Source organism: Sciurus carolinensis, chromosome 18, assembly GCF_902686445.1.
Source record: "Sciurus carolinensis chromosome 18, mSciCar1.2, whole genome shotgun sequence".
Lineage (NCBI taxonomy): Eukaryota > Metazoa > Chordata > Mammalia > Rodentia > Sciuridae > Sciurus > Sciurus carolinensis.
In genome coordinates this window covers 40,645,384-40,781,624 of record NC_062230.1, presented here as the reverse complement: position 1 = coordinate 40,781,624, position 136,241 = coordinate 40,645,384, and the positions used below count along the sequence as shown (strand labels likewise).

Here is a 136,241-nt window from a genome sequence, read left to right as displayed (position 1 = left end):
GGAGGGTTGGGAGTCGCAGGAGGTACAGGAGTGACTGCTGGCAAAACCAGGAACCTCCCTACCTGTTCTGTTGTGTGGGTCCTGGAAAGTCGGCCCCGGCCACTCCCGTGGCTGCTGGGCAGCGAGGGCAGACCTAGGCCCCCGCCACCCTCCCTCCACTCGGCATTGCAAGAGGGAGGTGCTATGGGGGCAGAGCAAGGGCGCCCCCATGCTGGCTGGACCTGCCCCCGGGGGGGACGGACAGGGAGGGCAAGGGACCTTCTGCTCCCTGCGCGACCAGCAGGTCTGGTGCTCTTGGTCTGGCTAAAGACACCCGTGTGTGTGTGTGTGTGTGTGTGTCGTGTGTCCCTGCGCACATCGTGGGTACACAAAGCACACACGGAGAGTCTCTGCAAGGCACTGGCCGGCAGGACCCAGGCTGTCTGAGGTCCGGGCAGCACAGGCTGGGGACGCAGCCTGGGGGAGAATCCCTCCTTCTTTGGGAAACCTCGGCTTGGCTCTTGGGCCTTCAGCTAATCTGCTGAGGCCCACTGTGCTGCTGAGGGCCGTCTGCTCTGCTCAGTCTGTGGACGTCAGCCACATCCGCGACACAGACAGGCACTGAGCCTGGCGGCGTGGAAGTCACCCTCAGAGTCGGCATCTCTGAACTCCCCCATTACAGAGGAGGAAACAGCTCCGCGGCGGCCCTGCCCAGGCCCAGGGCCCACAGAGCAGGGCCAGGATCTCCCAGCTGCACCCTTACCTGGAATTGCCCGGTGCCGCCCAGGCCCTCAGGGTGGGAGCAGGACTGCCTGATGGAAGGAAGGGCTGCAAGAGCAGGAGCAGGCCCAGCAGCCCGAAGGACATCGCCAGGGCTGCAGGGGCCCAGGGGTCCTGCCTGGCCTGGGACCTGGACACCTGTCCCGAACATGCCAACCGCATGCAGAAATCAGGGCCTTGAGCATGTGATCAGGCTCCTCTTGAAAGGATCACGAGTGCTGGCCCTGCAGGCTGTGTCCTCCCCGTGAGAGGGCACACTTCAGGGGCCTGGTCCAGGCAGAGGCGCTGTTCCTCCAGGAGGAGCTTGACCCCACCACAGTCGCCGTGGCAGGGCACTGGGGACCCGGCCTGGCAGAGGCCAGCGAGTGGAGGGCAGTGGATGCCACTGACCCCGGCACCACTGGTCACTGGTCACCACTGGTCACCAGGGCAGGTGTCTGGGCTGGACCCTCAATCCCCCTGGCCCACAGGTGACTGGATCCCGAAGCCAGGAAGCCAGAGCGATGCTCCGCTCCATCCCTCAGGCTGACTTGTTTCGTGGTCTGTTCTGTGATGAGGAATTCTGTCTCCAAATGCCGTTAGATCTGCAGACCAAAAGGAAGTGCAGTTAGTCGACGAATCACTAAATCCCAACGCATCAGGAAGATAGCATCCCATTTGCATCTGGCAAGTGAAATTGACTTCTTTTTATTGACTTAACAGTTGATTGATGTGAACAAATCAAGGGAAATGTGCTCCTTTGATTTGCCTCCAAGTGGGAAATTAGCGACTTGAAGGAGCTTAGAGTGAGTCAGCACCAAAAGGCACCTACGTGGAAATGAGGTTCTAGGCCTTGCCCAGCAGAGTGGAGGGGCAGAGGGGCCTCCTTCTGCTCAGGGAGCCTGGACCACTAGGACCCGGCCCACCCAGGTGGCCAGCTCCTCTGGGAGACCAGAGTGCCCCAAGCCTGGGCTTTCAGATGGGCCCGGTCCTCCTCTCAGCCCACCTGTCTCTGGGACCCCTGGGTCCTGCCACCTTCTTCAGGCACAGGACTGCCACTGAGGGGCCTTGATGCCACCCTGCTGGGAGGAGGGGGCTGCTCAGTGAGTGGTACCTGCTGGGGCTGGGCTGGGGCCCAGGAAGGGGGCCTGGGGGACACCTGGATCCTGACTCTGCTTGGGCTCTGGGCTGTGTCTGTGCTGAAAGTTCAGAAAGGCAGGGCTATTTCCACCAGGACTGTTTCTGGCAGGAAAACCTCAGGTTTCTGGTTGGCGTGTGGCACCATGCAGGTCATTTTTGATGGTGCTGAGCTTATGGTCTGGGATAGAAATGCAGACAGGTCTTAGTGGGCAATTTCCTGAAGGCATGCCAGTGGATGACTCTGCTCAGGTCTAGCAGCCCCCAGGCCACAAGGACAGACCCAGGCCCTGCTCCGGGAGCAGTTGTGAAGAGGCTCCTGCTCACTCGCAGCTGCCCCTGCCACCCACCCAGGGATCCCATGGGCCCCAGAGACTCACTTGATGAACTAGACCCTCCCAAGGGCCACCCCTTCCCTGGTCCCTCAGTGTGACACTGAGCACTTGGGGCCAGCAGAAGCAGGAGGAGTGAGCGGAGAAGGCACCTTCCCTCGCAGCTGGGCCCAGGGTGGCCAATACCCCCACCTCCCTTTCTGAAGACGGGGTGGTCTCCCTCCCCTGGGATGGCTAGGGAAACTGCATTTTAATGTGACCCCTATTTTAACAGGGGTGGGGTATGGAGTGTGGGACCATGCACGGTCGGGAGGGGAGCCTCCACTCCAGGTCCTGGGGATGGGTGTGGGATGGGGAGGCGCAGGCCCTGCAGGAGGTATGTCCTCAGAAGGCTCCAGGGGCTTCCAGGGTGTCCATGTCCTGTTCTCTGCCGTAGCAGGCACCTGGTCCTGGACCTCAGTGCACACTCCGGGAGCATTAGGGGGCAGGCACCCAGGCTGGGATCTGTATCACCCTCCGCTCTCCTGGTGGGCAAGACTCCTGCAGAGTCCAGACCCTGCCACAGCTGCCCCGCCCTGCCCTGAGTTGGCTGCCCACTGTCCTGCACTGGCTGTGACGGCCCTGGTCCTGCTGAGAGCCTTGCAGGGAGAGTCACAGCAGCTGGGCAGGCAGTGTGCTGGCCCTGTGGGAGGCCAAACTTCTCTGCCTCCTCTCCCTGTGCACCATGCTGCCCACCTCAGCAGCCAGGGCCAGCTGGGAGACCACATGGACCTGACCTCAGGAAAAGCAGAGAACCAGAACCAGGCCTTGGGGCCTCCTGTGAGCTTCTGCAGGATGGTGGACACGGCCTGGGGCAGCCAGGGTGCCTCCTGGAAGAAGGGAGGTGGGGGCACCAGGCGTGGGGCACAGCCAAGGCAAAGCGTGGTTGGCAAGGTGGTGGGAGGCAGAGACCCAGGTCTCCTAGTCCCCTGGGGCACCCAGCCTGGGGACAAGCATGGGAGGCCTCGGGTGTGCCAGGTCAGAGGAGCTGGCCTGTGGCTCGTGCATAATCACAGGGAGTCTGAGCAGGGGCCGCCTGGCCTCTGCCTGGGCAGGGGTGGGGGCAAGGGCTTGTGTCCAGCAGCCACTGTGTAGCCTGCAGAAAGGGGTAGCATGGCCCACTGGGGTCACAGCCAGGATGGGGACCAACCCGGGGACATCCGTGGGGCCATCTTCCTGTTGCCATGGCTCCCGGCAGCTGCTAATCCTCACCGTTCAGGCTGGACCTCTGCAGTGCCCCCGGGCGGGCTTCACCTCACTTGATCCTCCCAGGGTGGCTGGGCCTGGGCATGAGCACTGCTCAGAGCACATGCAACCAGGGAGGCAGAGGCAGGCGGAGGAGCCCCCAGGCCACCCCTCTGTCCCCAGGCTCCGCAGGGCCCCACATCCAGGGCACCAACAATCTCAGGACAGGGGTACTCTGGAGCTTCTCTGGGAGCCCACAATGGGGTGGTCAGGCAGGTGTGAGGCCTGGGAGCTGGGGCACAGGTCTAGTCGGGGGCTGCCAGGCGGGTGGGGATGGGTCTCCTGCTGGTTCCAGGAGGATCCACCCTGGGAGCCATCACTGTGGGGTCAAGGTGGGGCCCGGTACTCTAGAGGGTGGGGAGGCTCATGCCAGGCAGGGCAAGACCTGCAGAGGGGCTGTGACCCAGCCTGTGGCCTTCGCTCAAGGCCAGCACAGAGGGAAGGGACCTGGGGCAGGAGCACCAGCCTGGGAGGAAGGTGTGGGAGGGGAGGCAGTCTTTGAGACCTGCCCTTCAGAGGGCCCCTCCCTCAGGCTTCTTCCCTGCCACCCCGGGTCCCAGGACAGGGCTGGCCTCGAAGGCTCTCTGGGAGCCCCACGCCTGCTCAGTGCCAGGGCCTCAGGACAGTGTCGTGGTTTGTCCCTACCAAAGTCCCAGGAGAGACAGAGGAGAACGTGGTTGCCCGATAACTTTAACCAGGGTGAACCCCTGCCTGGCCCGTGGTTTCCCCGGCTGTACGTTGGAGTGGCTGGGCTGACCTCTGGGCTTGGGCCCAGGGCTCAGAGGCTGTTCTGGGCTCTGTTCCAGCAAGCACCACCTCTGGTCCAGACCAGGGCCTGAGGCCAGCTCCCATCTCCCCCAATTCCCATAGTGGGAAAACAGGCCTGGAGAAGGGACCTGGCCTCCAGTGTTTGATGGTGGGAAACCTGGGTCTCCGCCGCAGAGATTGGCTAATGCTGGGCCCAGAGTCCTGATGCTGGAGTTGGGAATGTGACCAGGGCTCCTGTTGTGGGGAGCCCCAGGCAGTCAGAGGCAGAGGGGTCCTGGTGCCTGGTATCTTTTGGTGGGTGGACAGTCCGGGGTCTGGATCCAAGGACACTGCCTGCCCTTGCTGCCCCAACTCCTGGAGCAAGCCAGGCCTGGAAGGGACGGTGCAGGTTTGCCACGTGGAAATCAAGATGCACGGTCAGACAGGATGTACACAGGGACCCCCTGACACTCCTAAGCCCAGGACTGGCCAGGCCCTGAAGCTGTTCCACCCTCAGGCATGGCCATGTCAGGCAGCCCTGACAATCCAGGGGGCCCTGGTGATGGGCAAGTGGGAGAAGGGACAGTGGTGGGACTGAAGCAGAACCAGCCCCATGGCCGGGGGAGGGGAGCCCTCCTGGAGACCTGGCCAGGACCCCACCTTCCCTGGGCTACCCGCCCAGCCACAGGCTTCCCTCTGCTCCAGGGCTTCGCACCTGCAGCTCTCTTCCTCTGGGCCCTCCCCGTGGAGAAGGGGTCCCTGACCCCAGGTGCCTGTCAGTTTGTCACTCTGCTTCTCTCTGCGTTTACCACAATCTAAAACTTTCTACAATAAAAAATATATATATTTTTTGAGTTGGCCACGGTGGCCCATACCTACAATCCCAGAGACTCAGGAGGTTGAAGCAGGAGGATCACCAGTTCAAGGCCAGCCTCAACGATTTAGTGAAACCCTTTCTCAAAAAATAAAAAGGACAGGGATATAACTCAGTAGTTCAGTGGCAGAGCAACCCTGGGTTCAATACCCAGTACAAAAACAAGTTTTTAAAAATCTTTCTCGGTTTATTGCCTGTCTCAGCTATGCTCTGAGCTTGTGGGACAGGAGCAGTTTTGCCACAGGCTCAGCTGTGCCACCTGAGTGCAGCCTGACACCTCGGAGCCCTCCTTCTAAGTCCAGGCAGAGGGTCTGCTGAACCTGCTGGGTGTGCAGCAGACCACACCAGTGTGCTCGGGCAGGCTGCCGGCCTCCTCATCCACAGAGCCACCCACAGGGCCCATCCCTGGACCCCAGCCCAGGCTGATCCTGCTTCAAGAGAGGTCCTAGGTGGCCAGGTGGCTCAGCCTACCTGCCACTGCTGCTGTGGCAGCACCTCAGGGCAGGACGTCAGCTTGGTCAGGGCCAGGCTGGCAGCTGCCTCTGGACCAGGGAGGCTCCTCCAACCACAGAGGCAGCTGTGGGCCTGGTGTGGGCAGCAGCCCACAGGCTGACTCTGCTTCCCAGCTGCATTCTCTCCCCACTGGGCGCCTGACCCTACGTCAGGACAGGGGAGGTGTCCACAGGGGTGGGGTCCATTCAGCCCCCTGGGAGATTGGGGCCTGGGGGTGGGAGAAGGGCAGCTGGAAGATCTAAGTCTGACTAGGGAAGGGTACTGTGAGCCCCAGGGACCAGCCAGGGCCTCCGCAGGAAAGCCAGCACTAGCTTTGAGGCTGGGCTTCCCGGTTCTCCAAGCACTTTTTTCCATTACAAACAGAATCCACGCTCCTGGTAGGAAACGTGGAGTCATAGAGAACATAACAAAGAAAAAGAAGCCAGGTGCAGTGGCACACACCTGTAATCCCATTTCCTCAGGAGGCTGAAACAGGAGGATCACCAAGTTCAAGGCCAGCCTCAGCAACTTAGTGAGAACCTGTCTCAAAGTAAAATATAAAAAGGGCTGGGATATAGCTTAGTAGTAGAGCACCCTCAGTTCAATCCCTAATACCAAAAAATAGAAAGAGGAAAGGAGGAAGGAAGGAAGGAAGGGAGGGAGGGAGGGAGGGAGGGAGGGGAAAGAAGAAGACAGTCCAGGTACCTGGCCTCCCTGAGTAGGGAGCTGCCCAGCATCAACCGGAGGGGATCCACATCATGCCCACCTGTGGACAGGCAGCTAGGCTGCTCCCCACGCTCCTCCAGGACCCCGGTGCCTCCGGTTCCACTGCCATCCCAGGGCGCCTCATTCACTCAGACAGTGGATGGGATCCAGGAGCGGGGGAAGGGCCCTGGGGTGGGGTTTCCTCAGGCCCACTCAGCGGTCTCTGCCTAGCAGAAGAGGCCTCGACCTTGTCAAAACCAGGGGCTAGTCCTTGATGGCCCAACCACACCTGCCGGGTTCACACCTGTGCTTTGGCCCCGGGGAACCCCATTCTGCTACAGACAGACCTTGCCGCAGATGAACCAGCGCGCACAAAGCATCCTCGGATTCCCAGGACCACTGAACTGGCTGGGGCCACCCTCTGCCCCTTCCCCTCTCCTCCCATCTCAGAGTGTCCTCCATAACCTCGCTCCTCCCTCAGACTAGGAGGAAGCTAGAGGGACCCCGTTGGCCCTCCACTGGTCTGCAACCCAGAGTGGACAGCAAGAGAACGGGGTGGGGGCAGGGACCGTCATCAGAGTCACGGGCTACGGGACAAGGGCTGCAGAGGTCTTGGGAATGACCCAGGGCCAGGGCTGGCGACCCGCGGGGAACAGGGCAGGGGAAGTGTCCGCGCCATTCCCACCCACTCGCGCGGGAGCTCGGCCCGCCCGCCCGCACGTGACCCGCCTCGACACCCCCACCTCGCCCTCATCCTGCCTCTTCCCCCGCGCGGCAAGCACACCGACCCCCGGCTGGAGCCCCGCCCCAGCCCGACCCGCACTCGCCCCGCCCCCGCCCCACCGCCTCCCCTTGCGGCGCCCGGAGCAGCGATCACTGCGCGGACACTGCTTCGGGAACCGGAGGGAGCCGCTGGCCAGGTGAGTGCCGCCGCCCTGCGCTCCGCATCCCGCGCGGGAGCCCCTGCCCCGCGCCCTGCCCAGGGTCCCGCTCAGGTCTCAGTTACCGTCTCCGAAGGTCTCAGCGCTCTGCGCAAAACCCTGGTCTGGGGTCCCGCTGCGCACCTAGTACCTGAGGCGCGCCCAGGCTCCTACGCACCCCCGGGGCACCCGCGGGACTCACCTGCGGGTGCCCTATGTCCCCCTCTGTCTGCTGTTCGGACTGGGCAGCTGCACCCTGTCTCTCCTCGGCCCCCTCCCCTCGCCGCCCTCAGGCCTCTGGTTCTGGAGGCCGCCCCGTGTGCCCGGATCAGGGCAGAAGCTATAAGGGACCCAGGTGACCCCACTCTGCCCACCGCACTCCCGAGTAGGATCTCCCTACTGTGGACGCCGCCGTGGGCTGGTCCCCAGAGCAGGGACCGGTGACCCAGGAGGCTTCTGAGGCTGGGGCTGGTGGGAGTTCAGGAAACTTCCTGGAGACAGCAGGAGCCTAGGGCGCAGGATGGATGTCTGGCGAGGCGGGGTCTTAGATTGGGCGTGGGGGAAGGAGGAGGGAGGTGGTGGCAGGTGGCATGCCAAGGGTCTCCAAGCTGTGGGCAGAGCCAATCAGCTCTGGGGCCCAAGGCCTGATGCAGGATCAAGGCCTGGGGTTCTGGAGGTGCCTTCCGCAACTGGGAAGGCTGGGGCGAGCCTGCCCGCTGGGAACAGAGCCCCCACCTACCCGAGGCTGGGTACTATCTTGGCACCCACCCCTCCAGGAAATCAAGAATGCCCTGCATTGGGGTGCAGACTCTGTCCACCCCAGGTCCTGTCAGCTGCCAGGTATGTCCCAAGGCAAGGAGGCTAGGAACCAGATCACCCAAAACCAAACAGTTCCAACAAGTGTGTTGGAACAGTCCCCAAGCCCTGGGGTTGGGGTGGGACCAGAGCCAGCACTGATTTCCTCAGGGAAGTAACAGTAGAGATTTCCAAAGAAGTCGAAGGGGTTGAAGGTGGTCTTGAAATATCTCCTGGCCATGCAGGCCCTTCTGAGCCCCTAAGAGGGTCTGTGCAGCTCTACCTGCCTACTCACCTGCCTGTTTCCTCCAATGTGGGGAGGATACCGCCCCTGGCCCGACTGCCCTAAGGACAGTGGAGGGGCAGGCGTGGGAGTTGCCATTGACTGTGCAGCCAGAGCTTTGTTGGTGGGGAGGTGATTCTCAACAGGGGAAGCAGAGGTCAGGAACTTGTCCAGGGGAGGGTGCAGGATCAGGCTGCTGTCTTAGCCAGGATGCAGTCCATGCTCCTGCCACACAAGAAGACACCTGCGTGCTCTCCCCCGGTGAGGCTACCTGATGATGCTGGCTGAGGCGGACCTCACTGGGGGCTGGCCTGACCGTGGCTGCCAGGCCTAGAGGGACTAGGTACTGAGTCCCAGGCCCCCTGACCCACCTGCCTCTCCCAGGACCCTGGGCAGGTGCCCTTCCTGATGCTGGGGAGGAGAAGCCGAGCTACCTGGGGTGGCCTGGGAGCAGTGACTGAGTGCCGGGCCCTGCACCCAGCGTCTTTATCCCTGAGCTTATGTCTTGTGTTCAGGAACTTTGCCAGGGCTCAGAGAAGCAGCAGCACGGCCAGCCTGGACGAAGGTGGGCAGGCCAGGCCAACTCAGTAGGCCAGCTGAGTCGACCCTCTCCTGGGGAGGTTCTGGGCCCCACAGGCCCCATTGTCAGTTCCTTCCTGCTGAATCCTCCCCCACTAAAAGGGACCCAGGGCAATTTTTCACAGGTGCATACTTTTTGAGACTAAGTTTGCTGCTTCTGGTCAATGGCCTTGCAGTATTAGCTTCCCAGAGGCTGGAACAGCACAGGGGCCTGTTTCCTTTTTTGCTGCTGTGAAGTGCAGCTGGGGAGTTGAAATATTTACAGGACAGCAGAGGTGGGAGCCCGAGAGCCTGCTGAGCTCTCTTGGGTTCTGGGCAACTGGGGTGCCTGGGAGTGGCCTCAGGAGCCCCAAGCAGCTGAAAGCTGCAGACAGGAGGAACTTACTTAAGATCAATCATGTGTTCAAGAGTCCAGGGTCTGTGATGGAGAGGGCCTGAGCCACCCCTACAAGTAGGCAGCCCACCTGTAGGGCTGCTTGGCCATCTCTGTCCAGCCCTACTCGGGCCTCAAGGGACACGGGCTGGAAGCCCTTCCTTGGTGTTCTGGGGGAGGGTGGCCACGACCCGTTCATCTCTTTCACCTGCTCACAGTGCCTGCTGTCACAGATCACAGCCCTCCTGGAGCTCTCTCTCCACGGATGGCTGTGGGGGCCATAGACGTAGCTTTAAATGCTCAATTTCCTTTGGAAATGTGATGGCGCCCTTGGGGTCAGGACCTGGGAACAGGCAAGCAAGCCCCCTCTGTCCTCCAGGGCCAGCTTCCAGGGCAACCTGTGTCTGAGACTCCTCGGGGAGTCTCACTCTTGGTCACGTGCAGATGCAGGTTGAAGCAAGGGGTACCCCTTCCCAGCCCCGGACAGGCCTTCAGACCCAAGGACTCAGAGTGCAGCCAGAGGTCTCCCTGGCAGCCTTAGATCACTGTCAGTCACCTCCGACGGTCATCTGCCTTGACCTTGTGTAGGTAGGCTGCAGCACACCTCAGGAATGTTCACAGCACCACCCAGCACCGGGCCCTCTCCTTTCTGGCTCAGGGCTCCCCACGTAGGACTCCAAGTGGCAGCCTGGTCTCTCCGGGTGCACCAGGTTCCAGCTCCTCTTTGCTGATGGAAGCACGTTGTCCTGACACCGGGTGCTGCTTCCCTCCTGACTCTGGTCCCTCCTTGTCCTTAATGCTGTGTTGCGCAGTGGCCATGGGGTTTATTGTGACTTTCCTCTGCTGGTGGCACAGTTTGTCTGTGGTTCTGGGAGACACTTTTCTGCCCTTTCTGGCTTTGCCCTGTAGCCCTGCTTGACCTTCTAGTCCACTGTGTTGGGCTCCCTCAGCCCCCTTTAGTTCACTGATTATCTGTTCAACACGGATAATCCAGACTGGAGCTGATCCCAACTTTGCTGGGCTTAGGTTTTGTTTGTGCATTTTAAATTACTGTATTTATTCATGTCAAAGTTCTATTTTTAAAAATAGACACCTGTTTGTTTTACTTTTAAAAGTCAAATTTATAGGGTCTGGGTGCAGCGACCATGCTTATAATGCCAGCAACTCGGGGCTGATGCAGGAGGATCACAAGTTCAAGGTCAGCCTGGGAAGCTTAGTGTGACCCGCTGGATTCAGTCCCCATCACCTTCCCATCAAAATTCAATTTCCTTCACAACCTTTGTCCAGGCCTTTCTTGAAGACCCTAACACGCAAAGCAGTCCAGGCCCAGCAGCTAACGCCCAGGGCCCTGCTGCGCCTAAGGTGAGCCCATGGCCCATCCCCCTGCGACTCTCCAGGCTGGCTCTCCAGTGCTGAGGAGCCTGGCGCGGGGCCTGGAGGTGCAGGTGTGGACCCCCGGGAGGAGGGCCTTCCCTTGTCTTCCAGGCTACGGTGCCTGTGCCCAGGTGTGCTGTCCCCAGTCCTGGCAGCGGTGTGGGAATCCCGTCTGACGTGGCCTGGGCCACTCAGGTGGCTGAGCGTGCTGAGTGGCACCACCTAGGGGCTCCGTGGGTCCAGGGTGGCCGTCCTTCAGTGCCCTTCCTCCTGGGCAGGTGCCCGCTTCCCCTTGAGCATCATCTTCTTATGAAGGAGGCACTGGGCACCTGCCTGCCCTGGACCTGCCACGCGATGTCCTCCTCCAGCCCTGCGCCCTCCTGGGCTGTGTCCTTGCTGTCACCTTCTATACATCTCTGCGTCCGCTTGCTCCCGTCACTCAGCCCCATGTCACCTGCCCTGGAGTGCTCAGGCCGTGGCCACTGTCCAGGTGCAGGGCTTCTCAAAACAGGCTGCAGGGAGGTGGACACCGTGTGCCAGGGGTAGCATTGCCTACAGCCAGGTGGATGTGGCAGAGCCTCCTGGGGGAGGAAGGCCCAGGCCCGGTGGAGCCCAGCCTCGCCCTCTCCCAGTGGAGCTGGGCTGTGGTCACCGTGTGACCTACAGGTCAGCTGGGTGCTGCACACCTGCTCTGAGACTCCGAGAGGCCTCAGGGAGACTGGAGGACATCAGTGGCTGGGCCAGGGGACCAGAGTGGGAGGTCACAGGGCGGCCACAGTGGCTATTGACAGCCAGGTCTGTCTCTGCTCAGCAGGACGCCCTCCTGCTGACCGCGGTGGCTCTTCCTTCCTCCCTGGGCTTGTTTTCCAAACGATTTGCTTAATGTGATTCCCGGCCCAGTTGAAGATGACTAATCGTGTTTACCCGCCACCCATCGGGCGGGGGGGGCGGGCAGGAGGAAGGATGCTGTCTCCCCGCTCACCGCACCGTCCTTCCCTCTAGAGTCGGCGTGGCCCCCGCTCGGCCTCAGCCTCCACCATGGAGCCCCTGTTCCCAGACTCCACGCAGGGCCTGAACACCTCGGCTGACCCTGGAGGGGGCCCCAACGGGACGCAGGGAGCTCCGGCCCCCTCGGTGGGCACCCGGGCAGTGCTGGTGCCCTTGCTGTACCTGCTGGTGTGTGTGGTGGGGCTGGGCGGCAACACGCTGGTCATCTACGTGGTCCTGCGCCACGCCAAGATGAAGACGGTCACCAACGTCTACATCCTCAACCTGGCTGTGGCCGACGTGCTGCTCATGCTGGGGCTGCCCTTCCTGGCCACGCAGAACGCCGTCTCCTACTGGCCCTTCGGCCCCTTCCTGTGCCGCCTGGTCATGACGCTGGACGGCATCAACCAGTTCACCAGCATCTTCTGCCTGACGGTCATGAGCGTGGACCGCTACTTGGCCGTGGTCCACCCGCTGCGCTCTGCCCGGTGGCGCCGCCCGCGGGTGGCCAAGCTGGCCAGCGCGGCCGTCTGGGGCTTCTCTCTGCTCATGTCGCTGCCGCTGCTGGTCTTCGCCGATGTCCAGGAGGGCTGGGGCACCTGCAACCTCAGCTGGCCAGAGCCGGTGGGACTGTGGGGCACCGCCTTCATCACCTACACGTCCCTGCTGGGCTTCTTCGGGCCCCTGCTCGTCATCTGCCTCTGCTACCTGCTGATCGTGGTGAAGGTGAAGGCGGCGGGCGTGCGCGTGGGCCACGCGCGGCGGCGGCGGTCGGAGCGCAAGGTGACCCGCATGGTGGTGGTGGTGGTGCTGGTGTTCGTGGGCTGCTGGCTGCCCTTCTTCATCGTCAACATTGTCAACCTGGCCTTCACGCTGCCTGAGGAGCCCGCCTCCGCCGGCCTCTACTTCTTCGTGGTGGTCCTGTCCTACGCCAACAGCTGCGCCAACCCCCTGCTCTATGGCTTCCTCTCCGACAACTTCCGCCAGAGCTTCCGGAAGGTTCTGTGCCTCCGTGGGGGCTACGGTGCAGAGGATGCAGATGCCATGGAGCCACGGCTGGACAAGAGCGGGCGGCCACAGGAGGTGGCGCTGCCCGTGCGCAGTTGTGAGGCCAACGGGCGCGTGCAGACAAGCCGGCTGTGAGACCACAGCAGTGCCCAGGTCCTGGCGGCTGCCCAGTGCCCAGCCCAGGCCCTGAGTGCATGGAGGTGCCCCTCCCAAGGCTGCGAGGTGGATGCTCCTCAGTGGCCATGTGAGGATGGGGCTGAGGGGGCCAGGCTGGGTGTGGACACAGCTCGACTGGTGTCTCAGTGACCATCTGGCCACCAGTCTGTCCTCCCACGTAGGCCAGGTTCTGGGGAGGAAGAAGGGGCTCAGCCGTGCCCCAGGAAGTACCTGGGCCCCAATCCTGGCCAGCCGACACCAGCTGTCCAAGCTGGAGACCAGTTTGTCCAGGCAGCCAGCTGTGGGGAGATGCACCTCCCAACCATTGGTGTGAGCCCATGGCCCACCCGGCCTGTGCTGGGCTCTGCCCCCCGAGACGCTCCCCTGACCATTGGTGTGAGTCCATGGCCCACCCGGCCTGTGCTGGGCTCTGCCCCACGAGACGCTCCCCTGACCATTGGTGTGAGTCCATGGCCCACCCGGCCTGTGCTGGGCTCTGCCCCACTCACTGCATGTGCCCTTGTCTTTGAGCTCCGGTCACCTGGCTCCGGTCACCTGGTCAGACAGACACCATGGTACGCTCAACTCCAGCGTTTGCTCCCCAAGCTCCTGGGGCCCAGCGGCCACCCCAGCCCCTTGCTGGCCCTGTAACTGCACTGACCTCAGGGTGGAAGATGCAAAGCTGTGCTGGCCTCGGCAGCCAGCATGAACTGGGATCCCAGAGGACACACTTTCCTTGGGGCCTCCGCCCACCCGCCTGCCCTCCACCACTTTACATGGCCCTGCATCTGTTACCTCTGTCCAGCAGGAGAGCAAGGGACCCACCCAGGCTCCTTGGTGGGGCTGGGGCAAGGGGCCTGCACAGAGACCGAGCATGGCCACACTGGCGGGGGTCCAGCCCAGAGAGCCCCGCCAGGGGCAGGGAGGCATCCCTGAGGTCCTCTGCCTGGAGAGGGGCTCTGGGCCGGGAGGCAGCACGTAGCCATCTGGAGGGACCGCGCTGTGCAGGTCAGCACAAATGCCAGCAGGTGGCCCTGGGGAATGGGCCCTCCTCTAGGTTAGAATTGCCCCAGGCCCAGGGGCACAGGTGCCCTGTGCCCACACCTCACTGGGGTGCCCCCACGGGACCCTCTGGCACTGCCCAGCCCCCCAGGAGGGTGCAGGGACAGGCTGAGCAGAGCTGGGCAGGACAAAGGCCAGGCCATGCTGCTGGGCGGCAGGCGCCACCCTCAGCCAGAGGCCAAGCCTGGACACGAGTCCTGTGTGCTGAGGGTACTTGTGTTGGAGAACCTGCTCCCTGAATGAATTAGAGAATAAATGTTTGATTCTTCCCCAAAGCAAATATTGTCCCTGGAGCCCAGTGAGCCAGCGGGAACCAGTGTGTGGCAGGTATGAGGCTCCGGCCCAGCCGCCCGCTGAACCCAGACGAGGCTGGGAGTGGGTGGCAGTCACAAAGGGGGTGTTGGGGGCCCAGGCTGTGGGGACCTGGGCTTAGCCACTCTGGCAGGGTGTGAAGTGTTCTCCGTGTGGGTCCCACAGACCTCTGCCTCCACCTGGACCCGTGGGCCAGCCTCCCAAGGCATGTCCGGGGAGAGACGTCCAGGAGAGGTAGGGGCCTGCTCAGTCTGAAGCTCCCGCCGTCGTCAGGCCTCCCCTGGGATCTGGAGAAGAGGCGCACCTGCTGGAACAGCCTGGGAGGGCAGATGGCTCGGAAGTCTCTGCCCAAACCACCCTCTCCCATCCATCGGTCTGCCGTGGAGGGGCCCGTCCTGGCGGGGCCCGAGGAGTGCCCTCTGGAGCCCAGCAGGCCAGCTCCTGGTCAGGGAGGGGCCCACAGGGCCTCTGCAGTGAAGCAGTACTGCCGCACGCGCCTCTCAGAGAACACTTGGTCCTCCTGGAAGCCTCCTGCCCCCTGTTCAGTCTGAGGCCCTGTGACCTGTAGCCTTATCCAGATACCAGCCAGGGACCCCCGCCCCACAGCCCCGCAGGACCCACATGCTCACCTGGCTGCAGGTGCTCATCTGGCCACCTCTGCTGGTGGCCTTGCCTGTGTTGGGGGCGGATCCCCCCAGGCCAACCTGAACAGCATGTGGCCTCCCTCTGGGGTCCTCCCTGTGGCCTTGCCCCCAGGCCCATGGGGGACAGTGACTCTGAAGATTCCCCACAGCAGACCCTGGTTCACATCTCATCACTGCTGGCCCCTGGCCTGGCAGACCTAAAGCGTGTGTCCTCGGACAAGCAAAGGTGTGCACCTACTGCACGCCCACTGGGACTCCATCGTGGGGAGCAAGCGTTGAGCAGGGAGTGCATTCCAGGCAGAGGGAACAGAGTGTGTGAGGCCCCAGCCCTCCCAGCCTGGGGGGAGACCAGGGCCCAAGACAGCAGACCATGCCTGGTCCTGGCCTCCAGGGAGGAGCACTTGCAGCAACCCTAGCTCGAGAGGAGAGGAGAGATCGGAGGGAGCCTGCAGAGGCCCGCCCTCGGGGGTGGGGGGCGGGGGGCCTGGCCCGGGGGCTGGGCACCTGGGGTTGGGGCCTGTGGGTGCTGGGAGGCAGAGTCACTATCCCTGGCATGGCCGAGGGCCTGGCTGGCTTCCAGCTGGGCTTGTGGGAGGGAGAGATCCCAGGCCGTGGGCTGAGGAGCCTGTGGAATGTCTGGGAGGTTCTACACAGCCGTGGCCCGGGGACCAGGCTCAAGCCGTGTGAACAGGGCAGGAGATGGAACACAGACCCCTCAGGGACAGCAGCAGAAAGGCAGACGGGTCCCAGGAAGGTCCTGAGCCCCGAGCAGCCCCCGAGTCCTGGGCTGCACCCTCCCTGCCTGTCAAGGCCTCAGGGTCCCCAGTCTCCTCTGTGTGACTGAGGACAGTGACACCTGCGGAGGCCAGAGAGCCACCACCATGTGCAGGTCACAGAGAGTAGGGTGGGGGTGGCACAGAGCAAACATCCTGGGCGGGAGTGGTGACCCGCTTTATGGACGCTTTGTTCGCATCGGTGGGTTTTATTGGCCGCTGGGCTCCAGCGGTTCCCAGAGTGACCTTCTCAGGAAATCCGGCGTGCGAGGCAGGGACGAGGGTGGGGGACAGGAGGTCTCTATTTGCCCAGCAGGGCAGGGTGCAGGCCGGGAAAGGCGGATGGTGGGGAGCAGCCCCCTCAGGCAGAGTGGAAGCCAAGTGAGGACCTGCAGGTGCTCCTCCCAGCCCACCCAGCCCCTGGGCGGGAGCGGTGTTGGGGTCCTGGGGGGTCCTGGGAGGGCACTTCCCCATCAGGCCTCTATCTGGTGTCCTGGGGAATGAGTGGGCAGCTGGGGTGAGGTGGCCACTGGGCAGAGGAGACAGGCCACAGGGACCCTGGGAGCTAGGAGCCATTGCCTCCCACCAAGGTGGGCGTCGGGGGACTGTGGGGTCCAGGGGAGCTGGGTGGGACCGCCACTCGCGACTCTCTTGCTCGCCCCTGGGGCTCTCTGACCCCTGGGGCTCCGGTGCCCACGCTTGCTGAGGCACCGCCCGTTACGGGAACAGGTGCCCTCAGGAGCAGTTTGAGGAGGGTCTGATCAAGTTCGCCGGCTGCCCTGGCTGCCCCAGGGCTTTTCCTCCCTGGATGGAGGAGCGCAGCCCCCAGCCTCACGCCCTGGGAGCTGTGGCTGGGGTCAGTGCAGGGCAGCAGAAGGCCAGGATGGGGCCAGCAACTTGGAGAGCGTGGCCCCCCCACCCATGTCCTGTGGTCAGGATCATGGAGCCTGCGCGGGTGGCCAGGGTGAGGGGATCCCGGAGCTGCCCTCATGCTGGCAGGTCTCCTGCTGTCCCCCACTGGGGCCTGTCCTGCCTGGTGGCTGCTCCCTCCCATGGGGCCCTGGAGCCCTGGGGGAGACCCTGGCCGTGCCCGTGTTTATCCCCTGGCTCTTTACAGCCTGAGGGCTCAGGCCCAGGGCCCCTGGAGGGGTCCCAGGAGAGAGGGGTCTCACCACCTCTCTGCCCACCTGGCTGTGGCTACCTTCCCCATCTGGAGAGGCCACCGCCTTGCTTTCTGTGGACGTGACTTCTCTAGGACCTCAGAGACGGGCACCACAGAGGATGGGCCCTTCTGAGACTGGTTTATTTCACGCAGCACGATGGCTTAAGGGCCGTCCCAGCAGGTGTCCAGGATTCTGTGCTCCCGACTGCAGCACAGGAAGCCAAGGCTGCAGAGCAAGGTAGCAGACGCAGGATGCTTAGGGCCAGCTGGGCTGGAACTAGACCTGGCTCTCAGTGTGTGGCTCCTGTGAGTGCCAACCACACACCCTGGTGCTTCAGAGAGGTCAGGCAACAGGCCTGACGATGCAAAGTCAGGACTGGGCTGGGACTCCTCTCCCAGCTCCCTGCTGGCCAGGCTGACCCTCAGAATGTAAGAAGATGGGTGTTCTGGCTGGGCAGGAGGGGAGGCCAGGAGCAGGAGGATGGAGGGAGCTGGGATCCCTCTTACCCCCTTGGGGGCTCTGCCCACCTCAGCATCCTGGGTGGGACTGGCTCTCAGGATGGACTTTCCAGGGCCCTGCGGCCCTTGGCCCTGTGGCCCTCCTGAACCCTCCTGTCTCAGGGCCATGGCTTCACCAACCAAGGATAGCTGGCTGGTCCTCTCCTGACCTTAGCTATGACCACACCCCAGACACACCAGGGAAGGCGGGAGGAAGGGGCTGTTGGGGGTGCAGGTGTGCCACCTGACTCTGCCACAGACTCAGGGGCTGCAGGCTCTGGCCTCAGGCGGGAAGCAGTCCCTCCACATCCTGATGAGCTGTGGACAGTCCAGGGGCCAGCCCCTCCAGCCTGCTGCTGACCAAGGCCCTGCTCCTGCCTCTGCACTGTTGGGCTGCATTTGTCCCCTTGTCCCTGCCCGCCAGGAGGACAACTCCCAGGACTGCAGGCGCTGGGTGCCCTGTGGGCCCCGGCTGGGCCTCAGCTCTCTACCTGTCCTCAGAAGCCAGTCAGGCACCTGATGTCCCTGTGGAGTGGACGTCTCTCTGTGGGGGGTTTTCTGAGAGTCAGGCTGGGCCCATCCCGGGCGTGTCTTCAGGAGGGAGCAGTCTCTTCTGCCTGGTAGGGCAGCTGGCCTCCCTGCGCCCACTGCCTCACCCACCATCCCTGCCTGTTGCCCCTGTGCCCAGGCCACCAGCGGGTGTGTGGAAATGACTCCGGGCTCTGGCTCCAGCCTTGGCTCAGGGTTACGGGCCTGTGGGATAACTGGGTATCCACCCCTCCGCTGGCCATGGTGCCTGGAAGGGCTGCTGTTTCCAGCCGCACCCTCCACACCTGGTGCTGGAGAAGAGAACCCTCTCCAGGTGCTGGCCATGTAAGGGCAGAGTGTGGCCACCCTCCCCTCCCTGTCAGCCTCACCTTCCTAGGCGAGCCCTGGAGGCCAGGGATGAATCTGCCCCCTCAGGGCCCCCTGGGAGGGAGTGGGGCCAGGGCAGGCCCTGAACAGGGAGAGGAGGCCAGGGGCCTCCCAGAGTGGACAAGGTCTGAGGGGCCAGGGTTGCCTGGAGCCCTGTGTCCTTCCAGCATCCATGGGTCCCTGGCCAGCCCAGCCCTAGTGTGTCCCAGGAGAGGGGCTCTTGACCACCAGCATCCTCCTGCCACCTTGGAACCCTGGGCTGCAGCTCTGTGGGCCTCCCCAGGATCTCAGCCAACTCGACCAGGCCCTGGTGACTCCAGACGCCCTTCTTGCCAGGGTCCCGGTGGCCTCATTGCCACAGAGTACACACTGGGGGTGGTGGGGGTGGGCAGCCCTTGAGAAGAGAGGTCAGAGCAGGAGAAGGGCCCGAGGGGCGGGGAAGGGAGGAGGGCGTGGCGGGGACTCGTGGCAGGCAGTCTGACCCAGACCCGAGGGCAGATGGAGGTTCCCGGGACCTAGCCTGACGGTCCACAGGGGCAGGAAAGGGGCACAGCTCACATGCCTCTCCCAAGTGGATGCTGGTTCCTCCCACAGACTTAGCCAAGTCACACGTGCTCTGGGGTCAGCCCAGTCTCTCTGGGCACGTGGAGGTCCCACTTCCTCCTCCAGCCAGCCCTCTGCAGACAGGAGGACCCTCCAGTGCTCAGCCACGTTTCACCCCAGGGCGCGACTTCTACCCTCAGGCCAGCACACCTCCCTCTTGGGCTACCTCAACCCCCACCAGGGAGTTTGCCGTCTTTCTCCTGCTGGAATCTGGTCCCTCAAAGACCAGCAATCTCCGTGACCCCTGACCTCCCCCAGCCCAGCCCGGCCCCCATCGGTATTTCTAAACCCAGGACAAGGAGCAAGCGTCCGTGTGGCAATGGGCCTGGCACACCCTTTATGAGCAGTTAGAACAGGTCCCAGGTCATGCTCAGCCACAAAGGTGGACCTGGCCCCCAACATCCCTCTGCCCTGTGGCTGGGTGTGGCCACTCAGCCCCTGCACTGGGCAAAGGTCTGGGAGTGAGGACTGTGGGTGTGGGCTAGAGCTCGCAGGCCAGCGTGACCAGGTGGCCGCTGAAGGTGATGGAGAGGTCCCCGGGCTCGCCGTAGATGGCATTGTCCTGGTGGCGGTGAAGCATGCGCACTGCGACGGTGCTGCTGGCAGCCAGCGGCAGCAGCAGCTCTGGGCCTGCAGGAGGCTGTGCCCGCTGGGTTGGGCGTACAGCACGGCCATGGGCCGCTGGTCCAGCCTGACGTGCAGGTAGGCCTCCTTGAAGGTCCAGGCGTGCACATGCAGGCTCACAAAGTAGATACCGGCACCGTGCGGTGGAAGTGGCCCGTGGCCAGGTTGAAGGCGCTGTCCAGGTTCACCAGCTCTGTGTCGAAGGGCACTGCCTGGAAGTCCTCCGTGCTGTGCAGTCCCTCACGCTGACCCACAGAGAAGGCGGCGTGGGCACGCTGGCACGGGGCACCTGGAGGCCCCATCTGTCCCTTCTGGCCTTTGTGGCCGTGCAGGCCGCAGGAGCCCTGGGGACCCTCCTCCCCGCTCTTTCCTGCGTGACCTCTGGCCCCTGCTTCACCCTTCTCTCCTGCAGAGCAAGTGGAGCCTTGGTCAGGGTAGTCCCACCTCCCCTCACCCCAGGCCCTGCTACCCTGCCAGGTCCAGGCCTGGGCTCCAGGCCTCCCTAGCCTCAGTTTCCCCCTCCGCACATTGGGCCTTAATCTGCCCCTCAGGTAGGCAGTGAGAAACCACTTGTCAAAGGTGCAGCCATGCCGAGGCAGCCATAGACAAGGGTCTGAGCTGGGCTCTGCAGAAGGAGAGATCTGGGGAGTCCCTGCCCAAGTCTAAGCTAAGCACAGCCTGCTATCCGGCCTCAGGGGGTCAAGTCCCCCAGACCAGCAGCCTGCTTCCTGCTTGCGGGGCAGGGGCTGGGTGCAGATGGCACCTCCAAGCACACTCACCTTTGAGGATGGAGATGTCGATGGTGGGGCCGAACGAGCGGCAGTCCCACCCACGGCCCGTCACTCCAGTGGGTGTATGGGCGGGGGCAGCAGCAGGGGGCCGTGGTGGGCGGCAGCAGTGCACACAGGGCCTCCTGGGCGGTCCCAGGCTGGGCCAGGCCCCTGCAGGCAGCACCAGCTCCAGCACCACGAGGCGGGGGGCTGCCATCCTGGTCAGGCCTGGGGGAAGGTGGGGTCTGAGAAGGAGCCACAGAGCCCAGGAGCTGGAGGGGTGTCTGGAGGCCAGGGCCCTCAGGGCTGCAGGGGGAGGCCAAATCCGAGGCCTGGGGCTGCTCTGCCCTCCCCGCCGGGGCTCCCACCATGCAACCCTAACTGCCCAGGGTCCAGGCAGATGGATGGGGGCTTGCGGACCCCCATCTGCCACGGCCCCGCCGCCCACCTACCTCTCAGCGAGCCCTGTGCCTGCCCGCTGGCGCCAGCCCTGTGAGCCCCAGCAGTCCCCAGCAGCCTGGGAAAGACACCTTTCACACCACCTGGCGCCTGCGGCCTCCCAGGGTGGCCAAGACCAACAGGGAGGGCAGCTCCACCTTGCCCTGGGCCAGGAGCAGGCAGAGCCCCATGCCACCACCAGCGGCCCCCAGTCGCCTGCCCCAGGGGCTGCACAGCCCGCCCAGGCTCCAGCTCCCACTGCCCACCCTAGTGCCCCCCTGTGGGCAGGGTGCAGGGCAGCCTGGGCCAGCAGGCCGGGGCTGGAGTCTACGCCCCACCAGAAACGGAGGCTGCTTCCCCTCAGGGAAGGGGTGACTCCACCCAGCAGAGCATGGAGAGGGTGCGGGAGGCCAATGTTGTGTGGCCCCACGCTGCACCAGGCTGTCTGGGCCCCCAACCCAACTGGGGCGCGGGGATCAGCCGGCCACAGGCAGACGGAGCCCTGGAGAGGGGGATCTGCTCAAGGCCTGTGGTGTCTACCCACTTCCAAGGGTAAACACCGCCCGGTGCCAGGCCCCAGCGCCAGGCCCCAGCACGAGGATGAATCCCAGAGCCCCTCGGGCAGTGGCAGGTGGGGCTGTGTTCACTGTGAGCCAGAGGTCAGCCCACACAGGCCCCGGCCCACACCCTGGACTGCGCCCTAGGACATGGCTGGTCCCCCTGAGCCAGGCCGCCTGCTGGGGAGGTAGAGAACTGGGGGGGCCCACCTCTGCCTGCTGGTTCTGCTTGGCTGGCCCCACCTGCCCCCACCAGCCTGCCCCCTCCAGCCTGACCCCAACGGCCTGCCCACTAGCTGTCCACACAGATGACCAGGGAGGAGGGAAGGGTGGAAGGCCAGGGGGAGGATGGAGGCCCATCTGTGGGTCTTTGTGTGCAGGCCGCCGGGAAGGCAGGGGCTGGCAAAAGCCAGGGCAGGGCCACTGGCCTCAGAGGCAGCAGCTCACACCCAGCCTGGCACCAGCCTGCCTGGTGGCCCCTCGGGGGAGTCGTCCTCTGCTGCAGGCTGTGGCAGCACAGAGGAGGGTCTGAAGATCTGAAGTCCCGTGACCAGCTCACCAGCCCGTCCTGGCCTGCAGCCCCCAAACGCTGGCATAACTGGGCCACAGGTGGCAGGAGGCACTGCGTCCCCACAGGAGCCCCGCGGGGAGGGCAGCGCTTTTCTGTGCTGGTCCAGAATTGCCCTCTGCGTGCTGGAGCCCCTGGGGTTCCTGGAGAGCACTGGACCCTGGCTCTGAGTCTTGGACTCCCCCTGTGAAATGGGCACCCATGGCAGCATGGGAGTGGCCGGGGATCCCTGTGGAGGGCAAGATGGTGAAGCCCAGCCTCAGGGACACTGCCAGCCTCAGCCAGGTACAAGGTCCAGCTCGCAGTGCACCCCAACACCCGCAGAGGTGCCTCCAGAGAGAGGAGGACCCTCACCATGCACCCTCATATGGGGACCAGCCAAGGACCCCCAAGAGCCAGCTTGGCGTGAAGGACCTCTTCAAGGAGGGAGCGAAAGGCCCAGGAAGGGGCCCGGGGCCCCCAGGTCCTCCTGGATCCTGCCGGCAGAGTCTGTCTGGGCAGGGCTGGCAGGCAGCTCGTGAGCCCTGGGACTCTGCGGGGAGGGCCCGTGCGGGGGGGTGACTCCAGGGGGCAGGACAATGAGTCTCAGGACAGAAATAGCCCTGGCTCAGACACGGCCACCAGCATTGCCATGACAACTGGGGAGCGTGGCTGGACGTCATGGCCCCCGAGGTAGACATCCTGCAGTGTCATGGGGGCTTTCTGCGCCTCCTGCTGTGCCCCACCCCTCCTGCCAGGATCCTGGGAGGGTCATGCTCGGCTCCCATGGGGTGGGAGCCTGTGCCAGCACAGAAGAGCCAGACCAGGCTCAGCACCCTGACACCCCTGGAGTCAGCGCCCCCTGGGGCTTGGGATTCTCCACCGGTGAGGGGCAGCCAGTGTCCCCAGGAAGCCACTTGGGCCTGCCTAGACAGCAGGCAGGGCTCGGCTGGCGGCAGGGTTGTACTATTGAGGAGGTTGGTGGCTCAGTTGCCCACGGCCCCCGGCCCAGGGGTGGTCTGAGTATAGACAGTCGATGTGAGTTCTGGGGTAACATGGGCAGAGTCAGAGTCCACTGCAGCTGGCCAAGTCTGAACATCCCAGGGAAGGACAGAGCATGGACTCTAGTCAGAGGCCCTAGGGTCGGCCCAGGGTCAGCTGCTTGCTGCCTATGAGAGTGACCATGTGGCTTGGTTGGAGGGCCACCAATAGGAGCACCCAGGCACTTGGAAGGAGGACATGACACCTTGATTTGCCAGGCAGACATATTCAGGCTTGGCTGGATGATGTGGGAGAAGCACAGAACTGACTCAGTGCACACGGGTCACGCAGGTAGTGCTGGGGGACCCAGGGGGCAGAGAGGGGTGACATGTGCAGCTGAGAGCAGTCCTCCCTCCTCGCCCTTGCCCTAATGAGATCAGGAACAGCCATGGGGGCCTAGCAGACCTCTGGGAGACAGGAAGCACACCCTGTCCAAGGAGAAGCCTCCTGTGGGCAGAGGGGCAGCTCAGGGTGGCTATCAGCCCTCCTGGCTACTGTGGAGGCCCGAGTCACTCCGGGCTACTCTCGCCCTCCTTAGGACCCCTGTGTGATCTCCACAGCAGGAGGCGGATCCACTGAGGGACCCTCTGTGACCAGATGGACTCGGGTGAGGGGCTGGACAATCCAGGAATCTAGAGGGCACTCAGTGAGAGCAGGAGACCATGGTGGCCCGGCCCAGTGGCTCTAGGCTGGAGGCCCATCTCCATGGCCATGCTGCTGACGGCCTCACTGCAACCGGGCCCTGCAGGCATGGCTTGCCTGCGTGGGATTCCAGGTGTGGGGCCACAGCCGGGAGGGCTGGGATGCAGTGGCCCAGGGACGCTTGTGCCTCACTTTCTGCAGCTGTAAAATGCACATAAGACCCTCGGAGGCCACAAGAGCTGAAGCAGCCAGAACGCGGTGTGTTTGGCGTGACTCCGCCTGCACCCCCGCAGCACCAGGAAGAGGCGCTTCGCCCAGGACCAGCCCCCAGGTTCCCACGCTCCTCAGCCCATCCACCTGCCACTCTCCACACCAGGGACGAGGGCCCTGCGCACTGATGGGCGGGCAGTGATAATGGGGCCGGAGCAAAGGCACAGACGGCTATTATCTCCTGAGCCTCTTCATGGACACTTTGCTGCAAGAGCTGGTGATGATCTGCCGCCGGCCGTGGGGGGCGGGGCGCAGCACGGTGGGCACAGCAAGGGATGCCTCACCCTCCCGGGGAGCACCTGGGCTTCCTGGGGGAGCTGCTCCCCAGGCCCATGGGGCAGCCACTCTGCCCAGAACCACAGGACAGGAGACAGGTCCGGTCATTCCCATCCCTCCTCCAGGCAGGCAGCCCGACTCCCTCCTTGATAGTGGCACCCTAGGTTCTGGAACTGGTGACTCCTCCCCAGCAACTTGGCCCCTGGGGTGTACACTGCAAGAGGCAGGGATTGCAGGGTGCTGCGGGGTCACTGCCCCAGGTCCTGCCTGGTGGCCTGCAGGGGCTTTGAGGAGCGGCATGGACATGGCATGAACAGCTCCCAGCCCCCAGGGTGGTGTGGCTGGCTGTGCTCCTGGACCCCTGCTCATGAGCTGCAGAGGGATGCAGGCCATCTGTCCATGCACTGCTGAGGGGCAACAGCCCAAGCCTCTGCCAACCCCAGAACCCTGGGCTGTCCCTCTGCTGGGGCCTCGTGGTGGCAGTAACCAGGGTAGATTTAAATGGCACAGGAGAGCAGGAGCAGGCTCTGACTGTCGCCGCAGTGACCAGCCATGTGAGAAGCGGCGTGGTTTCTGTGGGGACAGGTGGCTGGCAACGTTTCTGGAGGGGACCCGGAGGCTCTCCCACGCTCACTGCCTCTCTCCGGCCAGTGTCAAGGCCATGGAAGGAAGGGGGCTGCCATGCAGAGTCTTGGGGTGGGGAACCTCCTGTCAGCAACCAGCAGACAGGCTTGCTCTTGGCAGGTCAGGCTGGCAGCTGCCTGGGAGTGACCCTCACAGGAAGCAGGAGGCTGCACCGCCCAGGCCATGTTCCCCTCCCCCTGTTGGTGACAGTGAGAGTCCAGTGAGCCAAGGGCCTGGCCCAGGTGAACGCCAGAGAGGGTGAGAGGCTACGGGACTCTCGCCCAGCATGGTCACCTCCTGCCCTAGTCCAGGGTTCATGCCTTGGTTCACACTTCCTGGGCCTCCCTCAGGAAGCCCTCCCTGCCCCATGCCCCCACTCAGCCTGCCCACATCCCCATTCAGCTGGACGATGACTCCCAGGCAGGATCTCTGCCTCCTGCCTGCTCTTCTGGGGTCTGGACCTGCAGGCGTCCACACAGGGACTTGGAGTGGCCTCTGTAGGAGTCAGTAGGTGGTGGGGGCAGGGGCGGCAGGGCAGATGGTTGGGGAGCGGCTTGCAACTCTGGTCCCCTCCCCTGTCCCCTGTAGGGTGGGATTAGGGCCCTGTGGGCCTGGGCCTCAGAGACAGGACCCCCCTCCCCACTCTCCAGAGTGTGGCCGGCCCCTTTCCTGGGTCCCATCTGGGGTGTGCTGAGAAGGAGCAGCCTGTCCTGAGGATACATGAGCTGAGGGTGTGGCCTGGGGCATGGGGGAGGAGCCACGAGGTGACCCCAGAAGGAGAATGCAGGGAGGAGCCAGCCTAGAGGGGAGGGGCAGGCCCAGGAGGACAGCCCTGCTCTGGGCTGGACAGAGCAGCAATGCAGTTGCGCTGGGAGAGCCTCTCTTCACCTGCACTGGTCATGCCCACTGAGGCATGGGGCCACTGCCCTCAGCTCTAAGCCCTCATCTCCCCAGCCCGGACAATAGGGTCCACAGGCAAAGCCTGGTTGCACAGGGTGGGAGACACTGCCCAGATGGACAGTGACTGGACTCCACCTTGGACCACACACATCTGCAGAAAGTTAACATGTTCTTTATTTGGGGCAGGCAGGACAGCACGGCCAGGCACCAGCACCGGTCACTAGTAGCCGGCCAGCTGAAGGACAGTGGGGTACCGGGCACGGTGGGCCATGCACTTCTGGCGGTCAATGAACAGGCTGTTGGTCTTGATAGCGATGTCCTTCTCCAAGTCCAGCCGCGTCTCCTCCAGGTTGCGCAGCGCCTGCTCTGCCTCCTGGAGCTTCTCCCGCAAGGCAGCCAGGGACAAGTTCAGTTCCTCCACCTCGCTCAGCAGCCTGTGGCGGGGCGGGCGGGGCATGTGAGCCGGGAGGGAGCAGCGTTCCAGAGGGTGGGGCTCTGAGCAGGCAGGAGGTCCTGACCCCAGGAGTCCCACGGGAACCCAGCAGAAAGCTGCCCCTCCGGCATGCAGGTCAGGGCGAGGGCCAGGGCCACAGCGTGAAGGAAGAGGTTTCTCTCTCCAAGCCCAAGGGGGACCTCCACCGGCTGCACCCAGCACAGAAATGGAAGCTTTGCCCTGGGCTCTGCAGGACCCTATGCAATAGCAGCACCAAGCGGCCACGGTAAGCAGTGACCCGCTGACCAGGCTCAATCCCTTATGTTTGGACACAGGACCCACCATTGGAACCAGTGAGGACTCCAGTTTCTTGTACAAATTGAAGGACAGGGAAGCAGGAAGAAGGGGGCACTCATGCTTAGAAGGGCAACTGGGCACTTGATAAACTAGGTAAACAAGCTTGTAACCCACTCATGCCTCAGCAGGCACATGGTCACTTAACAGCAGAGGGGCAGGGTGGGCAGACGGGCCTGCAGGGCCTCCCTCTGGGCCTGTGCCCTCAGAAGCTCAGCTTGTCAGGCCCTGAGGTCCCTTGTAGGAAGACCAGACAGCCCTGGGTGACAGGGGACCCTGACATGCAAGCCCCACCCAGGATCATGTCCAGTGTCCTTGTCTGCTTGTGTGAGAGTCTTCAGTGGCTGAGGGAGATCAGAGACTCTGGGCACCTGAACTGGGCGGTGTCCCGGCACAGCTCCACATTGGGCCGGTATGAGCGTTGGTACAAGCGGGTCTGTGCCACGCGCAGCGGGGCCTCCTTGTCCTTGATGGCCTGCTTCAGCACTGCCACCTGGTGTTCCTGGTCGGTGATCTCCCGCAGCGTCTGCAGAGGACAGTGTCTTGGCCCTGAGCTGCCACTGTCTCCCTCCCCAGCACTTCCTCCCACTCTGGCCCTGCTGTCCAGGCCTGGCTGGAGACACCCCAGTCCTGGGGCACCCAGTGCAGCCTGCCATATCCCAGCTCTGGCCTGAGAGCCCAGAGCCCTGGTGGTCAAGAGGCCCCAACCCTGGTCGAGAATTCGTGGGGCTTAGAGGCAAGCCAAGGCCATGCTAAATGCCTGGAGCCAGAGGGAGGCCAAGACACACTGGGCCCACACCTCCTTCCCCTGGCCCTGCTTGCCAAACCACCCAGGAAGGTGCAACGCCCAAGGGAACCTGGTTTTACACCAGCTTAATGAGTCAGAATGCCTCCTTCTGGGGTCTCGCAGGGCAGAGGAGGGCAGGGGGTGAGGCGGGTCAGGGCTGGGCATAGGGTGGCCAGGCGCCACAGAGGATCCCCAGCTGCCTTAGTCGCCATGGGGCCGGAATTCTCAGGAGTGGGCGTGTCCCAGGAGGCCAAGTCCCGGCGGGGCGGGCGCGCCCACGTGGGGGCGTGCCCCAGGCAAGCGAGTCCGAGCGGCTTCGGACGGGGTGGGCGAGTCCCAGGCGGGCGTTCCCGGGGGCGGGTGTGTCCCCGCGACCCCACCTTGCGCAGGTGGAACTGCAGCTTGTGGAGCGCGTCCTCCAGCTCCTCACAGCGGCGCGCGAAGGCCAGGTTGACGGCGTCGCACTGCAGCCGCAGGTCCTCACTGGTGTCCCGCAGGATGGCGTCGATGAGAGTCCGCAAGTTGACCGAGGCCAGATGCTCGCGCTCGGCGCGGAGCAGGTTGTCCTGGGTGAACCTGGCCCAGGTCTCGGTCGTGGAGGCGCTGCGGGCGGGGACGTGGCCGGTCGGGTGGACTGTGCGGACCGCTCTGGCGCTGCCCGCGTGCTTTCCCGCCCAGCGCCCCCACTGTGCTGGCCAAGTGACCCGCCCCGGTAGGCTTGCCCTGTAGCGCCCTTCATGCCCCAGCCGTCCCCTCCCTCCAAGGCCTGGTAACTCCGCCTCGCCACCACGAGCTCTCCTCTCCGACCCCAAGGCCCCGCCACGTTCTCTGGCGCCCCTCCCCTCGCCCCCAAGGCCCAGCCATGTCCCCACCGTCTTCCACCCCAAGCGGCACAGTCCCTGGCGGGTGCCGGGTGCCCTCTGCCGGTCGCGTGCGGAAACGCAAAGAGGCCTCCCTGGCCCTGCGTGAGCTGCATGAGCACTGAGGCAGGGGTCTTTTTTGGGTGTGGGTACCGGGGATTGAACTCGGGGGCACTCGACCACTGAGCCACCTCCCCAGCCCTGTTTTGTATTTTATTTAGAGACAGGGCCTCACCGAATTGCTTAGCACCTGATTTTTTTGCTGAGGCTGGCTTTGAACTTTAGATCCTCCTGCCTCAGCCTCCCAAACCGCTGGGATGACAGGAGTGCGAGGGGTCTTGTCCGCTTGTGGGTCAGGGAGCAGACCGCTGCCCAAGCAGCCTGGGCAGTGAGGGTGTTGGGGCCTGAGGGAAGGGGTCCCGCAGATCTCGGCAGCCAGTGCCCGGTGGAGGCAGCCAGGGCTGGGGGCAGGTGGTGGGGTGCACTGGGGTCCCACCTTTCCTCAAACTTGGTGGAGTGTGGATGGAACTGCACCTGGGTGCTCTGGTTGTGGTAGCGAGCGCAGGTCTCGTCGATGTTGTAGGCCTCCACCTTGTCTGACCAGTCCATCTCACAAGTCTCCTTTTGCTGGCGGTTCAGCCTGGGGAGGGCAGACACCAGACCATAACCCCTCTCGCCTGCACTGGGGCGCCAGCTGCGCTGCAGGAGGCAGCTCGTCTCCAGGCCTGCACTGCCCAGCGTGCTCCTGGGGCCCTCGCCAGGCCAGCAGTGCCAGGGCAGCCCCCCCAGGTAGGAGACGTCAGAACAGAAGCTGGCCTAACTGAAAGTGCAACCCTGTCCCTTGACCTGGCAGCCCCCTCCCCTCTCTGAGCCACAGGGTCATGTCCCCCATGTCCCACCCTGCGGCCAGCCTGGTGACTGGGACACGGGCCACCCCTAGGCCACCCTGGAGGCCACTTCGACCCACCGTATCTGGTTCACAGCCTGCATGATGGTCCTCTTCAGAAGCTGCTGAATGTTCCGGATGAGCTCAGCTTCCTGGGGAGAAGGAATCCCCTCCTGAGCAGCGGCCCTCCTGCCCCTCACCCTGGTGAGAATGAGGAGGCCTGGGCTGCAGGTTGTGGTCAGCCCCTGGGTCCAGGCCAGTCCCCGCTGCTCTTCCCTGGAGAACAGCTTCTTTTTGGTGGGGTTTTTCTTCCAGTAGCTTCTAAGGGCTGCTGGGAAGGTCACCTGAGACAACCTCTGCAGGTTCTGGGATTATCCCCAAAGCCCACCATGCACGGAGGGCGTTGGCCTGACTCTCTGAGGACCCCTAAGGATCAAGGATGTGAGCGGGTGCTGGGTTTCCCTTCTTGTTACTGGGGATTGAACCCAGGTTTGCTCTACCTCCAAGCTACTCCGCTAGCCCTTTTTATTCTTTTTATTTTGAGACGGTCTCACTAAGTTGCCCACATTGGGCTCAAACGTGGGCTCCTCCTGCCTCAGCCTCCCAGGTTGCTGGGATGGCAGGAGTGCACAGCAGAGCCCAGCACTGGGCTTCCCTTCTGGGTGTGAAGGACCCCCTTCCCTGTGGCCTGGGTTTGCTAGGGTTCCACACCCTCCTCCTCTGTCTGTGTCCCCATCCCCGCACCTCCCTTGGTGTTCTTCCCGAGAGGGCAGAGGGCCTCACAGGGGGCCTTGGGAGTGCTGAGCGGGGGGTGGGGTGGCATGGGCAGAGAATGTGGTGGGGGGACCTGCGTTCCTGCCTGAGCTTGGGCTGTGGCAGGGGCTGCCTGAGGCCCCGGGACTGGCTCTTCCTTCCCTGGATCTCACGGCTGTCCCAGGCCTGTTCACGCAGAGACCTGGCTCTGAGAGATTCAGGGTTCTGCAGAGCCAGGAGGAGCGGCCAGGCCTGTTAGCTCCTGCTGGGGCCCCAACAGCATGACAGGCTAGGTTGGATAGGGACAGGGCACATTCGGAGGAGACGGGGGCTCAGGGGTGAGGCGGGGCTCCCTGCGGCAGGAACAGGTGTGAGAGGCTCTGGGCCGCCCCCCCGCAGCCCTGGGGTCCTGCATGTCCATCGTGTGGACGGGGCAGGACTCAGGGCCCGGCTCCTCTCCCCCGGCTCGGGGTCTGCAGGCGGGTGGGCCGGGCGGGTGCTGGGCGCTCTGCCCACCTTCAGCAGCTCCACCTCCACGTGGTCCCGCACCAGGTCGGGGTGCTGCCGGCGCTCCCGGCACTGCAGGTTGTCCATGGCGATGGAGAAGGGCACCGCGGAGGCGTCCAGGGCGCGCTCCAGCCGCTGCTTCTGGGCCAGCAGCAGGTCCGCGTCGGCGGCCAGCTGGCCCACCTGGTGCTGCAGCTCCGACTGCCAGCAGTGCATGTCCTGCAGACGCTCGCCCACCCTGCGCGTGGAGTCCTGCTGGGTGCGCTCCGCCAGCGCCGCCGTCTCGGCCGCCAGCTGCTGGCTCTCGTGCCGCTGCCGCTCCGAGCCGTCGCGGTCCGCGAAGGCCTGGTGGTAGCGGGCGTAGCAGTTCTGGAACCACTCGTCCATCAGGTACTTGGCCGTGCGGAAGCCGGCGGTGGCCAGGCCCGAGGACGTGTAGGCCCCCGTGTTGCAGGCCACATGGTACTCCCTGGGGGACAGCTCGCAGGGCGGCACCGTCTGCGGGGCCGGCTGCTTGGTCAGCAGCACATCCGTCTGCGCCATGGTGCCTGCCGCCCGCTGCCCAGCTGGGGCCGGGGTGGGGCACGAGGGAGTGGGTCACTGGCAGTCGACAGGCAGGTCAGCAAGACAGCACTGGCACCGGCCACTCTGTCCCAGGAGGACGCAGCTCCTGGTCACCCCAGTGACGGCCGGTACAGGAGAGCCTCCTGTTGCTGGGCAGCAGGGCCCTCCTTCGGGGGAGGGGCAGTCAGGCCCAGTAGAACTGCCTCTTAAAGGGCCAGGCAGGCCCCGCCCCCTTCATTGCCAGGGTGCAGATCTCCTAGGGGTCCTGGGGCCAGGCCCAGGCCTCCAGTCTCTGCCCCGGGGGAGACAAAGCAGGGGAGGGATCCTGCAGCCCTGGGCACCCTATCACCCTCGTTGGCTCCCCTGACCTTCTGTTCCTGGGGTCGTTCTCCATGCCTGGCCCTGTGCTGGGCTCTGTGCCCCCATAGCGGGACAGCGAGGCTCTGCCTGCTCAGAGGCCCTGTTGGGAGGGAGGGGCCATCAGGGCTCAGGGATGGGCCTGGGGTGGGCACTGGTACAGACAGTGCCACCTGCTCTCTGCAGTCCTTGAGGTGGCTCCTCTCCCTGGCCCTGTGTCCCCAAACCTAGCCCACTCCACACCAGTGGTCCTTGGTCAACCCCTAACCTGCTGCCCTACCCACAGTCAGAGCCTCACAGCCCAGGGGAAAGAGTCCCACTCCTACCCTGGCCCCCACTTCACACTTGGGGGACAGCCCAGGGCAGTGGCCACTGGAATCCTGGTCACATCTGTTCCTGGGACCGCTGCGTGAGTGCCAGGCCCTTCTTCCACTCCTGGCTGTCCCTGACAGGGTCTTTCTGGGACAGGGCAGGGAGGTGGGTGTGTGCTTAAAGAGGTCGAATCCAACCTGTGCCTGAAATCACAGCCAGAGCCACCCTGCAGGGAGGAGGCAGGTCTACCCAGTGTGTCCCAGCACTCAGGAAACTGGCCCTGTCCATCCTGGGGCCAGGGGAGACCCCAGGTCCGGGCAACACCCAACATGGCCAGCAGATGGTGCCATCGGCTGCGGAATGCCTCTGGGCGCCTGTTCCCTGACCACTCTGCTCTGGGTGGCCCTGCAGTGGCTCCTGCTGGTTCCCCTGGACGCACACCACCACGCAAGTCCTCCTAGCATGAGCCCTGCACCCGACCTCAACCTGGGTCCCGTGGTCCCACCCACTTCCACCTCCTTTCCCTCCAGTTCCTCCGGCCCCCAGCCCAGCCATAGGGACTCCAGCCTCCTCCTCTGCAGACCAGCGTGGGCTCTGCCTTTGCCAGGCTGTGCCCCGGTGCCCTCCCCTGGGCAGACTCGGCAGCCAGGTGCTCAGTCCTGCTGCGGTTATGGAGGTGCAGTCCGGCCGGTCATCACCCCCATGCACAGAGGGGCTCTTGCACCACCCACGCAGCAGTTGCTTTTGTGCTTGTGGGCTTTGGGACAGCAGTCCTGAGACTCCCCTGACCAGACTGAGCAGCTGTTCCTGCTGTCCTTCAGGGGTGGGAGGCGGGACCCTGGGGGCTCATGTGGCCAGGGACCCATCCTCAAGCCCCTCTGTGACCCCAGATAGCTAGGCATGGGCCTCCATCCCTGGCCCATACACCAGAGGGACTGAGAAAGGAGGAGGAGGCCCGGCCCCAGCCAAGCTCGGTGACCCTCAGCCTCAGTATCCAGGGGCGCAGGGTGGGTGGGCCCTGCTCCTGTGAGGCTCCAGGCCAGCGGAGTCCACGTCTCAACACAGACTCCCGTGACTCCCCAGGCAGAGCTCCAGGGCACCCAGCCCTACAGCCTGGTGGATTAGGACTTGGTAGAGTCCCTGGGGGGACAGGGAGGGCCTGTCCCTCTCAGTCACTGTCCCTGGCCCTCAATCCAGAGGCCAGAGGTGCTCATGGGGTGAAGGTGCCCTGGGAAGAGCTCCTGCCCCATCCTCCAGGTAGCCAGGTCTGGCCCTCCCAGCCTCAGTTTCCCCGCCTGCTCAGGGCTGCCATGGGCATGGCCTGAGTGGAGGCCGGTAAATGGTGACCTTGAGATCTGGCTTCACAGGTGGTGCAGGGGCTGCGTGAGCAGGGCGGGCTTCACAGGTGGTGCAGGGGCTGCGTGAGCAGGGCGGGCTTCACAGGTGGTGCAGGGGCTGCTTGAGCAGGGCGGGCTTCACAGGTGGTGCAGGGGCTGCGTGAGCAGGGCGGGCTGGGCAAGGTCGTGCAGGGGCTGCTTGAGCAGGGCGGGCTTCGCAGGTGGTGCAGGGGCTGCGTGAGCAGGGCGGGCTTCGCAGGTGGTGCAGGGGCTGCGTGAGCAGGGCGGGCTGGGCAGCTGGCTGGGTGTGGCGCGGGAGCTCAGCAGGAACTTGTGGTGCTCAGGCCTGTTGGCTGTGCTGGTTTCCAAATCTCATCTTCGCTGGGAGGACTGGGTCTTGGGGCGTGGGCCCCGGCACCCCTCCCCTTCTGGATCTGGAACCTCATTGGGGTCAGAAAGGCCCTGGGCCCCGTCTGGACTGTGCCTGCACCCCAGGCACCAGGAGCGCCTTCCTCCAGGGCAGCCACAAAGGACGCTCCTAACCAGGGAGGTCTCACCTAGCAAGCCCCAGGCAGCCCCGAGCCAGGGCCAGCGGTTGCCCGTTAGAGCCCTGCTCAAGCACAGGGCTGGAGAGAGCAGGGCCATAGTCAGCTGGGTGGCTGCAGGCAGTGACCCCGGGGCTGTATGGAGGTGGGGCCTGGATCCGAGTCATGCGTCTCTGTGACAAGGACCACCGACCGAGATTGTCAGAGGGGGCTTCTCAGGGGGTGGAGGATGGGTGGGAGGTTGCCCTGGCCCCAGCCCACCCAACCCTGCCCCGGCAATGTCCTGTTGACTCATGCTCTTGACATACCAGGCTGACTGCAGAGTCACTGACCCTAGCTACAGAGGACCGCTTGGACACCAGTGCTCTGTGATAATGACCTTGGGCCCCGGCAGCCCAAGGGATCCCAGGGCTCCATCCTGATTTCACCCAGGGACATGACCTTGGCCTAACCTGCAGATCAGACCTCAAGCTCCTCCCCGGAAATGCTGTGACTGTCCTTGACCTTCTTTTTTTGCCTTTTAATGTATCAGTTATTTAATTAGGTTCTTGGTAAGAAATTGAGAACACCAATTTGAACAGATCGCATGTAGCCCTGGAACTGAGGCATAGCTTTGATTCTGGGTAAAGTCTGTGAGTCTGCAGCTTTCTGATCAACCCTGCGCCGCGCTGTAATCTCGTACTTCTCTTTCTGTGTTGAAGATCTCGCCTTCCTGGAGTCGGGCTTCTCTGACTTCTTGAAGTCAGTATCAGTGAGGTGCCTTGGGATTTTCACGTTGCTGATATTGGCCTTTGTGGAGGTAGTGATAACAAAATTTCTAGTGTGTTCAATGCAGAGGGACTCGATTGAGGGAAAGAGGTCCCATCACAAGTAGCAAGCCACTGCTCAACTGCTTCAGGAAAACCCCTCTCTTGCCTCTGGCACCCGGTGAGGAAGATTAAGATGGTCCCAGGAGTGATGCTGGCTGTCAGTTTTCTCACTTGCTGACTGAAGGGTCTTTTGTTGTGGCTCAACAGCTTTGGTGGCACATCTCCAGCCAGATGGCATCTAGGAATTTTGTGAAGCTTAACCACCCTGGTTCCCCCGTTCTTATCACCACCAACTGGTTTGGTGACAGTAGCAAGAAACGTCTCCTTCTTTTCCACCTTGGATTTAGCAGCTGAGTACTTCCTCTTAGACACAGACTTTCGGGAATACAACTTTCGGGAAATTGGCATACCTGCCAATTTCTCTGACCAGGACTGGGTTTCAGCTGCAGGGGGGCTTCCCTTTCTGAGTTTCTTGGTTTAGGGTCTCCCTTAGGCTCAGCCTTCTTGGCTCCAGGCTTCTCCATCCTGCCGGCCCAGCCTTTTCACCCACCATCGTGCAAGATGGGGAGAGCACAAGCCCGCCCTTGACCTGTCCCTGCACAGCACTTGGGAGCAGAGGGCTTCTTCTGGACAGCGGTGATCATGTCCCACCCCAAGACTCATCACTGGGGTAGGCCTGGGTGAGAAGGGACCTTCCTGCTGGGTCTGGCCAGCTGGCCTCAGGCCAGAGGCCCCTGCCTGCTGTCCAGCCTGGAAGGAGGAGCTTGTCACCTCCACTCCACTGCAGTCTCCCCCTGTGACAGGTGCTTCCCAGGAGGCCCAGAGAGCCAGGATGGGCCCAAGGTCACAGAGCACAGGTCCTGGCAGGAGTGAAGCTTGAGGAGCTGTTCTGGGCTTGAGCAGATCCGCCTGCCGGGCATGGCGGGTGGCACGTCCCTGCATCTCCCCTGGGACCAGCAAGATGTTTTAAAAAACAGGAGGACTTAAATTAGCTTGAACAGATGTGAGCTGGCCCTGCAGCAGCTGGACACTGTGTGGCACCATGGACACAGGAAGCAAGAGAGAAGAGGCAGGTCTAGAGGGCTTTCTGGAGGAAGAGTCCTCTAGCCACACCATCTAGAGGGGACACAAGCCATACCGTGTGGTGCGTGGAGTTTGGGGTGGCCCCTCCATGTAGGGCCTAAGCTGTGTCTGCATGTGGCAGGCCAGATGGACCAGGAGGCCAACAGACTGGTGACTCCCTTCCTCACTCTCACCCTGGCCTCCAGGCAGGGGCAGAAGGGGCCCCAGGACCATGACTGTTGCCACAGAGGCAGGGCCCAGGTGAAGCACTGCAGCAGATCACCTGTCTGAGGCTGGGCAGCTGGTGCACCTCCAGGACCCAGGTGCTCCACCTGGACCTGCATCAGGCAGTCCAGTGACCCAGTGCCCAGAATGTCCCAGAAAACCTGACCTTGATCCACAGCTCTTCCATGACCATGCCTCAGTTTCCCCATCTGTGGAAGGAGGTGAGGGACATCCTGTCATCATGGTGTGTGAGGTGAGGCAGGACAGTGGACACAGCTCCTTCCCATCCAAGTCCTGGGCTGGCCAGGTGCAGAGCCCAGCCACAGGCTAGAGAAGCCTGGGCATCCAGAGCAGGCTGGTGGGGTCCCCATGCTGGGCCCCCACCCAGAAAGGCCCCAGGCAGCAGGGCCGAGCCAGACAGCAGCCCCCAACCTTCACCCCCACACGTCTGAGTGTGTTTTCAGACGAAGCCATAAACCTCCAGCCCTAAATGAAACATCACAGATGCCAGCTGGGCAGGAGAACCTCTGGGGTTGAAGGAAACGGGGGGTCCTGGATGTGGGGCTCATGCATATAAGAGACCCAGCAGGGATGGGGCAGATGGGTGCAGCTGCAGACTGTCCCCTGCAAGGCAGGGACCGCGACCCCTCCTGCAGCTGCAGGAGCTGCAGCTGCAGCTCTTCCGTGACCATGCCTCAGTTTCCCCATCTGTGGAAGGAGGTGAGGGACATCCTGTCATCATGGTGTGCGAGGTGAGGCAGGACAGTGGACACAGCTCCTTCCCATCCAAGTCCTGGGCTGGCCAGCTCTGCAGCCCCATTCCGAAACCAACTGTCACAGCAGCACACAGGCCTCAGATGAGGCCACGGAGGTCCGGCTGTCTTCCCTGCGGGCTCGGCGTGCGTGAGTCACACCAGCCAGTCACTCGCAGGGCCACGCCCTGCTCCTCCCCAGCCCCTCCGGCCCCACCGAGTGTCGTCCAGGTTCCTGGCATGGTTGCAGGGCTCCATTCCTCCTCCTGGGGGAGCTGCGGTCCACCTACATTGGTCCCTCTCTGCTCCTGCAGGGTCATTTCCACGTGTGGCTCTTGGGAAGAGTGCCACAGTGAAGTGCCCGTGGAAGGTTTTGTGTGAGCACCAGTGTTTCTGCAGAGCTGGGGATCAAACCCAGGGCCCTGAGCACCCGAGCAGAGCCCTACCTCTCGACCACCGCCCCAGCCAGCATTCCAGTTCTCATAGACCCCACGTGAAAAGTCTCAAAGACCACACCTTTGGAAAGTGGCAGCCTGGCCCAGGGCTTTAAGTTCCACCTTGCTGGTACCTCAGAAATCTAGACAGCTGTCCACCTGCCTCAAGGGAAGTGCCAGAGCCCAGCGCGGGCAGGGCTGTGGGAGAGCCACATCTGTCCACCCGTAGGTCTCATCGGTGCATTCAGCTTTCTGGAAAGGTTCTGCAGGTGCTGCCCAGAAGCCAGGGTGCCCTTGAGCCTGCCCTGGGCAGCCCCGCCTTTACAACCTCCCCCAAACCCTAGAGAAGGACTGCAAAGGATGGGGCAGGGCAAGGAGGAGAGGCAGCAGCCTCCCTCCCAAGAACACCCTGCACGCACCCTCGGAAGACGGGGCACCCACAGAAGGGCAGGCAGAGCCCGGCAGAGGGGCCATTCTGCAGACACGGGTGTCCTGGGCCTAAGACAAATTTGTACTAAGAAATGGCTGAAAGCTGCCTGGTGCCCTGAGGCAGCATGATGGGCGTGGAGCTGGAGGGCCTGGGCCTGGACTGGACCCAGGTTGGGCAACCAGAAGAGGCCCTGACCGGGTAGGAGGCAGCCAAGGGACGATGCCTCCTGGTCTCTATCAGGCTGGCAGGGGTTCCTGGGGCAAAGCATCATCCCTGGTTGGCCCAGGTACCCACGGCCCACCTAGCCAGAGGGAGGCTGTGAAAGGCTTTGAAGTCCTCTAACTTCTCACAGGACCAGGGTGTCCTTGGGTCTGACCCTCGAGTGTCCTCTCCAGGTGCCCCTTGTGCCCAGGAGCCGGGAGGCGGGCACCTGCTGATGCAGGCCTGCTTCAGGGTGCCAGCCCACGGCGGGGAGGGCACCCTGGTCTGCCGCCTGTGCGAATGGCCAAATCCCCGGTTTATCAGCTCAGCTTTATCTCCAGAACTCCTACAATTTTCTAGAGAAGAAAATTAAATAGAGGATTTAGCAGAGATTTTGCGTCTGCAGAGCCAGGTCAGGACGGGCCAGCTGGGTGGAGGTTGCTGACATCCCAAGCAAGGCCATGCAGGTGGGAAAGTGTGCCAGCCCTGAAGGCCCAGCCGTCAGCAGCAACGGGACCCCACGCTCAGGCATCTGGCCATCCACCTGCACCCAGGAGTCGCCAGGCCCCGTGCCGGCCTCCTCCCCAACCCCAAGCACCTTGCTAGGAAAGCGGAAGCTCAGAGAAGTCGAGCCATTACCTGGCCCGAGACCCCAGGCTGGCAGGGGTGCTGCAAGGTGACCTCACTCCCAGACACCCCAAAAAGGTAGTCAGAGTGCTCAAGGCTTGTGGTCTCCCAGGGCTGTGGCCACGTCCTCACTGGGGACTCAGTCCTGGGGATGAGAAGGGGCAGCCCAGGGAGATGGGCTTCACTGGGCCCCAAGAAAGGCCTCAATGCCAGAGGCTGGACCCTCCCCCACACTCACCAGGGCTGCCAGCATCCCTTCCCACGGAAGGAGGAAGGTCAGATGAAGGCAGAGCAGCCTCTACCCATCAAGGGAAGCACCTCCTCCCTTCCTAGTCCTTCTGCTCAGATTCACGTAGATGCAGCCTGACGTCTTCCTGTGGAGTCCTCAGCATCTCCTGGACTGAGCCTCTCCCCACCAATGCTGAGCAGTTGTGGGGACATCTGGGGGAGGGGGCAGATCTGAGCTCCACCCAGAACCTTGGTTTCATCATCACAAGAGGCCACGGGTGTCCAAGGCGGCAGAGGGTCTGTTCACCTCCTGCTTCACCCAGCCAGCTGGGACTGCAGGTCAGCAGTCACGAGGGCCTCCCTCACCACAGGAGGAGCAAGCGTGCCCAGGGCCTCACGCCACGTGCCCCACACTGACTCTTGGCCTCTGGAATCCCAGGTGGGCGGCCCACACCACCCTGTGCCTCTGGTTGGTGGGGCTAAGTTGGGAAGAGACCACTAGGGAAAAGCCAGACCCTTCCCGTGTTCTCTGGCCCTACCTCTGGTGGTCCCCAAGGAGGATCCAGGTGCAGAGGGGAGAGGGCTACATTGCAGTTCACGAGGGTCCTGCAGGTCATGGGTCTGAGGCCTTAGCTTCCCCTGCAGGTGGGAATCCCAGGGTCTGCTGATGAGGGGCCAGGATGCCCCTGTGGCACCTCAGTCACAGGCCTGGGGACAGGACAGGGAGGCAGCTCTGTCTGCCCCTCCATGTGGACAAGGCCCCTGAGCACCAGCCAGCATGGGAATCTCTCTAGCGCTGGGCTTGGCCGGCGGGGCCTGAGGGCTGCGGGTCCTGGGTCTGGGGGAGGGGCCGCCATCAGCGTGGGCCCAGGGTTTGGTCGCCGCCAGTCTCTGAGGCCAGGGCAGTTCCTGCTCCTTGGAGGATGGCTCTGAAGCCAGACAGCCTTTGAAAACTCCTGGGAGACCTTCCAGCTGTGGAGGGTCAGGGACAGCTGCAGAGTAAAGAGGCCCCAGGCCGCGTGGGCAGTCAGCAGCGACTTCCCCGCCAGGCGGTGTGTGACCAGGGCAGCCTGGCTTGCCCTGAAACCCAGAGGGGCTCGGCCAGTTCCCAGTGCTGCAGCACCGCAGCCCCCAGCACCAGCGGGCCCACCCGTGGGACAGGACTCAGGAGCTGGCGGCACCTGCTGAGGACCATCTCTGCAGTGTGGGGGGACCCAGGCCAGGAGCTGGCAGTTCCAGTCCCCACCCCGCAGCTCTGGGAAGGACCCACCCTGCCTCCCTGCTGAGCAGGACTCAGAAGGGCCGGCCCACCCACAGCAGCCCGCCCTGGGCTCCTTGGTGACCTCCACGGGCTCCCCAGTGCTCAGCATTCCCACCACCTCCTTCCCTAGGGCCTGGACCAGGCAGTGACTTGAGGGTCCCAACTGTGGGGAGAGGTGGGTAGCATGGGCAGAAAGCATGGCTTCTGTCCAGGGGCCCATGATTCTGTTCAGAATGGCCCTGGTGGCCCAAGGCAAGACCCACTGCAGAGGAGAGAAGTGCTCTGATCTCTCCTTCTGCCTCTGGGCAGTCCCTCCGCCTCTGGTCAGTCCCTCCACCTCTGGTCAGTCCCTCCGCCTCTGGTCAGTCCCTCCACCTCTGGGCAGTCCCTCCACCTCTGGTCAGTCCCTCCGCCTCTGGTCAGTCCCTCCACCTCTGGGCAGTCCCTCCACCTCTGGGCAGTCCCTCCACCTCTGGGCAGTCCCTCCCTGCCATGACAGTCTGGCCTCACTGTGCCCTCTCCAAGTTTCCCTCACGAAGTTTCCCCATCCTGGGCAAGTCTGGGGGTCTTGGAAGGGCCTGTGGGGAGCCTTGACCATGTCTGCTCTGGGCTAGATCCAGCAGATCTGTGTAAAACCAGCTGGCTGAGGGGCTGACCTTTCCCAGGAGGGAAAACTCCAACCAGATACTGGATCCTGGTCCCAAGGTGGACAGGCGTGGGCAGCCACAGTGGAGGCTGGGGCTGGGGCTGGGTCCTGGGCACTAGGCTGGTGTTCAAAAGCAGGGGCTCTGGGGCCCATTCAGCCCTGCCTCACTGGAGACTTTGCTGGAGCCTCTACACTGTGTGCCCATCCACCCAGAAATAGGATGAACCAGGTGAAAGGCCCCTCCCAGGAAGGAGGCCCAGATGGCTGGCCTGGTGTAGGGGAGGGTGGCACGTCAGGTTCCATCTGGGACAGAGATGTCCTGCCCCTGACTACTGCAAATCAAACCCTGACTCTCTGACCTCAAGCTGACCACTGGTGTCCTCGCTGCCCTGGGCCGTAGGCCTCTGTGAGGCTTCCCCTATCCTGAACTCCTGGGCCCTGTGTCCTCTGTAGCCCCAGGAAGACCAGCTAGGAGGGAGGACCTTTTGGTGACACGGCCTTTCTAAGGAAGTGTCTCCCTGCCCAGGTCGGGACACGGCATGTGCCCTGTGCAGTATTTATAGAAGCCAGGCTCAGTCCCGAGCTGCGGACCGTGAGGTCTGGGGACGGGGGCCTGGAAGCAACCTCGGAGGGGTCACACCCAGCGCCCCCTGCCATGGGGCCAGCCACCCACACTGGCCTTCCTTTAGCCAGCTAAACTGCCCCTCCCAGCAGGGCTCCGGTGGCCACTCGGCCTGGCTGTTCTCAGGTTCTGCCAGCCCAGTCAGTGCCCCTGAGACCTTGGGCTGTCTCAGCAGAGGCTTCGGGAGGGGCAGCGCTGGGAGCGCTCAGCAGCCTGTGATGCTGAGAGGCTCCGGAAACGTCTTCTGTAGAGCGTCCGCGGCAACAGAGCCGATTAGGGGTGTGCTGGAGCGAGATAAGGGCGGGAGGGTCATTTGTAGGGCAGGCGCTAAGAGCGGCCAGGGTGTCCCGCTGGGAGGAGGCCAGTGAAGGACACAGTGCCACCCTGAGGTCAGGACACTGCGGGGTCCTGCAGCCCACCTAGGGCATGCCAAGTGCACCTGGGGGTCACAGGACCCTAGACCTGGCCAGCCCGTGTGCCCACCACCTGAGGGCAAAAATAGGTGGGAGAGTCCCGGCCCCACCCAGCACTTAGTCCAGAGAGCCCTGAAAATAGACCCGGAGAAAGTCAGCTGGACGCTCACACCAGGTCCTGAAAGGTCCTCTCGGGAGCAGTGGCCGTGGACGGGAGGCACTTAGCTGATGGATCCAGGGCACTCAGCTCGCGTCTGCTCCAGGAGGAAGCTAAGTGCTGGAGGAGAAGCACAGGTCAGGGCCGCGCCCTCCCCACCAGCACCCCGCCCTGCCCTGCCCACTCAGGCCCCTCCTCTTCCTGCTCCTGGTCAGGACCTTGGGCCTCAGGACCCCTCCTCTGGTGTGACCTCCCTCTCAGAGACCCCCTGCTGCCAGTTTCCTTCCCTCAAAGCCAGCTCGCCCCTCCCTAGGCACCCCTCCCTGCTCCTCAGCCTGGAGGTGCCCCGCACTCCGCCCACCCTCCTGTGGCCCAGGACCCTGCCCACGATGAGACGCCCATCCCCCGGGGCCAGCACGGGCTGTAGCGTCCATCCGCACAGCCTCATTAGCACTGGCCAGAGGCAAGGGGTCAGGGAGAGATGCCAGCGGGGGGTCGGCAGGGAGGGAGCCCTGTGTCCTCAAGTAGACACCAACTCCCCCTCTGGCCCACTCAGACCTAGGCCACTGCTCACAGGGCAGCCTGGGGACAGAATGCTGGGGCCTGGGCTGGACAGGGCTCAGGAGGTCAGAGGTGTCAGCTAAGGGCAAAAACACTACTTTCCTTTTCCACACATTCCTTGGTAATAAAAAAATTCTAAAAACAACAACACAAAGATTTTTCGGGAGGCGGGTATTTGGGAACTGAACCCAGGGGTGCTCTACCACTAAATCACATTCCTAATCCTTTTGATTCTGAGGCAGGCCTCACTGAGCTGCGAGGCTAGCCTGGAATTTGCAATCCTGTCTCGGCCTCCTGGATGGGATGGCAGGCGTGCACCACCACACCTGGTTTGCAGAATGTTTTCACCGTTTTTATAATGGGTTCGAATTTTTTCCAAGGCCCATGGGAAGGGAGCCAGGGGTGACAGGGACTTGTCCGGCTGCTCATGGCCACAGGGGCTGCACAAGAAAGAAAGGGCGTGGTTGGGAGTGCTGTGGGACCCCTGCCTTGACACCGCCCACTGGGAGACAGCCAGGTAGCGAGGTGTCCAGGACTAGGGCTGCAGGGTGGCCAGGACCTGGCCGGATGCCGCCACCTGTCACACTCCAGGCCCAGCTGGGACAGCCCAGAAGAGAGCAGGAAGGTCTGAGGGCCGGCCACCCACTGGGCTGGCCCCTCGGCAGGAGAGGAGGGGTTCGGCCCTCCCAGCCCCTCCACGGCTACACCTCCGACTTCTCTGTGGCCCTCTGAAGTGGCCTCAGGTGTAAACAGTCCCAGCACGTTGATGTCCCCTCCCAGCCAGCCAGGTCCTGGGGAGGCTGGGACACCACCTCACCCACTCCCCACTGGGTGGAAGAAGATGAGGAAGAGGAGACATTCTGCGTGTCCAGGGAGTCATCTTAGCAGGCCACAGATTGGGCTCTGGAGCAGGGGCCACAGGGAGGCCAAGTCTCAGGTCCAGAGCCCTTTGCAGGCTAAAAGGAAAGGGATACCAGAGCCACCACCAGAGTGCCCAGCTGCCGGCTCTCTCTGCTGTCCAGCAAGACGCTGCCGCTCAGCCTGGCCCCTCTGAGAGCCCACAGCTGCACCCACCTTCTGGAGTGGAGCAGCTGCCCACAGAGGACAAGCTCTGCTGTATCCACTCTGCCCAAGGACGGGCCTCGATGGCAGGAAGGAGAGTGGGCAGTGCCCAGCCATGGGGAGTGCTAGGCCTGAAGACAGCACCTGCTGGGAACCTGACATGCCGTGAGCACCCAGTGGGTGTGAGGATGGGTGGAGGCAGGCGGCCCCGGCCCCCTACCACACCCGCCAGAGACCCTCTGAGCACCGAGCCTGCTGGAGCGGAGGGCCGGGGCAGCTCCTGGCCCACGGCTCAAGGCACACTCTGCTTGCTCTTCCCTCAGCTTCTGAAGGGTGGGAGGCTTCTGGGAATGGGGGCTCTGTGCGCCCAGGGGTTGAAAGCAGACATACAGCAAGTCAGGGCAGGGAAGGTCCCACCTCCTCTGGCAGCAAGGAGCTGCCACGGGGGCAGGCAGGCAGCCTCCTGGCTCCCCATTAGCAGCGCCTGCCCTGTGCAGCCCCCTGGGCACACTCTAAGTAGCCGTTAGCCAGGCATCGACTTTCCACTGCGCAGCCCACACAAAGGGCCCGTGACTATGCCGCTGCCGCCAGCAAGATGGACCAGACCCTCCCGCAGCGCTAATGCACTCTGCATTATCGTGAATCTTGCTTTTCTGAGCAAGAGCAAAGAGGGAGCTCTGGGGAGTCGGCCCGGCTCGGAGCAGGCGCCACGTGCTGACCGGCACCACTGCTCCAGACGTGTGGGCAGGGCGCTCCTGGGGCTGCCGCTGAGCTCTGTGCTGTTCCTTCCCCCAGCACATCCCTGCCAGCCCCTCCCCTGGTCCTTCTGACCTCGCTGACCTCACGGCTGCTCCCTCCCAGATGCTCCCTCCTGGAGTCCACCTCCCTCCCACTCTCCATGACCAGGACCCAGCCCGGAACCCCTCCAGGAGCTGGGCTCAGCTCCCACAGACCCCAGGCCCGCCTACTTGCCTCTGCCTCCCTCAGTCAGTGGGCTGTGGAAATGCAGCTTGGACCTGACCAAGCAGAGGCTCCAAAGCCAATGTCCTTCTTCAGCAGATGTGTCCACCATTGTCAGAGTCCCAGAGGGACCACCGCTGGCTGGAGGGACAGTGGCCATTAAGGACTCAGCCTTGGATTGGGCATTGGGGCTCATAGGGGCTGGAAGAGCTGCCAGCTGAGCCCAGCCTGAAGAGCCCTGCCTCCTGAGGGCCACTTCGCCAGCCGGTTTGGCTGACTCACCATCATGGATGAAGAGAGAACCCCGCCAGAAACACCTGCTTTCCCTGAGGTCCTGGGAAACAGGACGGGGTGGGAGTGGGGGCTGGGGTCAGCTGGTTGGAAGGGTCGTCTTAGAGAAACCAGCCAACCCCACAGCCAAGATGGACAGTGCTTCTTTCACCTCTCGCGCAGCACTAGTGGCACCTTGGAGATCACAAGACCATCAGGGTGTGGCCGGCTTCCCAGGACTGTCCCAGCCAAGCACCAGAGACCCACTGGACTCAAACAACAGTTTTGCTCCACTGCTCCGGGGACCAGAAGTCTGAACTCAGCTTGGCAGAGCCAGGCAGGGCCGCGCCCTCCACGGGCTCCAGGGAGACCCTTCCTGCCCACTCAGCTCCCGGGGCCCCCAGTTGGCTCACGGCTAACACAGGGGCTGATCCGGCATGAGCCTCAGCATGTCCATTGGCCAGCTGGGGGCTGAGGGCAGTGTGGCATGTTAGGGGGCCGTGGGAGATGGGGTCAGGAGAGACAGGAGAGGCTGAGGACGGACCGAGGGGTGGCACCCTTGGGGGAGGGGTGCCAGTTGGAACTGACCCCATGTGTCCCATTAGCTAATATGGGAGAAGAGGCTGTCTGTCCCCAGCCACCCTGTCTTGGCTAGGAAGGGACACAGCTAGCTGTGGGGCAGTCCAGGCATGTGGCCGGTGGCTTGACCATGGCCTTGCATCTTGACCTTGGTGGGGAGCCGTAGGCCTTTGGGAGGGGGCGCTGAGGGTCAAGCCAGGTCCCTTAGTGCCCAGCTAGGTCGGGGTTCCTGCTGGCTCCACCTCTGCCTGCAGTGCGTCCTGGGCTACCCTGTGGCCCTGGAGGTGGGGCTAGCCCATGCTCTGCCCATCTCCCCACAGGCCCCCTCGTTGTGCCCGCCAGCCTGTCCTGGAGGCCGGGCTCCTCTCTGGAGATGAACGGCTCCTGGGCACCCAGATCTGCCTTCCTCACTCTCTCCTCTGCTCCCTGTCCTGACTTTGTCCTTGTCCCCCACACTCTCACCTCCCAGACTCGACAGCGTGCCCAAGGAAGCTGAGACGCTGCCCCTGGAGCCGTGGAGTGGCCCTGAGGGCGGGAGCGTTTCAAGCAGAAGGGACGTGGGTCTCCTGGGTCCTGGAGTGGACGGTGTCCCCCAGGGGCCAGGCCCCAGGAGGGGAGGGACCCAGGGGAGATCAATGTCCCCACCTGGACATTGATCATTCCATCCTCTGCTTGAGGTGTGCCCTCTGTGTGATGGCCACTTCTCAGTCCAGTGCCCAGCTTCCTGCCCTGAACTTTGGTCCCCGGATCCAGGACGAATGGTTATTTTTAAACTCGTTAATAGCATGTAAGATACATAACGGGGTTTGTCATGGGATAATTGTCCCCGATCAATACAAAGAACCAAGGTTCAGTGAGGCTGCTGCCAGGTCAGCCCCCTTCCTAGGCCCGACCATCTGTCCCCACAGTGAGCCCAGAACACTCCGGAAGGTACGAGAGGCTCGGTGTCTAGGGAGATCAATTCTGAAGGGATGCCGCAGCTGGAGTAGGGAGCAGGCCAGCCTCAGGAACTCCCACGAGGTCTGGGGACTGAGGCCGGGGGCCCCAGCTCCGGGGCAGGTCCCGTCTGAGTGGCAGCTGGGGTCACCCCAAGGGTTCAGTCTGGGGTTGCTTTGGGGAAGGTGGGCACTCAGCCCCTCCTTCACAGGGTTGGGGGCTTCGGGCTGCATTCAGGGAGCATCTTCCCTGGCAGTAGGATGGGCAGCTGGGGTGGGGTCTTGGATCTAGGCCCTGGACGGGGGGTGCTGGCTTGCTCCCCCCAATTTAGAAGTTCAGCTGGCACATGGGGCAGGCCGGCACATGTGTTGCACTTAGAACCCACCCTCGCGCCCCACGCTGGGTGAAGGGCAGACCCCAGGTCTACCTGGCTGAGCACACTCTGCACATTGCCCTGCCAGGTTCACTCCGTAGTACCTCCTCCAGGTCACTGTCCTTGGAAACCACAGGACCCTCGAGGAGGGCCTGGGCTGCTGCTCTGGGGTTCTCAGCTGCCCTGAGCGGGCAGGACCCATGGAGGGAGAGATGGGCTGGCCTGTGCCCCCACCACTAAGGAATGGCCATCAAAAGATATGATGGCCAGCAAGACATCAAGTCCCCAACATCCTGGTTGAGAAGCCTCCTAGAGAATGCCCACTGGGCACACGGTGGTGACAAGCTCGGTCCCCTCCTGACCCCTTCCCCAACTCCAACTGCCCTCACCACCCTCCCACCACAGGGGTCAGGCTGGACAGGGGCTGGAGGAGGTCCTGGGTTGCTTGCAGATTCCCCCAGGTCAGCCCTGAGTTCAAGTTCAAGTCCTCGTAGGACTCAGGGAGGGCCTTGGCCCTAGACTCTGCCCTGAGAACGAGTTTTGTACTGAATCTGTAGAACTTGAATTTAATGAGGGTGGGGAGACAGGAGGAAAGCTGAGGAGCAGTTGAAGGGAAAGAGCTTTGACAATCAGGTGGGAAGACTGTCACCTGTCACCTGTCACCTTCTGGCCTGGCTGCTCCCCAGCAGGTGGCAGGAGGTACTAGGGTCCCCTGGGAGCAAAAGGTCCTCATGCACTGACCCCTTCCAGGCCAACTCCCTGGCAACCCCCTGCCCTCCCTCCTGCCCTGCACTCTGCCCCACCTCCCCCACCAATTCACAAAACTCCCAGGCTAAGACTGTGGCCTGGACCTGGCTCCTGGTCAGGGTAGCCACTGAGCACTCAGGGTATGGGGCAGACCCAGCTGCTGCCTGAAGGTGTGAATTAGTGGAGTTAAGGGACCAAGTGTCCAACTGAAGTGCATATCACTGAGGGACCCAGTGAGCCTGTCCAGGAACAGATGTGGCACAGCCCCAGGGGGAAGGTATGCTGCAGCTACCTGGAGGAGGGAGTTCCCAAGACAGTGAGAGATGGATGCTCAGCTGCCCAAAGGTGGAGCCAGGTGGTGTCCAGGGAAGCACAGGGTCACAGTAAACCACTGGCCACAGGAGGGGCTTTTGCCATCCACCCAGCCCTGGACACTTCCCAGGAGGGACCACAGGCCTGGAAATGCAGGAGACTCTGCTCGCTAACCTGGGCTGTGGAAGAGACAGACCATGGAAGATGCAGAAAACCAGGTGTGGGCTTTGCTCCAAGAGGGGTGGACAGGTGGGAACTGGGCCTGAAGGGACCATGTCCCATGGATGCTCAGCTGGCAGGAGACCCCTCCCCGAGGCCTCTGGAGCAACTCCAGGGCAGTGAGGCTCTGCTGGGTGTGGAGGCCTCCACTGAGGCTCAGTCTCTGCCCCCAAGACGGTGCAGGAGGGGCTGGACCCCATGGGTCTGTCCTCACTTTGGCCCAGGCAGAGAGACACGCAGCCCCTGGTGTCATTTTGAGTGCAGCAGGAAGACCCCCTCTGCCCACCCCCATGTGGTTCCCAGCTCTGAGCCACAGGAAACTGCTGGGAAAACCTGGTCCCCTGCTCTCAGGAGAGCAGAGCTTGGTTCTCAGCAGGCTCCATTCTCCCCAGGGGTCAAGCCCTGGATACAACCTCTGCTGCCCAGGGCTCCCTGACTGCCATGAAGGAAGGACACCTGGGCAGCCCCCTTCCACTGTCCAGGATGAAAGCAGCCCCTTCAGGTGGCAAAGCACATGCATTGGAACCCACGTGCACGGTACGCAGCGGATGCTGAGGCGGTTGCCTGGCAACCCCCTGCCTGTGCCGGAGCCCCTGCGCCCACGCAGCCATCCCTGCCTCCACTCAGCACCTCCTGCCCGTGGGCTCCAGCCTGCCAGGCTGGGGGTAGGCTGTGGGTGGAAGACACCCCAGTCCCCACAGACCCCCATCAGGCCTGGATCTTTGTCCCCTGGGGTGGGCTTTGGGCTGCAGGGACTCTGCCCCACCCTGGTCTCACAAGGCCTCTGAGTGGCGCCTGGAGCTGGGCCCTCTTTGCCATTGTCAGATGGGGAAACTGAGGCACGGACAGTTGTGCCCACCCAAGATTGGGCAACTGTTGGACCTGAGTTTTCTGAGAAGCAGAACCTCATTTAGATCAGGATGAGATGTCCCAACTGTGCACTGATCTATAGCACTCACACAATCAAAGATGGGTGACGTTGTCCCCATTGGGTGGGGGCGCTCCATTGCCTGGGCTCCAGGAGGTGACCCCACCATGGCCTGGTCATGCAGAGCCCCTAAGGTCACACTGCAGGGCCTGAGCCAGGACCGGGAGCCAGGCTCCACTTGTCCGGCCCATCCCAAGGGGCTCTGGGGACAGAGCTGCCTCTCCTCCCCCAGGACTCACCTGCTCAGGGCTCACCTGCTCCCTCCCTGCTTCTCCACAGTGTCCCCAGGGCTGGGCGCCCCACTTGCTCAGCCTCCTGGGTACCCACCCCACCCCGTTCCAGTCTGAACGCATGGACGGAGTGGGTGGAAGCCCCTGCCTCTGGAGAGCAGGAACGAATCGGGTGACAGAGCACCTGGGTGTGTGACCCGGCTCAGGGCCCCGTGGTCATGGGTAGGAGGCTTGGGGAAGGTGCCAGGAAAGATCCCAGAGGACAGGAGGCGGCCTGAGCTGCAGAGAGCAGAGGTGGAAAGGCCGGGCAGGGACACCAGAGGCTGGTGGGGCAGAGCAGGGGAGGGTAAGTGGTGCCGCAGGCCTTCAGTGTCTGTGAGGGGCCGGAGCAGGCAGGAGAGGCCACCTACGTCTTCCTGAGCTGCTCTGGGGGGGCGGGCAGAGGCCATCCAGGTGCACTTTCCTGGGCAGATCCTCACCAGCTCAAGCTGACCCAGGGAAGGGGCTCTCAATTCTGTTGCCCACAGAGAAAACCCAGCAAGGGGCCGGCTCCAGAGCAGATCTGGGCAGTCTGCCGCCCCTACAGAAGCCCCTCCGCAGCCAGGGCTCCCTCCCTGAACCCATGCAGCCCTGGAGCTCCCTCTTTGCTTCCCATCTGGAAGCAGGCTGGCCCCACGGCCCTCCCCCCAGCAAGGCACCTGGACCTGTCCTCCTGGGAGCACGTGGGCCACTGTGGAAGGGTGAGGACAGGCTTGCCTGCGGTCTCCCTGGCCCCAGGCTCCTTGCTCTGGCAGGTTCTCAGCCCCTGAGCCTCAGATGATTCCTCTGAACTGGGGACAGGTGTTCCCCAAACCCCCAGGGCAGGGGGCTCTGCACATTTCTTGCTCTGACATCCACTCTCAGTGGGGTGGTCTGGTTTGTCTGTGGTGTCCCAGATCAACATTGTCTGGCTGACCCTGAGCAGAGGTGACCAAGACTGTGGAAATGTCCAGATGGATCCTGGGTCCCCACTGCTGGGGCCAGGCACCCTACCACACCTTGGCCCCGAGGGGTCAGACGACAGGTCTTTCCTTACCACCAATGCAGTGTCAGCCTAGGGATTGGCCCTCAGCACAGGGTCTCTGGAATGCACAAGCCCCTCTCCTGGCAGCCTGGACAGGGGCATGGACAGTTGGGAAATGAGGAAGACTAGTCCCTCTTGGGAAGCAGGTCCCATGGCCTGGAGCTGGAGGCACCCAGCCTGCCCTGGATTTGGCGCCAGCTAAGACCTCTGCCCCTAGAGAACACATTGCAGTTTCTGCTGGTGAGAGTCGAGTCCCCCCAGCATCCTCAGCGTAATGTTTGAGAGTCTGACTCCCCTCAGTCTCTCCAGACGCCCAGCAAAGAGCTCCATGGGTTCCCCCAGTCCCGGGACAACTTCCCGGAAGAGGGAGCTCTGAGCCGATGGTCTGGCTCCGGTGGGGACATAAGGCAGCATGGGAACATGGGAAGAGGGGCTCCCTCCTGGGCGCAACCACACACCCAGGCTGTAGGTGGCATCACTGAGCATCTACTGCATACAGTAGTGACAGGCAGCTGCAGCCCCTCTGTGCACAGCCAGGTCAGGAGCCAGGAGAACAGACCCTATGACATTTGGCAGTTCATTCTGGACTTGAGAGAACAAAACAGGCTGGCTTGTTGAGATGAGGCTGGAGGTGACTTAGGAGGGGTGCGGGGTGGCCTCTGCCCCACCCAGCTCCTCCTGTCCCATCCTTAGGCTCCAGTGGGTTTGGGAAGGAGTCCAGGGGCTACAAAGTCAAGACTGGGACTTGGTCTACCCCAGCAGCCCCTCTGGCCCTGGCCCTGGCCTTGGCCCTGGGCTCTCGAGGTCAGAGCCTTAATGCTGTCCATTCACATGTTCCCTGTCAAGTTGAAAGGGCCTGGGGTAGGGGACAGGCCTCAGTGCTGGCTTCTGGCCACAGCCTTCAAGGGGCAGCTCCATCCCTCCCTGACCCAGTAGGGGCCACTCGCGAGCCTAAGGTGGGGGAAGTCCTTGAGCAGACTGTGGGGAGCTGACCTGTTCATAACCAGACTTTTGAGGGGTCTCCCAGAGCGCCTGGGGTATAAGCCTCAGTTCTTCAACTACAATACCCATGACAGGGTCCCATGCCGATTCTGGGCTGTCAGCGGGCAGAGCAGAAGACGCCCTGCCTGGCTCTCTCCCCGAAGCCCAGGAATGGTGCAGGCTCCTCCAAGCCCAAACGCAAACTATTTATTGGAAACAGAGAGACGACATTTGCATTTCAAGGCCAGCAGCCCTGGAAACCAAATACTGTGTTCTGGGATTGGGCTGCCAGGGGACAAGCAGACACCTCTAGCCTGTGGGAAAGGGAGGTAGGGCACCCAGTTACCAGGCCCCAGCCCACCCCAGGCCGTTGGCCCAGTGGGCTCAGGCTCCTTCTCCCTAGGAATGGCAGGGGAAGCACCTGCCCCGTGGCTCGCCCGGGCTTCCCTGTGGCATCTGCCATCCTGCCCCGGGGGGTCTCAAGGTCCATTGTTCTGTTGCTGCCTCCCTGGATTCTGGTCCACCACCCACCTTGTCCTGGATCCTGGAGGACTGGAGTCCATGGCCCCAGGAGCTTGTCTAGCGGTGAGCCCCAGGGAGACAGGGTCAGCCTGTCCGTGTCTCTGCCCCCAGCAGCACAGGGCTTGGCACACAGGCCCATGTCACATTTATGGAATGAGTGGGAGGTCCCAGGAGCCTCACCCCAGCACACCACAGCCTGGGGGCCCTATAGGACACGGAGAACCCGAGTCCTCTCATCTCCCACTTCCCAAGCCGAGCCTGGCCCAGTTCTGACTGCACCCTGGGAAGGGCTGGTCATGCCACCTGCACTCCTTCTATTCAACAGACTTGCCTCCACCTCAGAGGTCAGCCTCACCCACTCCTGGGCACTGGACAGCCTTCCTCCAAGGGGCAGAGGCACCTCTTGTTTACATGAATCATGTGGACAGAGGCTGCCCAGGGATTTGGAGCCTGGTCCTACAGGCCCCTGGGCCAGGCAAATAGCTCTGCCAGCCAAAGGTACCCCAGAGCCTGTGGTGGCCACAGCTATCCGTTCTGACCCAAGTGTCCTCCCAAGGGAGAGCCCAGGTGGGCTGGGGTCTTGGTCACCAGGAGGCTTCACCACAGGCTCTGGAAGTCAGCTGAGATCTTGGCCTAGGTCAACCCCTGCTGGTCCTGTGGAGGCAGGAAGGGGTCACCACATGTCCCTAGGTCCACTCACTGAGTGCAAGGCCCTTGGGGGCCTCTGACTTGCAGGAGGTTTAGAGGGGCTGGCGGCCAGAGCCCTGGATGCTCCGCACCTTCTGCAAGTTGGTTCTCTGCACCCTCTGGGCCTCCTCAGCCTCCTCAGGTTGCCAGCCCTGGGCCTGGGGGCAGCTGGGGAGCCAGAGGCAAGGACATGACTCGCTGGCATGACTGAGAGATGGGAATAGGGTGGAGCGGGTGGGCGGGCCCAGGGGCTCGTAGGGCTGCAACGCTGCATCTTCCAGGTTGTTACAAGGGTGCCTGGCAAGCAAGGAGCATCTGATATGCACACATCTGCACCCCATGTGCGCCCCACCACTCAGCTTCTCCCCTTCTGCATGCTGCTCCTGCACTCAGCTTCTCCCACCTGTGTGATGATCCACTTCTCAACCCTACAGACCCTGAGACCTGGAGGGACTGGTCTTGGGTGCAGCCTGGGCTCCTCAGTGGGCCGGTTGTACAGCCAGGCCAAGGACACGCCCTGTCTGTGGAGTCCCGCCTGGTGATGCTGCCAGCATTCCTCCCCACCCAGGGGCCCCTTCTGCTGGACAGCCTTGCTCAGGAGCTTCCTGGTGTGTGGGGACCACCAGGCTGACATGGGGCCTTCACCTTGCAGGACCCCAGGCCTGGGGTCAGAGGCTGCGTTTGGAGAGACTCTGCCTGCTCCCTCCAGCCCTGGCCTCTCTCGCACACCCTGGTGCCTTGCGCTGGGTAGTCTGCCTCCTCTGGACGGCATCTTGAGGTCCTCACCACAGCCGCCCACGAGCTGGTAGCCATGGCTGTTTCCGTGGAGACCTCCCCCGCCAGGCCACTTGGGCTCCGTCCGCAGAAGAGCCAAGGAGGAGGAGGTGGATGGGCTAGGCCTCGGCGGGAGGGGCAGGGCCAGCACAGATGCCAGGCCGAGTCTCCGCAGCTCCTTGGGACACAGGTCCAGTTGCCCAGTCACCCAGCCACCTTCACCTATGTCCAGGGCACAGTGGGTACCCCTCGAAGCACCCAGCTTGGAGCCCAGACCAGGACACCCTTTAGCAGCAGCCTGAAGCCCACCTTGGTCTGGGCACTTGCAGCCACAACAGAAAGTCAAACACCTGGTCGTCACCAGCGGCTCCTCCCTCTGAGGCCCACACTGCCAACTGTCCACTCAGTCTCAACCCCTGAACAGAGGCCACTTTCTTCCCTGCTATTTTCCCCAGGGTCTTCACCTCTAAGGAAGAATAACTGCATGCAGTGAAAAGTTAGATTTTAAGGGCATGGATCTTACGGGTGTTTGAAGACTGAACAGGAGTTCATTCAGTGACCAGAATGAGGAGGAACTTGTTCACCAAAACAGCCACCAACAGGTCAGTCTGCTGGTATGAGCAGAGGGAGTCTGGCTGAACCTCTGCCTCCCTCTGTGGTCACTGTGCCATGAGAGAGAGCTGCTGAAAACTGAGGGGTATTGCTGAGGGTTGATTATAAGAGGCTTCAGCACTGACGAGATCGCCGATTTGAGCAGGAAGCTTCCAGGTAGTCTAGAAGCTTCACTGCAGGTAACTGGAGACCATGTAGCTCAGAGTCCCTGGCACTGGGTTAGCCTCCACCAGATGTCTAAGCCAGAGGCCGTTTAGTGCTTTCAGGACTCCCTGCCTGGGGACTGACTTCTGATGGGCTCATGAGGAAAGCTGGGGAGGGCTGAGCCACAGCCCCAGATGGACACGTGGACAACCTGACCCCAAGGACCCAGGAATGTGACTTATTGGGAGAAGGGTCTTTGCAATGTAATTAAGTTAAGGATCTTAAGAGAGGATCATCCTGGATCATCATGGGGATTATCTGAGTAGGCCCCAAATCCAATGACAGCATCCTCGTAAGACTCAAGAAGACACAGACGTAGCAGACAGGGACAGAGCATGGTGACAGAGGCCAAGACGGGGGTCATACGGCCAGAAGCCCACTCCTGGAGCTACCAGGAGCTGGAAGAGGCAGTAGGGACCCTGGCCTGGGTGGATCTGCTCACACCATGGAGTTGTGCTCCTGGTCTCAGGCTAGGGAGTAAGTCTCTGCTCCCATACCAGCAGTTTGTGGCCATGTGCATAAAGCCACAGGACCTGAGGTCAACCTCTCCTGTCCATGGACAGGGCTAGGTTCCCTTGGGGCAGGGGTTTGGGGTGGAGAAGGTTTACTGCAGCCTTCCTACTCTTCATGCTGTTCCGGTCCTGACTCTGGGCCCCCTCCCTCAGGACCCCTTGGCAGGTTGGGGACATTCTGTGGGTATCTGAGGTTCAGGGATGGGTGTCTAAGTCTACCTCTGTGATGGCAGAGGGGCCTCTGATCTGCTTGCTCCAGGCAAATGAACCCGGGGGCCAAGGGTCCCCTGCCCTGAGTCTGGCACCTGCATCTAAGCCCTGAAGGATTCTGGAAGCTGCAGGAGACCCCAACCTCCACCCCACCCTCACACAGTTCACCTCAAGTGGCCCCGGGAACCCTGAGAAAATGTCCAGCCTCTGAGCTCCAGGAGCTTCCTTCTGTCCTCGAGAATGAAACCTGAGCCACGCCAGGCACTGTGCCCCACTCCTCAGCCCTGTGCACCAACCAAGCAGACCCCCGCAGTCTCACTGGGTCCCATGTGCCCCCCTCCATGGCTGGGCAGGGGGCTGCACAGGGCAGATGTGACAAGTCTGAGAGCATTCCTCCATTTGATCCACTCAGGCTGTGAGATCAAGCACTTCATCAGGAAGCTGACCTGGGGAGCTCCTGGGCCCAGTCAAGACTGTACCAGTGGGCAAGGAAAGCCCAGCCCAGAACGGGGCCGAGGGAGGTGTGGAGAGGCCTTGGTGTGGGCACGTGAGGCCTGCATGGGCCACAGCAGCCATGGGTGTGGGCCACACAGGGGTAGCCCCTTCTAGCACAATCCTGGTTCTCCGCCCAGGCTGGACCGTTACTAAGACCTCCTGGCTCCTCTCCATCCCTCTGTGGTGCAATCCGAGCATCACAGTGTCCACCCCCTGGGACCAGGGTCTGTCCAGGAAGTCAAGGCAGACGGCCACCATATCCAGGTGGCTATGGCTAAGAAGATGCCAGTTGCCACTCAGGCTGGTACTGGGGTAGCTGCTCAGGAAGGCCTCAGAAGCCTTGTCAGCAGCTTGGCTTTTGTGCTCCTGCTTACAAAACCCAGGAAAGTCTGAACAATAGGCCTGTGTCGTCTGGGCCCCTTTCACGCAGATCTGAGTCCGTCACCAGGGGAGTGGGGGAGAGCCAACCTTGGCAGGAGGCAGACTGATCCAGAAGAGAGGACGACCCCACCACCCCACAACTCCCAGTTCACAGGACCTGCCCCGAGCCTTTCCTGTCTTGTCCCTGAAGCCCTGGGGAGTGGTGGCCCCCAGGAGGGAAAAAGACCTTAGGCGGGCTCTTCAGGAGAAGCTTTGGGTTTGGATTTTTTAACCTGGCAAGGTGGTTCTGCTGGCCCTTACCTGGTTGTATAAGAGCACCACCTGCTAGGTGATCCCTGGGTGAGCCTACAGCCAGGGTGGTGAGATCCACCTGCCCATCATCCACCTGCCCATCATCCCTCTACCCGCCTTCCCTCCCTCCCTCCACCCACCCATCCTACCATGTGGGCATCCCTCCATTCACCTGCCCATCATCTATCCATCGTCCATTCATTCATATCAGCTGGGTGTCTACTACCCAGCGACCAGACCAGTTGAGCAAAGCAGCCCAGCCCTGTTCTACAGGAGAAGGCAATTCAACCCCACAGGCACCTGCTTGCCATCTGGGCTACAATCCTGCTCTCCATGCTGGCCCTAACTGAGGAGTCCTACCTCGGTTTCCCCCACCAACCTCAGTAGGTCTCCTGGATGATCCTGGAGCCACCAGCTGTCTTGGCTTTCCCATTTTGGGCAATGACTGGGTGGGGCTCCTTTTGGGACAGGACCTATTCCCATGCGTGGCCATACTGCTGCCCAGTAAGATGACAGGGGAGGGGAAGACCTGGCCCTGCAGAACACCCCCACCAGGACTTCCTCCCACCTGCCTGTCCCTGGTCGAGTCTCTTCCGGCTGTCTCCTGTTCCCTCCTTTCCTGGAGCCTCCAGTCAGCCCCAGGGCAAGACCCCAGGGCTGAGCTCTTCAGGGAAGGTCAGAGCCCAGGATGAAGACAGACTTTCCATAAAAGGCACAGCCTCAGCTTGCAGAAGCCAGTGAGCACAGTTCCTGCCTGAGACCAGTGGCATCTAGGAGTCTGGGTCAGGCCCTCTCCCAGCTGTGCAGAGCCTTCCAGGCAACTGGTGGGGGTGTCACAGGAGACCCCCCAACAACCAGGCCTCCACTCCTCCCTGGCTCCATCTCTCCCTCACCAGGAAGCCCTTTCAGGATGACCAAGGCAACTGGGTATTGAGGCCTCAGATGAGTTCTTTGTCACATGACCCCCTTCTGCACAGGACAAATACTAACCCTTGTTAGAAGTGAGGAAATCGGGGCTTAAGGAGTGAAGTCACCTGCCCAGGTCAACAACCAGGAGGTCCCTCTAACCTCCCACCCAGAACTGCTTTCCAGTGGCCAGAGAAGGCCTAAGCCAGGTGCGTGCACATCCACCAGCAGGCTACAGGCTGCCTGCTGCAGAGTGCCCACCTGAGGTCAGGTTTCCCATGCCTCAGCTTCTTCCTCTCTGCCCTGTTTCTCCTCCAACCCTGGTCATGCTCTGGGGTCCAGCCCAGGATCCACAGATCTAGGGTGGCCTCAGATGCAGCCCTGGATGGCCAGGGTGTGGGCTTTCTCTTCCAGCTCTTGGGGTCACAAGACTTCAGGAGGGTGCTGCCTTCTCACTTCCTCCACACTGAGCTGACATTCCACAGACCCCGGAGAAGCCCTGCCTTGTGGGATGCTTTGTGCAGGAAGCTGCAGCCCATCACGGGTCCCCATGCTCACAGGGACCAGAGGTGGGACGTCAGACACCGCAGAGGCCGGGGAAGGCTTCCTGGCCCAGGTGGGGCTCACCCGGCAGTTGTGGCCAGGAACCTGGGGGAGAGCCTTACCAGGGCCCGGGGAAGCCCAGGAAGAGTCTGGGCCCTGGGACAGAGGGCTGCATCCCCAGAGCAGCGTCCGGAGGAGCCGGCGGGGCAGGCCTCAACCGGCCTGGGGGGACCACGGCGCCGAGGCTGGAGGGCCCAGGCCCCGGGCCCCATCTGGCTGTGCTCCCCTCCTGACCCCACTTCAGGGAAGCGAGGTGGTGGGAGCGGCTCCTAGTCCAATGATTGGGCAAAAGCAAAACATTCCCCAGTTTGGAGGGAGGGAAAACGGAAGGTCGGAGGTTCATCGCTCTTATGCGGGACACAGACCAACGTCTTGGATGACCTGATGACTCGCGCCCCAGCTGCGCATGGCGCCGGGCTCTGCGTCAGGCCCGGGCCTGAGTGGGGTGCGAACCGGCCTCGGGACCCGTCCCGCAGTCTCCCGGCCGCTCCGCTCCCCGTCAGCCCGCCCTGTTTAAATATTTAATCCAGTTAAATATTAAACCTCTTGCAAGCCCCAATTACAGTCGGATCGATTCTCTGCGGTGGCTGTGCGGGCCCAGCTGGCGCTCTGCCTCCCCTCCCCCACGCCCGAGCCGCCGGGTGGGGGTGGGGCCTGGGGCCTGGGAGGGGGAGGGGCGTGGGGAGGGGCTGGAGGAGGCCTGGAGGGGGTCCTGGAGGTGGGAGGGACCTGAGAGGGGAGGGCCCTGGGAGCTGCGGTGTCGCGGGTGGCGGGGAGGAGACAGGAGAGGGTGGGTCCTGAAAGGGGAGGCATCTGGATGGGGGGACTCATCTGGTGGGGGAGAGAACAAGTGGAGGGACCTGGGAAGAGGAGCCCAGCGGGGGATTGGGGGGCGCTATGGGGGCGGGGGAGGGTCCTAGAGGCGTGGGGTCCGAAGGAGGAGGCATCTGGAAGCGGGAGGGGCCTGTAGGGGAGTTGGGGGGCGCCGCTGTCTCCCCTCAGGTGGTAACCAGAGCTCCGCTGGCCTCTACCTGTGAGCCAACCCTGCAGAGATGGCTGGGGGGAGGCAGCATGTCCCTTGGGTTCCCCAGGGAGTCCACGAGCAGGAACAGAACTGAGCCTGGGGTGGGGTCCTGTTGGAGCCACTGGAGGGGACCCCGAGAGATAGAACTGTGTGTTTAAAATTGGCTTCCCAATCATGAGAGAGTTTATGCACACTGTAAAGTAGGAGAGATGGCACCCAGCCCTGCACCCACTTCGGAATCCACACAGCATCCCGTGGCTGCAGGTGTTTGTAAATTTAGGTAAATGGTGCCCGCACCTGATGTGGCCTTTGGAGAGCTGTGGTTTTGGCTCTTGAGGTGTGAGAGTCACCCATCAGTGCCGGCATGCCTTTGCACATGCAGCAACCTATGAAGTAGGAGATAAACCACACGTGGCCAAGCTTTGTAGCCAGAAACGAAATATGCGATGCTGTTGATAGTAAGTCTCCCCGTCGTCTTCCTTTTGCTCTGCTCTTGTCTCACAAGGCTGCAGTGTGACCACAGCGTGAGAGGAGGTTGTGCCCCGAGCCACTGGCTCTTTCCCCAAGTGTGCTGTCACTAACCTGATCCCTGAACCACTGTTCCATTTCTCACCCTGCTAGGAAGGATATTCATTAAACTGACGCTTCTTTAGATTCTGGCGCTAATTGCAGGTTTACATCATTTACTTTAAGCGGCTGTGGCTGATGAGCAGCTGGCTACTTTCTTGAACACTGGTTTGGGCTTCTCTGAGCAGGCGCCCACTGAGGGTGGTGTCACCAGCAGGCACCTCCTCCATGGCAGCAGGACTTCTCTCAGGCCAAATCCAGCTGCAGGGAGACCTCTTTCCCACTGTGGGTCCACCCCACTTCTGCCTTCTGTCCCCTGGTGTTCTAGTGATTTTAGTGTGACCATGAGTCCTGAGATCTGGCTGAGGAAATTTCCCTTGAAATTGGCTTGGCTCCTCCTGGCTTTCTATTCAGCCACATCAAATTTAGGATCACCTTGGCATGTGCCAAGAAACACCTGTTGAGGTTTTTGCGGAAATTACATAGAAGGTGTGGGTTACCTTGGGGACGGTTGCCATCCCCACAAAATCAAGCCGCCTGAGCCTTGAGCACCATGGTCCTTGCCCCTGGGCCTTCTTCCCGTAAGTAGTTCTTGCAGTCAGAGCTGGGGCCCTCTATGCCGTGAGGTGTCTGTAGCTAAGCGAGGGCTCTGGGCTGGGGGCCACATCTCCCTGCATGCTTTGGGATGTCGTCCCACTGTCTGCTGGCCTCTCCTCACTGATGTAAGTCAGCTGTGTGTCCACCTGCTGCTCCTCAAACCCAAGGGCGTTCCTCTCCACGGGCACTGAAAGCCAGCCTGCACTCGGCACCCGCAGCCCCACCTCGCTCAGCCTCCCAGTGCAGGGGCCGTTCATCCTGTGTGGGATTGTTGTGTTTCTGGGATCTGAGGATTCGGGTTGCTCATCGATTTGGGGAAATTCTCAGCCATAACACTTCGACTTCTGCCTCTCCCTCTGCAACTTCTCTAGAGCAGGGCTCATGGCACTTTCCTGGAGAAGGCCAGGTAGGAAGGCTTTGTGTGGTCTCTATTCAGCGCTCAGCCCTGTGGGTCTAGTGTGGAAGCTGCTGCAGATCTGTGTAGGTTGTTGGGCAAGGCTGTTCCCATAAGGTGCTATTCGCAGAAGCAGGAGGTGGGCCTTGGGTGCAGTTCGATGGCACCTGTTTAGAGGTCCTTGGACCCTGTGGTCCTTCCTCCAGATCGCTAAGCTCTTTCCTACCCTCCATCTCTGGATGGTGGTTTTGCCACTTTATCCTCCCATTCACTAATTCTCTTAGCTGTTTAGGCCACCCGTTTGCTCTTTGGTTTTTATTCACTCCCTCTCCCCCATGGTATCTTACCCTTCAGAATTTGGATTCTCTCTTTTGTGTTTTTTAAATGTTTTTTAGTTGTGTACGACACACACCTTTACTTTAACGTGGTGCTGAGGATGGAACCCAGTGCCTCCCGCGTGCGAGGCAAGCGCTCTGCCACTGAGCCACAGCCCAGCCCTGCTGAGCCCCAGCCCCAGGTTAACCTTGTGTGTCTGCTGTGGCCTGGAAACACCCGCGTACACCCCTGCAAAGCCCTGAGCCCAGATTCCTAGCTGCAGGTGTGGCCCCATGGTCAAGTGTGTCCCCGGGACTCAGCGTGGGCTCCATGCTTGTCCTGGCAGGGATGTTAGACACCAGTAAGACTGCTGCCCGCATTCCAGCCAATGCAGAAGAGAGAGAGGGAAGACATGGGTCCTGGCCATACAAGGAGGCTCCTGCCAGGTGGCCGCAGACAGCTGGCACCGCCGGAGGAGACCCACACATCATCCGACAGCTTTGGCCTCCCAGCTCCAGGTCCTCTGCTGAGGCCAGAGACAGGGCTTTGCACCCATGTCTCTGCAGGAGACTGAACGGGGCCAGGTGTCCACGGGCAACTGGCAAAGGGAGGGCTGAGTAGTGGGAGGAGCTCTGGGTGGACTCGGGGTTGCCTCCTGGTGGTCAGGGAGGTGGACTGCCACAGCGGGCAGGGGCAGGACCCGGGGCTGCGGGGGGCACATGCTGCCCCCATCCTAACCCGTGAGCGTCGCCTTGCTGGACGAGGGGTCTTTGCAGGTGTAACTGAGTTAAAGATCCTCAGTGTAAAAGATCACCTAAGTCCAGTGACAGCGTCCTCATGAGAAGAAGGGAATGGACCACCGAGGGACGCAGGGAGGGAGGCCCTGTGATGAGGCGGGTGGGGTTACACCAGGGACTGCCATCCAGGCGGGGGCTGCGAGAGGCGGGAGGTCGGTCTTCCTCCAGAACCACGGAGAGGACATTTCTGTTGCTTTAAGGCACCTGGTGCATGGCACCCAGTGCGGGACGTGACCCAGGGAGCCTCTGAGAGGCCAGTGTGTCCGCACCCTCACTCGTGTTGGAGCTGGACATCTAGGTGGTCAGCAGCCCTGAGGGGGCAAGATTGCTGTGCCCACTCCACAGAGGGGGAAACGGGCTCAGGGGTCAGCACCTTGCCCTTGGTCACTGGGACCAAGCTGGGTCTTGAACTTGGGCCTCTGGCCTCCCTCAGAGCCCTGCAGCTGGTGGGAGGAGGCTGGTTCCTGTGATTTCAGGTTGGAGGCATGCCTGGCTACTAGAGGCACACACGGCATGCTGAGAGGGACGCATGGGCTCTGAGGGCATCTGAGGAGGGGAGGGGTAGGAGCTGCCCACCTGCCCCCAGATGGGCACTGCTCTTGGGCCTTCTCTGGCTGCAGTATGAAGACCCTTGATGCTGGGGCATGCTCCCCTTGCCCACCACCCACCTCACCAGGGTCAGAGGCCCTGCGGGCACAGCCCTCCCCTCCCTCCAGCTGCCGTGGCACCAGGCTGGAGGCGACCAGGTCCTCAGTGCCCTGGTGAGCTCCTCCCTCTGACTGGGCCTTGGTGTCCCCATCAGGGAAACAAGGGGTAGGCTTAGCACCCAGAGTACCAGCAGGCTGGGGGTGGGCAACAGGGAAGGGTGGGGCCTGCAGATCCCAGGGCTCAGCTGTCCCAACAGGGAGCAGCCCTGGCTGGCTGTGGCTGCCCGCCAGGGTGTGGCCTGCAGCGGGGGTACCCTCTGGTGGCCCACAGTGGGGTTCTGTGAGCACTACCCAGGCCCCAGGGTACACGCTGGGCACCATGGGGTCCCTGGGCTGGGGGGCCACACAGCCACTGCTCTGAGAGTCTTGGACCCAGCCTCCTGGGGTCCTGCAGGCCTCACGCAGGCTCCTGGGGCAGGCCAAGGCTGCGTCCCCCCTGCAGGAGAGGGATCAGTCTGGCAGGCGAGGCGGGAGACAGTGCAGTGGGAGTCTGTGGGTGGTCTGGGACCAAACCGCTGAGAACTCGCTGTGCTGTGTTGGAATCCACAGCCAAGGCGGCCGCAGCAGCGTCGGCCTCGGCGTGGGCTTCCCTCCACCCAGGGGTCCTCACACTAGCCTCTCGGCCGACTGCCTGTAGTGTTGACATTTTCACCTGCAGCATAACACATGGCACGGAGCGTCCAGTTCTTTGAAGGGGGTCGCACACGTTTTAAGCAGCTCTATTGAGGTGTGTCGATGTCCAGTGAACAGTACGCCTTTACGGTTTGACATGAGTATGTGCCTGCAAAACCATCGCCCCAATTAGGATGGTGGACCCCTCCCTCCCCTGGCCTGCCCCCGTAACAACTCACCCACTTCCTGTCCCCGCGGTCAATCTGCGCTTCCCGGTTATCTAAACAGAAGTCTGCAGTCCACACTTGCTTTCTGGCTTCTTCCACTCGGCACAATCGCCTTGAGCATCGCCTGTGTTTTGTGCCAATTCTGCTGGTCCCTGTCCTGCCGAGTGGCGGCACACGGGGACCTCTGGGCACTGACCTTTGTCACCACTGGGAGGGGGTGTCCCTCCAGAGGCCCTGTTCAAATATCTGGCAGTTGACAACGTAACCCAGCTAACCATAGAGATAAAAACCATCCCCCAGGGGAGGAGTTATGAAAGGGACCGGAGTCAAGAGAGTAGCCTTTCCTCCTAGCTGGGCCTGCGCCGTCTCTGCAGCCCTGGTCCCACTGACCACTGACGGCAGCCCCAGCCCCTCCACCTGCTGCCAGGGTTGTGCCATGTAGGTCCTGCCTACTGGTCAGTGTCTATGACAAAACCAGGCTGTGAGGCGAGGCTGCCCCCAACCGGCCCAGCTCCCATCCTCGGTGCCCGGGGAGTCTGCAGGCTGCTCCGTGTGACAGAGCCAGCCCCTCTGCCTCAGCTCGTCCCTCGGATGGCACCAGGCGGCGGTGGTACCTCAGGTCAAGCCCATGCCCCCAGGCCCTGAGTGGCCATCATCCAGGGTAAGCACCTGGCCGGGCCCTGGGGGGCCAGCGGGGAAGGAGCTGGGGCTGTGCGTAGGAGGCACCCTGATGGTGAGTGGCCTTCTCTGGACTGCCAGGGCTGGGGCGCTGGGGGAGGCCTGGAGGGTCCCAGGGCACGGGTGGGAGGCTGCTCAGGGACCGTTCACACAGGGACACCTGCTGCCTGGAAGGACTCTGACAGAGGATCTGCCTGGCCTCAGCCCTTGATGCCAGCAGAGGGGGCTGAGCAGGGCTGCCGGGCGGGGAGGGAAGGGACCCGGCTCTGCCTGCTGCTCCCCCATCACGTGTCCACCTCCTGCCTGGCCTGGCCAGATGTTGCTGCAGAGGCAGCCCTGGCTCCCCAGGGTCTCAGAGGCCTCAGGGACCCCCAGGGACAGCCTGAAGGCTCTGCTCCTCCTGGAGTCCCCCACCTGAGGGGCCCGCCTGGCTCCCCGAGGCCCCTGGGGGTATGTTAAACGCCCTCCCAGCATTCAGTTCCAGCCTTCTTCCTTCCCCATGGCCTCATGGAGCTGAGAGTTACTTAGAGAGTACAGTCCATATTCACAGAGCACGACCACCCCCACAGGAAGCCCCCTCCCCGCCACACCTGTCCAAGGCTGACTCATTTTGGAACTTCCACATAAATGTCATATGACCCTTGTCCCCTGCCTGGCTTCCTTCACGAGGCAGAACACCTTCATGGTTCATCCATAAGCCAGTGTTTGCTTCCTTTTTATGGATGCATACTATTCTTCTATATGGATAAACCACAGCTTGCTCACCTGCTTGTCTGTTGGACAGTGGCTGTTCCTGCTCTCGACTGCTGTGAATGGTGCTGCTACAGACGTTTGTGTGCAGGGTTCTGTGTAGATGCAGTGTTGGCCCCTCTTGGGGGAGGATCCTATGGTAATTCCATTGTTAATTGTTTACCAATTCATAATCACTTTTAATTTCATAGAAAAAAAGTTTTTCAGGAGAGAAAATTTAATTCTCAGGACAAGACACTTACCCAAGGCCATACAGCCAGAAAGTGATAGAGCTGGAATTCGGATGCAGGCCTTGTGAGAGCCCAAGAGAGGTCCTCTGCCTGACCTCCATGGCACAGCCTGCAGGAAAGGGCCACCCACTCTGGCCAGGGCCTCCTCACAGTGCCCAGGGCCAGATCTGGGGGAGGGGGCTCAGCTGCCCCCCAGTGTGTTCAGGCTTTGGCCAAGGTGAGAAAGGACAAGGACGGACGAGACCTGATGATAACATGGTGGCCAGATCTGCAGATGCCCCCAGAGGCCATCTTTCCCCTCAGCTGAGATGAATGGATCCGTCCTTACTTGCTACCATTAACAGGCTGAAATCATGTGATGCTGAAACTTGTGAAATCGTCATTGCCAAGTCAGGACTCCAGAAGAGGAAATGTCCTGTGACCCCAGGCGGAGTCCCCAGGCAAGGGCCCAGGTCATCTGCCAGCTGGCCAATCACCAGGACCCCTGCCCACAGATGCAGTCACTCCGCTCCTCCCAGCAAGGTTGTGGGTCACGGATCCCTCAAAGTCTTCAGATGCAATCACAGCCCCCCAGGCATGGGGTCAGAAAGCATTTATTAAACACCAACTATATACCAGGCATCAAGTGACGGAGGCCTACGGGTTCCCTCCCTCCAGATTCTTGTGCTGCAACTATGTTGCAGAATGCAGGCCTAGAACTTCTGCTGAGGTGGCCCGTCTAGCTTTCAGAGCACTGCCTAGGGCATCCACAGCCACCCACCCCGTCCTGTCCCCACCGTGACCTGAGCTGGCAGGAGCTGCCTGGGCTCCGGGAGGTGCTTGCTGGCCCCAGTTTGGTATGCCCCTCTGGTGTGCTTGCTCCTGGGCGATGCCCTGCTGTGTGGTCAGCACCTGATCCCAGATCCCTGTACCAGAACCCTGCCCCTGCTGGCTGGTGTCAGGTGATTGGCTCATGAGGGTGGGGCCATGACGGGACCCTGGCCCTTGTAAGGGAAGTGAGCACAGCAGGGAGGCTCAGTCCATGAGCAGCAGCGCCTCCGTCTGGGCTTCCAGGACAGTGAGGTGCCCCGTGCTGACCTTCCCTTACTGTGGCCAGGACAGATGGGGATATGCCATGCCAGGCGCTGGCTGTGCCATGCATGCCCACAGCCATGGGTACTGGCTTCTGCAGCACCAGTGTCCTTGGGGGAAGCCTGGCTCCCCTGAGGCTGGGGCCCTGCCACCTCCTGCTACCCCCCAGTAGGTCACCAGGTAAAACACAGAATGCCCAGTTAAATTTAAATTCTGGATATAAACGTGTTTCTTAGTATGTTTCAAATAACGCACAGGATGTACTTAAAATTATTCATTATTGCTCTCAAATTCCAAGTTAACCAAGCAATCTGTATTTTCATCTGCTAAGTCTGCTGATCCCACTCCATGGCTTCTGTAAGTGCAGTGCAGTGTGCCCTTTCTGCAGCCAGAGACCCCAGGGAGGCCGAGGCTGGGCCAGCCCCCTTTCCGTCTTGGTGCTGTCCCCACTTCCCGTGGGGTGGGGAGGCAGAGGAGCCGGGCCACGCACACAGAGGGGCTTGCCTGGGGTTGCCAGGGTGCAGGAGGCTGATTGTGTGTTACACACAGGACGCTTAGGACATGCCGAGGACCAGCGTACGTCACACTGAGCCTGCCCAGCAGGCACGACTGAGCTTGAGGAAGGTAAGTCCATCAGGAAAGCACCCCTCAGCCTCTTGCTCTGTCCTGGGCTCTGAGGGAAGAGCAGGGCAGCTAGTCCACCTTGACCAGCTGTGGGCAACTACAGTTTCAGGTGAGCCAGGGCAGGTGCAGACAGAGTAGGTCAAGGCCCGTGCTGGAGTGGCCCTGCCACCTGCCCAGGAAGCCAGTCCCTCCAGAGTCCCAGGCTGGCCTCCAGCCTATGCACCAAGGAGGACCTTTAGGCCTAGTTTCAAAGCAGCTGGGGGCTGGGCTGGCCCCTTGGTGACAGTGGTCAGAGGGTGACAGCAAGGACACTAGAGTCCTGGAGAGGGCTCCCCCAGGCAGGGACCACCGTGGCAGCTGAGTCTCAGGCTCTGCCAGGACAATCTGTCCATCCAGCCCTGGGTCCAGCTCACAACAGGCCAGCCACTGGGCCAGTGACACGTGTCCCCTTGGTGCCACACTGGACCCCACTGCCCTGGGTCCCTCCTTCCTGAGAGGTGACCAGGCTGGAATCTAGGAGCCACCAGCCAGAAGTCCAGCCCCAGAGGAGTGTGGGGCCCCAGACTGCTCAGCACTGCTAGGGAGAGGGGTTAGGGGTGGGACACAGGCCCCAGTTCTGCTCTTGTCCCCAGGGCACCTGGCTGGGGACACTCACCCACTGACAACTCCTCCCTCCTCTCCCAGCCCTGGGGTCAGCTTGTCTCGCATGGCTTACTCCTCTGGCGAGCATTTCCTGTCCACCCACAGGGTCTGGCTCACACCTGGGGCTGGGTACAGCACACACGACAAGGTAGCCAGACACCTGCAGAAAGCCACACGGGGCCTGGAGACAAACCATGCCCAGTGACAGTGAGGCCAGGGCTTGGGAGGCAGGAAGCAGGGTGGCAGAGTGCTGGTCCCAGAGGCCCCCAGCATGGGGCCTGCTGAGTGGGGGGAGCTGGATAATTGAGGGTGGGGCCGGGGCCGGGGGCCTGGCGGCTCACCTAGTCTGTGGGGGTCTGTGGACCAGAGCGGGCAGGTGGGAAGGACAGGAGGAGAGAGTCTGGGAGAGGGTGTGCAGCAGACTGGGGCCTGCGGCCTCCACCCACAGGGCCTTGGAAGGAGCGGGGTATGTGGAGGGGAGGGCTGGAGAGAGAAGAGTCCACACGGGCCAGATGGGGGGCCGTGGGGCTGCAGTGCATGTGGATGGGGTGCCCTGGAACAGAGGTTTGGAGGGTGGGGGATGCTGAGGGGCCCTCTGAGCTGGACAGGTGCCACAGCCTGCCAAGCTGGAGGGGCCCAGGGGCCTGCAAGCCTCCAGCTGACCACTGACAACCAGGTGGAGAGGCTTCTCAGCCCAGGACCCAGGCACACACCTGAGCGCAGAGTCCTCATGCTTCTTGCTGGCTGGATTCCTGGCCTTTTGTCCCCCCAACAGCTCTTGTCAAGCAAAAGTTCTGCCCTGGAAAGAGAAAAAAAGGAAGCAGCAAAAAAGCAGAACCCTATTTTCCAGAGGCCTGGAGGATTTACAGCACATCTGAACAAGCTGTACAGTCGCTTAAGCAACTTCAACGCCAACTTCCACCTCGCCCCGCGCTCCTGCTCCGGCACCCCCTCCGCCACGTGCACGCCTCACGCTTGGGCAGTTCCAAGGCTCAGCATCTCCTGCCCACTACTACCTGCTCTTCATTTCCTCTTGATGGCCAGTGTGTCCCATGGAACTGGTGGCCTTGCTGCAGCAGAGTGAACTTGGGTCTCAGCTGCACTGTCTTTGACTGACAGGTGCTCCCGTGCAGCCAGGGTCCCTGTCCAAGGCATGCAGGGTGCCATGGGACGTGGTGCACACAGAGAGTACCAGCCCAGGACACACACAGCCTGTGAGGACAGTCCCCAGGGCTTGGTGAAGTGGCAGAGGAGGGGGGCTGGGAGGAGGACCCCCCCCCAAGGCCCAAGGTGGTCCTGCTGGTCTGCAGCCAGCCACAGGGTGCCTGCTGGCCACAGGCTGAGTTAGACTGCAGATACTTAAAAAATAAAAAACAAATGTTTCAGAAATCCACAACCCTTTGCCTTCTACAGACAGCCGGGGGGCAGCGTGTGACAAAGGAGGGTGACAGCTGCCGCATTCAGAACGCCATGCAGCTCCCTGCATGCCATGTCCTCTCTCCCTGCCCAGCCCACGCTGTGGCTGATCTCTGGATGGGTGCCCCAGGCTCTCTCTGGGTCCTTCCATTCCCCAGCACTCTCCTGCCTGCCACAGGACCTTTGCACTATGGCTCTCAGTGCTGGAAAGAGACCTGTTCCTCTTCTGGCCACTCTTGTCTCCAAGGAGGCCTCTCTTGGCCTACAAGCCACTTAAACTGGGGTGGTAAATGTTTTCTTCCACTGTCCATGCACAGATTTGTGGCCTGCCAGACCAATGGAATGAAGCTCCCTGGGACAAGGACAGGACCTGTAGTGTTCACCACAACTGTACCTCCAGCTCCACCAGGGCCTAACACACTGTCCATCCCCAGCTAATATCTGTCCAGTAGATTACCAGCAGCCTCAGCCTCTTAATGGTGGGGGCAAAAGTCAGGCATTCCACTGACCCTGGCCAGGACCCTGCTTTGACCGTGTGTCTGCCCCATTTGACTGAGCTCCCTCCAAACTGTGTCCAAGGACCTGGACCCTGTGGGTCCCTCTCCTCATAGCTGGGATCTTAATTGCTCTTTGAGTACCTTAATTAGCACCAGCAGCCATCCACTGCTAAGTAGTGGCATTAAAATAGAGTAAATGTTTTACTTCTCTTGAAAAGTTCACGTACACAAAAGGAGGTGCGGCTGAGCTGCGAGCAGTCAGCTTGCCTGGACCTGCACCCCTGCCGCCATTGATCCTACCTCCATCCACAAAGCTGCATCCTCCCAGGTCCACAGCAGAGTTATCCTTGCATAGCAGTTCCTGCTGGAAACCCCACTTCTCTGCAGTTCACCAAGCTAATGAGAAGCCACAGGGCCTGCCAGGGCCCCTCAAGTCTGGGGTCCCAGGACAGGCCTTGGCCTTCCACCCACACCAGCTGGTGGGGCAACCTGGAACCCTGATCTTTGGAGAAGGGGAATCTTCCAGTACCTGGGCCTCGTGGGTGAGCTACAGAAAAAGCAAAGGAGCCCCACTTTGGCTGGAATGTGAAGTAATACACCAGAGGACTGGTCCTCCTGGAGAAGCACAGAATCCTTCAGAGCCTCAGCCACAACTGGGGAGCCAGGAGCCTGGGCATCATCGGCCCTTCTCTGTTGATGTCCTCCCACTCGCATGGGTCTTGCTATCTCTGGCATGTGAAGAGGTCACCTCTTCCCCACCAAGTAACGTGCACCCAGGGGCCTGGGGCAGAGGGCCTTTGGTGGGCCTGGTGGGGCCTTGCTGGTCTGGCTCTAGAAGGGGTGTACGGGGAGGCCCAGTTCGGTAGGCATTCCTCGAGCGAGACCCCTGGAGTGCCTTAGTCCACACGCAGAAGGGGGATGGGCACGAAGCAAGTTTGCGGAAACTGCCCGTGCATGCGTGCGGAGAGCTAGGGATAGAGCATCCCGGGCGCCCCCATGGACACTTGGCAGTGAGCCGAGCCCCACGCCGCCCACGCGCGCCAGCACACGCGCTCGGGCACACCCAGGGCACACGCGGCGGGGGAGGGGCACGCACCGCGCGGTCACGGCCACAGCGCACCTCCCACGCCCGCCGGGCCCCGCCCCCTCCGCCGACCCTCGCAGTAGGGGAAGGGGCGGTGCGCGAGGTGTGGTAGGGGGGCAGGACTCCGCGCCCCTGCAGTGGGGGGCGGGGAAGGACGTTGGTGCTGCTCCCCGCCCGCCCCCCGTCCGAGCCTCCCCGCGAGCGCCCCCTGGTGCTGCGCGCCCCGAGGCCGGAGGGTGGGGGGACCGATGGGGGGCGAGGGCGGGGCCCACCAGCCCCCGGGACCTGGGGCGGGCGAGTGAGGGCCGTAGCATTGCGGGGGTAGGGGGTCTGCGGGTGGGCGTCCGGGGTGGCAGCACGGCTGGTCCTCCCGGCGTCCCCGCCTCGTACCCGCAGGGCGCCCCCTGCCCTCCTCGGCCCCGCCCCCGCCCCGCCCCGACCGCGCTGGCCCCGCCCCGCGGCTGCCCCCGCCCGCCCCGCCCCCCGCCTGCTTCTCACTCCGAAGTTTCCTGCGCTGAGCGCGGACGGCTCGGGGCTCTCTCGGCGCTTCACCGGCCCTGCCGCGCCCCCGGCCCGCGCGCACCCCGCCGTGCATCTAGCGGCCCCCCGCTCCGGGCCGCCGCCGTCGCCGCCGCTGGGCGAGCTGGAGCGGGAGCCGGAGCAGGCGCCGGGTGGGCCGGGGGCGCGGGTCAGGGCGGCGGCGCGGGCCGCGGGCGGGAGCCAGGCTGGGTCCGCGGTGACCGAGCCGCTCGGGCGATGCCCGCGGGGACGCCGCCGGCCGCCGGAGTGAGGTGAGACGCGGCGGGGACGCGCTCCCACTGCGCGCCCGGGACCATCTCAACTTAGGCGCCATGGGCGCGGAGCCCTTTGGGCACCCGCCGCCCCTCGCCCGGGTGATGGGGGTGGGGCCGCCAGCCCTTGCGGGAGGGCGGGGGCGGACGAGGGCGGGGGGCGCATTTGTCTCTAATAAGGAAAGACAAAGACATCCCGGCGGCCGCGGCTGTTCCCGCAGCTCCGCTCCGCCCGAGGCGGGGCTGGGGCGTCGTTACGGGGCCCGGGTCACCGCCTGCCCTTCCTCCGCAGGTGCTGCCCGCCGCCACCATGACCGAGGGCTCGCTGGCCGCCAACGAGGTCCGGGTGCCCCTGGGCGCGTCGCCCCCGAGCCCTGCAGCGGCGGTGGGGGCGTCTCCGGAGAGCTCTGGGGCGCCAGGGCGCGAGGCGGAGCGGGGGTCCAGGCCTAGCGCCTCGCCCCCCGAGAGCCCGGCAGCAGAGCGGGGCGCGGAGCTGGGCGCCGAGGAAGAGCAGCCTGTCCCGTACCCGGCGCTGGCGGCGACGGTCTTCTTCTGCCTCGGGCAGACCACGCGGCCGCGCAGCTGGTGCCTCCGACTGGTCTGTAACCCATATCCTTCCCGGGTTGGCGGGGCACGGGGGTCTGGAACGCGGGACCCCTTCCGTGTGCGCCCTCGTGCGCCCTGGATCGTTGGACTGGGTGCGGGTCTGGCGCGCGGGGGCGCTGGGCAGGGGCGCAGGTCAGGGGCACGAGAGCATCGCTCTTCCGAAAGAGATGGCCAGTTTTGGGTGGGAGTGGGGAGACTCTAACGATTAACACGGGGTGTCACGATTCAGAGCCAACTCAGAACAGGAGAGGGTGGAAGAAGTGGAGGCTTGGAGAGGTTGTAACTCCTGTGCCCCACTGATGGAGGCCAGGACGGGAATCCCTCTTCTGGGCTTTCTAAACTTCCGGTCTGAGGCGGGACCTCCTTGGCGAGGGGGAGTTCAGAGGGGCAGGAGTAAGGGAGCAAAGTTTTCCACCTGCGCCCGAGAGACCCGTGGGAGCTGTGCACGGTGTGGGGCTTGTGGCCGCTTCTCCGCGGAGAGAGGCGGTGACGTTGGTTGAGAACTCGATTTTCCAGGCTGAACTCGGTGCCGGGGCTGATTTAAGTCATGCGCAGCTGGGTTTGGGGGCAGGGAGGCAACTAGCACTGCGTGCTGGGAACCCCTTCTCCCTAGTTCCTTTCCTGGCCCAAGAAGTGGCAGGGGCACAGCCTTTAGAAGAAGGTTCCAGAACAGGGTTGAGGTGGGCCAGAGGCAATTCCTGGGATACAGATAGGCGTCTGGTGACCTCCAGCTGGTGGCCTTTAAGGACTGACTCTGAAAAGGGCCTTGCCTTGTGCCTAGTGCCACTGGTTTTCTCCAGGGGCCTGTGGAGCTGGTCCCCAGGGTGGCTGGCAGTGGGTGCTCGGCTTCCTGCCACCGGCTGCGGGTGGGTGGCCTGCCTGGGGAGAGGGTTGACAGGGTGCTCATAAACTTTATCTGTCAGAGTCAAGGAGACAGAGGCAAGATGAGCAATGTGTGTATATGTTTCTTACCTTGTGTGTTTAACTGTATAAATATTAAATACAAAAGAGAAATCTGTACCAAAAAAAGTAATAAAACCAGTGTTTCTTTTCTCAAATCCAAACACTGGTGAGTTGGGTTTGTTCCTGCGTGTAAAGGAGACTGTGGTGGTCGGAGGGACAGCAGGCTGTGACCTGGGTGGGGGCCTGCCTCAGAGCAGCTTCCAGCCCTGCCTTTGTCTTGTGCACCAGGAGGTGGTGTGTGGGTGGGTGTCCCCTGTGCTGGAGTGGAGCTGAGCTTTCAGGGAAGCCGTAGGTCTCAACTCTACAGAGCCCAGGTTGAAGGTAATGTGGCCGGAAGGGGGCATGACTGGGTGTGGTGGTGGGCAACCACGTAGTGCTGCCAGCCCTGGGATGGCACAGAGGCCGGCCCAGGCCAGTGGCCCTGTTGATCATGTTCAGGCATGTGCCAACCAGCTAGGGGAAGAGAGCCTTGGCCTCACTGCCCCGTCCCCTTGCAACTGAGGGTCTGACACTGGTTCTGGGCTGGTCGTGTCCCTAAGGACTTCTGGTGAGGTTGTTTGCATTGCTGTGTGCGGGGAAGGTGGGGGCAGGGTGCTCATGCAGGTGGAGTGTGCTCTCAAGGGCCCAGGGCTGTGGGGCTGGCAGTGCCTCAGGGCTCTGTCCCTGGGCTCCTTCCTGATCTGGGGAGGAGGATGCCCTTATGGACCCAGAGGTACTTGCGCCTCGCTGGCTTCCCAGAGCAGACCGGAAGGTGCCAGGGAGCCCTCAGCCTGTCCCTGCAGGTGGGCCTCTGGCAGCATCCCTGCTGGCGCTGCTGTGCCACTCACCCTCCTTGCCATGGGTACCTAAGAGCAGTTTGACTCCCCCACCCGAACCCTGGTGATGCAGAGTATCTGCAGCCCAAGGGGCGTCACAAGAGGAGCCTGCTCCCAGGATTGTTCTATTCTGGGTCCCATGGGAGCCCTGCGCTTGGGTCGGGGAGGTCATCAGGGCCCCAGCCACATGGGGACTGGTGTGAGCTCTAGCAGATGCCAGGCCCCTGCATCGGGGTGTGCATCCAGGCTTTAGGGAGATCCTAAAATAAGCTGGCACGCCTGGACAGGTGGGGGTATCAGTTACTCGGGGAAGCCCGTGTGGGCTGAGGCTTTCCTCGGCTCTTCAGATTCCTGGGAGTTGGGAGGGGATAGCTTTGTAAGAGGCAGGGGGAGCCACGGGCAGTTGGTGTGGCTGAGAAACGAGAGGCAGTCTCTTGCTGGAGGGACCTTGGACTCCTGTGCAGGACCCTTCCTCCTCCCTGTGGAGAGTAAACTCAGACGGAAGGTAATCTGATTTGCTCAGGAACCCACACTCCATGAAGCAGCTTGCAGCTCCCTGGCTGGTGCTCCCAGTGGATGCCCACTAGCCTGAGCTGGGCTTCAATTGACAGTTGAAATGCACGGGAGGACCTGCTCTCTGTTCCAGACCTTTCCAGAACCCCCAGATGGATGACCCCGGCACAAGCACTGGTGTTCTCGTCTTGCCTTGAGGGCGGCTGATGCCCGTGGCAGAGGAGCTTGAGGACGGGCCTCGTCCTTATTGATTTATTTTGCTCTTTAAAAATACAACCGTGTTGGAACTTCTGGGTGAACACTGTTTCTCCTACACGGCTTATTTATAGACGAAGGTGGGTGGGACCCGTGTGTTGTAGCCCGCTCAGCTGGGTTATGTTCTGCCCCGGCTCCCCCAGGCTCCTGACTTCCAGCCCGCCTGCCTTGCAGCTGCTGGTGTCCCAGTGCCTGGCAGACGGGGCCTCCCAGGGTTGCGCAGAGCCTGGGAAGGGGACCTGTTTAAGCAACTGAGGTGGGCTGCTGATGTGCAGGGCTGGAGGTGGCCAGCGGGCAGTTGGGTGAGGGGTTGGCCAGATCCTTTAGGAGAATCCCTTTTAGGAGGTACTCCCAGGGCCAAGCACCAAACTCCCCTGTCACTGGCCTCTGAGGGTGTGAAGGACGCCCCAAGGTCATTGCCAGCTGAAGGGCAGAGCTGGGTTGAGCCTAGCCTGTCTCAGAAGCCCCTGTGTTTGGATTGTCCTTGGCTGGACGGCTTTAAGTTCTTACAACATCTTTTCAAAATCGATGCTTTCAGCTGTCTGTTGCTCCACAGTGGCTGCCAGGGCCCCGGGCAGACTCGTGGGGTGTGGGTGTCCCATTGAGGACATGTAGACACCAGCCTGGAGAAAACCTATCCCTTTTCTGTCCTCCTCTGTGATCTGAGCTCAGAACTGTGCTGTCAGGATAGCCATACTGGTTCTCGGGGCTGCTTTGGTCGCTGGAGCTGTCCAGGACCCCTAGACCTGAACTCTGAGCCCAGGTGGAATGCGCCTGTCCCTCACTAGACTCCTTCATAGGCTTTGGGGTCCCAGGCCCAGGGGCCTGCTCCTTCCCTGAGTCCTGTCCCCCTCCTGGCACCTCATTCTGACCTTTGATTCCCTAGATTTTCACGTCAGTCCTGTAGGGCAGCTTCTCACATCTCCGCTCACGTCCAGTGGGCTGGGCACAGGCTCCCACAGTGGAAGGCCGCCACCTCTGGGTAGGAGCAGCGGGTGTGAAGGCAGAGGCGCTTGGTATCTGCACTGTGCCTGCCCCGGGCCTCCCCGCAGGCCCTGGAGCCCATGCACGGCCATGGCACACGCCAGGCTCTCTTCAGAGTGGCCGCACACCTGAAACACTGGTCAGCAGCTTGCAGCTGGCCTTATAGAGCCAGGTGGGGGCCGGGGGCTGTGGTTCGTGGAGCTCACAGGCTGTGCCTGGGTGGGCAGGATGTTTCCCACCTGGGGCTCATCTTGGGGTGGGGGAGGGCGGCCCCACCCTCCTCAGGGATCCAGGCGAGGCAGGGCAGACAGCGTGGGGGGTCCTGTGGGAGCTGGTGGCTCTCCCCTCCCAGGACTGTTGGAAGAGACCCCAGGTAGGCATCTCTTCACCAGGATGGGCAAGGTGGCAGCGAGGCCACCCGAGCCCTGCAGGGGACCTGCCACATTGCACTCGGTCCTCAGCTCCCGTGGGGAGGACAACGCAACGAAGCTGAAGCCAGAGCAGGCTGGGCACTGGTCGGGACTGTCCACCTCTAGGGTGGTGGGTGCATCCTTGGTGCGTTTGGAAAGGATCTGCCGTGCACCTGCTGTGTGAGCTGGGGGTGGACTGGCCACTCTTGCCCTGCTGGCTGCAGCTCCCAGCCTGTGCTGCTGGGCACCTTGTGCAGGTGGCCCCAGGTTTCACCTCTGGTGACACTGGCGGCTCCCACGCGACCTTGTTCCTGCCTGTTGCTAATCGCCCCTGGCACTGTGGAATCCACAGCTCCTTTCTGTTGGCCTCAGGGTGGACCGAGTCCTTGAACCCGATTGTCCGCCACATTGGTGCTGTGGCAGCCCACCCCCTGGACCTCGCACATGCCTTTCCAATTGTCCCTGAGAGGCCCTTGTGTGTCCTTGTGAGGGACATGGAGCAGTGAGGGGGCTCCTGTGAGCACTGGGTCTTGGTGACCACCCAGCAGAGGTCTCCTGGCCAGGCCCCCAGGGTTCCCCCACAGCACCTACCCAGAACTCCACAGCCCATAGCCTCTTGTTCACGTGGGGCCCTTGGGACAGTGGGGTGGATCAGACAGGAGGCCAGGGGGCAAGGGGCTGGGGAGGCTCCATCCACTGCGTGGACACTGGCAAAACAGGAGTGTCCAGAAGCAGGAAGGGCACCTGCTGTGGCCCTGAGGCAGGTGGGGTGTGGCCAAAGGCTGTAGAGCAGGTGGGCTAGGAGAGGCTGTCCCTGTGTGGGGGTGGGCACAGGCAGGAAGACAGCCTGAACTTGGCCCTGCTCTCTGAACTCCAGGGCTGTGGACAGCAAGTCAGAAGTCAGGGGCCAGTCCTCAGGGGAGGGACAGCATTGCACCCAGGCTTATCAAGGAGAGGCAGAGATGGAAGGGCAGCTGGAGGCACCATGGGGGCAGAGGCTGGGAGGTGGGGAGGCGCTGGTGCCCCCCACACCTTTGAGGCTAGGCAGACCCCATGGAATGCCCAAGCTCTGTTCTGGCTAGGGAGGGACCGTGGCAGGCTCTGGGCTCCTCCCTGGCCCAGCAGAGAGCTCGGGTGGTCTGGGTGCTCCCCTTGCCGCCCCGCGCAGTGGGCCGGCTTGGGCTCTGGAGGTGGCGCAAGGCCCGCTCAGGGTCAGGATGTGAAGGAATGCGGGGGATGGACCAGCCTGTCAAACACTCACTTGAATCCAGAGCAGCCCAGCCGGGCGCCAAGTCTAAACCTTGGCCCTGAACAGTCAAGGTCAGGCGCGATCCGTTACCTCTGTTTATGCAGATGTCGGCTCTGGCTGTGCTGAGCCGCTCACAGGACTGGAGGCTCGAGGCCACGGCCGGACTCGAACAGCCCTCCTCCTCCTCCAGGCGAGTGGGCGTGACATGCTCTCCTCCTCTCGAAGGTTAATTTTGGCACAGGTTGGTGCTACTCAAGCCCCTGGAGCTCGGGTTGCTTTTGCAGACAAGAGGCTAAAGACTGACCGCCTGTCCTGGGCAGAAACGGTGAAGTCGGCCGCCTGCCCCAGGCCCTGGGTCCAGACGCGAGCCCAGACAAGATGCAGTCTGGGGGGCAGGGACACAGGAAAGGAGCCCGGCTGGCTCTCGGCCCCCTGCCCAGCTCAAGAGAGTTGGCAGCAGGCTTGGGCACGGTCCCCAGAGTGCTCTGTCCGCCCGGGGGGACAGATGGGCCTGTGAGCTGCCTGCCGTTCTGCTCGGGGGCCACTTTGAATGGACTTGAGGGGTGTGGCCCCCAGCCCTCTTGGGCTCTGCGGAGGGGGCGGGGTACTGCTGGCAGCAGGATGCGGGGTGCTGGTGGTGCCGTGGGAGCCCAGAGGGACGATTAGAGAATGTGCTGAATCAGAGCACGCTGTGTGGGGTGCCAGGCCTCTCCCCTCGCTGCCGCCTCAGCACCTGGGGGTCAGCGGGCAGAGGGAGCCCTGGTGTGGGGTCGCCCCATGCTCCTGGCCCAGTGTGGTGTCCATCTTGGCTGCCGGAGGCTCTCGGGGCCCCCAGGGCACCCTGAGCAGCCCCAGCCCAGGTTGGGAGCTGGCTGGCGATCCCTGTGCCCGTAGGTGGGGGCTGCCCTGGGGGGTGGGCTCCCTGTTGGCATGCCTGGCCTGTGCACCTTGCTCCCGGATGGAGGTCCAGGCCAGGGCTGGCCCGTTCCCTTTCGTTTGAGTGGTCTTGCAGGAGCGGAGCTGAGTTCTCATGGGGAGCTTTAGCTGTCCGGCACAGTGGTCATGGATGCCCGCCCAGCACTGGTGTGAGCCTCCCGTGAGGACCGGGGTGGCCAAGGGCCAGGAGCCAGCTGAGCCCCGAGGCTGTTCCTGTGGGTGGGCGCAACCCTGCACCTGGCCCTGTGTGAACACTGTGCCGCGCTGTGCCCTGACCCTGGACCACGCTGGCTGTACTGGGCAGGCATGGTGGCTGTCCTGGTCACTCTGCCTTCCCTCTGGAGCTCCCTCTGCCGGCTCCACTCCCCCACCCCGGCTGGGCTCCAGGTGAGGTCAGAGTGTTGGTGCCCTGAGGACAGTGGCCTGGGGACGGGTGGTCCCTCCGGGTTGCAGAGGTCCCCGTCAGGGTGCTGGCCTCTGCTCACACTCCTGTCCTTTCTCTGACCCTTTCTCCCCTTGCCTGGCACCTGCACCTGGGTGGGGTCCCTTCCAAGGACTGGGCACACCCCAGTGCTTACCAGGGGATGGTGGCTTCGTGCCTCTAGAAGTCAGTGGGTCCACCGTGCAGGGCCAGGGCCTCCAGGGGTCCTAAGTCTCCGCTGCTGGCCGGTGGCCAGCCGCTCCCCCCAGCCTGCCTGGGTGGCAGCGCCATGGGAGCCTTGGTTTCCACCTTGTCACTGCAGCGTCTTTCTTGGTCATTGAGAAAGGGGGACCTGGGGCCAGCTGCAGTCCAGGGGAACGGCTGTTGAGCTGGTCCTGCCACGTGTGGCCAGTGCAGTGAGTGGCCACTGGGGCCCTGGCCGGCTGATGGGGCACAGACCTCAGCCCCGACCCAGCCCTGAACAGCACCTGTGGTCTGCGTGGGGGGCACCCCAGGCTCCGTGTCAGGTGAGGTTGGGCTGCTCTCCCAAAGGTGACAGGGCCTGGAGGATGAGCAGACCCGCGACCCCAGGGGGCAGGAGTGGCCTTGTGCCTCCCCCTGGGGTCCCACTGCATCCAGAGGCTGGAGCCTCTCGGGTCACCACACAGAAGCTGAACAGGTCACCTCTGGCTGCCATCTTCACACCTGTGAAAGGGGCCTGCAGTCTGCTAGGCCTGTGGTCATGCAGAGGGTGGACTCTGGGTCTCCCTCGTGTAGCCACAATGTAGGTTGCTGAGCCAGGCTGGACACTGGCCTCCTCCAAACTTTGTGACCATCTAGGACCTCAGGATGTGACCATTTGTAAATGAGGTTGTTGCAGATGTCACCAAGCTAAGCTGTGGATGTTCCGGGTCATGGTGGCCCTAGATACAGTGACAGGCCTCCTCATGAGAAGAGTCACAGGACAGCGGTTGACAGTAGCCACAGAGACGGCAGCAGTGCAGCCACAGGCCACGGCACACCAAGGACTGCCACTGACCCCAGAGAGGCCAGGGCAGCCTCCCCGGAGGCTCGGGAGGAGCCTGGACCATGGACTCAGGCCCTCCAGACAGTGAGTTCTGCTGGGTGAAGCTCCCATCCTCACGTGCTTGGTCATAGCTGCCCGGGGACACTGACCCCTAAGCTGTGCCCGCCCAGGGAGGCTGTGAGTAGGGGTGCCCCTGTGTAAGCCCTTCCCCAGTGTTGTCCACGGGCACACCTTGCCCTCCCCAGGGCAGATGGGAGGTTCAGACTGGAGGCTGTTGGGCTCGCTGATGGGCGTCAGCCCTCTGGGTGAATCATGATTAGATCAGATGTGCTGCCTTGGGCTCTGAGGCGAGGACAGGGCCACCGGGTGGAGGGGAGGAACGCTGTGACATGGGTCATTCTGAGTGCCTGGTCAGCGGGAGGCCCACAGCAGCCAGCGTTTCCCTGCCTGGTCGGAGGCCCGTCTGGCTGTTCTGCTGGCACCTGGGGTGGGGTCGCGAGGCCTCAAGGGCAGGCATCCACCAGAGCCAGCCTTGAGGATGGCCTTCACGAGTGTCACTGGGCCAGCCTCCCCCCTTGGCCACTGAGGCGTCCTCCCGGAGTCTGGGACCCTCTCTCTGAGAGTACACAGCTGGGCCGTTCCGCTGCCTCCGCGGGCACAGGCTGCGCTCAGCCTTCCTCTTCCCAGCGGAGCCTGCTCACTGCTCTCTGGGTGCCCTGACGTGGCTTCAGAGGCGTTGGAAAGTGTCAGGCTCCAGCTGCTGCCCTGTGCCCAGTGTCCATGGAGAAGGGTCCTGGCCACAGTCAGCCTGAGAAGAGACAGCTTAAGTCTGAAGCTGCATCCCCAGCCCACCCTTGGGCCCAGCTCAGGAGACCTTGGGTCTCATGGCCCTCAAGTCCTCCTGGTGTCCCCAGGCTGACCGGCAGTGCCCCATGGGTGCCCATTCCTGCAGTCACCACAGAGGTGTCCTGGCTCCTGCCTGTCTGGTCCTCCTGGGATGTCTGACCCTTGAGATCACTGAGTGTCCCTGGGCTTTTTGCCCATTTGTCTGTCCTGTGCTCTGGGCAGATGAGGCAGCCTGCAACCTGCGAGTTGAGGGCCAGCCTGCCCTTGGGAGGACCCTGCATGCAGCCTTTCCCAGTGGGGCCTGGGGGTCAGGGCCTGGGAGAGGGACGCAGGGGTGTCCGACACTTCTCAGGGCCGTGCTGCTCTTTACTCAGGAGGGTGGCTCTGTCTGGCCTGGGCTGCACACAGCCTGGCCACCACAGACAGGACGTTTGTGTCCCAGAAATGGCCACCACCTGTCCAGAAGGTGCCGAGCCGACAAAGTCTGCCCAGGGTCCACACGGCACTGTCCCTGCCGTGTCCCTTTGTCTTTGGGAGCAGACAGTCCAGCGATGGCTGCTGTCTGATGAGTCAGCCTGCATTAGTGCCTCATTGAAATGGATGGACTCTCCTTGGGCTGCGGGGCGCCGGGCATCTCCCACTCTGACTACGGCCCCTGGCTGTCCCGGAGTTTATCTGAATGCTCCACCAACTGGCGTGGCCTAGGTGGGGCCTGTGACTGTCACCACTGCTGCCAGGTCGCGACCCTCCACCCCGTGATGCCCCACTGCTCAGCATCTTTGGTTTGGTGCGGAAGCGAGAGGCTGTGTCCAGGCTGGGGCACCGTGTGCCGTCTCCTGGGCTCCTAGGCCCCCTGTCCCCCTGGACGCTGATGAGGGCCCATGGATGCCATCTGTGGTGTGACACACCAGGGCCCTGGCCTGGGTCCCACTGCCAGAGGAACCCAGGGTGCCTCCGACGTCAGGAGTTTGAAGGTTCCGGGGTCAGGTGGCCCATCAGCGCTGGGTGAAGACGTTTTCATCTGAATTCCAGGTTTAGCCAGGGGACCTTTTGTCTGTCCCGTGAATTGGGCAGCCCTACTGCAGGCACCGTGGCCATGGTCGGGTCCCTTCTGGTGTGGGCACAGGCTGGCTGCGGTCCCCACCCTCTTTCTGTTGGTGTGTTGGGCTGGCCCTCAGGACCCTGGAGTCTGGCAGCAGGGTACAGCCTGGGTGCCGCAGAGCCTGCTTGTTTGGGGCTCTGCAGCCTCTGCCTGAGGCAGATAGGATGTGCCGTGGGCAACATGGTGGCCCTGCCCGCCCAGCCTCGCTCTGCATCTCGAGTGGAGTGCCTTCCTGCCCCTCAGGTGGACACCCCCACCAAGCCCTGCCCCCTAGGTCCTGGACGCAGGCCTGGGCTGGCCACGTCCTCCCTGCCCCTCCCTCTGAGGGACCTCGGGGAAGCAAGGCAGGAGCCAGAGCCAGGCACTCTGGGGCACGCCCCCCCATGTTCTTGTGTCCTCGGGGACCCTTTCTGACTCCCTTTCATGAGGCCGGTGCCTGAGTCCCACAGAGAGGCCTCAGGGAGTCTGGTTAGTGAATCTGGGTTTCATGGGCCTGGACAGGGCCGCTCGGGGATGGTGGAGGCTGTCCGAGGCCTGGTGTCCAGAGGAGGCATGGGGTGCACCACCCACCCCCGTGCGGGTTCCTGACGGTGGGTGGGATCCCAGTGCAGCCAGTTGCTTGTGTGGCAGGTGCATATCCCCACGTTCCTGCCCTCAGCGTGGCAGGCGGGGCTCCTGACGTCCCTCAGCTGGTGATCCCAGGGTCGTGTGGTTCCGTCGAGGCTCTGTGATGGAAAGGATGCCCAGATGACGGCAGTGCCCTGGCCAGAGTGAGGAGGGGACCACGGAGTCCTCCCTGGTGCATCGTGTGGTGCCAGGTGGCTGGCCGGGCACCCAGGAGACAGGAACCTACCCCACCTGTTAGCCAAGCACTGCCGTCCGGAGGAACATTCTAGAAGCCCAGCACAGTGTCACGGGAACAGCTTGCCGGGTGGGCCTGGGGACAGTGGCTCACCAACAGCAGGCTTAGGACAGTGGTTTTCAGGTTTCAGAAGCTGGCCCTCTCAGCTCAGGCCACGTTCTTCCTCCACGTCCCACAGCCTTGCATTTCTTGGTCGGCCGTAGAATCTGGGTCACTGAGTGGTGGGGAGGGACCGACTGGCTGAGGGATCCTCCAGGGCGGGTGCGGGGCCGGCCGGGGCCTCGCCCCAGTGAGGCCTGCTTCAGCGCTGGTGGGGGCCGAGCAGAGCTGGCACCCCGCACCAGATGTTGGCTGGGGCTCAGGGAGGCCCCAGCCGGGCAGCCTTCCTCTCCTGCCTCTCCAGGCTGCCACCAGTGCGGGGTCTCATCCTGAGCCTGCGTGGCGGGCTGAGCTCTGCACCTGCCCCCGCAGCGTGTCTTCCTTCCGGAAGTTTAGGCTGGAAGTGGGCCCCCTCCCTCCACCGTGAGGGAGCTGCTGTGGCGTGCCCCCCTGCGTGGGCGGGTCTGTGGCTCCTGATGGGGACATCGGCTGCCTCTCGTCCGGCGGGCAGGCTGAGAACAAGACTGTTTTGTCTTCTAATTAGGAATTGCTGGGTTGCGTGTGCTGCCGTGGGGGAGGGACGTGCCCTGTGTGAGTGCATTGTGTGGGCTGAGCCTGGAGGTCCCCTGTCTCTCACTTTCTCATCGGTGGCGGGGACTGTAGTCCAAGGGGCCTTGGGACTGGGGGCGCTTCCTGCCCTGCAAGGAGGTTTGGGGACCTGGTGAGGGTCGTGAGCATCCTGAGCTTGCTGGCTGTGTCCCTGAGACGTCTCGTGCCTGCCGTCCCTCGCCCCAGAAGCACCCCGGTGCTGGGGCGCATTCGTGTTCAGAGCAGAAGGCAGGAGAGCCTGGCCCAGGGGCCTGTGCAGCCCCTGGCTGGGAGACCCCTGGCTCAGTGGAGGTCGCTTCCAGCTCGCAGGGTCCAGAGCCAGGCCGTCCGACTGGCTCTGCCTGTGGCTCTTCCCTCCAGCGGCTGTAGCACACACTGCTCCGGGATCACCGTCCGCAGGCACACGTGGCCGTGATGCGAAGGGGACCGGTGCCGCTGGCGGTCTGACTGGACTGGACGGTAGTTGCCTCTGCCTTTGCCTACTCTGGGCATTCCTCTTGGCGAGGTCCTCCCTGCGCCCTCTGCATCGGCCCTCCCTGGGCGTTGTGCCGAGGCTCACCCGTGTGCCGGCCGGCGTCAGTGTCCCTTGTGGACGCCCCTCCGTGCGTGTGGAGCGCTCTGTCCTCCGCTGAGGGTGCTCGGGCTGTTCGCGCCTGACTGCTGTCGGGAGCGCTGGGGGAGGGGGTGCGTGGGGTCTCCTCTGAACCCGGAGGCCAGTTCCCTGGCAGGTACCGGGAGCAGAACTGCCGTGCTGTGCGGGAGTGGCTCATCTGGGGAGCTGCCAACCTGTTTCCCAGAGTGCCCACTTGGGCCTGGGGCACCTCGAGCCAGGTTCTGCCACGCCAGCTGGGTGAGCAAGACCGCCCATCTTTGCAGACACTTCGTGGTGTCTCCAGGGTGGCAGCCTCTGTCTGTGGCTCTAGAAGAGGGGCTTGGATGTGGCCTGCTGGGTTCAAGGCCATCTTGGTGGGCAGGAGCTGACTGGCTGCCCCCTGCCTGGGAATCCCCGCCCTGTCCCACAGGTGGGGGGACAGGTGACGGTACCCCAAGCACTGGCAGAGGGGGGCGCCTGGGCTGTGGGTGGGAGTAGCTGGCGTGTGTGCGCGCTTGATATCCGTCAGTTCTCTGGAGAATTTCAACACCCACACTTGGAATAAAAAAAAAAATTATTAATGAGCTTGGCGCGGTTGCTATGGGAACCTGTTGCTAATGAATCTCTGGGGTTTCCTCTTACCTTTGTGGAGCAGAGAAGGCCGGAGCTGCTCCCGACCACGACATGTTTCCCACTAATGGGGTTGCTGTGGCAACGACTGTCACTAATCCCCAGCCGGCTCCGGTTTACCAGCCTGGCCCTGGGAGCCCGCCGCCTGGGTTACATAAAGCCATTTAGTGAGTTCAAGGCTGCACCCAGTCCCTCCCGGCTCGCTGGGATGCCCCCCACTGCCCCATGGCCGTATGTGGGGTCCTCCAGATTCAGAGCACAGAGGCGGCATCTCTGGGGTGTGCTGAGAGTGGGCTGTGGAGGCTGGGTCATAACTTGGCCAGTAGGCACCCCCCAGGGAGTGGGTGAACTGCCCCTGTAAGCCAGCATGGGAGCTGGGACCTAAGGCCCGGCTCTCAGGCCACACGCATGTCTGCAGCCACCACCCACCAAATGCCACTCCTGGCTGTCCCTGGCTGGCTGCTGAGCTGACAGGGTCCTGCAGGCCTTGGGTGGGGGGAAAGGCTGACCTGGTGCCTCAGTACTGCTGCCTACCGGGTGTGCGTGGAGTTGGCTGGGGCTGGGGGCTGTGCTCTGGAGAACCTTGCCTCTTCTGAGTGAGCCTGCTCGTAGCCAGGTCTTGGGGCGATCCTGAGGGCACGGGCTCCATGCTCAGCAGACCCTGAAACCTGAGTGGGGACAGTGGGCAGTGGAAGGACCAGCTGGACCAGCCCACCTAGAGCACTGCAGCCCACACCCAGGAGGCGTGGCCTGGTGGCTCTGTCTTCCCCTGACCCAAGGCTGAGGGCAGAGACTGCCCTCACCCCTACTAGCATGACCTTGGGGCATTACAGCGATTAACCAGTGGGTTTCCCAGAGAGGCACTCACAAGAGACTGACCCAGATGCTGGGCAGCTGCGGGCAGGTCTCTCCAGGCCTGTTTGTTCGTCTGAGGCCTGGTTTTTGGAGGGTTGAGGAAGAGTTGTGTGTGGAGAGGGCCTGGCACCCCTGCTCCAGGTCGAGAGGATAGGCCTGTGTCCACACACAGCCTGGACTCTTGTTTGCCTGCTCTGCTCTGACACGCCCAGGAGCCCCAACCTGCCAGAAATCACGGATGATTCCTTTGCTCAAGGACCACCTTTGGCTCCCCACTGCCCAACATGGCCATCCCCGAAGCCCTTTGCAGACCTGTTCTGGCTGTTCCCAAAGAGGCCCTATGCCCCAGTCACCCCTCCCACTTGCTCAGGCTCCTTCAGGTACGCCGAGCAGCAGGTCCTTGGCTCAGGGTGAGGCATCCTCTTGGCCCCAGGCATCTGCCCTGCACCCCCGTTGCCAGTCCTGGAAGTCACTGCTGGCTGGGTGGTCTCCAAGGCTCCTGGCCTGAGAACAAGGCTCACAGCTGGGAACCTGAGTTTGGGCCTCCTGGCCCAGGACCCACGGTGGCTACCCCCACCAATGGCCTGGGCTCCCCAGTGGTCTCCAACCACTTAGGCTACAAGGAGCCCAGCCTGAGGCTGCTGCCCTCCCTCTCAGGGCCACATGGGCAGGACCCTGCCTAGTTCCCAAGCTCTTGGGGCTTCCCTCCCCTGGAGAGCAGGGAGCCCCAGCCGCCTTTTGGAGCTTGGTGGGAGGTAGGCAGGACAGGCTGGCTGCCTCTGACTGCCACCGGCCCTGCAGGGTAGGATAGCCCTACCCAGCCTGCTCCTCCTGGCCTGTCCATGATCACAGGGTGAGCTAGCCATGTCCACACAGGGCTTCGTACAGCTGGGGCCTGGTCCCCAGCGAGGAGGGCACAGGTGTCCTTGGTCACCATGCTGCAGATCACGTTGGAGAGCTCGGGTCTCACAGGGTGTTTTCCTGCGTGTTTGAAATACAGCCTGCCGGATGGTTGGGATTGCGGGATGTTTTAATTCCTAATTTAGACTGTTTATGTGCAGAGCTGGAGTCCCGGGGGAAAGAGACAGTGTGGGCTGAGCCCCCGCTGCCCCTCCCGGTGCCTCCTCCTGGCCTGTGCTTCCAGCTGCCTGGTGGGTGCAGGGTCGGTGCAGGGCTGTGCTGGGGGGCGACCTGGTCCCTGAGCCCAGGAGCTTCACACAGCCCTGTGGGCCCACTGGGCACTGCCCACCCCCAGTTCCTGCTGCAGAGATCTCTGTGAAGAGAAGCCTTCCCTCCATGCGTGCCACCAGTTTCTCTGGGACGGGAACCTGATGTCATGCCACTAGGCTGGCCAGGCGCCCCCCCCCCAGCCAGGCTCCCTGGGGCGGGGCCAGGGTGCGGGAGGACTGAGGAATCTGCGGCGTCCCTGGGCAGGCTCAGCTGTCGGCTGGCCTTGGGGTTTGGAAAGAGGCAGGGAAGCAGGATGAGGGGGAGGGGGCCCCTGCATGAGTGCTGATGGCTGCCTGAGGATCAGTGTGGACTCCCCAACTTTAACTAGAAAATACATTTCTTTCTTCCACAAGTAAGGATCTGGTTGAGTCCTGGGCTGGCTTCCTAGTTGCCATGTCAACCGAGTTGACGTGTCCCCTGTGCCCCTTCCTCTGGGAGGGGAGCCGACCTGGGGTTGGGGCCACCTGGACTACTTGGAGGGAGGGCCCTTCATCTGCGGGGCCTAGGGTCCGATCTCTACGAGGAGGACACAGCAGGGCCTGGTCCCAGTCCCTGCCGGTGGGGCTGGCACTCTTCAGTGGCTTAGGGTCCTCAGATGGGCTCCCCTGTGCTCTGTGGCTGACTGCTGCCTGGCGTGCCCCAACCTGGCCTGGATGGCACCCAGGAGCCAGGCTGGGGACCACAGCCCAGCTGTCCCCAGCAGCCCCTCCCACCTGCTGCCTTCCGCCTGATCTGCTCCTGTTGAAGCCATATATATATATATATATATATTTTTTTTTTTTTTTTTTTTGTCAATGGACCTTTATTTTATTTATATGCGGTGCTGAGAATTGAACCTAGTGCCTTGGTAGGCAAGCGCTATACCACTGAGCCATAACCCCAGCTCCAAAGCCACTTCAGTGGTCCCCACCTAGGCCCCTGGTCCCCTGGCTGCCTAGCCAGCACCTGTGCAGGACAATGTGTAGAGGGTCCACCCCAGCCCTCTCCTGGCCCCCGTCCATCCCCCTTCATCCAGACAGGGCAGCAGGGCTGAGGAGGTGGGACGCACTAAAGTGGGCACCAGGCACGAGTGGCCAGGTCCAGTGCCATGGAAGGGTCCAGGTTACGGTACCCTGTACCCAGTGGGCTTAGGTTCTGAAGTGGCTTCGTCCTCACACTGACTGGCAGGCCCACAGATGCTGAACTGGGCAGGGGGCTGCAGTGGACGGAGGCAGTGCACAGTAGGTGCTTCTGGCCAAGCCAACCCCAGGCAAGGCCCTGGAGCTCACTGTGGATCTAGGGACGGAGCATGGCCTCAGGCCTTCCCAGACCCCACAGGAAGGGTGCCCAGCAACAAGAGGCAGCACCTCCCCGCCACCCAGGCTGCTCAGACCCCAGCGGGCGCCTGGCCCACCTCCGTCCCCGTCAGGATGCACCCATGTGCATGTGGAGCCAGGCCCAGCACTAGCTGCGTGGCAGGAGGGGAGCCCCAGACACAGGAACAGCAGGTAACCCTCCAGCCACGCTGCACGCTGTGCTGAGCCTGATGGGAGCCCGGGGATTCCCTAATTAAACGATTTATTATTAAAGCGGCCGACTTCCTCGGAGCTGGCTTCCTGTAGCCACGGGGACAGAATGCACGCCCCTCAGCCCAGCAGCCATCCCACATGGGTGGCATGTGGCCCAGCACCCTGTCTAGAGCTTCTTGTGTAGACCAACACCCCAAGGGGTTGCTCTGGGGGCTAGTGGACTCCGGGAAACCCGGTTTCTTGGCTCCTGGGGTTGGGTGGGGTCTGGGGTCAGCCTGGTCTGGCCTGCCCTTCCCTGGGGTGACTTGCTCAGCCACAGACCCAGAACTGCACCAGGCCAGACCTGGGGACATCAGGGGTGTCCTGGTGGGTAGCTGGCATCTGGCAGGAGAGGCACCACCAGGAGCAGCGTGGGGTTTCAGACATGCTGCTGCCCCAGAGGAATCGCGCTGGGCTGTGTGCAGGCCCGGGGGGCCTCAGTTGGGTGGGTGCAGGCTGCCCCAGGAACCCAGTGGGAGGGGCAGACAGGCCCAGCTGCTGTGGGTGAATATGGGGGTGTTGGCTAGAGCGCCCCCTGCTTTGGGGTACGACTCACGCTCCTGCTTGCCCGCCTGACTGAGTCTCTCCCACTCCGGGGTCTCAGGGCCCCTTCACACGGGGCGTGTGAACAAGTGCCCCGGGGCCACTGCGACTCGGTCCGTCTGTTCACCTTTTCAGTATGTGAAACTGGGAAGCTCACAAAGTCCTTCCTCTGATTCATTTAGGGACACCGTGGTGAAGGCGTGGGTTGTCGAGGCACATTCTGTCGCGGGGAGCAGCAGCGTTTCCCCAGACTCGGAGAGGGAGCGGGGCCTTGTTCTGGTCCTGCAGGTCTCTGGGCCACCTGGCTGCAGGACCCATTCACCGCAGGCCGTCCTCGGGCTCCTGCAGGACGCAGGCTGACAGCTGGAGTCCCGGTGTCCAGATGGGAGGTCAAGGCCTCCGGGGTACACGTGTGCAGGGCCCTGCAGTGGTCCACTGGGCTGCCGGGTCTGGCCGGGTCACCCTGGGTCCTGAGGCCGCCGCCAAGGTCAGGCTGGTCCAGCCACTCCCTCTGAGGGGCCTAGACCCCCAGAGGCACCCCCACCTCGGAGGAGCCTGGGAGGCGGGAGTAACGCTGCAGCCGCTGAACGTAAATGCGGCTGGTCGCCAGCAGCATGGGGCTCTCCCCGCACCGTCCTGGGGAGCCAGCACCAGGATTCCCCCAGCTGTGGGCAGGCAGAGCCCATGGGTCGGCGGGATTCGAGGGGGCGGGAGCTGGGACACGGCCAAGCCGGAGGCAGGGAGGGAGGGACGGGGCCTCCGTCTGCTGGGGAGGGAAGACCCTGCTCTGCACAGAGCTGTGGGGGGCCTCCCCCAGCAGGGGCAGCCGGCACCTTCCGGAACACGCGACAGCAGTGTGTGGATAGCCCGTTGCGCCAGGGAGGGGAGAGGCGCCCATTGTTAGTTTAAAAAAATGACTCAGACGATTCACAGAACCTTCTTTTCCTGCCGGTTTCCAAGAATTCTGTTCCAACATAATGGATCGAGTTATTAGGGATCGATTCAGACACAGCAGCTGGAGGGGAGCCAGCTGGGCCAGTCGGCACGGCATGGGCCAGGAGACTCCCCAGGGCCTGGGTCTGCGGTCAGCAGGGGGCACCCGGCCCGACCTGGCCACCCCTGAGGCTGACTGGGTGGCCGTGGGGGGCCTGCCGTGCTCTGCCCTGGCATGAGCCCAGGCGCGCCTCTTATAGGTAGACGGAGGCCTACTACATAGTGGTTTGTGTCCGCAGCCCTGCTGGGCACATGGTCTGCTGTACACAGGGTCCCTGGCCCCTGGAGGGCCCCTCCGGAGGGTTTGCACCCTGAAGCCTGGGTGTGGGTGGGGTGATCTCCTTAACCCCAGACAGGGCTTCCTCCCTCAGCACTCTTGGTGCCTCGCCTTGCTGCGGCCTCCAGTGGACCCCTGGTACACCTGTCCTTCACCAGCCCCGTGCCCAGCTCAGTGACACCAGTCCCTTAGGGGCAGCGGGTGCTCGGTGAGCCAGAGGGCAGTGGAGGAGGAACCTTGTGGGTTTGGAGGGTTTCGGAAACAGGAAAGGAATTGGGTGTTGCAGGTGCAGGTGTGCTGGGGCAGAGGCGTGGCCGCAAGGGTATGCCCAGCGGCTAGCACCAGTGTCGGAGGACCCTGGCCCCCCTTCTCCCACAGGCCCCAGCCAGCAGCGTGGGTCATCCTGGCTCCCTGTCCACACCTGGCCAGGGCTGCCATGTGTCCAGGACGAGGGGGCAGCCTCAGGCCCCGGGGAAGCTGCGTGCCTCCTCCCACCTGGTCACGTGGACATGCTTCGCAGGGCCCTGTGTGGTCCCTTTCATTGCTCTACAGGTTGGCTGGACAACAGCTCAGCTGGGGTCTGGGCTCAAAGACGCTCCACGCGTTAAAGGCAGACCTGCTGTTGGAAATGTTTGTACCAGAGCTTCCCCGACAGCTCCAGCCGAGCCAGGCTAATTGGTGTCTGATGGGGCCTCCCTAGTCTGGGGCTTGGGGTGCTGGGCACAACTCTGCTGTGCCTTGGTCCAGACAGCTCCTGCACCCTCTGTGGCAAGTGAAATTGTCTGTGTGTGTGTGTGTGTGTGTGTGTGTGTGTGTGTGTTTGACTCCTGTCTCTGGGGCACTGGGGAGGGGTGGCCAGACCTGGATGCTCTGAGCTGGCAGGAGACTGTCCTGAGCCTCAGTTTAGCCACCTGCAGAGGGTCAGTGCTGGGAGGGTCAGTGCTGGGGGCCACCCTGGCTGGGAAGTGTCTGCTTTCTCATCATCTCTGTCTTAGCCATGTCCTGTCCTACTCTGGCCACTCCCCCAGGGCTCCCTTGTCCACCCCAGCTTTGGAACTGGGTCCTGACAGCATCCTGACCAAACCTGCCCCAGAAGCTCCCAGCTTGGGGTGAGCCAGGACTGGCCAGGGTGGAGAGGGGCCCCAGAGACGTCATGGCGCTACAGTCAGGGCCACTAGGACTACCACTACCAGCTATTGGCAGTGGCTCAGACGACACAGGTGTGTCACCTGGTGATTCTGGAAGCTGGATGTCCAGAATCCAGGTGTGGACAGGGCCAGTCTGTCCTGGGCTTGCAGACGGTGCCTTCTCCTGGTGTCACCATGGGGTCGTCCCTCTGCATTTGTCTGCCCTGAATCCTGCGTAAGGACACACGTCAGAATGGACTAGGGTTCCGCCCTTGTGGCCTCGATTTACCTTAGTCACCTGTGCACAGGTCCTCTCTGCAGGTGCAGGCGCGTGCTGGGGTTTGGTTTCTGTGTAGGAATCCAAGGGAGACAACTGAGCCTATAGCAGAAGGCCCCTGGGCCTGGGGGGAGGAAGCCTTTGCTGTGGACAGAATGCTCCTGTCCCCAGATTCAGATGTTGAAATCCTGCTCCTAATGTGGTGATTTCAGGAGGTGGGGCCTTGGAAAAGGTCTGCACTAGATGAGGCCATGGGGACCCTGCGGATGGGGTCAGCGCCCTGAGAAAAGGTTCGCAGAGACCTCTGGACACAGAAGAAGTGGTTGCTCTGCATCCACTGTGGCCCCCAGAGCCGGTCCCTGCCAGCACCCAAGCCCAGACTTCTGGCCTGGAGGCTGAGACTTAAAATTGAGGATTGTAGCCTGTGACCCATGCTTGGTGGCTCACAGCTGCAGCACCCCTTCCTGACCTACCCTGCGTGAGGCCCCGGCACCCAGCACACGTCCGTGTTCCCGCACTATCAGGCAGAAGTGACCTTCCACCTGAGGCAGGTGTGTGGGGCCAGGGGCCACCTGGGGCAGCCCTGCACACTGACCTCAGCAGAGCTTGGCTTCAACAGGACCCGCAGTCCTGCAGTGTGGGCAGGCTCCCAGGACAGGAATGAGGATGCAGTGGCCGCAGTGTGTGCATGTCAGGCCCAGGTTGAGGCCCGGGCAGCAGCCCCCAGGAACCAGAGTCTTTCTAGATTTACTTTGAAATCAGACTTTCCAAGGGTCTGGGCCACCTTTTTAAAATGTCGCTGCTATTAATAAGGTGGCAGTGGAGGGAGGGCAGGGCCAAGGCCAGAGGCAGCTTATTTCAGCCTCCATAGTGAGTGACCTTTGGGCTCCAGAGGCAGGCAGGGCATCCAGGGTGCTGGGGTGCTGGGGCCCAGCTCAGCCTAGCTTGGGTGCGAGGCCTCTCCATGGGCTGGGAGGAGGTGCACGGGGCCACGGGCCGCCCCACCAGCTTTGGACTTGCTGCATGACCCTGTCCACCTGTGAGATGGGAACATCTGGCAGCCCTTCAAGCAGGTGGACGAAGCTTACAGTGGCCAGATCTGAGCCCAGGGTGGTGGACGAAGACAGTGAGGGGCTCTGGGGACCTTCGGGACTTGGGGGTTCTGAGCTGGGCAGGAGGCCAGACAGTGGGAGGCACGGCCAGTGTCCTGCCATGTCTGTCCTAGCAGTCACTCTGGAGCATGAGCACCAGCCGCACTCCCAGTGCCAGGGACTTGCTGTAGAAGGTTCCAGGTGCTGCTTCCTGGGGTAGGGGGCCTTTGCTGGGCTTCAGTTCTGAAGCAGCCCACTTGGTCCTCCACACACTGGGCTGACCTGGGCCTCAGTGAACAGCTCCCAGGAGATGGAAGACCAGCTCCACCCAGTGGGGTTGCCACTGCGTCCTGGGATCTCCATGAGGTGCTGGCCATGATGGCCATGAGTGGTCAATGGGCACCAGCCGTGGAGTCCTGGACTGGACCTGGTGGGACCAACCATCCCCGTGCACTGGTCTCCAGCCTCTCTCAAAGCAGAGTCACTGAAGTGCCTGCCCCATCCCCTGTGCCCCGGGGCCGCAGGGAGGGTGCGGAGGCTCTGTGCTGGGAGCTCTGCTGGGGGCCCTGGATGGGGTCAGTCTGCATGCGTCAGGGTGCAGGCTGAGAGCCTGGCGGGTGTTTCCGCTGTGCCGTGGGAGAGTGTGGGGCTGTGCCGCCAGCCGCCTCCTTTCTAATACACGACCCAGTTGCCCAGCAACGCCTGCTGCAGGGTTCCTGGCTTCCTGTGGACGCTGGATACGGTGGCCACCCCCCTTGTGCCTTTCTGTGTGCCTGTGTGGCGGGGTGAGTGGCTCCCCACGTGCATGGGCATCCGTTCAGATGAGCTGGGTTTTCACACTGGTGAGACCTTGGTGTCACCAGCAGTGTGCCAAGGCAAGAGGTGCATCGTCACCAGGGTCACCCCCTGGTGCCCAGTCTTCCTCCTCTCGAGGTGCAGACCAGACCCCTGGACCCTCAGCAGGCACACAGGGCAGTGGTCATGGGGACGTCGGAGGGCTTGCTCTCAGGAGCAGCCCCTCCTGGCCTTCTCTTTCCTGGGTGTGGCCGCCTCTCTGCCGTCATGTGCAGCAGGGTTGGGGAGAGGGGCCTGGGCCAGGGTGGTCAGGCATGGCTGGCAAAGCTGCAGATGGGAGCGGGGTGTGGTGACGGGCAGACAGGCCCTGCACCCTGCCCCACCCCCCACTTCCTGGACAGACAGCGTGAGATGGGGCCTGTCCTCAGCCTCCAGACTGCTCTGGTTCTGACGTCTGGGCCAGCCCGGCCCTGGTGCCCCAGGCCAGCACCCGGCACCCCTGCCAGCCAGCCTACTGAGGACTGATGTGGCTTGGGGCTGCAAGCAGACAGGTCCGCCTGGTTCTCTTGCAGCAAGGAGTCTCAGCGAGGGCCCCCTGGCTGGCTGTCTGACCTGAAGAGCAGCAGGCTCCAGAGCTCAGGCTGCGTTCCCATGGAAGGAGCATCCAGTCCCCTGGGGTCTCTAATTTGGGCCATAGGCAGCTGTGCAGTGGTGCTTGGGCAGTTATTTCTGGCCCAGAGAATTCCAGCAGAGCAGGCCTGAAGGCCTTCCCTGCAGGCAGACGGTCATCTTCTGCAGGGTCCCCCAGCTCTGTTCCCACTGCCCCCCCCCTCCTTCCAGAGCCTGGAGTGTGTGCAGAGGCTCCCTGCAGGGGACCCAGAGGGGCAGGGTGTGACTAGGAGAGTATCCCCTGATGTGGCTGGCCCCTCCTGCCTTCTGCCCCCAGGGCAAATCCAGCCTGGAGGGGGGTCTCTAGGGCAGTTCCCAAGCCTGCTTGTCCCCAGTGGGCTGAGCCAGAGCTGCGTGTCCAAGCCCAGGAAGGTCCTGGGCTCTGGCCCCACAGCGCTTGCTGTTGTTGCCACCGGCACACACGCTGCCACCAAGGGGTGGGCAGGGCCAGCCTGCCGTCCTGTGCAGCGGGACCCGAGGGTGGGCTCTGGTGCTGCAGCACAGCTGTGCCTGAGTGGCTTGGGTCGAGCTGTGTCAGGAGCAGAGGGGGGGCCAGTGCTTTCCCTCGTTGGCGGGTTTTGGGGAGTTAGAGGAGCTGCAGGCTCCAGGGTGTCGAGCGGGCGAGGAACCGCCGCCCAGCCCTGTCCGTTCCTAGACCCGGAGACCTGGTGCCCACCGGAGGGGCCTCAGAGCACTCCTTGTCTGGTTCTGGGCCCCGCTGGCTGGGCCCCCTTGGCTAGAATGAGGGGCAGCCGGTCCCCCTGGGCATGGCCCCAGCCAGGGTGAGAACCTGGCCTGGGTTAGCTCAGCAGTCCTGCAGGTGGGGACCAGGGCATCTGCCATGCGCTGCTCCGGTCACAGCAGCTGGCAGGCCTCAGCCACCGGGGTGCCACCGCAGGCAAAGGCTGCTGCAGAAGCAGGACGCTCCGAGAGGGCCGAGGCTTGAGGCTGCTGGCACAGGAGAAGCTGAGGATGAGGAGGAACGTTCTGGCCGCTGGAGCCCACCGCTCAGGAGTGACCTCTGACCCCGGGGCCGCCGTGTGGAGGGGCTCCTGTGCCCTGGCCTCAGTGGGAGGTGCACTCGCCCATGGACTGCCCAGCCCCCACCTCCCCCGTGTGACCCGGAGCAGCTGGAGAACAAGCAGGTCCATGTTTGGCCGGGTTTGGCTGCTGCCTCGCTCCCCAGCCCCAGCCGGGCTGAGCCGAGCGTGAGTCACGGCCCGGCCCTCGGGCCACACTGCCTGGCCATGCCTCGCTCCCCAGCCCCAGCCAGGCTGAGCCGAGCGTGAGTCACGGCCCGGCCCTCGGGCCACAGGGGAAGAGGGCATGGGGTCTCCCAGAGTGGCCAGGGCAGAGGGGGCGGGCGGGGACAGAGGCTGGGAGAGCCCACAGCCCCGGCACCCCCGTCCCTGGACAGAGGTGGTGAATTGGCAGGGACGGCCCACCTGGCTCAGTCCAGCTTTGCCCTACGGCTTTGCCCGCCTTCTTGTGGCGGGTGGAGGTGATGGTGGACGTGCCAAGACCCAAGCCCAGGGCCCCACCTCAGCACCCGTGGAAGCTGAGCCTGCCCGTCACAGCCCTGCCGAGCCACCTTGAGGCTGCTAGCCCTGGAGGAGGAAGGGACCAGGGGCTTCTGCTGCCCCCCGTGGTGGTCGGGACAGATGTTCGCACCTATGCTGAGCCTCCACCTCCAAGCATCCAGGAAACAGGACGTGGACAGCACCCTGTTCCCCAAGCTGGGACTAGTTGGGAACCTGAGGCTGTCACCTGGCCTCGTGCCCCCTGTGCAGCCGTCTTCAGACAGTGTGGGGTGCCTGCCTCCTGACCCCTTGGGGCCATGTCACTTCCAACTGCCTGTCCCCAACCCCTCCCAGGAGCCCGCCCCTGCCCTGAACAAGTGAGACCTCTGTACGCTCCCTGCAGTGCCTGGGATCCCGGCCGTGCGGCTCCGCACCTGGCCGGGGTGACTGGACCTCCCTTGTTAGCAGCTATCACCGTGTCAACAGCCTCTGGAGGGAAGAGAGGCTTCTTTCCACCAGTGAGTCCTTGGAGCAGCCCTGCGCTGCCCAAGAGCCCTGGAGGCCGAGAGATGCCCACGGGGCTGCCAGGTGCTGGTCCCGCAGGTTTGGGGTTTCTGTCACCTCCCTGCCTGAGGCTGGGGCCACGGCAGGGCAGTGAGGTCTTGTCCTGGCCCCGGGGGACTTGGTGCAGGCCTTGCAGTCAGGAAGGTGGTGTGTGGCCTGGGCGAGTCCACACCCAGGTCCCTGCCTACAGTAGCTCAAGTGCCCTGTGTCAGGGGAACCCTAGGTGGGGCCGCAGGGTCATGTGGTCAACCTGGGCTCCATTCCCCACATCTCCAGATCTGGCAGCCCCTCCCAGGAGGACGTCCACCTTCGCAGGCCAGTGCCTGACCAGCATTCCTTCCCACTCCTTGTGAGCTTTCTGTAGGCCCCATCTCTTCCCGGAGCCTCCTGACCAGGGTGGCCTTCCCCCAAGTCCAGCACCAGTGAAGGCCCTCATGGTCACTTGCTCAGACCCTCCATGATGACCACAGGCCTGCTGGGGAGGGCCATCCTGTGAGCTGAGTGGTCACTATAGGAAGGAGCGAAAGGTTGGGTTCCTGCAACAGCCAGGGCTAGGTGGGATCAGACATGGCTTTACTGGGGCCAGTCCAGAGGGCTGTGGTTTGAACTCTGTGCCCAGGGCACTAGGGAGTCACAACAGGGTTTTGAGCAGGGGAGTGCCTTGGTCAGCTGTTGGATTTAGAAGCAGATGCCTGGAGGTAGCTCGTACAGGGCAAGAAGGCAGGGCAGGAGCAAGGGCAGAGCTGGACCTCCTGGAGGGCTGTCTGTGTTTCACAGTGGGCAGTGGATGTACGGTGCGGTGTGGTCTCTGCCCAAGCAGGTGGAGCCAGGCACAGGACCCTGGGTCTTGAGTAGTGAGCTGGGGTCTGTGGGACCAATGAGCTGCCAACACGGAGCGGTGGGAGCCAGCTCTCAGGCTGGAACTGGCGTGAGGGGAGGAGTGGGGAGCATCTGGCCTCAGCCCTGCGCAGGCGAGTGAGCAAGAGCACGTGTCCTCGGCCGTGCCCCCCCCCCTCCCGTGCGTCTGCCCAGCGGGTCCTCCCATCCCACTGCTGGAGACCACCCCTGCACGCGCCCTGACCCTACAGAGTGGGCCAGTCAGCCAGCCGGGTGCAGCCTTGGCCATGGCCCTGGGGTCTCTGCCAGCCTCTGTCCTGGCTCTCCTGGTGGGTGTACTTGCCATGCTGGGCTCGCATGCCCGTGCCCTCTGCCCCTCATCTGCGTGGCTCAAGAGCAGGTCCCAGGTGGTCTATAGCTGAACAGGCACTGGCTTCGCCCTTGCCTGTGGCCGAGTGCCACATCCTGGCGCGAATGGCCTGTGTGACTGTTTCTGCCTGTGGCTGCCGACGCCGTGGACGCGCCTGCTTGAGAATGCCAGGTTCTGCTCTGGCCTCGGTGCGCCCAGGAACGGTACTGCTGGCTGCGCGGAGCCCTGCCTCTGCCTTTGTGAGGAACTGCCGGGCTCCAGTCCCTCCTCCCAGCTCCAAAGCAAGCTTGCCATATCCCGGTGGTCCTGGGGTCTGACTGGGTGGCTGGAGCCTTGGGCTGGGCACTGACTGCGACCTTGCTGCGGGGTTCCTGCCACGTGGGCTGGGAGAGCCCATCATCCCAGTGTCTCCACCCCAGCCCAGGGAAGGGCCTGCCGTGTGCCTGTCGCTGGGCAAGTTGTGTGCTGGGAAACACGGAAGGCCGGGGACTCCCTTGGCCTGGCCAGTGTGACCAGGTGCTGCCTGTCTGGAGGGCAGGACTCTGCTGACAGTGCCGTGCGCCAGTCAGAACCCTGAGCATCCTGTGGTCCCTGAGCCAGGACAGCCCAGGAGGCTGGGGACCGCAGCCCACCTGCGACGTGCCGTGCTGTGCGACTGGACGAGCAGTGCCGGGGTCCACCATGCCAGACACCAGAAGATGCAGGGCAGAGAGGAGGGTCAGCCTGGGGCTCTGCCCGCGTCCCTGTGCCCCGCCCGTGCCTCCCCAGGGACCTGCTCAGGTTCCCCAGCATGCTGGCCTCCGCTGGGCCCGGCTGTTCCTTCCGCAAGTCCGGTTTTCTCCCATGAATAAAGATGCCTTTCTCCTTGAGCAAATTGGAGAAGTAAGGCTGAGTGCTTCCGAGAACCAGGGCAGGCAGGGCAGCGGGCGGCACGCGGGCCCCATCTGCAGAGCGGGCAGGGAGGGCCCCCAGCTAGGGGTCCACGCGGAGAGGAGAGCGTGCCAGAGTGGAGCGACTTGGCCCTGGCTCCCCTCCTGCCCAGGCTCAGTGCGCACGCCAAGCTGTTCTGGATTTGACCTAATGGAGCTTAGCTGCCTGAGCAGATTGCTCTGGGGCTGCAGGCGGGGCGAGGCTGCTAGGTGCCTCCTAATCCTCCCGGCAGCAGAGCTCGGCAGTATCCAGCTGCCTTTCATGATGCAGCTCAGCAGGGTCCCCGCCTGGGATTCCCAGGGGCACTTGTCCTGCTTGGGGGCCACTCTGACCATGGGGCAGGGCAGCATCCATGCCTGGAGTCCCAGACCCTGGCCCAGTTAGCATGACTGCACTTCCTGTTGTTGCAAGGACAAGCTGAAGCCAGCCTGGGGCTCTGGGACCTTGCTGGTCTCTCCCAGTGGGGCACAGCAGACCCCAGTCTCTGCCACCCTGCCCTTCCTGCTGCATGGTGAGAGCATGTGCCATCTAGGGTCCCTGTGGAGGGGCCCAGCCCACAGGGTTCCAGGGCCCGCATCCGTCCCCATGTCCGGAATGCCACTGGAACCCTATTCCTCAGAGTGTGAGGGGCTGGTGGTGGTAGAATTGGGGTTGGGCTCTTGTCCCCAACTTTAGTGCAGACATGTCACATGGGTAGCTGGGGGCAGGTGGGGACCCTAAGCGACAGGTCAACAGCGAAGGTGGCCCTGCGCAGCTGGGGTCTGGCCTCCCTCACATCTAGGCAGCGCCTTGGGGCTCCTGCCGCAGACCCAAGCCCAGCCTTCTCGACTCCCCCACATGAGGGGCAGATGACGGGTGGCTTCCAGGAAGAGCTGCACAGCTCCAGCCCATCGGGGAGCCCCAGTGCCCCCTGTCCCTGCCTTCCCAGCCCTGCACTCGGGCTGGCCGGGGTGGGTTGACTGCTTCAGCACCATGGACAGCAGCCACCAGGGCCTCACAGCACCCCTCTTCCCTGCGGGGAGGTGACATCCGGGGAGTCTGTCTGGGGTGCTGTGGAGCCCAGCTCCTTGGAAAGTGCCCAGCTGTGACCCTGAGAGGCAGAGAAACTTAGGTGTGGGCACTGTGGGCTGACAGCCCAGTGGAAAGAGGGCAGGGCCTGTCCTGTCCCAGGAAGGCCGGGGTGGTGCCTCTGTTCCAGGACCCCCAAGGGAAACTGCCCTCTGCAGCAGGAGGCCCGAGGGTCTGAGAGCGGGAGCCATGTCCAGAACTCCCTGGTGGAGCCTTCTCTTAGCTGGATAGTGGCTCGCGTCCCGGGAGAGCTGCCTGAGGGCAGTGACTGAGCCCTGAGAGGTGAGGGAGGAAGGGGGTGCACATTGGGAGCACGGGGCCCCCAGAGTGGGCACTGCCTGAGGAGGCCCCAGGGACTAGACCTAAGCCCCTTTGCAAGCCCCTCCCTGGCTTCTCGGTCCTGGCTGCTTGCGGCCCAGGGCCTGGTGGAGCCTCGCTGAGGGAGCCCTCCCGGAGAAGCCGTCAGTGGGCTGAGTCAGGCCCAGGCCCCACGCTGCTGAGTCCCCTGGCTGCTCCTCCAGCGGCAGGCCCTGGGCATCCCCAGCGCCTGTCCACACGTTGGCCTTTCTTCCTCTGGTCCACAGTGGAAATTGATTCTGATTTGTAGAAGTCTGTTCAGAACCTACAGGAATTTTAATTAAGACCCAGAAAACCCATCTGTGTAATTAAGCCACTGGAAGTCACTGGGCCCCGTGCAGCGTGACTGGTTGATGCCCCCTGTCCTCAGTGTGACCAGGGGTGGCGTGACACATGAGAATTGTCTTCACAGGGCAGGATGTGGACTGTGTGTCCTGACACCCCTGTGCACAGTCCTGGGAGCCTCTGGCCCTCTGGTCACTCCCGATGGCCTGTGTCATCCTGGGGGTGCTCTCTGCAGCAGTTCCCATCGTGGCGGGTCTAATTGTGGGGTGTGAGGGGATGGGGAGGACCTGCCTCCGGAGCCAGGACTTAGCCGGTTGGCCTGACGTGGCCTCAGCAGAGCCTGCCCGGTGGGCGCCCCGCCCCCGGCTCCTCTGATGAGGGCGCCCTGCCAGCAGGTGCAGCGGGCTCTCGTCCCTGTGGCCTTTGTGCTCCCTGCTGCTGCTCCTGTTAACCTGGAGCACCGCCCCTCCCAGCTCAGGGAGCTGCCTTCTCCACCACGTCAGGCCCAGACAGGCCCCGTGTGGCTGGAGCAGAGTGCCCGGGGAGGCGGGCAGGGCTGCCCTGAACCTGAGGCAGCTCCCAGGGCTGGAGCCAGAATAGGGTCCCGTGGCCAGGGGAAGCCAGGACATTGCAGGTACGGCCTAGTCCCCTGGCGCCCCATCAGTTGCCCACACGAGAGGCCATCTGAGTGAGCTTTGCACGGAGCTGCGTGCTAGTGTGTGCTGGTCAGGGCCCTGCTGCCCTTGGAGAGCGCTGAGCCAGGCACCAGGGAGGAGAGCTGCCCGGTGGGAGGTGACCCCTTTCCTGCAGCCTTGTGTAATCCCAAAGGTGGGTTCCACTGGAGGCTCCAAGCCCGGCACCTGGCAGCCCTGGGCTGGGGCCTGACTCCATGGGTGGGGAGAGGGGCTGGGGTCCCTCCGTGGAGGGGTGCACAGGAGGGTGCTCTGCCTCTGGCCTGTCCCTTCCCTTGTTTGTACCATCTGAGGGATGGGGCCAGCCCCAGAAGGCCACTGTCCCTGTGCCGGTGCCCCCAATTGCTGGAGCTCCATTTGCTGGGGGGGGGATTCTGAGCCTCTGCCAGTTGCCTTCACCTGGCTGAACTACAGATCGACCCGCCACAGAGCAGTGGGGAAGTGGCCAGGGGCAGCGACCCACTTAAAGGGCAGTGGCGGGGGGGTGGCCAGGGGGTAGTGACCTGCGAGGGGGCCCAGGGGCACCAAGGTTCAGAGGCAAGTGGCCTGCTCAGTATCGCCTGTCAGAAGACTTGAAGCCAGGCCTGGCAAGAGTGGCTGGGGCAGGTGGTTGGAAGGTGGGGCAGCAGGTGGGACGTGGCTTCCCTACTGTGTTCTACAGGTCTTCTTTTAGAAGGTCACGCGATCCAGGTCTCCCAAGCCAGCTCCCCCCTTGCCTGCTCTTCAGTGGTCCTGGCCTTGGGTGAGGAGCACATGGAGAGCCACCATTGTTGGATGGGCCTGGCCTGGGGTGGGCTGTCGGGGTGGGGTGCCCCTGCCCTGGGCCCCCAGCCTGCAGCTCCCCACAGCCTGACCCCCATGGAGCTGGCCAGGCCCTGGAGAGCCTGGGAGCCTCTGAGCCTCCCTCACAAGCCTCAGGTGACATAGCCGGCCAGCTGCAGGGCCCCTGTCCTAGGAGTTCTTGAGGGGTCAACTGGCGGGCAGGCCAGAGGGCAGCAGATTCTCCCCAGAGCTACGGACTCCAGTCAGGCGCAGAGCTAGGGTGCCACCTGCTGGTCCCTCCGGGAATGGACTGGCGTTCTGGTGCCAAGTGGCTGGGGTGACCCGCTGCACTGGGGGACGTGGGGGTCGGGTGCGACTGGTGGGTGGTGGGGGCCGTCCACTGCACGTGGTCCTTAACGCCCCCACATGGTTCGAGCACGTCAGCATGCTGGTCATCATGCTCAACTGTGTGACCCTGGGCATGTTCCGGCCCTGCGAGGACCTCGAGTGCCGCTCGGAGCGCTGCAGCATCCTGGAGGTGGGCGGGCGGCAGGGCGGAGGGCGGGCCCCAGGGGCCAGCCCGTCCTGACCTCTGCTCCCCCCAGGCCTTTGACGACTTCATCTTCGCCTTCTTCGCGGTGGAGATGGTCATCAAGATGGTGGCCCTGGGGCTGTTTGGGCAGAAGTGCTACCTGGGGGACACCTGGAACCGGCTGGACTTCTTCATCGTCATGGCGGGGTACGCAGCTGGGTGCCCGCGGGCGGGAGGGTGCCCGAGGGTGGAGGGGCGGCCTGCTGGGCGCAGGACTGCGACCGGCCTCCTGCCTCTGCAGCATGATGGAGTACTCCCTGGACGGACACAACGTCAGCCTCTCTGCAATCCGCACCGTGCGCGTGCTGCGGCCCCTCCGCGCCATCAACCGCGTGCCCAGTAAGTGACCGGCCCCACCTGGAGCAGGCAGACCCGCCTGTCCTGCCACCTGCCCATGCCGCCTGCCCTGTGGAGTCCTGGGGTTCGCTGGGGCACAGCCTGGGAGCTGACGGCCCCAGGGCACTCTGGCCCTGGTGCTGGGGGCCGTGGGGCCACCCTGGTGCTTGCCTGGGCCCTGGGGACCTGCTTCCTTCCTGGGGAGATCCAGGCCAGGACGTGATGGGCATTTGGGGTTCGTGTGGTCCCGGTCAGGGGCTGCTGTGACTCTGGAGCCAGCTGGAGCTGAGCAGGTCCTGGCGGCTTCGTGTGGCCGTCCCAGTGTGGCTTGCGGTAGGGTCAGCTTCTAGGTCCTTGTGTGGCTACTGCCTGTCCCTCCCAGATGGGGCAGTGGGGCTGGACTTGGGAGTGAGGAGGGCCGATCCCAGGCAGGGAGGGGAGCGCCCAGGGGCCAGGGCATGCCCCTGGCAGGGATGGGGTGGAGGGCTGATCCCAGGCAGGGAGGGGAGCGCCCAGGGGCCAGGGCATGCCCCTGGCAGGGACGGGGAGGAGGGCCGATCCCAGGCAGGGAGGGGAGCGCCCAGGGGCCAGGGCATGCCCCTGGCAGGGACGGGGAGACCAAGGGCTCCTGCTGTGCCGGAGGGGAGCTTCCTGAGACCCGCTGCCTCCTGGGATGTGGCCTCCGCCGACGCTGGCCACCTGCCCGCTTCCAGGGCAGTGTGGGGTTTTCTTGTGTTGAGTGCTCGGGCGCAGCTCTTGGTTTGGGGGCAGGGGTCAGAGCCCACAAAGCCGCAGGAGGGGTGCGTACGCACGGCTGAGGCTCTGTGGGTTCATGTGTGATTGCTCTTCCATCTGCCTAACCTGGGTCCCGGTGGCCTTGGCACCAGGGGTGTGGTCCCCTGCCACCACCAGCTGTCACACTCCTAGGCAGGCGCACCATTGCTGGGGCCACCAACTCCAGCGAAGGGCAGGTGGGTCAGGGTTGTGCCTTTTTTCCCCCTGGCCAGCCTTCCACCTGCCCTGCCTGCTCTAACCTCCAGGGTCAGTGGGGCACCCATGCTGGGTGGGACTGGGCAAGTTACTGAACCTCTCTGAGCCCCTTTCCCACTGTAATAGTGAAGAAGTGAACCCCCCAAGGGGGTGAGGTGAGGGGATGCAGGTGTGATGCTTGGCATGTTGCATGGCATCCTCTATGCGCTCAGTCCACTCAGCAGCCAGCGGCCCCCTCCACCAGGCCCACCCGTTGGAGCAGCAGAGTGACCTAGCTCAGTCCACGGATGTCTGCTGCTGGTTAGGCCTATGTCCTGTCCCAAACGCAGGGTGATTCTCCATATGGGAGCGAGCGCTCCTTCCTCATCATGAGCCCCAGGACATATTAAGGGCTGCCTTCCGCTGTCTGCCAGGAGTCCACTCTGGCCCCTGGGTAATGTGACAACTTTGAGCCAGTTGCTGTCTGGCCAGAGTACAGCCCACTGATGGTGTCTGTCTGTCCCCTGTGACTCTGTTCCTCTCTCTGTTTTTAAGACTTCAGCGTTCCTCCCAGCTTGAACTTCCCCAAGACTGGGGGCCCATTCTGCCATTGCCACCCTCAGGCCTCTGTGACATCTTGGTACCCCTCCCCTTGCCCAACCATGTGGCCTAGGACTCTGCCCACAGCCTCAGCCTGGCCCGACCCTGCTTGGGCCTTGAGGAATGGCCCCTCCTGAGGACTAGCAGGGAACCTGGGTCTGGGCTGACCCACTTCCTGGATGTCCTGGGTTCGTGTGGCCAGGGGCCTCGGGCCTGCCTCCAGAAGCTGTGCCCCTCGGTGAGGGGCTCCAAGGCCCTGCTCCAGTGCAATTCCCACTGGGAATAGACAGAGCCCCGCCTGCTGGGAGCCCGAGAGGCTGGGCTGCCACAGGCCAGTCTCCCCGCAGACCTGGAGGGGTGTGTCAGGCCCATGTGGCCATGACCCTGCCATCTAAAGGGAGCAGGAAGTAGCTCGCTCTCACCCACTGGGAGCTGCAGCCTGTTCCCCGCTGGGTGTGGCTGTGACCCAGGAGTGTCCCTCAGGGCCTGCAGCAGGTCAAGGTGGGACTGGCACAGCTCACCCCTGCGCTCCCTGGGCACAGGTGCACACAGTGGAAATCCGGCCATCTCAGGGAGGGTGGGGACCCCAGCACCCTTTAGGAGGCTCTGCTGAGCTGACCAGAAGCTCTGCCTCCTGCAGGCATGAGGATCCTGGTCACCCTGCTGCTGGACACGCTGCCCATGCTGGGGAATGTCCTGCTGCTCTGCTTCTTCGTCTTCTTCATCTTTGGCATTGTTGGTGTCCAGCTCTGGGCCGGCCTGCTGCGGAACCGCTGCTTCCTGGATAGTGCGTTTGTCAGGTGTGCAGAACCCGCCTCAACACAAGGCCCCGCTGGCCCTGCGGGCCTTGCCTCTGGCTCCTTCCACCCTGAGTGCTCCCTGCTGGGAGTCCCCCTGGTTTGAAGCAAGGTCCTGGCTTTCAGGTCTCAGTTTTCTGCCTGGGTCTGTTTCCTTTGCGTCTGTCTCTTCTCCCTGTTGCTCTATGTCTTGGGCATCAGGCTGTCCACCAGCAGGACATCTGGGAGGCCTGGTAGGGAGGCCCTGCCGGGGTTGAGCTCCCACTCACTCCTGGACCCCTCCTGCACGCTCTCGGGTGCGCCCGGGCTGAGAGGCCTTACCTGGAGGGCCCAGCCCTGCTCAGGAGGGGCACAGCAGCTTCCCTGTGCCCGTCTGGGGTGTGAGGGGTTTGTCACTGCGAGTCTGCAGCCCCAGAGGCCCGCTGGAGGGGCAGCCGGGCTCAGTGCTGCCTCCTCCCGAAGGACAGTCCTGCACAGATGCCAGTGTCTACTTCTGACTCCTCCGTGCCCCTCACCGGGGCCTGGGAGACCTGGGGAGGGCTGGCTGGAGGGCTGGAGGGACCCAGAAGGAGACTCCAGTGGTCCCCAGAGTGCTTGGCGTCCCCTGGCCCACGTCCCAGGCCTGGCCATCAGGGGAGCCCAGGGGGCCTCTGCAGCCATGTCAGTGGGCTCGCAGGTCCCCTGGCCAGGACCTGGCCGTGCCCTAGCAGTGCCAAGGGGTGGGTCCGCCTTTGCCCTTGGTGCTCATGCCCACAGGCTCTTGCCCTGCACCCCCTTGCCTGGGGGCAGGGGTGGGGGTCCCATTGGGGTAGTCACATTCTGAGCTCAGCTCCTGAGGGGGCCCAGCGGGCCCTGGGCACCGACCTGACCGGCCCTGGCCCCACTGCCCTGCAGGAACAACAACCTGACCTTCCTGCGTCCATACTACCAGACGGAAGAGGGCGAGGAGAACCCGTTCATCTGCTCCTCGCGCCGGGACAACGGCATGCAGAAGTGCTCGCACATCCCCAGCCGCCGGGAGCTGCGCGTGCAGTGCACGCTGGGCTGGGAGGCCTACGCGCAGCCCCAGGCCACGGGCGCTGGCCACAACGCCTGCATCAACTGGAACCAGTACTACAACGTGTGCCGCTCCGGGGACCTCAACCCCCACAACGGCGCCATCAACTTCGACAACATTGGCTACGCCTGGATCGCCATCTTCCAGGTGGGCAGTGGGGCGTGGCGGGGCTCCGGAAGGGCGGCGGGGTGGGACGTGGGCTGCTGGCCGGGCTGGGCTGCAGCCACCTGCCTCCCCAGGTGATCACGCTGGAGGGCTGGGTGGACATCATGTACTACGTCATGGACGCCCACTCCTTCTACAACTTCATCTACTTCATCCTGCTCATCATCGTGAGTACGGCTGTGGGCGGGGACAGGCGTGGCGGGCGTGCTGGGCGGCCCGTGTCCTGCCCTGCCTGACGGGCAGGGAGCCGGCCTGGTGGTCACGCCCGCCCCGCCACAGGTGGGCTCCTTCTTCATGATCAACCTGTGCCTGGTGGTGATCGCCACGCAGTTCTCGGAGACCAAGCAGCGGGAGAACCAGCTGATGCGGGAGCAGCGTGCCCGCTACCTGTCCAACGACAGCACGCTGGCCAGCTTCTCGGAGCCCGGCAGCTGCTACGAGGAGCTGCTCAAGTACGTGGGCCACGTCTTCCGCAAGGTCAAGCGCCGCGGCCTTCGTCTCTACGCCCGCTGGCAGAGCCGCTGGCGCAAGAAGGTGGACCCCAGCGGCAGCCTGCAGGGCACGGGACCCGGGCGTCGGCAGCGCCGGGCGGGCAGGGGCGCGGCCTCCGTGCACCACCTGGTGTACCACCACCACCACCACCACCACCACCACTACCACTTCAGCCATGGCAGCCCTCGCAGGCCCGGGGCCGAGCCAGGCGCCCGCGACAACAGGCTGGTCCCGACCGGTGTGCCACCCTCGCCGCCGTCCCCGGGCCACAGGCCGCCCGACGCCGAATCTGTGCACAGCATCTACCACGCCGGCTGCCACGTGGAGGGGCCTCAGGAGAGGGCCCGGGTGGCACGTGCTGCAGCCACCGCTGCCGCCAGCCTCAAGCTGGCCTCAGGGCTGGGCACCATGAACTACCCCACCATCCTGCCTTCGGGTCTGGTTGGCAGCAAGGGCAGCATTAGCCCCGGGCCCAAGGGCAAGCGGGCCGGGCACCCGAGAGCCACAGGGCACAGCCCCCCCGAGCCTGGGCGGGCCCCGGCCCCTACGAGAAGATCCAGCACGTGGTCGGGGAGCACGGTAAGGGCCCACCGCACCCAGGGAGGAGAGGGTGCCTGGCAGGGCCCTGGGGCATGGCCTCTGCGCCCCGCGCCTTGGCGGTCGGAAAGGAAGAGGGCCCACCTCTCCATTGCACTCCGCTGACCCCCAGCCACGATGGTCGGAGGAGCCAGAGGGCACTCAGCCTGGCGAAGAAAGCCTGGCTCGCCTCCCAGGCCCTGCCTGGTCCCCGCGGCACCCTGTGCCCACACGCATGGCCCGACTGGCCTGGGAGGACTTGCCCCTTTATCAGTGGGTGGACTGAGACTGGGGCAGTGTGGGAGGAGAAGTTGAGGCACAGGGTCCCCCGGGGTCAGGAGTGGAGTCCCCCAAGCCCAAGCCCCTTGGGCCAGGAAGCCCCAGGGGGAAACACGGGGCTCCTGGTTGGTTGGGTCCCCTACTGTCCTGGAGGCCATGCCAGGGCCTAGGCGAGAGAGCAGGGGCATGTGCTCCCGCGTGTGCAAGGAGGACGGACGGGGTGTCGCACCTGCCCTGTGGGGAGGTGGCGGTTGGGAGGGCAGCTGGGTGGGTGGAGCCGGTGCCACCGCGTGTCCTCCTGCCAGTGAGTGGTATCGTAGGGGTCGGGGCAGTGCAGCCCGGGCAGATGAACTTCCCTGCCCACGTGTGTGCGAGTGCCACCCTCCCACCTGGGGTGTGTGCTCCCAGTGTGCCCGGCCATACGTGTGTGTCCAGATGTACCTATGAGAGTCCCCAGGGGCATGCGTGTGTTCGCGTGTGCACCCAGAGGCACACGAGTGTGCCCAGGGGTGAGAGGCTGTGCGCAGGTGCCTGCCTGTGTCCTGGCTGTTGTCGGGTGCAGCAGACTGGGCAGTGCATGGCAAGACACTTGCTCTGGACTCTTCAGAGGCCGGGGGCCGGCGTGAGTGTGGTGGCACTGCTGGCTGCTGTGGGGCTGCAGGACGCTCCCTGTGCCTGTTTTCCCTCTTCCGAAGATGCCCGTTGTCCAGGGCACCCTCCGCTGCCTGCTCCAGGCCTCTGTGGAGACCCCCTTCCCACCTGAGGCCCCGTCACAGCCTCCCGGGTCAGGAGGGCAGGTCTTTCTGGGGATGCTTCGCCCACACCCCGTGGTGTGGGTTCTTGGTGCCCTGCGGCTAGTGCTGTGTGAACCCGGCTCCATCTGTGTCCCCACAGGACTGGGCCGGGCCTCCAGCCGCCTGTCGGGCCTGAGCGTGCCCTGCCCTCTGCCCAGCCCCCAGGCGGGCACGCTCACCTGTGAGCTGAAGAACTGCCCATACTGTGCCGGCGCCCTGGAGGACCCCGAGCTGGAGCTCAGCGGCTCCGAGAGCGGAGACTCGGACACCCACGGGGTCTACGAGTTCACGCAGGACGTGCAGCGCAGCGATCGCCGGGACCCCATGCGGCCACCCCCCGCCGCCGACACAGCAGGCCAGGGTGGCATGGAGTGCCGGCCACAGCAGCGGGCAGCCCCGGGCGGGTCAAGCTGCCTGGGCCGCCTCTGGGCTTCCTTCAGCGGCAAGCTGCGCCGCATCGTGGAGAGCAAGTACTTCAACCGGGGCATCATGGTGGCCATCCTGGTCAACACGCTGAGCATGGGCGTTGAGTACCATGAGCAGGTGGGGCCCGCAGGGGCAGCGGGCGGGGACGCCAAGCTCGGACATGGCCACTAGCGAGCCACAGAGGCCTGTGTTCTCCTCCAGGCTTCTCCTCTTCTGGGTCCCTGAGGGCCAGCGGGGTGGCAGCAGGAGGGAAGGGTCTGTTGTAGGATTTTCACCTTTTGCTCAAAAGAAATGCTCGTGGTGCCTCAGGATAGGCTTTTGCTAAGTGGTGGATGTGGACATCATGGCTCCAGCCCGAAGGTTCTCCCGGTCAGGATGGGAGCCAGGAGACCCCCAGAGACCCCCAGATGAGGGCACCCAGAGGCGGTGAGCCCAAGGGCAGTTAGCCAGCTGTCTTGGCCTATGGAGTAGACCCTTCTCAGCACTTGCTGGGAGAGGCAAATGGCCCAGACCCCGGCCATGGCCATGGGGGCCCCTTGGTGGTTGGAGCAGGCCCCCATGAGGCGGCTCCTGGGCCCAGGAAGGGGGCAGAGGGGGCACCAAGCACCCCTCGCCTGCCTGGGTGCCACAGCTCCTCACACAGCTGACCTTTGTCCCTGGGACAGGGGCCGCACCAGGGTGGGAACGGCGGGTCCAGCAGGGTGGCTGCCCTCTCCTGGGGGTCTCCCGGGGTCCAAGGCTGGCTCTTGTTGCCATTGCGCTGAATCCCCTTCAACAGCCAGAGTGGCCTCCTCATCCCCAACCCTCTGGGCTCGTCCAGGTGCTGTTTCCCTGGAGCCACCTGGGGGAAGTGCAGAAGCTGTTGACCTCAGGCAGGCCCAGCCGGGGCGGTCCTGGAGGGGAGGGTCCAGGCGTTTCTGTGCACAGACGGCACTGCTGCAGGTTCACACGTCCAGGGCTCACCTGTGCACACGTGCTCGGCCACACTGGACACGCAGGTCCCCGCAACTCACGCCCAGCAGCAGAGGCCTCGGGGCTCTGCAGGGAGGGCGGGTGGGCTGCCAGGCCACTCTCCTGCTGCACCCAACAGCCCCGGCCCCACACCCAGCTCTGATCCCCATGGCCTGTGCCAGGCGAGGGGTCTCTGGAGGCCTGTGGCAGCCCCCAGGCTGCGCTGTGATGGCAGGAAGGTCAGACGGTCTGGGGAGCCAGAGGCAGTTCGTGCTGGGCCAGGCAGGTCTGCTGTCCACCTGGAGGGCACCCCTGGGGCGCTGCTTCCCTAGTTCATGGAGAGCAGGTTCTGAGATGCTGCACAGCCCTTGGTGCATCCAAACCTGCTTGTCCATCAGTGCCCAGAAGGGCGCCACAGGGGGCCCTGACCCCCTTCCCTGCCCACAGCCGGAGGAGCTGACCAATGCGCTGGAGATCAGCAACATCGTCTTCACCAGCATGTTTGCCCTGGAGATGCTGCTGAAGCTGCTGGCCTGTGGCCCCCTGGGCTACATCCGGAACCCCTACAACATCTTTGACGGCATCATCGTGGTCATCAGGTAGGTCCACGGCCACCCAGGCCAGGTGTCCTGGGAAGCTTTGCTCTTAGGCAGAAACCTCGAGGAGCAGAGCACCATCCACAGGAAGGAGTGTGACGGTGGTTCATGTGGGCTTGGGGCCCTGGCCACCTCAGGCTCCGGACAGTCCCCCCCAGGAGCCTCGTCCCTCCCACAGGCACCGTGGGGTACACATTAGGGCAGCCACATCTCAGTGGGTGTTGTAGCGTCTGGAGAGCTGGTCCCTGCAGGCACTCAGGAGGAAGGGCAGCTCGGGCTTCGTCGTGTTCTCCTCTGGGGCGTTGGCTGTGGTAAAGATCCAGTGCAGAAGGGCAGGGGAATCTGAGGGCAACCTCCGCTGCCCCGGAGGACACAGCCCTCAGGAGTGCAGGGACAGGCGAGAGGGAGCAGAGGAGCCGGACCTGGCCACAGAGGTCAGGACGGGAGGCGCTAGGTCAGGACGCCTCTGACCTGCTCAGAGCCCGGGTTTCCTGGGGACTCAGGAGCTGGGCAGCCTCCAGGTCCCATGGCCAGTCAGGCTGCTGAGCCCCTGGTCACCTCTGCGGCCCGGCCTGCTCCCAGACATGCGGTAGACCGGAGGCCATCCCGCCTCTGGGAGGAGGGCTCCAGGTTGGGACGGCCGCACTGACCCACAGCCTGGCGCCCTGACCCGCAGCGTCTGGGAGATCGTGGGGCAGGCGGACGGCGGGCTGTCGGTGCTGCGCACCTTCCGGCTGCTGCGGGTGCTGAAGCTGGTGCGCTTCCTGCCGGCGCTGCGGCGCCAGCTCGTGGTGCTGGTGAAGACCATGGACAACGTGGCCACCTTCTGCATGCTGCTCATGCTCTTCATCTTCATCTTCAGGTGGGCGCCCGGCCATGCCCGTCCCCACCCGAGCCCCCAGAGCCAGCTTCGTCACGCTGCCCGCACTCGGGCAGCACCGCTGAGCGCCAGCTGTGTGCTGGGCTGTGGCTCTCAGACGGGCGTTGGGCATGGCGTCCTCAGGCAGATGAGTTGGCAGGCTCCTGGGGGTTGCTGAGTGCCCCATGTGTGCCGGCCTGGGCCTGGGCCTGGCTCGGGGAGGATGGGCAGCGCAGGCAGGCTGGCTCTTGTGGCCAGCCAAGACTGAGATGGGTATCCCAGGCCCCAGCCACTGTCCAGAGGCGGTGCCTCCACCGTCCACCGTGGTTCTGGGTGTCTGCTTCCTAGCCGCGGGTGCCTGGGAGGGGAGTGGTCAGAGCACCCGCTCCCGCCCTCAGCATCCTGGGCATGCACCTCTTTGGCTGCAAGTTCAGCCTGAAGACAGACACCGGAGACACTGTCCCTGACCGAAAGAACTTCGACTCCCTGCTGTGGGCCATCGTCACCGTGTTCCAGGTACGCCGGGGCTCTGGGGTGGGCAGGCCCCGGCGAGGGCCGAGGCCAGGGCCTGAGAGCCTGAGCTGTGCCCAGATCCTGACGCAGGAGGACTGGAACGTGGTGCTGTACAACGGCATGGCCTCCACCTCCTCCTGGGCCGCCCTCTACTTCGTGGCCCTCATGACCTTCGGCAACTACGTGCTCTTCAACCTGCTGGTGGCCATCCTGGTGGAGGGCTTCCAGGCAGAGGTGAGGCCCGGGCACGCTCGGCGGGCAGTCCTAGGGCCCTTCCGCACGCCTGTCCCCTCCCCATGGCCTCCATGCTGGCGAGCCCCGCCGTGGGAGCCTCACGGCGGCCCGTGGGTCGGGTGCAGGGTGACGCCAACAGGTCCGACTCGGACGAGGACAAGACGTCCGCCCGCTTCGAGGAGGATCTCGACAAGTTCAGAGTGCTGCGAGCCACAGGTGTGCGGGCGCGGCCACGGGTGTGGGGGCATCCGGTCCTGGCACGGCCGGCTGCGGGGGTTCCCGTGGCCGGCCGGCAGCTCAGGAGGCCCACCCCACCCAGAGATGAAGATGTCCTCGCTGGCGGTGACCCCCAACGGGCACCTGGAGGGCCGAGGCAGCCTGCCTCCGCCCCTCATCATGCACACGGCAGCCACACCCATGCCCACCCCCAAGAGCTCCCCGCACCTGGATGTGGCCCATGGCCTCCTGGACTCACGTCGAGGGAGCAGCAGCTCTGTGGACCCCCAGCAGGGGGACCAGAAGTCTCTGGTAAGGATCGTCCCCTGCGCTGGCCCTTGTGGTACCTCCTGCCCTGAGATGAGCAAAGGTCCATGGGCCTCGTAAAGCCCCGGCCATGCGAGTCTGGGGGACGCAGACTCTGTGAGCAGGCCAGGGCAGCCGTCCCACAGACGAGCTTCAACCGAACCCCGTGTGGTCCCTGCAGGACGCGGCCGAGGTTGGCCCCACTGGGGAGGGAGGCAGATGGAGTGGAGGGAGGGCGTGTGCCTCTGAGGGCTAGGACGGGATGGTCAGGTCCTGTGGGGCAGCCACGGGAGCCACAGGAGCCAGCCCATGCCCAGGTCCCCACGAGGCCAGCAGGGAGTGAAACTCGGCTCCTGCTAGAGGGCTGAGCGGCGTAGCAAGCGGAGGAGAGGCCCGGGCCTGGGTCCGGTTTTGCACCCTGAAGGGGCGGCCAAGTCTCTAGCAAGTGCAGGGGTGGCCCAGGGAAAGGGCATGCACCAGGCCCCGCATGCGGGGCCCTCCCGCTGGCCCTCTTGGGGCACAGCAGCAGGGCACCCCTCTGGGCGAACACTGGCACTTGGAGCCCCAGCTGGCTCAGGTCCACCTGAGAATGCAGTGTGGACGGTGTCCTAGTCATAGGGCAGCTTGTGTGTGAGACCTGCTGGCCACAAGCCTGGCGGGCGGCGGGAAGGGCCTGCCTGCCAGCAGGCGAGGGGCCCCAGCGCGCGCTCCGCTCACGCCCGCCAGGCCAGCCTCCGCAGCTCGCCCTGCGCCCACTGGGGCCCCGGCAGCGCCTGGAGCAGCCGGCGCTCGAGCTGGAGCAGCCTGGGCCGCGCGCCCAGCCTCAAGCACCGCGGCCAGCGCGGGGAGCGCGAGTCGCTGCTGTCGGGCGACGGTAAGGGCAGCACGGACGACGAGGCTGAGGACGGCAGGCCAGGCGCGGGCTCCAGGCCCAGGGCCTCTCCCGGGCCCCGCGCCAGCCCACTGCGGCGCGCCGAGTCCCTGGACCACCACAGCACGCTGGACCCGCGGCCCGCTGCCCTCCTGCCTGCCAAGTTCCACGACTGTAACGGGCAGACAGTGGCCCTGCCCAGTGAGTTCTTCCTGCGCATCGACAGCCACAAGGAGGACATGGCCGAGCTGGACGACGATATGGAGGATGTGAGTGGGAGGACGGCCGGGCCCCAGCCAGACCCGCCACTGACCCCACCCCGTCTTGGGGCCCGTCGTGGGTCAGGGCAGCGGCTAGCCAGGGGCGGAGTCCACCTCCAGGGATCCCAGTCGGCCCACCTGCCCTCAGGGCCAGGCCTCCCTATCGTCAGCCAGGCTGGGCGGCTCAGGGCTGAGTTCCCCAGGGCCCCACAAGCCTGCCCACTGGCCAGGGGACTCCCACCGTGGTCACAGCCCCTTGCCCAGGAAGGTGGGAGGGTGAGGCTCCTGACAGGGTGAGGAAGAGGCAGCCCCAGCAGGCACCTGGGTGGACCAGCCCCGGGAGGGCAGGCAGGGCCGCTGGGCTGAGGGCTGCTTTCCCTCCGAGCTGCTGGCTTCCGCCTACACAAGGTGCTGGAGCCCTACACACCCCGGTGGTGCCGCCGCCGCGGGTCCTGGGCGCTCTATCTCTTCTCCCCGCAGAACAGGTGAGGGGTGGCCCCAGCCTCGCCCCACGGGTGACCTCAGGGATGTGGGTGGGCAGCCGCTGGGCCAGGCTGTGTGGGCCGCTGGCCATGCTCACCGCCGCCTCCCCAGGCTGCGCGCCTACTGCCAGAAGGTCATCGCGCACAGGATGTTTGACCACGTGGTCCTCGTCTTCATCTTTCTCAACTGCATCACCATTGCCCTGGAGAGGCCGGACATCGACCCTGGCAGCACCGTGAGTTGCCCTGGGAGGCCGGCCTGGGCAGGGCGGGCAGGCGGCGAGCGTGCGGCCCTCCCACTAGCCTCTCCCTGCAGGAGCGGGCCTTCCTGAGCGTCTCCAACTACATCTTCACAGCCATCTTCGTGGCGGAGATGATGGTGAAGGTAGCGTCCCTCCTACCCCACGCTGCCCGCCCACAGCCCGGCCAGGCCTTCCCACCTATCCCACCGCACTGCCCCCAGGTGGTGGCCCTGGGCCTGCTGTGGGGCGAGCATGCCTACCTGCAGAGCAGCTGGAACGTGCTGGACGGGCTGCTGGTCCTAGTGTCCCTGGTGGACATCGTCGTAGCCATGGCCTCAGCCGGTGGCGCCAAGATCCTGGGCATCCTGCGGGTGCTGCGCCTGCTGCGAACCCTGCGACCTCTGAGGTGGGGCGCAGGGGATGGGAAGACGGGTGGGGCACCACAGGTCCAGAGCAGCCTGGAGGCCAATGCTGACGACCACACGTGCCCTGTGCTGGCCCAGGGTCATCAGCCGGGCTCCGGGCCTCAAGCTGGTGGTGGAGACGCTCATCTCGTCGCTCAGGCCCATCGGGAACATCGTGCTCATCTGCTGTGCCTTTTTCATTGTCTTCGGCATCCTGGGGGTACAGGTGGGTGGGCCATCCCTGGGGTGGACGGGTCTGGGGGCCGCAGGGCGGTGCCCTGGGTGACGCCGCCCTGGTCAGCTCTTCAAGGGGAAGTTCTACTACTGTGAGGGCGCGGACACCAGGAACATCTCCACCAAGGCCGAGTGCCGCGCTGCCCACTACCGCTGGGTGCGGCGCAAGTACAACTTCGACAACCTGGGCCAGGTGGGCGGGGCGTGCGCGGCCTCCCAGGGTGGGCTGACCACCGCGAGGCCGGGCGCTGACTCTCCGCACCGCAGGCGCTGATGTCACTGTTCGTGCTGTCGTCCAAGGATGGCTGGGTGAACATCATGTACGACGGACTGGACGCCGTGGGCATTGACCAGCAGGTGCGAGGCTGGCCGCCCCGGGCGGAGGGGCCCTGTGCCTCGGGCTCCCCCGGAGGGGCGGGGCGAGGCGGGCCAGGGAGACCCACGCCTGGTGTGCCGCAGCCCGTGCAGAACCACAACCCCTGGATGCTGCTGTACTTCATCTCCTTCCTGCTCATCGTCAGCTTCTTCGTGCTCAACATGTTCGTGGGCGTGGTGGTGGAGAACTTCCACAAGTGCCGGCAGCACCAGGAGGCGGAGGAGGCCCGGCGGCGCGAGGAGAAGCGGCAGCGGCGGCTGGAGAGGAGGCGCAGGAGTAAGGCGCCCGGGGTGGCCGTGGCGGTGGCGGGTCCGTACCTGCACACACTGCCCTGCCGCGGCGCCAGCTCCTGGCCTGCAGCCCCCGCCCCGAATGGCTCTGCACGCGGCCCACCTTGCATGGGGGCCGGGCCTCATGAGGGGCCAGCAGGCGTGGGCAGTCGGGGCGCCCACTGTGGCAGGAGGCAGGGTTCCCTCCCGGAGGGGCCCAGGGAACGCGACAGGTTCATCCCGTGGGTCCCCTCCGCGAGAGCCATTAAGCTTCCTGTGAGACAGCTCAGCCCGCAGCTTGGGAGCAGGAGGGCTCCCGCTGGCAGGTCCCCAGTGTCCCCACCCCGACAGCCGCCAGTGACCCCGCCCCCGCAGACCCAGTGGCCCCGCCCCCACAGACCCCCAGTGGCCCCGCCCCACTGCGGCCCTCAGACGTCTCCTTGTCTTTCCAGGCACTTTCCCCAGCCCAGGTACCTGCCCTGCCCGCATGCTCAGCCCGCTAACGCTGGCCGGCCGTCACGCCGCATGGGGAAGGAATACAGGCTCGCTGGGGTCCCCCAGGGTGGGCACAGGCTAGGGCCAGGTGCCAGGGGGCGGGGGGGAGGCTGTGGTTCGCTTTCCAGTGTCCATGCCGCTGCCCCCGCTCTGGCCTGTCGCTCTTCGCGGGTTGCATGCGTGTGTCTCTGCTGAGCCCTCAGGGACGGAGGGTCCCCTGGCTCTGCCAGCTGTGGCTGCTCTGTGTTCTACGCTGGCTGCCACCCCTTTGGCCGGCTTAGCTGAGCTGAGCTGAGCTGAGCTCTCTAGTGACTGCATGCCGGACCAAGGAGCATGAGGGTCCGGGAGGGGGGGTCATTCTGGTCAGCACCTGCTCTCCCTAGCCCTGGGCTCTCAGCCTGAGTGCATGGTTCTGTGCCGAGGTGGTCCCGGGTCACAGGGCAGCCCATACTATTCCCATAGGAATCAGCAGCACCACGGGGCTGCTGTGGGCAGGGCACTTAGCAGACAGACTTGCGGGGCATGTAGAGGGGGCCCCAGGGAGGTCCTGCCTTCCTGTCATGAGGTCACCCCTACTGACCTCAGAAGGGCTGGGGCCTGGCTGACTCCAGACCACGGATAGTTACCAGGGGCCCATAGGAGGATGTCCCAGGAAGGGACTCTACCTGGTGGCTAGGATGCATCTCTGCCCAGGCAGGGCCCATGGGGTCTGGGCTTAGAGATTGAAGAGGGTCCGCCCTGCCCAGTCCTTCATCCCACTGCTGGTCCAGGGCCAACATGGCCAGACCTGCTGGCCAGCCCCAAGTTCCAGGAGGGCGGTTCTGGGCAGGGGCCCAGGTAGGACCCAGGGAGGCTGCCTCAGCTTCTGTGCCTTCCCTGGGGACTGCCTGGACCTCCCCGTCCAGGAGGCCAACTTGCCCCCCGGGCTCCCTGCAGTCCCAGCCCACGGACTCTCACGGAACTGCCTCGCTACAGCAGGGGTCCCTTCCAAGAGAATCCCCTCCGGCCTCCTGCAAGCCCCCAGGGGGCCGCCCAGGACAGCTGGGCCCTCCCGGAGCTGCCCCACTCACTTTGCCGCAGCACTCACGGCCCCTCTCCCCACAGAGGCCCAGCGCCGGCCCTACTACGCCGACTACTCACAGGCACGCCGCTCTGTCCACTCACTCTGCACCAGCCACTACCTGGACCTCTTCATCACCTTCGTCATCGGCCTCAACGTCATCACCATGTCCATGGAGCACTACGACCAGCCCAAGGTGGGCCCGGTGGCGAGTCCAGCCCAGCTTCGCTGCTGTCCAGCCAAGGGTGTTCTTACGGCTGGGCCGAAACCCACAGTGCTTTCCCTACAGTGCTCCTTGGCAAGGGCTGGCCCCAGCCCTGTGCTCCCCGCACCCGCGTCCCAGGGCTGTGGCAGGGCTCCCCTCTGCCCGCAGCTGGGCGTGGAATGGCAGAGTCTTTAGTCAGAAGCAGCTCAGCCCGCGGAACGATCCTTGCTGTGGAGCTGGGCGCACAAGCATGGTGGGGTGAGGCCTGCATCTTCCCTAGCCTGTCACCTTTGCTGGGTGACACTCCCCAGGCTGGTGGAGACCGGCATTCAGTCGGTGCCCAGTGGCCGTGCTTTGCGAGGCATCCAGGTCAGCAGAGCTGGGTCCACTGCGGCCAGGTGCAGTCACAGGCCCGAGCACCCTGGGTGGGCACTTGTTCACGCACTGCGTCCAGTGCCACCTGTGTGCTGTACTAGAGATGGATGACCTGGATGACCTGGCTGCCCAAGCAGGCACTGCAGAGTGGCCTGGGCTGGGCCCTGTGGCCACAGGAGGCCACGTGGACAGGTGGAGGCTGCAGGGAGCGACCCAGGACCCCTCCAGCAAGCTTGCCCTCTGCCCGCAGTCGCTGGACGAGGCCCTCAAGTACTGCAACTACGTGTTCACCATCGTCTTCGTCATCGAGGCGGTGCTGAAGCTGGTGGCCTTTGGACTCCGGCGGTTCTTCAAGGACAGGTGTGGCGGGGGGGCCCTAGCGGCCCTGGGGAACCTTGGGGTCTTCTGGAGTCCTGGTTGTCAGGCAGGAGACCCCTGCTCTGGCCCTGGCTGGGTTCTGGGGTGGCATGCAGAGCTGCGCCCTCTGCTGGCCAGGTGGAACCAGCTGGACCTGGCCATCGTCCTGCTGTCCATCATGGGCATCGCGCTGGAGGAGATTGAGATGAATGCTGCGCTGCCCATCAACCCCACCATCATCCGCATCATGCGTGTGCTCCGCATCGCCCGTGGTAGGTGGCCCCACCTGTCCACCTGGGGTCCCCTAGACTGTCAGTTTGTCCCTCTGGTGGTCTCTGAGGCCTGGGCCCAGCAGGATGTGCCATGGACAGGCCCGAGTTCCCTGCCTGTGCCCAGCGCCCACCTTGGCTGTGTCCAAGGTGTCTGCAACTGATGGGGTGGTCCTGGCTTCCAGACAGGGAGCACAGGGGTGGTGTCCAGGGCCTCTGGACTGTCGCGGGGGTGGGGCGTCAGCATGACTGTTAATGCTCAGCTTCTGGCCCTAGTGCTAAAGCTGCTGAAGATGGCCACAGGCATGCGGGCCCTGCTGGACACTGTGGTTCAAGCCCTGCCCCAGGTAGGTCAGGGTCTGTGCACTGCCCGAGGGTGGGCATTGCATACCCTCAAAGGACAAGGCCTCAGGGAGGGCCTAGCTCACCGTCCTTCCTCCTCCCTCACACCCTGTGTGTGCAGCTCAGCCGAGCTGTACGAGGGGCATGGGTCATCCACCTTGGCTTGTCTCGGGCAAGAGCAGTGACCAGTGCCTTCCCTGACCAGTGCGCCTCCAGAGGCAAGGGTTTGCAAAGAGCTGGGGAGGGGCCGAGGCCAGTGGGGGCCGAGGTGGGCTTGATGCGGGCAGATGACCATGGCCTGACCTGGGGGGCAGCCTTGGACCGGCTCAGGCCCAGTGTCTGCACTTCTGTGCCTGCAGCCCTACCTGGTCCTTTCTGGCCTCAGGCGGAAAGGTACCTATTGCATGACCCTGACTACACAGTGCCCAGTCCCCCTGTGCCCTCTTGTGCCCCCCTGGCATGGCCCAGCCTGCTGGCCATTCGTCCCACCACCTGTGTGCCATGCCCTGCCCTGCAGCTGATGACCTAGAGCCCAGCTGTGTGCCTCCTCTCCTGGACACCACTCCCCTGTCCCCTGCCCTGTTTTCAGCCACCTCCCCTCTGTGTGCCCGTCCCCCACACACCCGCCCCACCAGCCCTCCACCCCCACCATCTTCAGCAGAGTAGGAGCCCCAGCGGCGTGATATTCCCAAGTGCTGACTGGTGCCCCACCCTCTGCCCAGCCACCTGGCCGGGCCCAGCAGCAACATCTTGTGGGGTCCTGAGTGTTCAGATGCCGTGAGGGCTGGGCAGATGCTGGGGGAGGCAGGGACAAGGCCTCTGGTGGCACTCCTGTCCACTGAGCACAGACCCAGGGCCTGTGACGGGGGCCCCTGAGGTGGAAGTGGCCCCTGTGCAGTGTGAACAAGAGCCCTCAGCGATACCCTCTGGTCCTCGGGAGGAGCCCCTGCTGGGAAGAGGGTGGACATCCCCAGGGCAGCGGCTCAGAGGTGGACAGTTAGGCATGAGCTGTGGAAGGGTAGAGGCTGGGGCATGGGGAAAGGCCAGGCCAGCTTGGGAGGGGCCCTGAACCTGGGGCAAGGACAGGAGGCCCGGGAGGGTCAGGGCTCAGGACCAGGTCCAGGCCCTCCTGGGCCCTCACTGCCTTGCCTGGGCTGGGTGTGGGAGCAGGCCCGCGGCTGCGGCCGAGGGCTGACCTTGTCCTGCTTCTCTCTCGTGTAGGTAGGGAACCTTGGCCTTCTTTTCATGCTCCTGTTTTTTATCTATGCTGCCCTGGGAGTGGAGCTGTTCGGGAGGCTAGGTGAGTGGCCGCGCCACACACTCTGCTGGGCACCCCGGGCCCCACGGGGCGGCCGGGACGGCGCCCGGTGTTCCTCCACCCACACAGGCCTGCGGCTAGCTCGGGACCCTAGCCCTGACCCAGGCAGGCCACAGCCTCCTGGTGTCCTCGCCCCGACCTGGCCCGCCAGCCTTCACCCCATGAGGTCAGCGATGCGTGGCTCGGGGTCCTCCGGAGGCAGCCCCAGGCGGCTGCCGGAGGGCGTTGGCACGCACCAGCTTGCTCGCCAAAGCCTCGCCCTGCACCCCGCGTGGCCCTCTCCAGGAGGCCGGTGCTGGCGGCGCGTCCTCTGGGTTGTCACTTAAGACCCTGACCCCGTCCAGAGGCCCTGTCCAGTCTGAGCTGGGGACCCTCCAGAGACAGCCCTGTCCCTGCTGGGCCCTCTGGTGGGCTGTCTGGGAGGTGGCCCCGCGCACGTGCAGCCCGGGACAGACAGCACCCCCGCCCTCCTGCCAGGCTCAGCAGCCAGGGCGCCCCCGCCCCAGGGGGACCCGTGGCTCCGCGTCCCGTTCTGGGGAGTGGGCGGGCTCCAGGGCGCAGCCAGCTGGCCTGCGGTCCTGCGGGGCACTGAGGGCAGGGCCTCGCCTGCAGAGTGCACTGAGGACAACCCCTGCGAGGGCCTGAGCAGGCACGCCACCTTCGCCAACTTCGGCATGGCCTTCCTTACGCTGTTCCGCGTCTCCACCGGCGACAACTGGAACGGCATCATGAAGGTAGGGCGGGGCCTGCCCCCGGGCCGGGTGGGCGGGGCCAGCGCTGACCGGCCGCCCCCGCAGGACACGCTGCGGGAGTGTGCGCGTGAGGACAAGCACTGCCTGGGCTACCTGCCGGCGCTCTCGCCCCTCTACTTCGTCACCTTCGTGCTGGTGGCCCAGTTCGTGCTGGTCAACGTGGTGGTGGCCGTGCTCATGAAGCACCTGGAGGAGAGCAACCAGGAGGCCCGCGAGGACGCCCAGCTGGACGCCGAGCTGGACGCCGAGCTGGACGCCGAGCTCCAGCTGCAGGTGGCGCCCGGGCCCCCCGCCCGGCCCTCGCCCCCAGACGGCCCCGGCCTCCGGGCTGCACGCAAGGTGTCCGTGTCCAGGGCGCTCTCGCTGCCCAGCGACAGCTGCATGTTCCGGCCCGTGGCCCCCGCCGTGGCGCCCCACCCTCACCCACTGCCGGAGGCTGGGGTGGAGCCCCGTGTGGGCAGCACCTCCTCAGGTGTGACCCCGGTGGGGCAGGACGGGCGGGCGGGAGGGGCCTGGGGAGGGCGCAGGCCCCGGCTCAGACGCGTCCCTGCCCCAGGCTTGGCCGCCTCTGCTCACTCGCCGCCCCTGGAGCCTCGTGCCTCCCCGCAGGTCCTGCCCGCCGTGTCCCCCCCTGCCAGGGGCAGCGACCCTCGGTGTGCCCTCTCCCCCCGTGGGGCACCCCGCTCCCCCAGCCTCAGTCGGCTACTCTGCAGACAGGTAGGGAAGCCTGGCCCTGCAGGCCTGGGCTCCTTGGGGTTCCTCCTCTCCATTTGATGTCAGGTCACGCTGGGGCCCAGGGTGGGAGGCGCAGGACCCTGAGGCCCGAATGCTTCCTTCTGCCACCTGGCAGACCTCAGGGCAGGCCCAGCTTGTGGTGGCAGAGCTGTTCCCAGGGACCCAGGAGTCCTCCTCGGGCAGTAGCCTTGGGCCCTCATGGTGGCAGAGCGCTGGCCCCGGGGCCCTCGCTGCGCCTGGCCCGCGCAGCCTGACCCACAGCCCCTGCCTACCCGCCCCAGCTCGCATGGCCAGCAGGAGAGCCCCTTACCGCCTGGCAGCTCTTGGGGTGTCCTATCCCCAGTGTCAAGATGGACTGTGGGGCTGGACAGGAAGGTGCCTGGGCCCCGCCCTGGTCCCCTCAGTGTCCCTGGGCCCTCCGTCAGCTCTGCCCGCAGAAGCTCAGACCCCCAGGCTCCCCCTACTGGTAGCGGAGTCTGCATGTCCTCACAGCCTTGCCGGAGGCTCCCACGCCAGCAGCTCCCTGCCCCATCTCACCTGCTGGCCAGAGTCCTGTTCCTCACCTTGAACCTGTGTCCCTGCAGGAGGCCTTGCACAGAGAGTCGCTGGAAGAGCAGGCTGATGGCCCTGGGGACAGTGCCCCGGGATCCACAGAGTCTGTTGAGAAGGCCCCGGCCAGGCGGGCGTCCCTGGGGGGCTCCCCACGGTCCCCACCCTGCTCCCCACAGCCCGCCAGCATCCGCACTCGCAAGCACACCTCCGGACAGCGCTGCACCTCCGGCCGGCCGCCAGCCCCTGGTGGAGACGAGGCTGAAGCCTCAGACCCAGCTGACGAGGAGGTCAGCCACATCACCAGCTCTGCCCAGCCCTGGCCGTTGGCCTCGACCCACAGCCTTGCAGCCTCCCCTGTCACCTCCCCTGTGGCCCGAGGGGCAGCAGGCAGCGGGCAGGACCTACATAGGTTCTGCAGTGTGGACGCTCAGGGCTTCCTGGACAAGCCAGGCCGGGTGGATGTACAGAGGTGGCCCTCCATGGAGCTGGGCAGTGGGGACAGCCACCTGGAGCCCGGGGAGGCCAAGGCCTGGGTCCCTGAGCTTGAGCCAGCCCTGGGGGCACGCAGGAAGAAGAAGATGAGCCCCCCCTGCATCTCTGTGGACCCCCCCGTGGAGGACGAGAGCTCTGCCCGGCCCCCTGCGGCAGAGGGTGGCAGCAGTACTCTGCGGCGCAGGACCCCGTCCTGTGAGGCCACCCTGCACAGGGACTGCCTGGAGTCTGCAGAGGGCCCAACTGCAGGAGGGGATGCTGCGGCCAAGGCAGAGCGGCGGGGCCCGGCCTGCTGGGCAGAGCACCTGACTGTGCCCAACTTCGCCTTCGAGCCACTGGATGTGGGGGGCCCTGGCGGAGACCCTGTGCTGGACAGTGGCCACAGTGGGACCCCAGAACCCAGAGCTTCCTCTTCAGGGGCCATAGCAACTCTAGACCCCCATGAAACAGAGGCTTCCTTGCCCTCTGGAGACACCCCAGAAAAGGACCCGGGACTGTTCCTCACAGTTCCCCAACCCCACTAAAGAAACTGGGGTCCCTCCCGGCCACCCCTGCCCCAGGCAACAGTGCAGACAGACCCATGTAGCTTGGGTCGGTGCACCCAGGGCTCTGGCCCTGGGATTGGAGCACCCCCAGGGTGATGGCCCCAGGTAGGCCGTGAGCAGACCCTGCTCGGGCCTGTGAGAGGAGGGGCCTGGGGAGGGCGTGGATGCAGGGAGTGGGTGGACACTGTCCTCTCCACCTGGGGAGCAGCCTCGCGGTCCCACACGCCTGCTCCGCACAGATTCAGTCTGGGGTTTTCCTGAGTTTTGTCACCACTACCCGAGGTGCTGGGGCCAGGGGAAGAGGACCGGAAGCTCTCGCGTGGAGGCCCGCAGCTCTGGCCGCACTGACCCCTGGTTTCGTAGGGAGCACGTGCTTGGGCCTCTCACCGGTGTGGCAGCAGGCGCAGTCCCTCAGGCCACCGCAGCCAGCGCCACTTTTGCTCAGTCTGAGTCCGTCTTGTCCTCTGTCACCCCCAGTGCACTCCACCCATGTCACTCCCCGCCCCGTCCCCTGAGTGTTCCAAAAACATCCCAGGGACTCTGGGAATGGCCACATCACCAGGGAGACAGGAGCCGCGCAATAAGATACCTGCCCCACTCCCAGGGGCCGTCCACCCAGGGTTTTTGGCCTGGGGATTCAGTGGATGCCCTTTGTTTTGTTCTGTTTGTTTTATAAATCCAGGTTAAATGTTGCAATAATCTGATACAGAAAACTCAGCTTCTTAAAGGGAAAAGGGAGGGCCGGGAACAAAGCAGAATAAACATTAACTTATTTAAGAGGCGTTCCTGTGTGTCAGAGTCAAGGGCCAGAGGCCAGTAGGGAGGTGGCGAGCCAGGTTCTGTGCGGCCAGCACCTGGCCACCAGGCACAGGAGACCAGCAGCAGTTGGAGGCCAGGCAGGACGAGCCCAGCCAGGAGAGGGGGCCAGGGGAGCCCAGGTTTCCTGGCCCCAAGCCCCCTAATTCTGGGATGTGGTGTCGGGTCCAGTTCACATAGGAATGTGGCTGTAGATCCCAGGCTGGTCCAGCTGACCACGCCAACCTGTGACTAGGTCCCGTCCACCTGGCAGACCAGTGGCCCTCAAGAGTCATTCCACAGGGCAGAGCAGGGTGAGGGCTAGTGGTGGTTGGTGGGGGGCCTTGCTGGACTCCAGGCCCCCAGCACCAGCATGGTGCCACTGCCTGCGCTGGGGTAGGCCTGGCTGCAGGCCTCTGTCCACCATGGAGGCTCTGGGAGGGGCAGGTTACGGGGAGACGGGAGCACCAGCACCTGCACTGGCAGAGTGCGGAGGGGCCACACCCCTGCCAGGTCCATGTACAAGGTTTGTGGACCAACTTCTTCCCACCAGGGTCCAGAGGATGGCAGGGGGCTCATCACCGCCCTCCTGTGTGGCCACAGCCCTTCACCCGGCTCCTCGTCCCAGGGTGGAAGTCAGCTGAGGCTTCTGGGAAGCAGATGGGCAGGATCTGGCTGCAGAGAATCACAGGGGTGCTCAGTTGCACCAAGGCAACGTCCCCACTGGACCCCAGTAGTCCTGGGGGCTTGGAGTACAGGACAGTTTGCCCCGTGGTGGAGAGATGGGAGACTGGTCTTCAGCTCCGCCAGGTGGACTGGTAGTCAGATGAATTCAAGGACCTGGAAGGGCGGGGTGGATGGGTGGGGGGCGTCCCTTCTGGGAGACAGCCAGCTGCAGAGGCAGGAAGTCAGTGTGCAGCCCACCAGACCCTGCCCCTTCAGGACCCGATGTCCAACTTGTCCCCCTGGAGAAGCAGGTATGGAGCACTGACTGCCGCTCAGGTTCCTGCTGCCCTGAGCTAGGTCCTGTCCAGAGGGGTAGATTGCAGACTTCAGCAATGGGGAGAGAGGAAGCCACCCCTCCAGAGGTGTGCAAAGACGTGCAGAAGCACTTCGTGCTGGCTGGGCTCTGGAAACTTCCAAGGCCAGTACTGACCGTCTGGTGGCCAGGAAGGCCTCAGAGCCCCGGGGCTGCTCGCTGCCAACCAGTTGGGAAGACTGTACTGTGGTCCTCCTTGTAACCGAAGAGGAGACTGGAGCTCAGGTTCCAGGCTCAGGAGTGAGTCAAAGGCCAAGAGGCGTCCTCTGCACTGTCAGTGTGTCCCTGGGCCTGGACATTCACACTGTCCCCACTCACCCCGGACACACCCAGAGAAACTGTGGGCAGCTGTGAGCACCCACAGGCCTGGGCGGGGACCCGCCACAAACGTGCACTCCCCTCAGGTGGAGGCTGGCCTGCCATGGCCACATGCCATGGCCACATGCAGCATGGCCCCCACGATCCAGTCCCCTGCATCGGAAACCTGGGACTGGACACCTGAGCTGGAAGAGAAGGAGTTGCTGCTGGCTCTCCAGAGGCCAGCATCCTGCCTGCTACGGCCTCCCCACCTGTTCCTGGGGGTCTCCTTCCTACATCTTCAGCTTCTTATCTGCTGGGCCCTCTCCAGAGGTATTGTGGGTACAGAAATGACACCCAGAAGCCCAGGTGGTGGTTTCTAAGCACCTTGCAGGGCTCCTCAGGGTGACAGAGGTCTGGACCAGGGCAGGCAGCCCCAGGAATCAAGGGGGGCTCAGAATGATGGACCCTAGGAAGACCCAGGCAGCCAGGGGAGGGAGAGGAGGCTGCCCATCCAGGGCGGGGCTTGGAACTAGGCAGGTGGGTCACCCAGGTGGCAACTGTGCTGAATGCCAGCAAATCGTGGCTGTCGTGGTCAGGGTCTTCTTACGTAAACTTCACTCAGATAGTCAAAGCTAAGTCACAGAGGTCAGCATGCAGGGCCCTCCCTGGCCAGCTCTGGGTCCACTTGAGCTTCCACATCATGGCAGCAGTAGATGAAAACCTGGACGACCCGGTGAAACAGGAAACTGCCCGCTGGTGGAAACGGGGCCCCTTGTCCCGGAACACACTGACACCAGGGACGGCAAGATGACCGGCTAAGCGGGGAGGAGCCAGGGCAGGAGATGGTAGGCGGACTGTGAGCGCCACGGCCCGTGTGGCCTCACGGTGTCTCCCCAAGGACGCAAACCAGCTGCCAAGGGAAGCAGTGCCGCCCGGCGGGAGTGGCCCCCAGCTCCGCCGGGGCACTCGAGGACACTCCTGACGAGCAAGTGGCCTTGCCCGGCCTGCAGGCGCCACCTGGGAAGCCATGATCCATCAGGCCTGGCAGGTGGGGCCAGGACAAGAGGGCTGGTTGCCAGTCATCTTCCCAAGCCCAGGACAGGTGAGACCAGCCACGGGCCGTAAACAGCAGCTGGGAGGCACAGCACTGCCCAGCCCACCTCGCCCCTCCAGGTCTCCCTGAAGGGGGAACTTGCCCAGGTCCAGGCACCGCCGGCACCCCTGACCTTGTGCCTGGCCCTGGGCTGACTGCCGGTGTGCGGGCCAAGGAGCACCAGGACCTTCCATGAAGAGCTCAGCCTCCTGAAGCACCAGAGTTCCTGCTTGGGGCTGCCAGCTCCCGGTGCCCCCAGGACCAGGCATCTGGCTATCAAGCTTCAGTTCTGTGGCGAGTGGCAAATCCAACAGCTCCAGGCAACCAGAGTCAGTGGGTCCACCCACCTGGCCAGGACGCAGGTGTCCCCACAAGTCCACCATGCCCACGACCAGGCTGGGTCATACACCAGACACAGCCAGGAGCAGCAGGCAGCCATGGGCCCGAGGCCGGAGCGTCTGCCCACTGCAGGCAAGGATGGTCCACCCTGAAGCCTGGACCTGTAGGGTGGTGTGGAAATGACCACACACCTGCTGCCCTGGCAGGGAGTGAGAAGGAGACCAGAGCTCCACCAAAGGCCCCACCTGTTCCTGTATCTCCATGTGGACACTACAGCCCAGGCAGCAAGTAGATTGGGGGCAAAGTGAGACCACAGAGGGACAAGTTGGGACCCAGGTGTCCCTGTTGCAAACCCAGAGTGTGGATGGGGTCAATGCCACCCCCTCCAGGAAGGCTTCCCTGTTTTCTGCGGGGCACACCTCCCCTGACAGCCTCCGGGAGGGAGCCCAGTCTTCAGGGTTCTCCTCCCGAGGCCCAGATGCCTGGGGGAGACAGCCCAGGACTCCTTGATGACCTGCCCCCGATGTCCTGTCCTTACATCTGTCCCCGGGGTCCCGTGTCTCCACCACAGATCAGACGGGCAAAGCCCCGCAGCTGCCCAGTGCAAGCAGGGCCTCCTGTCTGGCTGGAGCCCTACGACAGCTGACTGGGTCTGGGCGCAGCCTGAGACTTTCCCACCCCGTCCCCAGCCCCATGCATGGGCCGGGGTTGCAGGGCCCCACCAAGACCCCCTAGGGCAGCGCCCCTCTTAGATGTGGGGAAACCGAGGCAGGAGGCGGTTGCCTGAGGGTGCAGCAGGCTGTGGCTCCACACGGCCAGGGCTCAGCCCCCTCACGCCAGCACCTGGTCCTGGTGAGGCTCGGGGTGCACGGTAAGGGTCTGGCCTGGGGATGAGCGGGCAGTGTGCTGGGCGAGGCCCGCCTCCCTCCCACGGACCACACCTGGGAGGTGGCCGCTGGGGGAAGGTGGGACCTGCCTGGCCAGCCCAGTGCACGGAAGCTGGTCGGGGTCCAGGTGTCCCCAGCCCAGGCCGCCCCTACCCGGGGCCCAGCAGCCTCATGTCGCCCACTGAGAGTGGGGCGAATGGTCTTCATGGAGCCAGATCCTGAGATCTGACCCCCAGGAGGGGACTTCAGGGCCTTCACCTGTGCCAGCTTCATCTTTAGGGACCCCTGCCCCTCATCCCTGCTGCCCACAGAGCCCTTGACACCCCAGATCCCAGGCCTGCTGTTGAGGAAGACACCCCACATCATCCTGTTGACCCCCTTGGCGTCCCTGTGATAGCTGATGCTTCCCCTCATTGGACAGAACCCAGGGAGGGGGCGGCCTGGCCGTGGCCATGTCCCCAGCCAGCAGGGTCTTCTCTAGCCCAGACCCCAGGAGAGCTTGAACTTGGGGCTGCGTCTGTCTGCAGTGAGCTGGCCATCTGGACACGTCCCTAGGGAGGAGCCCTGGATGGTGAGACAGGGTCTGGGCCCCACCTCCATGGCCCCAGCTCGCCCGGCCCGAGAGGCCGACACACTTCTGTCTGTCAGCTGCAGTTGGGCCGAGCTGGGCTGAGCTGCTCAGGGATCCAGGACCAGATAAGAGGAAAGCCACCCTGCCCTCTTCTCCAGACCTGCCACGTCCCCACGATGTCACCTCTCCTGGGACACCTTGGGCCCTGGTCCCCCTGTGCACAACCTACAATCTTGTCGAAGGACATCTGAATGTACTCACTGGAGTTTTAACACTCAGAGGAGGTCACTGCCCCCTGCGGTGACCCCTGGAGAGAGAGGTGGGCCGTGGAGTGGAGGTGGGGAGAGGAAAATATCTCCAGGTTTATCTCTTGTTCTTATGATGGGCACACATCATGTTTGTCAGACTCCTCCAAAAGATCACTTCCAGAGATTCTGAAGATGAAACCAGCGTATTTGTATTTGAGGACTAAAAGGCGAGAGAAGCAAATATTTCTTTAAAAAGTATCTTCTCAGCTAGGTGTGGTGGTGGTACACACCTATGATCCCAGAGACTCGGGAGGCTGAGGTAAGAGGACTGCAAGTTCGAGGCCAGCCTCAGCAACTTCGGGAGACCCTATCTCAAAAGAAAAAGAAAAAGATCTAGGGCTGGGGTTGTGGCTCAGTAGTAGAGTGCTTGCCTAGCATGTGTGAGGCACTGGGTTTGATTCTGAGCACCACATGTAAGTAAATGAATAAAATAAGGGTTCATCAACAACAACAAAAAAATTTTTAAATAAATAAAAAAAAAAAAGATCTGGAGGTGTATCTCAGTAGTAGAGCAGCACCCCGGGTTCAATTCCCAGTACCACCACCTACCCAAAAAGTTTCTTCTTGCCCAAAAAGCCTTAGAATCATCCCAAAGGAGGGTGCTGGCTTCTCGGTCTTGTTTACAAGCATAACCATGTCTAAATACACAGCAGAAGCAGGACCTGGTGAGTCAGAAGCCAAAGCCTCTCCCAGCAAAGAGCAGAGACAGAGACAAACAGAGGGTTCTTAGGAGGCAAACCTGGGCCTCTCTGCCCACGAGTTCTCGGGGGTGCGCTGCCCCTGGGAGGAGGGCCGCCTCGCAGCCTGCACACGACATGCTGCGTGCCCGGAGGGAAGGCAGGGTTGGACTCCGGGGGAAACCTGCAGCCTGGCTGTCGCCTCATCCCAGGAGACCGGATGACAGCAGCAGCACAGGACTCCACAGGAAAGGGCACAGGCCAGGGTGAGATGTCCACTCGAGGAGGGCTGCATGCTTGAAGGCACGGCCCTGGGGACCCCAGCCCAGCCCTGGACGGGGACAAGGGGACTCACGGCCCAGCCAGGTCCCAGGCCTGGAGAAGGGCTTGTTCCAAGGGAGCACTGTCCTCCTTGATAATCACAAAAACGCCACAGACCCGGAGAGAGGCCACTGCACGTACACACGGCAGGAGGCTGAGGCACAGGTCGGTTGCTGGGGTGCACCGTGGCACACGTCTGGCGCCCCAAGAGGAGAAGGCCGGAACCCAGCCACTCCCCTCGCCAAATGCACATGTCTGCACAGCTCAGCTGCCCCAGTCCGAGGGCCTGGAGTGGAGCCCTGCAGCCCACCCGCAGCAGCCCACCCGCAGCAGTCACAGGAGCCTGCGCGGGGGGAGAAGGCATGGCCCTGCTGGCCGTCATGGGGCGACGCTCAGGGGAGGCCAGCCCTGGAGGGGCTCCAGGCAGACCAGAGAACGCTGGAGTTAGGCAAACGCCTTGCACCCCGGCGGGGTCGGGATGGGGCTCTGCCCGCTGACCAGGCTCTCTCTCTCCACCTGGCTGCAGGCGCTGTCCTCTACCTTCCTCTTGTCAGTCGCCCGCCTTGTTCTGCCTCCCACTCACCACAAAGAGAAGTCGGCCTAGGGACCAGGCGCTGGCAGGGAGGCCCCACACACCACCAGAGGCCAAGCCTCCAGCCAGGGACCTCACAACTACAGCCGCGGCACCCAACCCTAACCGGACCCTCTCTTCCCTGGTGACACCCACAGCCACAAGCACAGTGACCGCCATGATGCTTTCCCTGAACTTTGAGGAGACCCAGTGGCCGGGAGGATCAGCACCGGCACCAGCAGGCTGGGAGGGGTGGAGGCTGCAGGGCAGGGGTAGAGGGGCTGGGAGGAGGAGGATGCCCCTGGAAGGAAACAGCACGGGGCAGGAGGGACTGACCCACCCTGCCCATCTGGCTCAGGGGACCTTGGGGACTTAGCGGTGGATCCAGTCCACGTCGTGGGTGAGGCAGGTGTAGACGCCTGGCCGGTTGGGCTGAGCACAGCCCTCGCCCCAGCTGACCACACCGCCTGCAGCCGGCCCTTCACCTTGCAGACCAGGGGCCCTCCGGAGGCCCCCTGGGGAGGGCAAGAGTCAGTGCCAAGGGGCAAGCCCCGCGTGGGGGGCACAGGGACAAGGGCCCGCCTGGCAGGAGTCACGTCCTTTATTCCCAGCACACAGCATGTGGTCGCGGATGACGTGAGCGCTGTCCCTGTGGAGTCCCATGTGGTACTGCCTGTCACAGAGGTGGTTTTCCACAATGGGATTTTCACCTGCTTCAGGGGAACTGGTGGTGGGAGGGGCTCTGGGGTGAGAGAAGAGGGAGCAGCCTCAGGAGGGAAGGGAACCCCGAGGCTGGGCTGCACTGTGGTCCGTGCCCTCCCGCCATCACCACCATAATCCACATCGCCCCAGCCTGTCCCCCAGCACGGGGTCCCCGAAGGGAAGGCCTCCGAGGCTGGGGGCAGGGAGACGGGGTACACACGGCCGGAGAGGTTCACAGGCTCCCCCAGCTCCAGCAGGGCGAGGTCAGCCCCGTCGTGGGCATCGTCGTGAGCATCGTCGGAGCTGGGGTGAGGGATGACCCTGCTGAGGGGCAGCAGCTGGTCTCGGGAGAAAAGGTGCTGCTCGCGAAGCTGCACTCAGGGCTTCTGATCTCCCTGGGAGAGGACGGCCCACTCAGGAGGCTGCAGAGTGCCTGGGGCCACAGGGGAGCCACCCACCCGCCTGCAGTGAGCAGCAGTCAGCACCCACTGCGGGTGGACGAGGGAGCCCCCGCAAAAATGCTTCCAGTATCTGGTGTTGACTCTCAGGTTCACTTGCCAGGGCCACCTGCTCTCAGGGGCCTCCTGTCCCCCAACAATGCCCACGTGCTCCAGAGCTGCGCCTGGCGCTGGGGCAGGGGGTACCCTCAGCACCAGGGTGCAGGCCAACCCCTAGATCAGCCTCCCCTGTGCTGGGGCAATGCGGGGCTTCTCTGAGTCCACCTGCCCCAGCCTATGCAGCATGGGGCAGGGGGTGGCCAGGGAAGGGGCAGGGAAAGGGCAGACCCAGGGCAGGACTAACCAGGGGGCCCATGGACCAGGCTGGACAGGAGGGGCAGTACCAGCACCAGTAGGTTCAGCATCTGGAAGGAGTGAGCAAGGCCAGCATGAGCCCAGGCAGGGAACAGCACTGGGCCAGGTTGGCAGAGCGCGGGAGGCAGAATGGAGCTGGGGCCCATGTGGATCAGGGCGCTGGTCCCAGACCCCTGGTCTGGACCTCAGGGCTCCAGGGCTGAGCCTAGCCATTCTGCTCCAGGGTGACACACAGATGCCAAGGGTTCTGAGTGAGGGACACTTACCCTGGCCAGTCCCTGTTCTTCTCTACCCAGCTAGCTCCCCTCCCATTTATCCTTCCAAACCAGGATAGGGTCAGAGAAGGGCACCCCACCCTCCAAGCCAGATGTGGAGGAAGCGGACGACTCAGACCCAAGGCCACCGCGTGACACATGCCCCATCAACAAGATGCCCATCTGGAATCCAAGGCCCTGATGTTGGGAAGCGCGGGCAACCGCAAGACCACCCCCAGTCTGGGATCTTGGCTTTTCAGGCTCTGAAGACAGATTCCTAATCCCACCCAGTGGGAGCATGGGGACAGAGAGGTCCAGTCCACTCAAGGTCTGCCAGGCTCACTGTGCAGTGGGGCTTCCAGAAGGGCCGGCCATGGGCTCAGCACTGAGAACTGAGGGGCCAGCTCTCAGCTGCTGGACCTCTGGCACCAGAATGGAACCGCCTCCCGGCGGTCAGGACTGGGCTGCTGCCCCCTGCCCAGGTGCAGAGGACTCCCCGGCATTCAGGGACCACCTACTGCTCCACCCAACATGCTTCCCCATTGGAATGCGCGGCATGAGTCCATGCCTGTGGGCCACCCTCAAAGCGCTGTGCATCGGGGGCATTCTCAGCCAAATGCTGAGGCCCTGGGCGGGGCCCAGCCCTCTGAGGCTCAGCCTGGGGGAGGGTCAGTGGAGGAGCCAGCCCTGGGAGGAAGAGCACCGTGCGTGGTCAGGGAGGGGCCCTGCTGCTCTCCATTGACCCAGCGCCGCAGAAGAACCCACAGCCTGGTCCCCGGGGCCTTATCTGTGCAGCTCTGCTGTCCGGAGGGCACCTGATTATCTCTGCCATCTGCACCTTATCTGCACATCCGATGGCACATGGTGGTCAGGTGGAGATAGCAGAAGAGGCCCCCAAACAGCCTCCCCTTGGGCCCTCCTCCCCAAACCTCCCCTGTGACCCGCCACATCCAGGGCGGGTCCTGCCTGTCCACACGCCCCTCCTCCTGGCTCTCCTGGGGCCTGCTGCTCACAGGGTCTGAGGTGGGCTACCTTCTCACCTAGGACTCCTGCCCACCCTGTGCCCTCCTCGTGGCCACTCCTGGGCCCCCAGGAGAGGGCAGCCCAGGCCTGCCCCCACCCTGCTCAGCATACACCCAGGGGCAGCGTGGAACCTGCTCCCACTCATTCTCTAACAAACTCCTGAGCCCTCTTGAGGCTAAGGCTGCAAGACAGGACCACAGGAGCCCACAGGGGCAAGAGGGTGTGCAGGGACCGACAGGGGACTCAGGGCAGGGTGAGTGGTGGCACAGAGGGCAGGGCCTGCGGGCACCACTGAGTCAGGGGCTCTGGACCCTGGTCCTCCAAGGGATGCCCCATTGGCTCAGGCCTGGGAGGTGGGCCAATCAACAGTGTGGTTGCTGGGATTGGCTGACACTGGGCCAATCAGGGGCTGGGGGTGATGGAGCCTGCGGACTCTTTTCTGGGAGTTGGAGGACGCAGGAGGGGAGGTGGGGGCAGTGTCAGCTGTGCCAGCCCCCAGCGTCCTTCTGAGGTAGAGGAAAGTGCCCGGAAGTGAGGACCTCCCACAGAGGGACTCGGTCACTCCCCGACACCTCGGAACTGCGTTGGGATGCAGCCAACCCAACGCCCTTCCCTGAGGGGACACTTCCTCTTGTCCTCTCCTCTGGGAGGCTGTTCTGTTGGAGGTGGGATTGTTGGCTCCACCAACTGGGGGATGGATGCGATGAGCGCAAGGTGAGGCGAGGGCCACAGGGATGGCAGGACACGCTAGGGGTGAGAAACCCAAACTGCCTCGGGGTCTTTCCACGGGAGCAGAGGGCACTGCAGTCAGGGGAGGCCAAGGCTGCAGAATACGTGAGGTGGGAGCCCGAAGGAGAAGGGGGTCCATACCAGTAGTGTTTGAGGAGCTAACAGCCAGAACTTTCCAGTTGATGAAACTATAAACAAACAGTGAACGCCAAATAGGATGAATTAAAGAAAAACGTGCTGAGGCACGCCACAAAGGGCCGGAAACCCTGGAAGTCACCAGCAGCGAGCAACCAGCGGGCAGTCGAAAGCCATCGTCAGAGCACTACAAGGAGGAAACCAACTGCGGCCGTGCTGGAGCACCTGCCCCCGCGCCTACGGGTGGCCAGGGGAAGTTCTGCAGGACGAGGAAAGGGGCCGGGAGTCCTGGAAGCAGAAGTGTCTGTAAATGTGAAGGACGTGCTTCTCTGACAAACACTAAGGAGTAGCCCAGTGCTAGAGCGCTTGCCTAGCATGTGCAAGGCCCTGGGTTGGATCCCCAGCAGCCCCCCACCCCAAAATAATGTAAAGATAACTGACAACTTAAAGTAACAACAAAAACGGCAGAGTGCACTGTCTGTAGGCCTAAAATTTGACTTAAAAAATCTAATTGAAAAAGGTATGACTTTCAAGTTCTGATTGGTTGTGGTACCGGTGATTGATGATTTTCAAGTTCTGATTGGTTGTGGTACCATTGATTGAACCCAGGGCCTCACTCCTGCTAGGGCTTCCGAGTTTATTTTCCAGTCATTAGTGGATAATATTCAGAAGTACAGCATTTTCAGCTGGGCGTGGTGGTGCTCGCCTGTAATCCCAGCGGCTCAGAAGGTTGAGGCAGGAAGGATCGTGAGTTCAAAACCAGCCTCAGCAACTCAGAGGGCCTGTCTCTAAATTGAAAAAAATATAGAAAAGGGCTGAGGATGTGGGTCAGTGGTTAAGCGCCCCAGGCTTCAATCCCCGGTACCAAGAAAAGAAGTACAGCTTTTTGTATCTCGGCAGCCTGGCCACGTTCGTCTGTGCCCGCGACTGTGGGGCCCTTCGGAGTTCATGTGCGCCAGTCATGCTGTCCAAAGTCAGGTTTCCTTCGCAAAGTCGAGCTGCTCCGAGTGATGCAGTTCCTCGCGTCTCCACCAGAGGGAGGGCCCGTCCATCAACGCGAAGGCCACCAGCGCCGGACACGCGCTGGGCGCGGCTGCGCAGGTGCACCGTCAGGCTCCGCTACTGCGACCACCTCACCTGCCCTCCGGGTTGCGCCACAGAATGAGGTCTTTGGACTGGGCGGTGCTGGGGGCCTTCGAGGTCTGCTGAAGGGCATGCGGGGGTGGATGAGAGTGAACAGAAAGCGCCGGGTGCGCAGACCCTACTGAGGGGACCTCGGCAGATAAACTGCACCTTCTCAGCCATAGTTTCCCCACGAGAGGGAGGCATTTCTGTGCAGACTGAACTGCGGACCTAGCCCGGGCTGTCGAAGGTTCAGAACAGAACTTCCCTCTGCTGTGCCAGGAGGAGGAGGCGTGCAAATCAAGATCAGGGATTAGCGGTGTGGGAAGGGCAAGCCAGGTAGGTTCTGTGCAGCCAGCACCTGGCCACCAGGACACAGGAGAACAGCAGCAGCAGGAGACCAGGCAGGACGAGCCCAGCCAGGAGAGGGGGCCAGGGGAACCCGGGTTTCCCGGCCCCAAGCCCCTAATTCTGGGATGTGGTGTCGGTCCAGTTCACATAGGAATGTGGCTGTAGATCCCAGGCTGGTCCAGCTGACCATGCCAGCCTGCAACCAGGTCCCGTCCACCTGGCAGACCAGTGGCCCTTGAGAGTCATTCCACAGGGCAGGGCAGGGTGAGGGCCAGTGGTGGTTGTTGGTGGGGGGGCCTTGCTGGACTCCAGGCCCCCAGCACCAGCATGTCCAGCCTGATGGTGCAGCTCTCTGCTCTGGGGTAGGCCTGACTGCAGGCCTCTGTCCACCATGGAGGCTCCTGTGGGGGCCACAGAGTCTCTGGGAGGGGCAGGCTAAGGGGAGGTGGGAGACCAGCCCCTGCACTGGCAGAGTGGGGATCCTGCCCCCTGGTGGCCCAGTTGCCCTCGCTGTGGGTCAGACTGAACCAGCACACCCTCCGTAAGGCTGCAGCAATCACAGAGCTGGCGTTGAGTTAGGGGCCTCTCCTCAGTGTGGCCACAGCTACTCTCCACAGAAGACAAGGGCGTCTTTCAACATGTTGCCACAGTCGCGTGCCTGCACAGGGAGCGGGGCTCACCCGCTGGTTACTCACACCACACAAAGCTAGCTCAGAATCGCAGACCCAAATGCCAAAGGCAAGGTCCCACAGCCCGAGAGAGCTCCTGGCCTGGACTCCAGCCGGAAGGCGAGGAAAGGCTTGGTAGGTCGGGCCACGCCCAACCTGAAAGCTGCGCCCACGAGTGTCGGGAAAGGAAAGGCCACCCGCAGGCCAGGAGAAAGGGACTTGGACAGGTACTTGTGGAGGACGAAGGACTTGCACCCTTAAATAAGGAAGGAAGGTGGGGGCGTGAAAGGAAGAAGAAAGAAAAACCCGCTCAGCTCCGCCATAGGCCACAGGTCCTGCAGAGGTCTCGGTGAAGAGCACCCTTCTGGTGTCCTCAGGGAGCTGCAGAGGAGGTCACCATGGGGTCCTACCCACACCACCAAAATGGCTGAGCTGTAACAAACGGAAACTTCTTCTCCCCAGCCCTTTTCCTCTGACTCAGTCCTAAGCCTCAGGCGGGATGTGTGGGGTGGCCCAGGGGAGCCCCGGGGCCCAGCGTGAGATCAGAGTCTAAGGAGAGCGGTGGGGGAGGCGGGACTGCTGCTCACAGGGGTCAATTCGGTCAGTAGGGAGAGGGGTTGGGGGGAGCCAGTGTCCCTATGGCGAGGGAGGCAGCCCAGGCTGGAGAAGGAGCAGACCTGATGAGCCCCGGGGGATAGGACCCCAGCCCCATGTGCGGGTGACAGACAGCTCATGGTTTCCAGCGCAGACATGGTGATAGATGAACCTGCATGTGTACATGTGCACACATGCGTGTCCCCATGTGTGTGTGCATCCTGTGACATGCATACATGTATTCTCTAGTTCTGTCCCCTGAGAAAGCGGAGAGTAGAGACACCCCCAGAGCAATGAGCAATACCTGTCCCCTAGATCTTGGTTTCTCAATACTATTTACCACTGAAAGGAGCTGGGTTTCCTGCAGAAATGTCCAGATCAGGGGAACTAGAAAGGGAGCTCAAAGTCATCTCGTACAAGGAAGTACTTCAAGGGACACGGAGACGTGTGAAATAGACACAGGAAGCTGGGTGCAATGGGGCAGGCCTGTAACCCAGCTACTCAGGAGGCTGAGGCAGGAGAGTCTCAAGTTCAAGGCCAACCTCAGCTACTTAGCAAGACCCTGTCCCCAAACATAAAAGCTTTAAAAAGGGTTGGGAATATAGCTCAGAGGTAGAGCAGGCAGGGTCCAATGCCTAGCGCTGAAGAAAAAAAAGAAAGAAAGGGGAAAAAAAGAGAGAAGCCAACTTGTAGGAGCTCCCAGAGTCCAAATCAAAGTTGACTTGCATACCAGATAATAATTGGGAAAAAGAAACACATTAAGATGTGTTGAATAAAATAGGGTGTCCCATAAGTCTATGTGGTTATAAGTTAATAATTAATCAATTAACTAGAATTCTGTTGAGAAATCGGCTCCTTATGTAGTCTCAGATCTCCCCTGTGACAGTGACTAAGGAGAAAAGAGTAAGAGACCTGGTCGTCCCCCTTGTCCAGGGGGCACCAGGGACTGGACCTCAACAAGACACGACACTCAGAGCCTTACCTGTGATATTCTTGCCAAAAAAGAAGGCCCTCAGTCTGCTCACGAGAAAGCATCCGACGGTCCCCCTTGAGGGTGCCCCGCAAGGCGCTGGCCTGAACTCCTCAGAGGCCAGGACTCAGAAAGGTGCAGGGAGGCCAGGGAGGGGTCTGGGTCAGCCCAGGAGACACCTGACGTGCCCTGGGGTTTAGAAGCCCTCTGCTGCCACTGTCTCAGGTGGCGGGTAGACGTCAAGTGGCCGTCGGGCGTGACCAGGATGCCGGCGGCTGTCTCAGGATTCAGGGAGCTGTGGGGTGGTGCTGTGGGCAGGCGTCTCTCCTTTAAAAGGAGATACTCCAAGACCTTCCCGTCACTGGGTTTCTCACATGGTCCAGAACCAGGTCCTTGGAGGAGTTTGCAGCCCCCCTAAGTCTGAGATTGAACCAAACTCTTCAGAGTGTGTTTCAAGAAGGGGACCCAGTGCCAGGGAAGCAAGGAACAGCCGAAACGGGAGGGGATTAAGAAGGACCAATCTCTCCGGAAACCTGGACAGTCGTTTTTGTGCATAAGCGAGTTCTTTACATGGAATGCAAAACCACAGAACCAGTGAGCCAGCTTTCATTCAGCATTCAACTCAGACATTTATTACTGAGGAGAAATCTGCAGGGATGGCATCCATCGTTTGAGAGGGAACAAGTGCATGGCATTTAGTGCCTTCACCATGTTCCACGACCACCTCCAGGGGACTTGAAAAACACGTCCACCCCCCCAAAAGCAGACCCCATCTCTCCTCACTCTGCCAGTGTGCTGTCTCTGTGGGTTGGCTTGCTCTGGACAGTCCACGTGGATGGAACTCTGCAGAAGATCGGGGACGATTGGTGTCTGGCCTTAACAGAAGGCTTTCGAGGATCGCGTGCCACCTGGCAGGTGGCCTGCAGTGACCGCGGCGGGCGGCTCTCCACAGTTTGCTTATCCACTCAGCCACTGACGGGCGTGTTCGGGGCCGTTTCTGCCTTGGCTGATGTGAATGGGGCTGCCTGTTTTCAGTTCTTCGGGGCGTTTGCCTAGGAATTGGATTGCTGGGTCACACAGTAGTTTTGTGTTTAACTTGTTTGAAAAGAGAATTCCAACTTCATTCTGCTCTTTCCATTTTTTTGTTTTGTTTTGTCTTGTTTTGACTATTGGGGGGAAGCTTGCAATTCCACGTGAATTTGAGGACCGAGATTTTCACTTCTGAAACAGGGAAAAGGCCACTGGAGCTTGGGTGGGGGTCACCTTGCGTCTGCGGATCCCTTCAGTAGGATTGCCATCGTAGGCGTGCTGAGCCCCTCGGTCTACAAACACAAGTCAGGTCTTCCTTCACATCAGCTCCTTGCAGTACTCTCTAGCCTTCCGCCTTCTGAGCTGCGTATGGGGGATTTTTTCAATCAGGTAAGACACAGAGAC

General features: G+C 63.3%; 4 protein-coding genes, 1 long non-coding RNA gene and 2 pseudogenes across 6 annotated transcripts; 3 read left to right on the top strand and 4 right to left on the bottom strand.

Annotated features, from left to right (window-relative positions):
- Positions 1-11,671: 11,671 nt before the first annotated feature.
- Positions 11,672-12,763, top strand: Sstr5 (somatostatin receptor 5). The gene has a single exon (XM_047534205.1). The coding sequence runs from the start codon at positions 11,672-11,674 to the stop codon at positions 12,761-12,763; it is 1,092 nt and encodes a 363-aa protein (XP_047390161.1).
- Positions 12,764-19,234: 6,471 nt separating this feature from the next.
- C1qtnf8 (C1q and TNF related 8) lies at positions 19,235-20,364 on the bottom strand. Its single transcript, XM_047532824.1, is given in 4 exon segments — positions 19,235-19,377; positions 19,380-19,508; positions 19,511-19,783; positions 20,157-20,364. Coding segments are annotated over 4 exon segments (753 nt in total).
- A 5,234-nt stretch (positions 20,365-25,598) lies between these two features.
- Positions 25,599-30,690, bottom strand: Tekt4 (tektin 4). Its single transcript, XM_047533968.1, has 6 exons — positions 30,032-30,690; positions 28,844-28,914; positions 28,373-28,516; positions 27,397-27,619; positions 26,601-26,755; positions 25,599-25,876 (listed from the first exon to the last, which is right to left on the bottom strand). The coding sequence occupies exons 1-6, from the start codon at positions 30,563-30,565 to the stop codon at positions 25,663-25,665; spliced, it is 1,341 nt and encodes a 446-aa protein (XP_047389924.1). The 5' UTR covers positions 30,566-30,690; the 3' UTR covers positions 25,599-25,662.
- A 2,987-nt stretch (positions 30,691-33,677) lies between these two features.
- LOC124969972 (60S ribosomal protein L6-like) lies at positions 33,678-34,499 on the bottom strand (annotated as a pseudogene).
- A 27,490-nt stretch (positions 34,500-61,989) lies between these two features.
- LOC124970507 (uncharacterized) lies at positions 61,990-67,048 on the top strand. 2 transcript variants are annotated; one of them, XR_007106143.1, is made up of 3 exons: positions 61,990-62,323; positions 64,941-65,015; positions 66,433-67,048. It is a non-coding gene; the product is annotated as an uncharacterized LOC124970507 (long non-coding RNA). The 2 variants fall into 2 exon arrangements; XR_007106142.1 differs by having other exon boundaries at positions 61,990-62,395.
- A 2,124-nt stretch (positions 67,049-69,172) lies between these two features.
- Cacna1h (calcium voltage-gated channel subunit alpha1 H) lies at positions 69,173-121,270 on the top strand. Its single transcript, XM_047533469.1, is given in 37 exon segments — positions 69,173-69,445; positions 69,738-70,054; positions 99,580-99,691; positions 99,759-99,892; positions 99,987-100,084; positions 102,291-102,450; positions 103,342-103,651; positions 103,744-103,836; positions 103,949-104,669; positions 104,672-104,740; positions 105,911-106,353; positions 107,635-107,786; positions 108,460-108,645; positions 109,041-109,158; positions 109,234-109,389; positions 109,515-109,605; positions 109,709-109,917; positions 110,638-111,055; positions 111,428-111,527; positions 111,637-111,760; positions 111,841-111,909; positions 111,988-112,172; positions 112,270-112,396; positions 112,472-112,597; positions 112,672-112,761; positions 112,864-113,056; positions 113,502-113,519; positions 114,649-114,800; positions 115,435-115,544; positions 115,680-115,813; positions 116,087-116,157; positions 117,374-117,452; positions 118,083-118,204; positions 118,268-118,694; positions 118,779-118,939; positions 119,542-120,514; positions 120,517-121,270. Coding segments are annotated over 36 exon segments (7,101 nt in total). The 5' UTR covers positions 69,173-69,445; positions 69,738-69,755; the 3' UTR covers positions 120,588-121,270.
- Positions 121,271-127,801: 6,531 nt separating this feature from the next.
- Positions 127,802-129,011, bottom strand: LOC124970535 (tryptase beta-2-like; annotated as a pseudogene).
- Positions 129,012-136,241: the final 7,230 nt, after the last annotated feature.

Excerpts from the sequence above, each read along its gene's own strand:
- Sstr5 (XM_047534205.1), top strand. The coding sequence starts at position 11,672 with ATGGAGCCCCTGTTCCCAGACTCCACGCAGGGCCTGAACACCTCGGCT.
- Tekt4 (XM_047533968.1), bottom strand. The coding sequence starts at position 30,565 with ATGGCGCAGACGGATGTGCTGCTGACCAAGCAGCCGGCCCCGCAGACG. Across the intron at positions 27,620-28,372 it reads TCCACCAAGTTTGAGGAAAG|CGCCTCCACGACCGAGACCT; the intron begins GTGGGACCCCAG and ends CCCCGCCCGCAG. Across the intron at positions 25,877-26,600 it reads CGGGACACCGCCCAGTTCAG|GCTGCTGAGCGAGGTGGAGG; the intron begins GTGCCCAGAGTC and ends GCCCCGCCACAG.